The 127,119-nt window shown below is 49.2% G+C and overlaps 4 protein-coding genes and 2 long non-coding RNA genes across 24 annotated transcripts in view; 4 read left to right on the plus strand and 2 right to left on the minus strand.

Annotated features, from left to right (window-relative positions):
- Positions 1-7,429: 7,429 nt before the first annotated feature.
- On the plus strand, positions 7,430-57,237 carry WIPF2 (WAS/WASL interacting protein family member 2). Of its 11 annotated transcripts, XM_029929308.1 has the most exons (10): positions 7,430-7,617; positions 29,322-29,361; positions 33,089-33,139; positions 33,224-33,355; positions 40,529-40,661; positions 41,365-41,481; positions 41,815-42,471; positions 50,549-50,758; positions 52,092-52,193; positions 52,421-57,237. In XM_029929308.1, exons 4-10 carry the CDS (start codon positions 33,293-33,295, stop codon positions 52,459-52,461), a joined length of 1,323 nt encoding a protein of 440 aa, XP_029785168.1. In that variant the 5' UTR covers positions 7,430-7,617; positions 29,322-29,361; positions 33,089-33,139; positions 33,224-33,292; the 3' UTR covers positions 52,462-57,237. The 11 variants fall into 11 exon arrangements, with proteins under 11 accessions (XP_029785168.1, XP_029785169.1, XP_029785165.1 ...); XM_029929309.1 differs by lacking the exons at positions 29,322-29,361; positions 33,089-33,139 and adding an exon at positions 17,631-17,866; XM_029929305.1 differs by lacking the exon at positions 33,089-33,139.
- Positions 57,238-57,323: 86 nt separating this feature from the next.
- On the plus strand, positions 57,324-73,561 carry CDC6 (cell division cycle 6). Of its 2 annotated transcripts, XM_029929302.1 has the most exons (13): positions 57,324-57,702; positions 60,397-60,551; positions 61,284-61,471; positions 62,667-62,948; positions 63,073-63,272; positions 63,521-63,696; positions 64,564-64,670; positions 65,124-65,263; positions 65,933-66,033; positions 67,171-67,235; positions 69,573-69,775; positions 70,186-70,326; positions 71,106-73,561. In XM_029929302.1, exons 3-13 carry the CDS (start codon positions 61,297-61,299, stop codon positions 71,193-71,195), a joined length of 1,680 nt encoding a protein of 559 aa, XP_029785162.1. In that variant the 5' UTR covers positions 57,324-57,702; positions 60,397-60,551; positions 61,284-61,296; the 3' UTR covers positions 71,196-73,561. The 2 variants fall into 2 exon arrangements, with proteins under 2 accessions (XP_029785162.1, XP_029785163.1); XM_029929303.1 differs by lacking the exon at positions 57,324-57,702 and having other exon boundaries at positions 60,314-60,444.
- A 3,391-nt stretch (positions 73,562-76,952) lies between these two features.
- On the plus strand, positions 76,953-120,371 carry RARA (retinoic acid receptor alpha). Of its 8 annotated transcripts, none has more exons than XM_029928603.1 (10): positions 83,054-83,121; positions 97,475-97,572; positions 97,819-98,372; positions 111,897-112,045; positions 113,512-113,653; positions 115,639-115,799; positions 116,040-116,216; positions 117,581-117,785; positions 118,857-119,015; positions 119,613-120,371. In XM_029928603.1, exons 3-10 carry the CDS (start codon positions 98,195-98,197, stop codon positions 119,828-119,830), a joined length of 1,389 nt encoding a protein of 462 aa, XP_029784463.1. In that variant the 5' UTR covers positions 83,054-83,121; positions 97,475-97,572; positions 97,819-98,194; the 3' UTR covers positions 119,831-120,371. The 8 variants fall into 8 exon arrangements, with proteins under 8 accessions (XP_029784465.1, XP_029784466.1, XP_029784463.1 ...); XM_029928602.1 differs by lacking the exon at positions 83,054-83,121 and adding an exon at positions 85,942-86,145; XM_029928605.1 differs by lacking the exons at positions 83,054-83,121; positions 97,475-97,572 and adding an exon at positions 76,953-77,042.
- Positions 96,794-97,952, minus strand: LOC115282535. The gene is made up of 2 exons (XR_003904683.1): positions 97,798-97,952; positions 96,794-97,007 (listed from the first exon to the last, which is right to left on the minus strand). It is a non-coding gene; the product is annotated as an uncharacterized LOC115282535 (long non-coding RNA).
- Positions 98,382-104,369, plus strand: LOC115282534. The gene is made up of 2 exons (XR_003904682.1): positions 98,382-100,560; positions 104,272-104,369. It is a non-coding gene; the product is annotated as an uncharacterized LOC115282534 (long non-coding RNA).
- Positions 120,372-127,007: 6,636 nt separating the features above from the next.
- Positions 127,008-127,119, minus strand: part of GJD3 (gap junction protein delta 3) — a 581-nt gene continuing 469 nt past the window's right edge. The window contains exon 2 of the mRNA XM_029927027.1: positions 127,008-127,077. Coding sequence (XP_029782887.1) covers positions 127,008-127,077 — 70 coding nt within the window. The remainder of the gene's footprint in view (positions 127,078-127,119) is intronic.

Here is a 127,119-nt window from a genome sequence, read left to right on the forward strand (position 1 = left end):
CTTAAAAGTTTATTTATCTATTTCGGGGGTGTGGAGGAGCAGAGAAAGAGAGAGAATCCTAACAGACTCCACGCTCAGTATACAGAGCCTGACGCTCAATCCCACAAACCACGAGCTCATGACCTAAGCCGAGATCAAGACTTGGATGCTCAACCCACTGAGCCACCCAGATGTCCCTAGAAAAGAATACTTTATAAGTGATGCTCTTAATAGCATTAAACCAGGAGGCAAATAATGTCAGGTTGGCTCACATCAGTGATGGCTGAGTTTGTCAAGGAAGGATTGCCAGGTCTCTCTATGAAAAAGATGCGTATATTTTTTCTCTCTGTCATATGTGGTGATTTTTGCATCTTGAAAATACCCTGTTTATCCCAATCACTCTTTCCTGCTAAAAAGCTATTTTAGGGGCGCCTGGGTGGCTCAGTCGGTTAAGTGTCCGGCTTCGGCTCAGGTCATGATCTCACGTTGGTGGGTTCAAGCCCCACGTTGGGCTCTGTGCTGACAGCTCAGAGCCTGGAGCCTATTTCCCATTCTGTATCTCTCTCTCTCTGCCCCTGCCCGCTCATGCTCTCTCTCTGTCTCAAAAATAAATAAAAAGCATTAAAAAAAAATAAAAAGCTATTTTTAAATGTGTTGTGTAATTTTCCAATCACACAAAAAGTTTAAAGACTAATATAATGAACACCCATGTCTCCACCATCTAGCTTAGGAAATAAAAACCTTACCTTGCAGCTGAGGCCCTCGGTGCTGTCCCCAGCCATACCCCCTTCCCTTCTCCCCAGAGACAACCACTTCCCTGAGTGTGGTATCATTTCCATGAGTTTCCATAAATGTTTACTGGGTATGTATACATCTCAGAACGATAAAGGTTTTTGCATTCTGGGGAGTAACAATTTTATTGAGATATATTTTACATGTGCTATTTAAAGTGTACAGTTCAATGGCTTTTAGCACAACCATGGAGTTGTGTGACCATCGCCACAATTGACTTTAGAACATGGTCATCACCTCAAAAAGAAATCATACAAGAGTGTTCACAGCAGCATTATTTGTGATAGCCAAAAAGTAGAAAACAACTCAGTATCCACTAATTGATGAGTGGATAAACTAAAATGTGGTATATCCATAAAATGAAGTATTATTTAACCATAAAAAGAAATGAAGTACCGATACAGGCTACAATGCGGAGGCACCTTGAAAACATTATACTAAGTAGAAGAAGCCAGACACAAGAGGTCACATGTTGTATGAAATGTCCAGCAGAGGCAAATCCATAGACATAGAGCGTGGATTAGGGGTTGCCAGGAGACAGGAGGAAGGGAGAATTGGGAGAGGCTATTAATGGGTACAAGGTTTCCTTTTGGGGTGATGAAAAGGTGCTGGAATTAGTGGCGATGGTTGCACAATGCTGAGAATATATAAAACCTGTTCAACTGTACACTTTAAAGTGGTTAAAATGATTTCCTGTTGTAGGAACTTTGTGTGCTTGACTTGTAGACACACAGCTCCAATCTCTGCCTCTGCCTTCACCTGCAGTTCTCCCCTATGTGTGTCTAAGGCCTCTCCTACTTGTACGGACACCCATCACTGGATTTAGGGCCCACCCTAATCTACTTCACCTCATCTTGACCCACTTGACTTCAACTTAACTAATTTTATCTGGAAAGACCTTATTTCCAAATCAGGCCAAATTCTGAGGTTCCAGGTGAACGTGAATTTTGCGGGGGACATTGTTCAATCCATTCCAAGATCCTTTATCCATTGGTTAATTGAATTATTTTTCTTTTTATTATTGAATGTTGAGTTTTTTAATATTTGCATATCTTAAAATTTTATATAAATACTGTTCTCCTGGGTATAGTGTTCAGCAACTTTCCCTCCTCAAGGTTATGCTTGTGACATTCACCCAGGTCAATAGGTCTAACTCCAGAAACAAAAACAAAAACAAAAAAACCCAGGGCACGTGGGTGGCGCAGTCAGTGGAGCGCCCGACTTTGGATCAGATCATGATCTCACAGTTCGTGGGTTTGAGCCCTGAATCGGGCTCTGTGCTGACAGCTTGGAGCTTGGAGCCTGCTTCTGATTCTGTGTCTCCCTCTCTCTGCCCTTCCCATGCTCATGCCCTGTCTCTCTTTCTCTCTCAAAAATAAACAAACATTAAAAAAAACAAACCCCAAAACCATAACTCCAATATGATTTTGTTGCTTTTTCATTCTTCAACCCAGTGCATCTGGCGTCTGCCCTCAGTACTCACTGAAACTGTGCTTGTCAAAGTCACTGACTCCCGTGTTACCAAATCCAAGGGACATTTCTCTGTTCTTTCTCTGGTATTTGATATTTCTGACCACTCTTCCTTCCTGAGCACTTATTGCCACTTCCAGGACACCACACTCTCAAGATTTCCCTCTGTCCTGTTTATCTCAGTCTCCTTGTGAGCCTTCTCCCTCACTTTGGTCCTTGCACGTGGGGGGCCTTCGCTCTGTGTCCTAAGCCCTCTTACCTTCTCACTATACATCTGGCTTAGAGTTCATCAATGTCATTCTGGTTGGGGATATATTGCTGCATAACAAACTATTCTAAACTTAGTGGCTTAAAACAACAACCATTTTATAACTTCTCGTGATCCTCCCGGTTGATGGGAGCTCAGCTGCACAGCTCTGCTGTCTTACTTGGGGGTGTCTCTTGTGCTTGCAGTCGGAGGTAACTGGAGCTGGAATGTCCAAGATGGCTGGCTCACTTGTCTCCCACTCGGGGGCAACAGCCAGAATGCTGGGAATGGCTGGACCTCGCTTTCTCCACGTCCAAGATTCTCTCTCCAGATGATGTCCACAGCAGAGAGGCTGATTTCTCACATGAGAACTTAGGGGTCCCAAAAGCAAGAATGGAAGCTGCCAGGTTTTCTTTAAGCTTAGCAATGTGTAGCATGACTTCTGCTGCATTAAAGGTTGCCACAGGCTGGCCCAGATCCAATGGATACAAGGAGTCCTGGGTTGTTAGGGGCTGTCTTAGGAGAGTAGTTGCCACAGTTTAGGAGCCCCAAACTGCTAGGACTTCTCTTTTAAGTTCCAGACCCAGATACCTGAGCTCTCTTTGCTCTCTCACCAACCTCCTCAGGCTCCTTTATAGTCCTGGCCTGTCTCCCTCCTAGCCTCTCTCAGCTGAGTGTTAGCATCACGTGGGCACAGGAGGTTAGCCCGAAGCTTGAGGGTCATCTTTGGCTCCTCCCTGTCCTCAGTCCTCACATTCCACTTTTTCCATATCTCTCAAATTACTTCTCTCCATCTCTACTGCTCATACCTAGTAATGATCATGGCTAAGATTAGTGGGTACTTTTCAAGTGTGTATGCACTTTGGACACATTCCATTTAGTCTTATCTCCATTTTATAGATGAGAAGACTAAGGCTGGTAGAGGTTGAATAACTTGCCCGAAGTCTCACCCTATTCAGTAGTGGGGAGAACTGAAACTTGAGCCCTTTGGCTCTGCAGATAGGCAGCCCTGCCTCCGAAGCCTTTGTGTCTGGGTTGGTACCCAGCTGCCACTCGGTGCAGGCAATCATCATCTCTCACTTACATGTTCACGGCAGCCTCCCAACAGGTGTCTCTGCCTCCCATCTGGCCCCATCTCATCCAGCCTCCACCCTTCAGTCAGAGGGACTTTTCTAGAAGGCAAAAGGGGTCATGGCACTTCTCTGCTTAAGTCTTTTAATGGTTTCTCTCTCACCCTGAAGATAAAATCTAACTTTTCACGACAGATAATAAAGTCCTTCATAAATCGGCTCCCGTCAACTTGACAGTGTCCCGTGGGGCAGTGGTTTTCCATGGGGGCATTTTGGAAATTTGTGGAGGCTTTTTTTTTTGTTGATCACAATGATAAGGATGGGCTGTAGGCATTTGGTGTGCAGGGGGTAGGATGCTAGGTGGCTGCAATGCAAGGGACAGAACGACACAGCCAAGATTATCCTGGGATCCACATGGCTTTCAATGTCCTATTGGACATCCCATATGAAAAATCCATTAAAAAAAAAAACCTCAACAATCTGAGCCTATAATCTATCTCCGTTAACCCTATACCCAAGGGAGGAGGGGACAGACTTATTTCTGGTTCACCCTTACTGGAAATAAAGCCCTTTATTTCTTTGGGGGTCCCATCTTTACAAAGGAGGATGTTTTGTTAAACTCCCTTGTTGAGGAAGTTCTGAGGTGGTTCTTTTTTCCCATGAGACACGGACCAAAGCTCATATTCACCTAGTTAGGCAAATGTTCTTGGAGCAAAAGTCTGCCTCAGTGTTCTACTTCCCTCTCTACAAATCCTGCCTTCACTTACTTTGTTTTGCCCTGAAAATGTCTTACTTTTTCATCAAGGCATCGAAGATATTTTTCTTTTCTTTTTTTAAGTTTATTTATTTTTGAGAGAGAGCATGGGCAGGGGAAGGGCAGAGAGAGGGGGACAGAGGATCCAAAGCAGGATCTGTGCTGGCAGCAGCGAGCCTGATGTGGGTGGGGCTCAAGCTCATGAACCATGAGATCATGATCTGAGCTCAACTGAGCCAACCAGGTGCCCCAAGATATTTTTCTTTTTAATTTCTTTCCTTTTTTTTGAGAGAGAGAGAGAAAGAGAGCAAGTGTGAGTGGGGGAGGGGCAGAGAGAAAGAAAGAGAGACTCTTAAGAGAATCTTAAGCAGGCTCCACACCCAGTTGAGAGCCTAACACCTGTGAACCTAACACGCCACAACTGTGAGACCATGACCTGAGCTCAGATCAAGAGTCAGACGCTAAACCAACTGCGTCACCCAGGCTCCCCTGAGATGTTTTTCAATGTTTTTCAGTAGTTTTCTATCCAGGAGTTTTTGTTGTTTTTTGAGAGAAGGTCTTCAAGGTGCTTGGCCTATCATATTTATCAAAAAAGGAAATTATAAACACGAAATATTTTTTACACAAACTTAATATAACCTTTTTTTTTTAATGAATACATTTATTGTGTTGTTCAGAACTTTACCAAAAAGTCTTTCACCATTTTGGGAAATCACATCACAAATGGCAATGTAGGGGCACCTGGGTGGTTCAGTTGGTTAAGCCTCTTGATCTTGGCTCAGGTCATGATCTCACAGTTTGTGGGTTCAAGCCCCGTGTCGAGACCCAAGCTGGGAGCATGGAGCCTGCTTGGGATCCTCTCCCTCCTTTTCTCTCTCTGCCCTTTCCCTGTTCATGTGTGAGTGCTTTCTCTGTCTCTCAAAATAAATAAGCATTAAAAAAAAATGACAACGCAGGCTCACTTGTTATGGGCATTAATAGCATAAACTCTGGAGCTAGTTCTATTTTGTACATATGTGGCTTTGGGCAGGATGGTAACTCCTGCTGTGTCTCAGTTTCTTCATTTGTAAAACCTCAGAAAGTTATTGTTGAAGATCAAATAAGCTATGAAGTTACGCCAGTGTTACATGGTAACATGGTGTTAATAAATGCTAGATGTTACAATGACTTCCTCGACCTAATTTCTTGCCTTTTTCCAAGTTCTAACTCTCGCCACATCAAAGTGCTTTGAGCTTTTGGAATGTGGCCTGATTCTTCTTATTTTGCACATACTCTCCCTCTGCTCTGGAATGCTTTTCTCTCTCCTTTAGCCCTGCCCAGTTCTTATTTTCCCTTTAGGCCTTACTTGGATGTTACTTTCTTCATGAAGCCCACGCCTAGTACCCCAGGTGAGATGTCTCTGTACTCCACCCCAGTGGCTGCCCTCATCATAGAGTGATGTTATAGAGAATGGGCGTGAGGGCTACCATTAGCTACAGGGGACAAGGAATGCCTCTGAGGAGGGGACATTTGAACTAAGGCTTGTTCAATGTGGAAGGGGCAGAGTAGAGGCAGTGCAAAGGCCTGGGGGAGCTACTTGGGGCACTGTGGTGATAGAAAGCAGGTCCACACTGAACATGACGAGCAAGGAGGTGACAGAATGGACATGAAGTTGAAGAACTAGGAGTTTGGGTCTACCATCTTCCTGACCCAATCACCCCACCTTCAGACGTGCACGACTACATATCTGAAAATCTTCAGCTTTGCACCTATCTATCCCTATGCCTGGAATGTGTTCCCTGCCTTCTTTGACTAGTAATAAAATTCTACTCATCCTTCAAGGCTGAGTTAAAAACCATTTATAAAACTGTCTTCCATTCTGCAGCGGGACTTAATCACTCCCTGTCTGACCTCTCACAGAACATATGTCCCCATGTCACTAATCACATGCTGACTTGTATCTCAACTAGCTGTTTACATGCCCATCTGCCTACCACACAGTGAGTTTCCTGAGAACAGAGGCTCTTAGTCATGTCTGTAACCATCTCCTGGTGCCTAGCCCATAGCAGGTTCTCAATGAACGCTGTGACATTGACTAGTGGGTGCTGCCCAACATTACTCACACCAAACAGAGGGAACACAAAAATAATAACAATTTACCATTTATCACATGCTTTCCCATTCATGACTTGATTTGAGCCTTCCAACAACCCTAAGAAACAGTCGAGACAAGCACTATTGGTCCTATTTTACAGATAGGGCAGTTGAAGCCCAAGGGCACACAGCTAGTAAGTAGTGGGAACTAAGTCTCAATCCTATCCCCTTTCTTTGGACTCAACTCAAGGAAGGATGCCAGAGAGATGCAAAGAGCATTTTGAAGGATATAAGGCAATGGGATTAGCTACAATGGAAAAGAGTTTTTGTGAGTGGACTAGGGAGATATCCTTAACCCAGCTGGAAAGGAGTTAACAGCAGCTCCACCACGGAGGGCCAGGATTCCTCTTCCAGACCCAAGCAGCTGGAGGAGTCTGCAGCACCATCCCTCAGCCCTGGAAACTAGGGAACCCCCGGCCCGCGGAAGAGATTTGTGTTCACGGGTGTTCAGGTCAGGTGGCTAAGATGACATTGAGGATGACTTAGCAGGGGCTTGCCTCTCTGTTGCTATGACAACAGGAGCTAGACTACTGGGCCCCTGCAAGGTTGAATGAGGCGGTTCTTCATCGACTCGAATCGGAAAAGACATTGATGGGGTAGGGGTGTGGGGGTACGTGCGCGCGCGCGCGGTAAAATAAAAATGAAAAAGCTATTTTCAAGACTGTAGCTCAGTGGTTCTCTATCTCGGTAATATGTTAGATTCACCCGCGCAATTTAAAAGTCTCGAAGCCTAGGACATACCCCAGACCAATTAAATCAGAATTTCTGGGCTTCGCTTTCTGCTTAAGTCTTCGCAGATGATTCCAATTGTCAAAGTTGCAAACTCTGCTTTGAGGAGGTGGGCGGAATTCTCACGACCTTCCCAAGATGGCCGCTACCCTACCGCTTCCGCCTTTATGTGCACCGGCAAGGGGCGGGCTTTCCCACGGCGCGTGCGTGTAGTGGCTTTTCGCTCACCGTTTTCTCCTCCTCTTTCCCCCGCCTCCATTTTGTACGCGGACGCTGGGGACGGTGGGAGCACATCCATTTCCGGGTTGGCAAAAGGGGCGGCGGCGGCGAGAGAGGGAGCTTGCCGGGGAGCTAGCAGGACGGGACGAAGCCGGAGCGGAGGTGGCGGAGGATTTGCTCCCGGGGTAGCTGCGGCCGGGTCGGAAATAGGCCGAGGAGGCTGGGTACGTCGCTGAGATGACCTGCGGACCTGAGTGGGAGGGAGGGCCGGAGGAAGGGGGCATTGGGGCGGGGCTTGGAAAGGAGAGAGGGAGAGAGACGACATTGGGGGAGGGGCCTGAGGGAACGAAGGGGCCTGGGGGCGGGGTCTGTGGGGGTGAGTGGAACGGTGGGCTGGGTCTGAAGAGCCTGGAGCCGGGCGTGGGCAATCTAAATAGGGAGGAGTGGTCGGTCGGGAATTGGTGTGCAGCGAGCGCTGACTGAAAATGGGAAGGAAGGTTACTTAGTGACAGGAAATAAGGGATCCTGAAGGGTTGGGTAAGGTAAGTGAGACGGCAGCTGGGAGTGAGGAACTAGTAACCGTGCGCCAAAAGCGAGATGGGGAGGGAGGACCTGTTGTGAACAGGTAATTCACCGGATGCTCCGAATGAGGAGGCCACTGTCACATTTTAGGGATTGAGTTGAGTGAAAACCAAAGGCTCAGGATGATTCGGGAAACTGCTTACACTAGAGAGAATCTTGACAGCGTTGGTTGAGAAAGAATCAGAATTGTTAAAGGTTGTATTGACAAGTGCTTAGTTGCTCATGGGAGCAGCCTAGAGTTGAGGGTTCAGATTGGAGTGGCGTGAAGTGAGGGAAGATGGAAATCTTAAAGTGTTAGACGTGGGCACTGTGTGGTGGTGAGTTACTGATCAGGAAGGAAAATTATTAAAAGAGAACGCTCGGGTGAGGAGCTGGTACTGGAGTTTGTATTTTTAAAGGGATTTGAATAAACTGTTACTGCTTTGGGCTCCCCCACGATCCACCTCCTTTTTCATGGTGCTGTTTTTGCCTTATTGTTTCCGGAATGACTTAGAGAATGTTTGGTGACTTTTATCTCCTCTTATAAACCAAAAGAGAACAGGGAATAAGGACTGTTCTAGCATACTTATGGATTTATTAAGTAACTTTGAGGCAAATCATTAAACTGTCATTTTTTTTCCCCTTTGAAGGACAGATTTGGCTCCTCTCTGCCTTTGAGAGATTGTGTTAACTAAATGGGATCTTTTTATTTTTTAAGTTTATTTATTTTGAGGGGGAGGAGGGACAGAGAGAGGGAGAGAGAATCTCAAACAGGCCCCTCACTGTCAAGCGCAGAGTCCAATGCAGGGCTCGAACTCACAAACGGTGAGATCATGACCTGAGCTGAAAATAAGGGTCAGATGATTAACCCACTGAGCCACCCTGGTGCCCCTAAATGGGATCTTTAAAGTGGTTGCAAAGAAGTGATCTCTGAAAACAAGATTGAGCTCTTGGTATTTAGATGACCTGTTTTCTCCGTATCTTCTTCTCAGCTTTGCCGCGTTTGTTATGCCAGGGAATAGTTGATTTTTCCACGTATGTTGTGCCAGGGAATATAGTTGGTTTTGATTTGATACATGTTCAATTTTTTTAACGTTTTTCAAAGTCAACTTCTAGAAGACCCAAATTTCATATTACTGTGTTCCACTGTGTTAGCTACCATCAAGATGGAGATAGGGAAGTTCGAGCTTGGGTTGAAATGGAGGTTGGTTGATGAAGAATGTGAGGGAATGTGGTGCTTGATTTTACTCTTGACAAACAACTGACTTTCCTCATGAACTCTGAGAAATCGCTGAAAAATCGTTTTTTATTTAGTTGAGTCTTTTGCTTTGGTTCAGACAGTTTGGCCCCATTGTCGGTTGGTGGGGAGGAGTGTGCTTGTGGACAGCTTTAGTTTCTTTGTTGTTAATACTTTGAAATCTTGACTATTCCAACTTTTTCTTTGGGCATAATCTTCTAAACACTTTGCCCATAGGTGAGCGTATTTAATTTAGCTTAGAAGAAGTGTTCCTGAAAGTCTTGGCATTTCTGAGGTCTGACTTGGATTTGCTTAAGAAGGGGCAGTTTCCAAATCTACCTCATTTGTGATATCAGTAGTGTTTACTTTAGTTGGACCGATTAGTTATGTGATGTCAGCACAAAGGTGAAATGCAGGGCAAGGTGGACAGGGTGGAGAACAGTGGAGTTCTCAGGTTTTACTAATGGCTTTTAAGAAAGGAAGAGAGAAGTCCTGTTCCCGTTGAAGAGAAAATTGTTGGATGTTCTTTCTTGACCTCTTCGTAGATTGGGAGAGTAATCTAGTGTGCTTGTGTCTGTTTTTCTATTGCTCGGAAATGAATGTGAAAATCTTGGACTTCTTGTTCAGGCTGTTTTCAAGCAAACTATAGTTTTCTTACCCCACCAAGAGCAGGAAGATCTTCAGGCTATGGCATATACAGTATATACTTATTTGGGAGTAAAAACCTGCTTAATATTATGCTGTTATGTCACACAGGATGTCTCTTTGGTTTGTTTTTCAGAGGGTTTGGAAATAAGTTATGGGAGCTCAGAGCTCTGGGCAGGCTTTTGGTATAGCCTGCTCTTCAACATAATGCTTTTCCATTTTTCCTATCTTGTCACGTGTTTCCATTGCTCTCCTCTAGCCATTTCTAGGTGAAAAGTGGGAAATAACATCCCCCCCATCCTTTTTAGTCTCTGGTGGACATGTGTGTGTCACAGTTTGATACCTCGAAAATGAACAGATTCTTGACTGCTTTAAATGGGGAGGGTGACAGCAGCTGAGCTGGGTTTTCTGGGCCAGAGAATGGGCTCTGTCAGAGCAAAGAATAGTTGCAGGGACACAGACTGGGACCTTAAGCTGTGACTAACATTTTGGCAACATCCTTCCCTTTGCCAAATAACTTCTTTTCTTCTTGAGTGTGATTGTTGATCTCCTTCTCAAAGTAGGCCCTTGTTGCTCCTGTGCTCCACACAGTTCCCGGGCAGAAGTTGGCAGAGTTCCGCTTGACTGACTGTCTCTTGAGGGATATGCCCCGGATTAGAGGAGATGGGGTGTCCCTTGTCAAAATGAGGTTCATTGGCAGATCCTGAGAGCTGCTCTGCAGGGAAATGGAGGCAATACTCTTTACTGAATGTTCTTGCACTCCTTTATGCTTCTTCTAAATCCAAACCTGTTTCTTATTCATCTGCTGATTAAATGCAGAATCATTGCCTCTGCCTAGCTTACAAAGTCCAGAGCACTGAAGGGAGAGAATTTCCCACATTCCCTCCCCCACCCCCATTCTCCCTTTCAAGCCTTTTTAGCCCAGGGAACCACAGGCTAAATTCATGAGCACATCTTGGTATTATTATAGAGAGGTGTTAAAAAAACTTTTTTTTTTAATGTATGTTTATTTTTGAGAGAGAGAGAGCACAGGTAGGGGAGGGGCAGAGAGAAGGAGACACAATCTGAAGCAGGCTCCAGGCTGAGCTGTCAGCACAGAGGCTGACGTGGAGCTCGAACTCAAGAACGGCGACACCGTGACCTGAGCTGAAGTTGGACACTCAACTGACTGAGCCACTCACGTCCCCCCAAAACAATTTTTTTCATGTTTAATTTTTTTTTTTACTTTAAAGGCATACGTTTATTTCAAACATTCGTTTAATTTTTTTGAGAGAGAGAGAGAGAGAGAGAGAGAGAGAGAGAGAGACAGAGCATGAGTGGGGGAGGGGCAGAGAGTGAGGGAGACACAGAATCTGAAGCAGGCTCCAGGCTCTGAGCTGTCAGCACAGAGCCTGATGTGGGGCTCAGACTCAAAATCCGTGAGATCATGACTGGAGCCTAAGTCAGATAGTTAACCCACTGAGCCGCCCAGGTACCCTGTAGAGGGACATTTTAAAATGATGAATAGAACTTTATGGAGAAATACAATGCTGGTAGGGAAATCAGGTGATTCATTTGCTGGTGCCTATGTCAGTCTTAGATCTCAAGATTTGGACTTAACATGCAGAAAGAGCATTTGGAGACCAAGAAGTTAGCAAATGGGAGAGCCAGGAATTGGCTTCTTACTTGCAGTGTAACATGGCAAAGTTATAATAATTTAGAATGGCCGTACTGAGAACTTTGTTCTACTTAGTAAGTGCCCTTTCAGTGTGTTCTACTTAGTAAATACCATTGTTTTTCAGGGGATAATTAGTTGAAGATAACTGCGTCTCCAGTAGGTCTTGGGATGGATTATGAAGATCCATTTCTTGTAGTCTCTGGCAATGGCCCTTGTAACACTGGAGATAATCCCGAAAACAAATACTTTCTTTGGTTGCCCTGGATTCAAGCTCCTACTGCCATCGTTAGTCCAGAGTATTCTGTTCCTGATATGCAGGTTTGGGAAACTAACAGGTTCAGATCCAGAGGTTTTGACTCTGTTCCAGGGCTTTGTGTTAGCAAACAGGATTATTGGAGTTGTGTTTAATCTTGTCTCAGATATTTCTTTACTAAAGAATGTCTTAAAGTTTGGCACATCTATTTATCTAAAGAATGTGTATAGATTTCCACACCATTTTTAACCAGTTTTCAAAAAGTTTTTTAGTTTTTTGAACTTTGTGGATTCAGATTAAGCTCCACGTAGATTTCAAGACCCCTGGGTGAGAATACTTCGTCTTTAGTCAGTATTTATGATATTTCTACCATATAAATGCATTGACCTACTTTCTAAGCTTATAAAAATGCTGAATTCAATAATCCCTTTTTTCTCCCAATAATCCCTTCTGACTGTGAAAACATTCTCGATATGTGTGGGTTGGGACAATTAGTTGTAAAAAAAGATGGAGTTTTCTTCTAAAGTGGTACAGTCTAGGGGTGCCTGGGTGGCTCAGTTGGTTAGGCATCCAAGTTTGGCTCAAATCAGGATCTCAAGAGTTGTGCGTTCAAGCCCCACATTGGGCTCTGTGCTAACAGCTCAGAGCCTAGAGCTTGCTTCAGATTCTGTTTCTCCTTCTCTCTCTGCCCCTCCACTGCTCAAACTCAAACTGTCTCTCTCTCAAAAATAAATAAACATTAAAAAAAATAATAAAGTGGTACAATCTAGTATGGAGCAGGCTGTTGGAGATTAGTGGATAAGTGAGTTGTCTTTCTTTCACTTTCCCCCCTCGTAGTGCTTAGCTCGCAGGCAGAATATTTGTCATCAAGTCTTTTAAACTCCATCACTGTCTTAGAAATAAGGATAGGACTGTCTTTAGCAAATTTTATTTATTTATAAGTTTTTATTTTTATTTATTTATTTTTAAAGTAGGCTTCATGCCCAACATGGAGCCCAGTGCAGGCCTTGAACTCATGAGCCTGAGATTAAGACCTGAGGTGAGATCAAGAGTCGGACACTTAACCGACTGAGCCACCCAGGTGGCCCATTTTATTTTTTAGTAATCTCTGTACCCAAGGTGGGAGTTGAACTCACAGCCCTGAAATCAAGAGTTGCATGCTCCTCTGACTATTTATTTATTTTTATTTAAAAGTTTATTTATTTTGAGAGAAAGAGACAGCATGAGCAGGGGAGGGGCAGAGAGCAAGGGAGAGAGATCCTTGTGGAGTCTACTTGGAATTCTCTCTCTCCCTCGCTTTTGGCCCCTCCCCTGTGTGCACACGCACACGCTCCTTCTCTCTCTCAAAATGAACATTAAAAAAATAATACATTCACATTGTTCACAATTCAAAAGTTAAAAAATGTACATTGAATAGTCTATCTTTTATGCTTGTGTACTCATGAGTCCAATTTGTCTTCCCAGGGCAAACTGATGTTCTCAGTTTCTTAAGATCCTTTCCAGAGATAACATGTACATATAAAGTATGTATGTATATTTCTTGCCTTTTCTTTTAAACAAATGTAGCACACTGTTAGTACTGTCTGCATTTTTAAAAAACTTACTTTGGCAATCATTCCATAAGAGCAATAGCGATTTGGCATCTGCCATGTACTGGGAGACATTTTAAGTATTTCCAGTTTTATGCTATTACCAATTATGCTCTAGTGAGTAACCATATGCATTTGTCCCTTTGCATGTGTGACTATATCTTGAAGGGTAAATTATAAGTAGAATTGCCAAAGCTGATGTGTTTTTAGCACCGTTACTCATTTATTTGCCAAGAATTTTTGAGCTCCTACTGTGTGACAAGCTCTGTGCTTTGTCAGTGAATAAAACTGACTCAGCCCTTGCCCTCCTATAGTTACGGTCTGGTGGGGAAGACATCCATTAAACAATAATTAATTACTGTTTTGCTCTAAACACTGTGGAAACAGCTAATGGGAAGCCTACCCTAGGTTGATTGGGAAACATGGCAGTGAGGGAATGTCCCCAAGGAATTGACTTTTAAGGCTGACACCTAAGGGACCAGGGACAGACCAAAGACTGTACCAGGTGGAGGGAATGGCAGAGTTAAAGGTCCTGAGGTGGGAAAGAACGTGGCTGTTTTGAAGAATTGAAGGAAGTAAGTTCCAGTGTGTCTGGAGCTTAGAGAATGAGAAAGAGTGAGGTAGGCAAAGCTTCAGGGAGTGTGAAGTCTCCAAAAAAAACCAGATAAATAACAATGAATTTTGAGCCCAGTCTTCACAGGAGAGGTTTTTGGCAATCCTTTCCAAAGCTATTAATTTACTAGTGTTGATGCTGAAATCATCAGTATCTTAAGGAAATCAGTATCTTAGAGAAATCTGACCCTTGTACAATGGAACATGTATTCTATAAAAACTTTGCTGGATAAAGGCGATTTTTAGTCTTGATTTCTTTCAGGACTGGCAAATTAAACTTGCATGGCTGGATTAGGTCTTAAAATTTTAGCATCTTGGAAATTGGTTCGGAGGTTAGTAATTATTGGGGAACCATTCTGAGCTTATGGGGGATGATGAGTCTATGCCATACCACCCTGAACACACCCAGTGGTGTCAGGTTATGGGGATGATGAGATGGGTGGTTTGCCAGAGCTGCTGTTGAGGAACACAAACCCTATTTACTTCTAGAGACCATTGACGGTTTCGTGTGTGCCTCATCGGGCTAGAGAGTGGGCCCAGACGGTCTCATTATGAACTGGGGAATATAATACTCTGTCACACCCGTCCGTCATCTAGGCCGTAGGTCTTAATACAATGCATAACTCTTGTTGGACGTGCAAGTGAATCAGTAGCCCAAGGGCTATTGTAAACCTGAATATATGAAATCATTTTTATCTGCAAGTATATTGACTTTTGTTCAGAAATTACAATACTCTTGCTCAAAGCCCAGATGGTCCTATTTGATTTAGTGTCTTTCTTGTGTAATTGGATCAGCTTGCCCTGTTTTCGTGACTCAAAGTAGACTCTTGGTTTAGCAGCGCAACACTAGTGAGCAAGAAATGAAAATGTGCAAATTTTTCTAGCATTTCAGCACAAAGCGTCAGTATATCTGATGGCTTCGGGGCATTAGAGTGAGAGAAGAGACGCCTCAACAATGGAAGTCACAGCTTTGTTATTAGATTATCTGTGGTGAGTCGGGGCTTAATATATTATCTTTGAAATGAGGCATGACACTTCTCTCCGGGTGAAGTCTGGAGCATCTGTTTAAGTTTTCTTTCAGGGTTTTTCTAATGGAGACCGTCCTCATTGGATTCGCCTTACTTCTGACTGTTCCCTTCATAGGCTTTTCTACTTGTATCTGTGGGGTGTGTGGAGTGAAGGCTCCTGGGACATGGAAGCTAAGGCCTAGTAACATGAGACTCAGCTAGGCTACAGGGAGAAGAGCCTTTTTTTGTCATCAGTGACGAGGTTGCAATTTTAACCTAACCTGCGAATTAACAGTTTCTTAAAATATCTTTTTTTATGTTTATTTTTGAGAGAGAGAGAGAGAGAGAGAGAGAGAGAGCGCGCAAGCAAGTGGGGGAGGGGCAGAGAGAGAGAGACCCAGAATCTGAAACAGGCTCCGTCTGTGCTGACAGCTCAGAGCCTGACATGGGGCTCGAACTCACAAACCACAAGACCATAACCTGAGCTGAAGTCAGCCACTCAGCCAACTGAGCCACCCAGGCGCTCTTTAACAGTTTCTTAGAACTTGTAAAGATGTTTTGGCCACAGATGTTGGGTGTTATTTAAAAACAATTTTTTAATTAGTTGTGTTAAATTGAAAAGACCTAAAAAAGGAGCTAGGTAATTGATTTAATGTCTATCCCTTTGTTTTTGTGCTTACCTTTGCAATTACTTTTGGTCATGATGTCGTCTAGTGTCCTCGAATTTCCTCACATATTTGACCTGTGATAGAGTAAACTCTGGGGTGGTGAACATTGTTAGGTCACACCCAGGCTGTGGCGAGATTGAGGTCACATTAGGCAGCCTGCTTTCGTTAGAGTTGGAGCTGAGATACAGGTTCAAGAATTAAGCATATAATGGCCTCTTAATTATTTGGTTGGTTTGGGATTTTTTACTGTTTTTAATTACATTGGTAACAGATGCAGTTCGGACCTTTTGGTTTGAAATTTTGGTCAGTGGGAAGTTTGGTTTTGCTTATACAATGTTAGGATTTTTTGCCTTTTAGCATTAAATGTTTGGAATTTTAAATTGAAATAGTAAGAATACATGATTTAAATAGTCAAATAGTACTTCAAGACATAATTAAAAGAACAGCTGCTTCATTTCTCCTTATTTGTCCTCAGTCACTTTTAGTATTTTCAGTGTTTTTTTTCTGATGCATATTATTTTCATAGTTTTACATGGTATGCCTGTACTGTCATTTCTTTTTTCCAGTCTTAGATATTATCTATTGAATTTCTATGAAAGATGATTTTGTATTCTTTTTTAAAAGATTTTTTAATTTTAATTTTTATCATAATTAAAAAATTTTTAATGTTTATTTGAGAACAGGAGAGAGAGAGGTGGCAACAGGGATCCAAAGAGGGCTTTGTGCTGATAGCGGAGAACCCAATGTGGGCCTGACCCCATAAGTCGAGATCATGACCTGAGTAGAAGTTGGATGCCCATCTGACTGAGCCACCCAGGCACTCCTTTATATATTTTTTAAGTTTATTGAGAGTGAAAGAGAAAGAATGTACGAACAAGAGAGGGGCAGCATGAGAGGAAGAGAATTAAGCAGGCTCTGTGCTGTTAGCTCGGAGCCTGAGTGGGGCTCAACCTCATGAACCATGAGATCAAGAGTTGGATACTTAACTGACTGAGCCACCCAAGTACCCCAGGATTTTTTAACGTGTGTGTGTGTGTGTGTGTGTGTGTGTGTTTGTGTGTTTGTGTGTTTGTGAGAGAGAGCGTGCGTGAGCAAGTGCGTGCTTGTGAGAGAGAGCACATGCACAGGAGAGGGGCAGAGAGAGAGGGAGACGAAGGATCCAAACCAGGCTCTGTGATGTCAGTGCAGAGCCCAATGTGGGGCTTGAACTCACAAATTGGGAGATCATGACCTGAGCTGAAATTGGACACTTAACTCATTGAGCCACCCTGGTGCCCTAGGTTTTTTTTTTTTTTATTTTTAAGTAAACTCTGCCCCAACATGGGGCTCAAACTCCCAACCCTCAGATCAAGAGTTGCATGTTCACCAATTGAGCCAGCCAGGTGCCCCTGATTTTGCATTCTTATATTGCTATCTATTCTCAACTCTCTCTGCTACCTTCCTAATACAGTTTCATTACAGTTTTTTGTTAAACCAATATTTTATTATTACTTAAAAAATTTTTTTAATGCTTATTTTTGAGAGAGAGCAGACAAGGGGTAGAGAGAGGGAGACATAGAATCTGAAGTGGGCTCCAGGCTCCCAGCTGTCAGCACAGAGCCTGACACGGAGCTTGAACTCACGAACCACAGGATCATGACCTGAGCCGAAGTCAGATGCTTAACCAACTGAGCCACCCAGGTGCCCCTTAAACCAATATTTTATATGTTTTTATATTGTATATCAGGATTCAATCAGAAAAACAATCCATTCTTGATATTTCAAAGAGGATACTAGATGCTTACAAAACCATTGGAGGATCATGGGAACATAGGTCAGGGAAAGCCACCTTGCAAGAATTCCAAACTGCTACCATTAATAATCTTGGCTATCTTAAATACCAAAGCAGGCAATTTTTAGAATATTGGAAACCTGCAAAACCACATGTCTGTCATTCATTGGAGGCCACACACCTGCTCATTGCTACTAGAAGAGCAATAATGACATAGACCTTTGTTATATCTTCTAGGTCTTGAGTCAGTGACTCTGTACTGATGGAATTAATTTATTTATAACATGGAGCTCCAACTACCTACCCTGAGGTCAAGAGTTGCATGCTCCTCCAACTGAGCCATGGATCCAGTTACCCATATGTACTGATGGAATTTAAACCACAACCCTATTGACAGGGGATTCTGGGAAATGTAGTTCCCAGGTTTTCAGCCTCCCCTTTCCAGCTTCCACAAGCCCAGAAATAGAATACAGGTATATGTAACCTAAAGAAGAAAAATTAATATCCAAGATAATGACTGTGTACTATGCTTATATAGTATTTCCTTATATATTTTCCCTTTGAATATAATAATCATTCTTTTCTTTCCTTTTCTTTTTTCTCCTTCCACTTGATTTATTGAGTATCAATTGCTAATTCATTCCTAAACTCTGATGAAAGTATAAATCTCTTTTCAGTACAGATACATTAGGGGAGCCTCTTTGAGAGGCTTTATGAAAAAGGGTTCATTGGGGGTGGTGCATTTTTTTGGGGACTTGCATGTTTCTGCCTGCACATTGGTTGGAAGTTTGATCGGATGTAAAATATTATGTTAGAGTTGCTATTTCTTTGGAAATTTTAAGCCTTGTTTTGTGGTCATAGAACGTGGTAGAATGTGAAGTTTAATGCTATTCTGATTCTGGATTTTTTGTATGGGGTTTGTTTTTTCTCTGAAAGGTTATAGGATGTTGTCTTTATGCCAGGTATTCTGAAATACAGTGATACATGACTGTATACCTTGGTGTGACTATTAAAAATTTCTCATCCTTAGGGCACCTGGGTGGCTCAGTTGGCTAAGCCTCCGTCTTCTGCTCAGGTCATGATCTCATGTTCATGGGTTCAGGCCCTGCATCCGGCTCTGTGCTGACAGCTCAGAGCCTGGAGCCTGCTTCTGATTCTGTGTCTCCCTCTCTCTCGGCCTCTCCCCATCTCATGCTCTTTCTCTCTCTATATCAAAAATAAATAAAACATTTAAAAAAATAAATAAAAAATAAAAATTCATCATCCTTGGCATTTAGTGGGCCTTTTCAGTCTGAAGCTTATTTCCATCTATCCTGGGTAATTTTCTTTTTTTTTTTATTATTTTTTTAAAATTTTTAATACTTTTATTTATTCTTGAGAGAGAGAGAGAGAGACAGCATGAGCAGGGGAGGGTCAGAGAGAGAGGGAAACAGGATCTGAAGACAGGCTCCAGGCTCTGAGCTGTCAGCACAAAGCCCGATGCGGGGCTCGAACCCACGAACTGTGAGATCATGACCTGAGCCGAAGACGGACACTTAACCAACTGAGCCACCCAGGTGCCCCTATCCTGGGTAATTTTCTTATATTTTTGATAATGTATTCTTTGATAGTGATTTCTTTCCTTTCTCTTCCTGGGAACCCTTATTATCCAGATGGTGAAATTCCAACACTGATCCTCTTAATTTTATTTTCCTCATGTATTTGACCCCCCCATTCAGTTTTCAGATATTCTGAGATTTTTTTCCAACTCTTGTATTTTTAATATTTGCTATTGGCATTTTAAATTTCCAGGAGCTCTTTTTGTTACAGAACTTTATTATTATTGTCATTGTTATTTAATATTTGTTCATTTAAAAAAATTTTTTTAATGCTTTTTATTTATTTTTGAGAGACAGAGAGAGACAGCTGGAGCAGGGGAGGGTCAGAGAGAGAGGGAGATACAGAATCTGAAACAGGCTCCAGGCTCTGAGCTAGCTCTCAGCACAGAGCCCGACGCGGGGCTCGAACCCATGAACCGTGAGATCTGACCTGAGCCGAAGCCGGACGCTTAACCGACTGAGCAACCCAGGCGCCCCCATTTGTTCATTTTTTTTTTTAATGTTTTATTTATTTTTGATACAGAGAGACAGAGCATGAGGGGGGGCGAGCAGAGAGAGAAGGAGACACAGACACAGAACCGGAAGCAGGCTCCAGGCTCTGAGCTAGCTGTCAGCACAGAGCCTGACATGGGGCTCGAACCCACGAACGTGAGATCTGACCTGAGCCGAAGTCGGAGGCTTAACCTACTGAGCCACCCAGGTGCCCCCCCCCCATTTGTTCATTTTTGAGAGAGAGAGAGAGAGAGAGAGAGAGAGACAGAGTGCAAGCAGAGGAGGGGCAGAGAGAGAGGGCGACACAGAATCCGAGGCAGGGTACAAGCTCTGAGCTGTGAGCTCAGACGCAGGACTCAAACCCACAAACTGTGAGATCATGACCTGGGGCTAAGTCTGACGCTTAACTGACTGAGCCACCCAGGGACCACAGACCTATATATAAATATTTTCACACATTGTCAGGAATTCTGTTTTGTTTACTTTAATTCTTGTCTTTCCTGTCAGAGATTTTCTTCAAATGTCTGATAATTTTTGGCTGTTTATTTTTAAGAATGGGGCACTAAAAAGGTCTCCATGTGGAATCCTGGCTGATCAAGTAGTAGGCATCTCTGTATTGGCAGTTCGTCATTTTCCTGGAAGAGGACTGCTCCAGTCTCCTGCCTTGATAGGATAAGTCCCGCAGTAGGTGTTTTGGAGCCAAGTTGGGGAAGAGAGCTGAGGGTGGGCGGCGGTGGGAGTCTTATTGTTGAGAAGTTAGACTTTCACTTGATCTCCCAGTTTTCAGTGTGGAAATCCTGCCCGCTAAGCTATAACTCCTCCTTTGGTTCAGAGGTTTCTGCCTGGCAGCATGGGCAAGGAAAAAGGGAACCTCTTTTTTTTTTTTTTTTTTTTCCAAGAGAGAAGGTACAAATGAGCGAGGGGCAGAGAGAGAGAAGCAAGGGTCACCCAAAGCAGAGCTTCTGTTTTGCCCAAAGCAGGGTTCGAGCCCACCCCAAGTGGGGCTCAAGCTCACAAATTGTGAGATCACGACCTGAGCTGAAGTCAGATACTTGACTGACTGAACTACCCAGGTGCCCAGAGGGGATCTCTTTCTTATACAGACTTTTAATCAGTTCTCCTGTTTTAGGCCCTCCAAGGCCCCTCTGTCCAGAGGTACCAGGTGCCTTCAGTTTCTTTTCTGAGCTTTTTCTGAGATTCTGTGGTGGGAATCTACTTTCTGCTTCAAGTGTTTAACTTTTTCCTTTCTGTGAAATTATTTGTCCCCAGTGCCTGTGCTTTCCAGCTTCCAAAATTTTGTTGACATCTTTGTGCTGTTCCATCCTTCCCTTTTCTTCATTTTTATTTTTATTTTTAGGTTTCTGCCTTTAAAAAATCCCTTTCCTGTCATTTTAATGGTGTTTCATGAGGGAACACTGATAAATGCATGCAACACATTTATGTTGACCCAGCATATTCATCAGCTTGTCCTTGTTGCTTTCCATGCAGACATGGTAGTGTTCGTGGAGTTGATTATTAGATTATTAATACTCTTTCAAAAAAAAATACTCTTTCAGAACAATGGTTTTCAGACTTCCCTAATACCGAGGATGACTTAAGGTGTTTGTTAAGTATACAGGTCACCAGATCTCTGTAGGGTCCAGGAGAGAGAGAGAGTGAATGAGAGAGAGAGAGAGAGAGAGAGAGAGCGCGCGTGCGTGCTCACACGTGCATATGCTCACGCACAATCTGTTTTAAACAAATGCCCTAACAAGTGTCTTATCTTCATGAAGGTTTGGAAACTGTTTTAAAAGGGGAAAGATTTATGCAATCTGAAGAGAAACCAGAGTGTTGGAAACTGTTTTAGAAGAGCCTTTTAAGCCATTTATTGCTCCCAAGTCTCTGAGGCAAACTCCTCAGGCTCCACCTACTATTGCTTTTGTATTCAGACCATGTTTTAGTCTGTCTGGCTTTGGTCTGGATTTCTAAATTAGAATGTGTGTCCTTCATCTGATTAACTCCTCTCTTCTCTGGTTAAATGCTGGCTGAAGTTAATAACTTTGGCCTTGTGTGACTCCCAATTTTTTAGCCAGCACTTCTAGACCCATTGGTTCCTGGCCTGTGTGGGTGAGGAGGAAAATATTAGTTATGAACATTGGGCTACTCTCTGCATCATTTTGCTGTCCAAATCCATGAGTCTGTTCAATTTTTTTGGTGAAGTGGGAAATTGACATAAGGCTTTGAAAACAGATGTACTAATTACCTGCCTTGGACTAGTGCAGAATCACGTTTGGAGATGTTAAAGGATGTGATTTGAATTTGTCTGTAACTTTGATAATATGAAAGGGCACATTCTGGTCTCCTTTTTGTATTATGGATCCCTAAGGCCTAGAAAGGAAATATGGTTGTACTGCCAATCTGTAAGGCATCCGCAAATGTTTGCAGCTGCTCCTTGGTTGCTGTGAATTGCTTGGCAGTCAGAAACCAAATAGTAAACGTCTTATAATGCAGAGGCCTAGTGTAGGATCTTAGTTCTTAGTTCTTGGAAATCTGTGGCTGTTATTAGCTAAAATACAGCCTGAGAAAGTCATGTTGGCTCTGGCATAGAGCTGATGTACTTCCTAAGATGAACAGCTCCAGAGAAATGGCTCTAATATGTTTTGCAAGTTCTTCTGAAACAGTTTTGGTGAATGAAGCCACAAAAATGGTGCTAAATCTAAAGTGTTACTGTCTGCTAGATTATTGATCTCTGGCTGTGTTAAAAGCACTGCTTTGAACTATTACTGATTTATTGCAGTTGACTGTTTTCTGTGTATGTTCCCCCACCTTTCCAGTACTTCAGTGTTTTCAGGTTAACGGGATTTTTCTCTTTGTTTTGAGGGATGTTGTAGGTTCTGGTGAGGTTGTTCTCTAACCTCTGTTGAGGATAATTTTCAGACATTTAATTTACTCTTGATCTTGCATTAGTTAATCTCTAGCCATCTGTTTTATGAAGCCATTCTTTGCAGCTGTGGTTATTTAACTGAACACAAGACTAGACTTCTCATTGATTTGTCATCATTTTTAGATGAGAGGAGTTGGCTGCTGGGCCACCCTGTATCTGGGAATAACCCGTGGCTCCTAATACATATTACATTACGTAGTATGTGCATAAGTAGACTTCTGAGTTTATGTTTTTAGAGCTTTAAACAAATCTAGGAGAAGAGGAAAGAGTCATATTAGGGGAAAAGCTGCATCATGGGGTGTATAATTCCTTATGTTGCTAGAGAAATTATGTAGACAGGATTTCCTCACATAGTTACATATCTCTCTTCTGCCTCTTTTCTCTTTCAAAGTTGTGTACTACTTGTAACAATGGAAAGTCATTGATGTTGAGAATAAAAATCCAGCTTTAGTTGTAGAAGTTGTAGGATTTTTGTTTAAATACTCAGAGTGTGTATGTAATTTTTTATTACAGTTTCAGATCAGTCATATTTACTGCATAGTTGGATTTCCATGATGGAAAATGCCTGCAGTTGGAAAAACGATTTTTTTCCCCTTCATGGAGTAACCTTGGAGTTTTAATTTATTCCGTCTCTATGCATGATAGAACTCTGTTTCACCAGAGGTTTGAATGAATTGAATTTCAAGGGGAAGGCAGCACCTTTTCCATTGAGAGAAGAGAGCTGTGGATTATTTTTAAACTATATAAAGCCTTTTTTTCAGGTTGGTGGGAGGGTGGTAAAATATCTGTGACATGAAAGTTATTCTAGTCTGTTTCTTTGTATTTTAGAGAAACCAAAACGCTTTAGTGGAAACCCTCCACTGTATTCTATCCTAGAACACATGAAGGCGTGTTCATAATTCTGTGTTGACATCAGTTCCCACGTAATTATAGGGACCTGTTGTTCGGTTCATTAGTCTCCTGTAGTGCCATGTGAATACTCTTAGGTAGCTCCTGGCACTTCTCCCATGTTGGAGTTCTTTGGTTTGGGAACTGGATGCCCTTGTGTTTACTGTGGTAATGAGCTCCTACCTCGCGATACTGTCTGTATTGCTTTTCAGGAGCAAAACTGAAGGGCAGGTGGACAGGCAGATCGAGTACCTTCAGGTGATTTTTAACCCTGGAAAGCTTCCAGTTAGTATCTACGTCCCTAGCTGTGCTTAAGCTAAGAGATCAAGTACAGTCTGTGGGATTAATGAGATAACTGATTGCTTTGGGCATGAAACTATTGGTTGGTCTAAACTTCTTTGGTATAGGCATGTTGGATGGAGAAGGAGACTGCCTTTAAGGGATTTGGAGAATGGTCTGTAAGGCCCCGGATTTCATCTTCTAACACTCTTGTCTGTATTTTGTTCCAGCTACCCTGGCTTTCTTAGTAGTTCTGACACATGACAAGCTCATTCTCATCTCAGGAACTTTTTATTTGCCGTTTTCAAATTCTTTTTGGAATACTCTTCCCCCAGATGGTCTTAGGAGTTGCTGTGCCCATGGAGAAACTTTGTGGAGAGCTGGCCCCACTCCCTGCAACCCCATCTAAGAGAACACTCCATCATACTCCTAGTTTCAGCCTTTCTGATTTTTTTTCATTTTTTTTTATCAGTAACTGAAATATGAGATTATATTTGTTTCCTCGTTTATCTCTTCTAGAGTATAAGCCCCAAGACTGTAGAAACTTGTTCAGCCTCTAGAACTAGGTTTATCAACCTCAGCATTATTGACATTTTGGGCTAGATGATTCTTTTTTGTAGGGGGCTGTCCTGTGCATTATAGAATGTTTTCTATCCGCTAGACACCAGTAGCATCCCCCAACCCCCACCCCCAGTCATGACAGTCAAAAATGTCTGTAGACATTGCCAAGTGTCTTGTGGGGGACAAAATCATTCCAGCTTAGAATCATTGTTACAGAACAGTGCTTTGACACCTGGTGAAAGCTTAAGAAATATTTTCTGAGGGACGTCTGGGTGACTTAGTTGGTTAAGTGTCTGGCTGTTGATCTCAGCTCGGGTCATGATCTCACAGTTTGTGGGTTCAAGCCCTCCATCGGGCTCTGGGCTGACAAGTGCGGAGCCTGCTTGGGATTCATTCTCTCTCTTTCTCTCTCTCTCTCTCTCTCTCTCTCTCTCTCTCTCTCTCTGCATGTGTGCTCTCTCTTCTCGATCTCAAAATAAATAAACAAACTTAGAAAATATTTATTGAATGGATCAACTGATGGGTGCTTAATAAATATCACTGTGGTAGATGAATTCATGAATGATTGAATTTAGCAAGTTAGAAAAATTTCGAACACTGAACTACGCACAGTCTCATATTTCTTCCTTTCCGCTTTTTCATAGATATCCATTCTTTTTCTCTTTCTGGCACATTGTCCATCCTTTATGTCTTTTTTCCACTACTCAGACTTGTTTGCTCTTTCAGACAGTTGTACTCTTAAATTTATTTTCGTTCAGTTCAACACATTACTGCTGAATACTTTGTGCTGTAAACTACTTAAAAAAAACTATAGGAAAGATGCAATGCTGTCTGTGCTTAAGAGCTCATTGAGTTAGGGGTACGTGCAACTCTTTTATCAGGGTTGTGGATTTAAGCCCCACATTAGGTATGGAGATTACTTACAGACAAAACCTTTATTTAAAAAAAAAAGCTTATTGGGTTAAATGGACATAGATATATGAAATGTTCCTCTAAATTTAATTCTTAGTTCAGAGTAATGTCTACACTGGTACTGATGGGTCAACATGGGTTATTTGAGTCAGTAGTTAAGTGCTTATCAGAATGGGGTGAAATTGCTCATGAATTTGGAATCTAGTTTCAACAAAAATCTGTCCATTCACTTTTTACTTTTTGTTGTTGTTGTTGTTGAAGTAGGTTTCATGCCCAGTACGGAGCCCAGTATGGGGTTTGAACTCAAGACCTGAGCTGAGATCCAAGAGTCAGATGCTTAACCAACTGAGGCATCCAGGCACCCCTGCTTTTTACTTACTTTTATTTGTTGCAGTTACCCTTGGTTTCTTCCTATTCTGTTTTGTCTAAAACCTGGTTGGGAAATAATACAAAATGGAGTTGTTCATTTTGAACTTGTTTGATGTAAATGTTTCTAGGGTTTATTGTGTTGATTCATCACACAATATCTGTGCTTGGAAAGTCTTGCCACCTACTTACCTGGGTTATTGAACCACATTAGGCAAGGCTGTAGTTCCTTCTGGCTCAGATTATTATTATTATTATTATTATTATTTTTAAATGTTTTATTTACTTTTGATACATAGAGAGACAGAGCATGAGGGGGGGGGGCAGAGAGAGAAGGAGACACAGAACCGGAAGCAGGCTCCAGGCTCTGAGCTAGCCGTCAGCACAGAGCCCAACGCGGGGCTTGAACCCACGAAGGTGAGATCTGACCCGAGCCAAAGCCAGAGATTTAACCGACTGAGCCACCCAGGTGCCCCCTGGCTCAGATTAAAGTACACCAAACAAAAATTGCATTCTGTATTATGCTACTTTCTTTGTCTCACCACACCTGATTTTCTGTTTCTGCCAAACATTTATGTTCCTTCTCTGATACTGTTAGATTTATTTTGCTTTGAACTGTTGGATCAGAAGAATTCCTTTGAGGGGAATGTCTGGAACCTTTCCTCTTGAAGACACAGCTAGCTCTCTTTTCTTTAGATGATCTAGAGACAGAGTAGGCAGAGTTCTGGTCTTTTATTAAAAAAAAATTTTTTTCTTAACATTTATTTATTTTTAAGAGACAGATCATGAGCAGGGGAGGGGCGGAGAGGGAGGGACACACAGAATCCGAAGTAGGCTCCAGGCTCTGAGCTGTCAGCGCAGCCCAACGCAGGGCTTAAACCCACGAACTGTGAGATCATGACCTGAGCTGAAGGCAGACGCTCAACTGATTGAGCCACCCAGGTACCTCGAGTATTGGTCTTTTAGAGAGTATCTTGAAATGTCTCTTTCATCTGTCTCTCTGCTTCTTTATACTAGGGAGAGGTTTAATAGGATAGTAAAGAACATGTTTTTAAGAAAGAGAGAGGGTTCCCTGGCTGGCTCAGTTGATAGAGCACGTGACTCTTGATCTTGGGGTCGTGAGTTTGAGCTCCATGTTGGGCATAGAAAGTACTTAAAAAAAGAGAATTTTCTTATTGAGATTCCAAATTCATATTCATTTAACTGATTCTTGTAAGGCAGAAGGTAAGGCTCTTGAGACTTCACTGAGGGAGGCAGCCTACTTTTTAAGGTGAGTTTTTTCCTTCTTTTATGGGATTTTGTTGGGTACTTCAGTACAAAAACTGTAATTTACTAGGTAATCAAAGCTGAGATGAAAGGAGAGTGCTGTTACCTAAGGTCTCTCAGAATGAAAGTGTACGGCATTAAGATTTAGAATTAAAACATCATTTTTCTTTTAAAAATGACTTATAATTGAGACTTGAGGTTCTATTTTAATGTTTACTCATTTTTTTGAGAGAGAGAGTATGAGCAGGCGAGGGGCATAGATAGAGTGGGACAGAGGATCTGAAGCAGGCTCTGGGATGACAGCAGCAAGCCTGATGCTTGGCTTGAACTTAAAAACCGTGAGATCATGACCTGAGCCAGTCAGGTACTCAACTGACTGAGCCCCCCAGGTGCCCTGAAACTTGAGTTTTATAATGGCAGATGCCATTTCAACAAAGGCCCCAAATGGTATTAGTAACTAGAAGATCTCTGAGGTCATTTTAAATATATGAAAATAAGAACAACTATGTTAAATTCATTTATCAAATGTGAAAGGTTGATGTCTTTTTTTTCCTTTTTAGAGAGAGAATGCTTTGCAGAGGGGGGGAGAGAGAATCTTGAGCAGGCTTCACGTCCAATGCGGAGCTCAAGCTCAATGCAGGGCTCAAACCCATGACCCTGGGATCGTGACCTGAACTGAGATCAAGAGTTGGATGCTCAACTAACTGAGCCACCAAGCGACCCTAATTCTTTTTTTTTTTTTTTTAAAGTAGGCTCCACACTCAGCATGGAGTCCAATGTGGGGCTTGAACTCAACGACCCTGAGGTCAAGAACTACGCTGAGATTAAGAGTTGGACACTCAACTGACTGAACCATCCAGGTGCTCTAATAGCAACTCAGCATTTTTTTTTAAGATCTTATTTTTAAGTAATTATACCCAACATGGGGCTCGAACTTAGAACCTGGAGATCAAGCGTCCCTTACTCTACTGTTTGAGCCAGCCAGGAGCCCCTTCGATGTCTTTGTACTCAGGAAGTCTCCTGCTCTTAAAAATGTAAGAATACGTATTTGGAATGAAAATTAGGAAACTGAATAGAAAAATAGGTTTTGTCTTTTGAGGAACAGAAGAGAGTGCTTTTTTAAAGTGCATTGTTTGAATTTTATGAAGACTTATCTCTGAGTTCTGTGATAAATTTGACATCAGAAAGATTTGAAATAACTGCTTTCTGATCTTGATTTAAAAGAGACGGACCCCTGAGAATGTGAACGAAAGCTTATTCTATTATGCCTTTCAAGGCAGAAGGGCCTGAGAACTGGTTTGTTGAGGAACTGCAGGCCGCCTCACAATAATTCTGAAGATCAAGGACTCTGGAGAACACAGATGGGGAGGTTTTGTCGTTCTCATTTAAAAGATCAGAACGGAAAGGCTTAACATTGTGTAGAGAACCCTCTTTTTAGGTTTAGGTTTAATCTCAGGAATGTTAGTTTTTAAAAATTGCAATAGACAGTGCTTTCAGAAGGGCTGGAATTTGTCCTTTGATTAAAAGTAGCTGGTCACGGGGCACCTGGGTGGCTCAGTTGGTTGAGCATCTGACTCTTGATTTCAGCCCAGGTCGTGATCCCAGGGTCTTGGGATTGAGACCCAAGTGGAGCTTGTTTAAGATTCTCTCTCCCTCTGCCTCTCCCCTCTGCTTGCACATGCACACTCACACATGCTTTCTCTAAAAAAAAAAAAAAAAAAAAAAAAAAAAAAATTAAAAAAAATTAAAGTAAAAATAGTTGGTCACTAAAACTTGTTACTCTGTTATAAAACTTTATGTACTGTTTTTGGTTCCCTTGTTTTTAACTAAAAGCAGTTCTCAAAGTAGACCCTCTGCCTTGGATTAGTGATTGTTATCCAACTTAAACTAGTTTGACTAAAGCTTTTAGGAATTTTCAGGAGAAGGAATGTTGTATTAATGTAAATTTACTTAAGTTGGGCTGTTCTTGGGAAGCCTACAGAGAGCTGCTTGTGTTCTGTTAATAAAACAGAAATTTGGAGTGGGTTAAACTTTCATTTGGGGAAGACAGTAGAAAATTATTAAACCAAACCAATTTCCAGCGCAAATGTTTTCTGTCGTGATTAGTGAAATAGCAGATTGGAAGTGTTAGGTTTGATTCCTAATTCTGCAGTTTACTCCAGAATGATCTCGGGCAGTTGCCCTTAGATCAGTCTTTTTTTCTAATGTGCATCCATGTAATTGTGCCCGCTCCTGGAGCTTTAGTGTCCTCACCTCTGCCGTAGTGCCTCACTGTGTAAGTGTCAGTTACAGGAGCGTGTCGCACATGCCGGCTTTATGGAGGCAGAGAGGTTGAGAAGCACTGCTGGTTGTCGACACTAAAACCTGTTACTTAATGAAGGAGATGTTTTTTAATGGATCTGTTTTGCAATTGGAGTTTGAAGGTGTCTATAACTGTGTAATTGATATAAGTGGTCTTTTCCAGTGGATTGCTTTATAAAAAGATTTGCCTTGCTAGAAAATTACTGTTTTGCCTAGTAAATGATGCTCGCTCACTGTAAGGCTTAAGGTGTTCTTCTAGATCATTTGTTACCTTGTAGCATGTAGGTTGGATCACCTGTGGATATGAAAAGAATTAGAGATTTGTCTGAATCTCTTTTCCAGGTCATTCTAGGAGATCATTTCAGTCATGGCAATGGCAAAGGTAGGTAGAACTGGAAACTTGGAAAAGGCAGAAATTGAGGTGACTGGAATTAGTTGAAAATTTTTGTTTCTGAATAGATTATTTTTTCCTGTTATTTTCTGTTAGCTTCTAATTTTTTTAAACTTTATTTATTTTGAGAGAGGGCATGAAGGGGGAAGGGGAAAGAGAGAATCCTAAGCAGGCTCCACACAGAGTCCAGTGTGGGGCTCCATCTCACAAACTGTGAGATCATGACCTGAGCTGAATTCAGGAGTCAGACACTTAACCAACTGAGCCACCCAGGTGCCCCCTGCTAGTTTTTTCCAATAGAAATTTTTTTTCATCTCCATATCTTTCTTTTATTTTAAATTTGCATGCCCCCCCATTATAGGTAGATCATGAGGATCTACTATTTTGATCAATTTTTTTAATTAAAAATTTTTTTAAGTTTATTTATTTTGAGAGAGAGAGAGAGTGAGCAGGGGAGGGACAGAGAGGGAGACAAAGAATCCCAAGTAGTCTTCGCTCTGTCAGCACAGAGCTTAATGTGGGGCCTGAACCCACAAACTATGAGATCATGATTTGAGCTGAAACCAAGAGCCAGACACTTAACTGACTGAGCCACCCAGGTGACCCTATTTGATCCAAATTAAAAAAAATTTTTCATTTTTATTTTTTAGAGAGAGAGAGAGTGCAAGTGGGGGAGAGGGGCAGAGGGAGAGAGAGAGAACCTCAAGGAGGCTCCAGGCTCAGCACAGAGTGTGGCATAATGCTCTGTCCCATGGCCCTGGGATCATGACCCGAGCCAAGATCAAGAGTCAGGTGTTCAACTGACTAAGCCACCCAGGTGCCCCTATTTTGATCAGTTTTTAAAGCCTAGTATGTTTGATCTGTGGCAAAGAAAAACTAAACTTAGCTTTGGAACAAGAAATGAGAAGGTGTTTCCCTTGGAGAGCAGTCAACTGCTTGATTCTTGAACCGGGTTCAGACACCATTCCCCACGGGAACCATCTAGCCAGAGTACTGTCTAGTTCTTTGTGACTCGAGCAAAAAGCTCTTTGGGCATCCAGCCTACAGTGGCATTATTGGAAGGGTTGGGATTTTGAAGACCTTCTCAGTCATGTTACTGATCAAATTCTGCCCACCTCTAACGATTCTTGGTTTTTTAGAACCTTTGAAATAATTTGCTCTTTCTTTTCATCATTGAGGAAGTGTTTACGTGGTTTTGAGAGCACTGAGAGGAGTGTTCAGTGGGATCCTTTGTTCACAGGGAAATTTCGATCCCCTTGTGAAGAGTTCAGAGCCAGACTTCCTCAGGGGCTTGCCGTGCTGGTACACATGGTCTCCGGTCTGTGCTAGGGGCTACTTGTGAGATTTCTTGGGTCCTAATCGAATCACCTTGCTTTTCTGGAAGCGGTTTTTCCATGGATTACTTGGTGAAGTTGATTACCCTGTCTTGAACCTCTCTTGTCCTCTGTAAGTTGTGCTCTCAGTGCTAATATTATTTTGGCTTTTATTTGGGGGGAGAGAGAGGTCAAGAAATGGGATTCCCTTGGGACAGCTTTTTGGGGGAGTTTTGCTCTTGACTTTTGGTTTTATCTTTGCCCCCTACTTTAATGTCTTAGGGTAATCTTATTTGTAAAATGGGAATCACCTACAGACTGTTAATAATTGGGGGACAGCTGGGTAGTTTTTTTTGTGTGTGACCTGAGGAGCTAAATTCCCACATGGTGTTTATGCTCTGATCAGATTCCAAGGATGTGACTATACTAGGGGTCAGTAAACCAGCCCATGAGTCAGATCTGGTCTATGGTGTGTTTTTATATGGCCTATGAACTAAATGGTTTTTATGTTGCTAAAATATAAAAATATAGTTTTAAAATGTAAAAATCAAGAGTGAAAAGATAGGCCACAGACTGGGAGAAAAATATTTGCAAGAGACATATTTGATAAAGGACTGTTACCCAAAACAAAGAACTCTTAAAACTTGACAATAAGAAAACAACCTTATTAAAAGCTGTGCAAAAGGCCTGAACAGACACCTCACCAGAAAAGATATACAGATGGGAAATAAGCCTATGAAAAGGGGTTTAACTTCATACATTATCAGGGAATTGAAAATTAAAACACTGAGACAGTGCTGCTACACACCTGTCTAAAACACTGACAGCACCAAATGCTGGCAGGGATGTGGAGCAGCGGGAACTCCCATTCATTGCTCGTGGGAATGCGAAATGATACAGTCACTTGGAAGACATTTAGGCAGTTTGTTATCCAGTGTAGCTCTTAACATATGATGTGGCAGTCACACTCAGTGGTATTTACTCAAATGAGCAAAAAATTTATGTCTACACAAAACCTGCACAATAATATTTATTTATAGCAGCTTTATTCATAATCGTTAAAACTTGGAAGCAACCAAGGTGTCTTTCAATAGGTAAATGGATAAACAAGCTGTTGTGCATCGGGACAATGGAATATTATTCAGCATTAAGAAGAAAGGTGTCAAGCTATGAAAAGGCATGGAGGAAACTTAAATGCATATTACTAATGGAAGCCAATCTGAAAAAGGCTACATACTCTATGATTCCAACTATATGACATTTTGGAAAAGGCAAAACTATGGAGACGGTAAAAAAAAGACCAGCAGTTAGGGGGAAAGGAAGGATACTAGGCAGAGCACAGATTTTTAGGGCAGCGAACTATTCTGTATGATAGTACAGTGGTGTGTAGTTGTCATTATACATTTGTCCAAACACAGAAAATATACATCATTGGGCACCTGGGTGACTCAGTCAGTTAAGCTTCTGACTTTGGCTCAGGTCATGATCTCACAGTTGGTGAGTTTGAGCCTCACATTGGGCTCTGTGCTGACATTTCAGAGCCTAGAGCCTGCCTCCGATTCTGTCTCTCTCCCTCTCTGTCCCCCCCTTTCCTTCTCAAAAATGAATAAACATTAAAAAAAAGAAAGAAAGAAAATACACATTGACAAGAGTAAGCCCTAATGTAAACTATGGACTCTGGGTGGTCATGAGGTATCAGCTCTATCAGATGGTTCACCGCAGGATGTTGATGACAGAAGCTGTGTATGTGTGTTGGGCGGTGGGTAGGGGGGACAGGGACATATGGGTACTCTCTGTACTATCGGCTCAATTTAGCTGTGAGCCTAAAATTACTTTTTTTTTTTTTTATTGTTTATTTTTGAGAGAGACAGAGTGCAAGTGGGGCAGGGGCAGAGAGAGAGTGGAGACACAGAATTCAAAGCAGGCTCCAGGCTCCGAGCTGTCAGCACAGAGCCTGCCTCAGGGCTTGAACTCATGAGCCATGACATCATGACCTGAGCCAAAGTTGGATGCTTAATTGACTGAGCCACTCAGGTGCCCCTAAAACTACTCTTAAAAATAAAATGTATTAAAAATTTTTATTAAGGGGCGCCTGGGTGGCTCAGTCGGTTAAGCCTCCAACTTCGGCTCATGTCAGATGTCACATTTGTGGGTTTGAGCCCCACGTCAGGCTCTGTGCTGACAGCTAGCTCAGAGCCTGGAGCCTGCTTCTGGTTCTGTGTCTCCTTCTCTCTCTGCCCCTCCCCCTCTCATGCTCTGTCTCTCTCTGTATCAAAAATAAATGAAACATTAAAAAAAATTTTTTTAATTTTTATTAAAATAAAGTCAAAGAATAAAATGTGACAGAGACCATATATGGCCTATAAAACCTAAAATATTAACGTTTCTTACCTGACCTTTTACAGAAAAAAATTTATCAAGCCCTAGACTGTATCACAGAAGAACTAGGAGAAGAGGTGCTTAATTTCTCCCTAAGTCTCCTGAGTACTCAGTGTCTCTGATGGCAGGGTTGTTCTTAAGAATTTCCATTTCATTTGCAGGTATATGAGTGACCCAAAGCTGCAAATTAAAACGGAGAGAAAGCAGTGCCAACTGCAAGCAGGGCAAGGATGCCAATTCCTCCTCCCCCTCCACCGCCCCCTGGTCCTCCTCCACCTCCCACTTTGAATCAGGTACGTACTCTTTCCATCTGGCTATTCCAAAACCTTAAGGGATACTTGGGCCTCCTGATGTATGACATAGAATACTCAAAGACCAGGATGGAGACTGAGTGAGTAAAGTCTGTCCTCATTAACTGGCTCTGATTCCTGACTGGTCCTCTTAGAACCACAATGGCTTATCTTGTTTTCTTGTCTCGGTTCAGTATAAATGGAGATTTGAACAAGTCGCATCAGAATAGGAACTAGTCTTTTGCCCCAAAAGTATTTATTCTACAGAGGTCTCTAGCATTGTTGAGAAAAGGGATGACAACTCCTAGTGGTTGTTTTCTTGCTACTGTTTCATCTCCTTTTCTTCTGTTCAGACCAGTTTGTCCTAAGGCCAAGTCCATTCAGTCTACTACACCATCAAAAAAGAAAGGAATTTCTGGAAAATATTAGTAAGAAGACGTAAAGGTTTAATAACAGAAGAAAAAAAGCAGTGTGGCTTCTGAACTGAAGAGGCAACCACTTTTACTATATGTGGATTGTGGTATCTGTTGTTAAATGAGAAAGAAGAAACTTGGATGCCTTCTTTCTTTCCTTTCTTCTTTTTTTTTTTTTTTTTTTTGGTTTTTATGTAATTTTTATACCCAACGTAGAGCTAAACTCAAAGCTTCAAGATCAAGAGTTTCATGCTTTACCACCTGAGCCAGCCAGGCACCCTTGCTTTATCTCATTTTTGTAAAATTTCGAAGCAAAAGGAACTTGAAGGAATAAATATCTTGGGGAGGGGGGTGTATGTATGTGTGTAACAGATGAGAAATAGTGCCATAAAGTGTCGGTGTATGTGTGTTTTAGATATTTAACAGATGAGAGGTAGTGCCCTAAAGAGGAAAAGTGACTTGCCTAGCTAATTTATTTTAGAAGCAGAACTAGAGTTCAGGTCTGCCAACTTGTTTTTTTTCTGTAAGTTCTGGTTTTCAGACATTTTGTTTGAGGATATGTATGAACCCCCTTTCTGGATGAAATTTTATGTGGAAGCCCAGTAAGTGAAATGGATAAAAGCAGAGCAGAGCTGCTCTGGTCATAGTGGAATTCAAGGACGCGGGGTTACTGCCCTGCATCGTGCTGTCTTAGTCATTTACTCAGTAGCCTTTTGTTGGGGGGGCACTTGGCATACAACTTAGAAGATCCAGGTAATTTTACTCTAGACTTCTTCCTGTATTGCTTGACTCTTTCCCAATAAGATTTATTTATACATGTATATAAACATGTAAACATGCAGATAAGAAAAAAAAAAGCAAATAAAATAAAAGTAACCTGTAATACCATTGCTCAGAAAAGAGAATTTCTGTCTTCAAAGGCTCCCCGCACAATGAGTGAGACAGACAAGTCAGCAGGCAAATTCCATGCTTCGCAGCGATAAATGAAGCCATGAAGCAGCAGGCCTCGCCTACCAGCTCTGGAGGGAGTGGAGGCAGTCAGAGAAGGCTTCTAGCCAGGAGGTGAAACTTGAGCAGAGTCTTAACAGATGAGTAACATTCAGCCAAAAAGCGGAGAGTGAGGGCAGGCAGACACTTGGTGTTGAGGAAGTAGAACGGCAGGGCGCTGATGTGTGGGAGAGCACGCCCAGGACTGGGTCATTGCTGGAGGGGTGCGGTGGGGAGTGCAGCTGGGGGTGCTGGCTGAGGTTTTGGATTTTTCACCAGGCAGTGATAGGGCGGTAGTGTTTTTTCAGCGGCAGGAATCACCTGACTGGGTGTGTGTTAGGAAAGTGTGGACAGTAGGTTGGGGTGGAGACTGGAGGCAGAAGCCTGTTATAGTTGAAAATCGAGACTTTGCACTAAAGCAGTGAGGATGGAAGAGATGAAGATGAGAGACAGTAAACTTTTTTTTTTCCAGTTTATAGTGAGAGAGCGCGCATGTGCACACATGCGTTCACGGGAGGGGCAGAGAGAGAAGGAGAGAGAGAATCTCAAGTAGGCTTTTGCATTGCTTGAACTCACTGTGAGATCATGACCTGAGTTGAAACTAAGTTGGATGCTTAACCAGCTGAACCAGCCAGGCGCCCCTAGAAAGTAAAATCTTTTAAAAAAAATTTTTTTTAAATGTTTTATTTATTTTTGAGAGAGAGAGAGAGACAGTGTGAGCAGGGGAGGGTCAGAGAGAGACGGAGACACAGAATCTAAAGCAGGCTCCAGGCTCTGAGCTGTCAGCAAAGAGCCCGACGCGGGGCTCAAACCCATGAATCGTGAAATCATGACCTGATCTGAAGCCAGACACACTCAGGTGCCCTGGGAAAGTAAAATCTTAAAGAGTTTGTGACAGATGTAAAATTGAGGAAGAGAAAGGAAGTTGGAACGACTAGTTTAGGGGCCTGAACGATGGTGGTGTTTACAAAGAGGAATAGGTTTGTGGAGGAGGATGTGAACTCAATTTTGGGTATGTTTAGTAATGTTTTAATAATTTTCTCTTTACAAAAGTAATGAGTCAAGAAATTTATGAACTATGACTGGGATGCCTGGTTGGCTCACTCAGTAGAGCATGGGACTCTTGATCTTGGGGTTGTGAGTTTGAGCCCCACAGTGGGCATAGGAAAAAGAAAGAAATTGCGGCCCCTGGGGTGGCTCAGTTGGTTGAGCATCTGACTCCTGATTGCAGCTCAGGTCATGATCCTCGGGTCAGGGGATTAAGTCCGCACTGGGCTCTGGGCAGACAGCGTGGAGTGTGCTTGTGAATCTTTTTCTCCCCTTCTTTCTGGCCCTTCCCTCCTCTCTTTCTCTATCTTAAAATAAATAAACATTTAAAAAGGAAAGACATTAGGGTGGGGGAAAGGGGAAAATGGGTGATGGGCATGGAGGAGGGTACTTGTTGAGATGAACACTGGGTGTGTTTTTTTTTTAATTAAAAAAAAATTTTTTTAAATTTATTTTTGAGAGACGAGAGAGACAGCACGAGCAGGGGAGCGTCAGAGAGAGAAGGAGATACAGAATCTGAAGCAGGCTCCAGGCTCTGAGCTAGCTGTCAGCACAGAGCTTGATGCAGGACTCGAACCCATGAACTGTGAGATCGTGACCTGAGCCGAGGCCAGACGCTTAACTGACTGAGTCACCCAGTGTTATATGGAAACCAACTTGACAATAAACTATAGAAAAATAAAAAAAATAAGAAAGACATTTATTAACTATGGGTAAATATAAAGTATAAGTATAAAGGATTATGTTTAATCCAATGATTCATAATAGTTTTGTGTATATCCCTCCCCTACCTCCCTCCCTTTTATCATCTACTTTTTTAAAAAGGAGGCTGTGCTATATATACATACTGATTTGTTTTGTTTTCTTTTCCCCTCCCCCACGCTGCTATGCGTGCTGAGTTCTAATCTGCTCTTACTCATTAATACTTCGTGAATGGCTTCTCACATCATTAAATGGTTAGTGATATCATTAAAAAAAACTTTTTACAGTACTAAAAATGTGGAAATAATTCGAGAATGCCAATAAAAATGGAAAATATTAAACTGTTAGTAATTAACCTTTGTGAGTATTTTATGTTTTATATATTTATGATAGGAAAACTAGAAAATTCAAGTAAATATAGAGAAGTATTACCCCAAATTAACTTTTATTAGTATCCTTCTATATCCTTCTGCAAATGTTCTATATATATGTACCTTGAAATTTAGCTACTGCTTTTATTGAGGTCTTTATACACCAGGCACTGTGCAGAGCTCTTGAAAAATATTACTTCTTTTTTAAATTTTGTAACTTTTTTTTTGAGGGGTAGGGAGGGAAGTGGGAGAGGGGCAGAGAGAGAGGGAAACACAGAATCCGAAGCAGGGTGTGGGCTCCCAGCTGTCAGCACAGAGCCCAACGTGAGGCTCGAACCTAAGAACAGCGAGATATGACCTGAGCCGAAGTTGGGTGCTTCACCGACTGAGGCACCCAGGTGCTCCGAAAAGTGTTATTCATTTAATTCTCAAAACTACCCTATGAGACAGGTTCTACTATTATTCCTGTTCTGTAGAAGAGAAAATGAATTTGAATCCTCTTAAGTGTATGGTTTTATAATGTTTTTTACTTGCCTGTATCACACACATTTGTTGCTGTGTATAGATATTTACTGCCACATCTTTAAGAACTTAACCAGCATTCCCTTCTGTGCGTATGCCATAAGCGTTCCTTTATTGTACATTTAGATTATTTTTAGTTTTATGCTATTATAAACCTTTTTGCTATTATTAACATATTTGTTTACTTCTCTAGTTTTAAAAAAAAATTTTTTTTTTTTACATTTATTTATTTTTGAAAGACAGAGACAGAGCACAGTGGGGGAGAGACATAGAGAGAAGGAGACACAGAATCTGAAGCAGGCTCCAAGCTGTCAGCACAGAGCCCAAAACAGGGCTTGAACTCACAAACTGTGAGATCATGACCTGAGCCGAAGTTGGACGCTTAACCGACTGAGCCACCCAGGGGCCCGAGATGGTTTCTTTTTTTTTTTTAAGTTTTCATTTACTTTGAGAGAGAGACAGCACAAGTGGGGGAGGGACAGAGAGAGGGACAGAAGAGAGAGAACCTCAAGTAAGTTTCATGCTGCCAGCACAGAGCCCAACATGGGGCTTGCACCCATGAAGCTGTGAGATCATGACTGGAGCCAAAATTAAGAGTTGGACCCTTACCCAACTGAGCCACCCAGGTGCCCCTCTACTTGTTTTATATTAAATTTAATTCCTGGAGGTAGAATTCTTGTGGTAGACTTTTTAAAGATTTTTGATACATAAACTACTTTCTAGAAAGATCATACTAATCCGTCTTACTCCAGGTGTGACAAGAGAGTACCTGTTTCCCTGAACCGGTACGACCACCATAAGACAGTGACTCACTCTTCACATTTCTGTGAGCTTCCCCAGTGTGTCGGGCACTGTATGGATGACAGTGACCGGTGGACCCCGCCTTCCTGCAGCTAGCAGTCTCCTGTTAGAATTTTAACTTTTACCAGTTTCATTGGTAAATGATGATACTATGTTTTGGCCTAAAAATTTTTTTTGTAGTTGAATTTTTTTTTTTCATATTTGCTGGTTCTTCTTCATATTTACACAGTTCATATCCTTTGCTTATTATCCTGTTGATTTATAAGTCCTCTTTATGTTAATGCTCTATAGATTTAGGATATTACCTTTATGTATTACAGATGACTTTTCCTTCTAGCATATAATCTGTTATGTTATATTTCTGTGCAGTCTATTATATTCCTGTGTAAATAAAAGTCTTTCAGTCTTTCCCTGTATTTTAGTTGTCATATCCTTCCCCTTGTGTATTATTCCATATAGTACTTCTATGATTTCTTTTTACATTTACATTAATTTTTTTTAATCTTTAATTTTGAGAGAGAGAGAGAGACAGAGTACAAGTGGGGGAGGGGCAGAGAGAAGAGGGAGACACAGAATCAGAAGCAGGCTCCAGGCTCTGAGCTGTCGGCACGGAGCCCGACATGGGGCTTGAACTCAAACTGTGGGATCATGACCCAAGCCAAAGTTGGACACTTAACCGACTGAGCCACCCAGGCACCCCTATGTTACATTTTATAACTCAGCTAGAATTTGTTTGAGAAGAAGCTGTGATGTAGGGGTTTAACTTTTTTCCCCCTCAAATTAACCAGCTATTATCAGTAGCTTATATTTAATAATCTGTGTTTTCTGCACTGCTAAAATACACTTTTATTATTTCTTACATTGACCTAGGTTTGTTTATGGACTTTGTGTTTTGTTCCATTTATCTAGCTGTCTGTCCCTGTGCTCCTGCTGTAGTCGGTCCTAGCTTTTGGTGGCACACGTCCCATTTTCTTAGTTTTTTTCCTATGCTTAATCTTCCAGATGGATTTTAGAATTCGTTTTTTAATGGTTTCCAAAAAATTCCGTTGTGTGGTTAATTTTAAAAGCTGTACATTTAAAAATTGTGTAAGGAACATGGTATGATGTGTTGCATTTTAGGTATGTGTGGGATATTCATTTGGAGATGTTCTGTAGACTTTGGCACACATGGATACGAAGCGCAGGGCCAGGGGTGGCCACGAGATAGAAAGATAGGAGGTACTTGGGCTTGTCGGTGGTATTCATCCATGGGACTGGATGAGCTTGTTTGGGGAGGTTTAGATGGAGGCTGAGGATAAGGCTCTGAAATGGCATTTAAGAGGTAGGTGGAAGGTGAAGAACTCATAAAGAAATATATAGGGGACGCCTGGGTGGCTCACTTGGTTAAGCGGCCAACTTTGGCTCAGGTCATGATCTCACGGTTCATGGGTTCGAGCCTCATGTCGGGCTCTGTGCTGACAGCTGGGAGCCTGGAGCTTGCTTTGGATTCTGTGTCTCCCTTGCTGTCTGCCCCTCACCACCCCCCACACATTCTGTTTCTCTCTCAAACATAAATAAACATTAAAAAAAATTTTTTTTTTAATGAAAGGAATATGTTGTTGGAAGAGACAATAGGGAAAGCGGGAAAGACATGGGCTTTACACAATCAGACCAGGTCTGCAGTTACTAACCATGTAACAGTACCTTTTCTAAACCTTCACTTCCTCAATTTTAGAATAGGAATAATATGGTCTATTTTATAACATTGTTTAGAAGATAAAGTAATAGAAAAAAAGAAGATAAAGTCATAGGGAAGCAATAAGGTCTGTTAGTTGAAATAAGATAGGCATTTTAGAGTCACTGTCTGGGTTTGGATCCTTGCTTTACTATGTGCTGGGTACATGGCCTCAGGGAACTATTCAAATATTCACACTTTCCAAATGGGTAGTGATAAAAATACCTACTTCATAAAAATATTTCAAGATTTAAATGAGATAACAGAAGTAACATGCTTAACTTGAGGCATAGTAGGGACTCAGTCAGCGTTTGCCTTGGTACATGTAAAGTGTCTGACCCACAAGCCCAGCACACAGGTACTCAGTCAGTATTAGTGTAGGCCTCCTTCCTGAAGCTTCTGAATAGGATGGAGATCACACCCTTCTTCACAGAAGGCACAACAGGAAAAGGACTAAGAAGAATGAGAACGTACTTTGGTACTGATACTTCGCGCAGGGTCTGATTAGGTTAGAGGGGCATTAATGAAATCCATTTTGGCTTACGGTATTTATTTGTCCTAACCTGTAGTGAAGGGAACTATTTAGAATGAATAGTTCTATTTCCCCCTCTTCCTCCAGGCAAACACAGAGCCGCCCAAGCTGAGTAGAGATGAGCAGCGGGGTCGAGGTGCCCTCCTACAGGATATCTGCAAAGGGACCAAGCTGAAGAAGGTGACCAACATTAACGATCGGAGTGCTCCCATCCTTGAGAGTGAGTCTAAGCTTCATTTCCTAGTGAGCCAGGAGGGTCCCGGGATCAACTTGGAGACTTGGCCGACCTGTCATTTTTCTTGTTGGGTCTTGAGTGGGAAAGTTTTGTCCTTTGAGTTTTCTTTGAATGTTCTTTGGCCGGCTTTACATCTGGTCATTTGAATACCTTAGAATTTCTTTTTTTGACCTTTGGGAAGCGTTCTCTGGGGTAAAATTCTCTTCTTCTACTGTAACTAGTGCTTGGCTCTTCTCTGAGGAGACCATCGTATTACTAAAAACCACTAAGCTGAAGCCAGCTATAATTCTGTAATTGTCACAGGTGTCCATTCAGATAGGCTCTGGAGAGTTGTTCACACCTGGGTCCCTGAGTCATTGGCCCCCTTACCATCTGGGACTTGGAAGGATACTCGGCTGAGCCTATCTTTATCCTGATTTTCCCTCTGCCTTTCCTAAATAAGGGAAGTTTGGCTCCTTTTTCCTTTTGTTCTTTATCTTTCATCACAGTGAAGAGTTTTATCTCCATATGAAGCTGTGGATCTGAGCGGCCTAGGTTTTTTTTTTCTTTTTTTTTTTAATGCAAAGGCAAAAGCAAGATTGGTTTATTTGCAAATTAAAGCCCAAATAGAGGAGGGTTTCTCCTCAGGATTGACTCAGTCACCAGCTTGGAGCATGTGAAGTGAGAACTCTAACGGTGTGCTTTCCAGAACCCAAAGGAAGCAGTGGTGGTTATGGCTCTGGAGCAGGTGCCCTGCAGCCCAAGGGAGGTCTCTTCCAAGGGGGAGTGCCGAAGCTCCGACCTGTGGGAGCCAAGGATGGTTCAGGTATCTGACCAGTGCTTTCTTAGGAGATTTCCCAAGTGCAGTAATTCTAACTGGTCCCAAGTGGGTCATCTGCAGTTAAGGCGTGTGGGGCGTGTGGTAGAGGTGGGAGGAAGGAGAAGTGGGAGCAGGGGAGGGGTTACAGAGTAGAATACAGCCAAAGCGGAGGGATTAAATGTGTTCAGTTTGTATCAGCAGTATTTGTTTGGGCCCTGAGCCTGAAGCCAGATTAAAACCCAAAACTATATGGGCATTTACCCTGCTGCCATGCAAGTTACACTGAGGAGGCTGGGTAAAGGATATACTGACCGATACGTATGTGTGTTGTATTTGTAGAGAACCTAGCTGGTAAGCCAGCCCTACAAGTCCCCAGTTCTCGAGCTGCTGCCCCCAGGCCACCGGTGTCTACAGTCAGCGGGCGCCCTCAAGACGATACAGACAGCAGCCGAGCCTCGCTCCCAGAACTGCCCCGGATGCAGAGACCTTCGTTACCGGACCTCTCTCGGCCTAATACCACCAGCAGTACAGGCATGAAGCACAGCAGCTCAGCCCCTCCTCCGCCACCCCCAGGGCGGCGTGCCAACGCTCCCCCCACACCTCTGCCTATGCACAGCAACAAAGCCCCAGCCTACAACAGAGAGAAACCCTTGCCGCCCACACCTGGACAGAGGCTGCACCCTGGTCGAGAGGGACCTCCTGCTCCGCCCTCAGTCAAACCACCTCCTTCCCCTGTGAATATCAGAACGGGACCAAGTGGCCAGTCTCTGGCTCCTCCTCCTCCGCCTTACCGCCAGCCTCCTGGGGTCCCCAATGGACCCTCCAGTCCCACTAATGAGTCAGCCCCTGAGCTGCCACAGAGACACAATTCTTTGCATAGGAAGACACCGGGGCCTGTCAGAGGCCTAGCGCCGCCTCCACCCACCTCAGCTTCTCCCTCACTACAGAGCAATAGGCCACCTCCTCCAGCCCGGGACCCTCCCAGTCGGGGAGCAGGTAAGTGCCTGGAAGCACCTTTTTTTTCCTATCAGATGGAGAATTGAATGTATCTTCTCACCCTTTTCTCCAAAGTTCTCCTTCAGCAATTGAAGAAAAAAAGAATTTACTTACTCATTCAACACATTTACTGAGTGCCTTTTTATGTGTCAGACTCTGTTGTTACGGAAACAGCAATCAGTAGAAAAGACAGAAGATTCCTGTTCTCTGGACAGTCAAGCAAATAAATTAGTAAAAAAAAAAAAAAATTAGGGAAGTACAAAGCAGAGAAGGAGGGGAATAGAATCTACTGGTGATATTTTTATTGCAGGGGTGGGGCGCGAGTATGAAGTGACAGTCTGGCAAAGATCTGAAGAGAGTAAGCTAAGGAGTTATCTGGGAGAGTTAACTCTTAGAAGCATTGGGAACAGCAAATGCAAAGGACCTGAGACTGGGGACAGCAGGGAGGCCACTGTGGCAGGACTGGAATGAGTGAGGGGAAGTGCGCGCCACAGGACATGGAGATCAGGAAGCTCGATTTCCTCAAGAACACTGTAGGGCTTTGTCACGACTGCAGAGCCACTGGAGCCACTGGAACAAAGGAGAAGCATTGCTTCAGCTTCTAATCATTTTTTATTAACATTTTTTAAAAGCTTGTTTTTTTTCTTTTTGTTGTTGTTTTTTGAGAAAGACGGAGAGAAAGTGAGGGGGAGTGGCAGAGAGGAGACAGAATCCCAAGTAGGCTTTGCACTGTCAGCACAGAGCCTGATGTGGGGCTCAAACCACAAACTGTGAAGTCATGACCTGAGCTAAAGTCAAGAGTCAGTATGCTTAACCCTCTGAGCTACCAAAGCACCCTGTTGCTTTAGCTTTAGTGTTGAAAACGGACTGCAGGAGGACAAAGGTGGCAAAGGAGACCTCTTAGGAGGCTGTGGCAATAGACTGGGCAGATAGGATCACCGTAGGTTTGGGGGAAGAAGACAGGTGTTAGCTTTTGGACAAGTCAAGTTTGAGATGTCTGTTAGCCAAACACCAATTCATTATTCTCTCTTGGATGTCCGTCAGAGTTTGAAGTTGAGGGGAAGGATCTGGGCTAGAGAAATTTGAATGATGTTGTAAACCACATGTTGGGTGAATTCACGAGGGGAGCCAGTCTAGATAGAGAAGAGGTTGAGGCTTGAGGCCTGGGGCCCTCCTATATTACAGGTCACAGCGATGTATAGTAGCAAGCAGAGGAGCTGAGAAAGAGCCTCTAGTGAGGAAAACAGAAAACCAAGAGAATGCTGCAAGGATGCCAGGATGGGGTGATCCGCTGTGTCTGGGGCTGAAAACAGAATGACATTGGTGTTAGCAACATGCAGCCATCGGAGGGACCCACAAACGACACGATCCCCTTTGGTGCAGTTTCGGTGGAACAGTGGAGGCTGAGGGTGAAAGTCTAACTGGAATGTGTTTGGGAACTCAGGAATAGGAGGGGAGGAGTTGGAGACAGCAATGTAGACCTCTCCGTTTGCTTACAGGGGGAGTGGGGGTGGAGATAAATGGTTGCAGGAGGAGGACGTGAGAGTGAAGGTTCAGACCCTTCCTCCCCATTATGCAGTAGGAAGGGGGGAAGTTGCTTCAGTAATGTCCTGGAGAAGGCTGCAAGGAGTGGCTCTGATCCATAGGTAAGGGATTGGCCTTAGATAAGAACACTGTTCTTCTGTGGTCACTGGAAGGAAGGCAGAATGCATAGGCGTAGAAACAAGTGGGTAGGTGGGTGTAGTGATAGGAGCATGTGTAGTTTCTTCTGGTTTCTTGTTGGTGAAATGGAAAGCAAGGACATCTGCTGTGAATGAGGGGAGGGAAAGAGAGAAAGGGCCTGAGTGGTTGTCTAGGAGTGTGGGGCAGTGAAGTGTGCTGGGATAACCAGCAGCATGAAAGGCCCGCTCAAGATTAGGAGCCGTACACCCAAAGTGAGATTAGCACAACGTGTGTTCACCTGTGCACTGGCAGGTGCTGAGTGGAGCAGCATGGCATTTCATCGGGGTTGGCTTTTTTAGGCATGTGTGACACCAGGGGAGAGAGTGGGGCGAGGAAGCTAAGGGATTAGGTCAGGGACCAATTGTAACAGTGGACCATGGGCCTAAACTGGGTGAGCAGGAGATTAAGGAGTTCTAGAAACGGTAGAAGAGGTTGTGTAATCTTTTTACAAAATAGCATGACTGAAAGTAGAGTGAGGGAGATCATGAAGCTCTCTGGGGCCTTTCTAGACCCAGGAATTTTGGTTCCCGTATCCTCTTGTATCATTGGACTTTGAGCCACACCCTCCACAAACGGCTTTTGAGCTTTTATTTTATTTTATTTTTTTTAGAGAGAGCACATGCCCATAAGCCAGGGAGAGGGCAGGGGAGAAAGAGAATCTTAAGAAGACTCCACTTCATCATAGAGCCCAACTTGGGGCTCGATCTCACCACCCTGGTATGACCTGAGCCGAAATCAAAAGTTGGACACTCAACTGACTGAGCCACCCAGGTGCCCTGGCTTTTGAGCTTTTAAACAGTTAGTCCTAGGAGCACCTGGGTGGCTCAGTTGGTTGAGCGTCCAACTTTGGCTCTGGTCATGAGCTCGCAGTTCATGGGTTCGAGCCCCGCGTCAGACTCTGTGCTGACAGCTCAGAGTCTGGAGCCTGCTTTGGATTCGGTGTTTCCTTCTTTCTCTGTCCCTCCCCTGCTCACTCTCGCACATTCTCTCCTCTCTCAAAAATAAATATTAAAAAAAAAACTTTTATATAAAAATAAACAGGGGTGCCTGGGTGGCTCAGTTGGCTCAGGTCATCATCTCATGGTTTATAAGTTTGAGCCCTGCTCTGAGTGAGCTTGAGCCCCACTTGAGGTGAGCCCTACTTCTCTCCCTCTACCCTTCTCTCTCTCCCCCTCGTGGGATCCTCTCCCTTTCTCTCTGCCCTTTCTCTCTGCCCCTTGGTCACTTTTGACCCCCTCAATACATAAATTAAATAAATTCAGGTTAGTTAATAGGTAGTATAATGTTGGTTTCAGGAGTAGAATTTAGTGGTTAGTCACTTACATATAACATCTCATTTTGTGTCTCATTTTGTGGGTTTGAGCCCTGTATTGGGCTCTGTGCAGACAGTCAGAGCCTGGAGCCCAATTCAGATTATGTGTCTCCTTCTTTTTTTGTCCTCCCCAGCTCATGCTCTTTCTCTGTCTCAAAAATAAATAAACATCTAAAAATTTCTTTAAATAAAAAAAATAAAAAGCCTCTTATGGTTTGCTTCCCTCATATGTTCATCTGTGTTGTTTCCTAAATTCCACACGTGAGTGAAATCATATGGTATTTTGTCTTTCTCTGAATGACTTAATTTGATTTAACATAATACACACTAGCTCCATCCATGTTGTTGCAAATGTCAAGATTTCGTTCCTTTTGATGGCTGAGTAATATTCCTGTGTGTGTGTGTGTGTGTGTGTGTGTGTGTGTGTGTGTGTGTGTGTCTACACTTCATCTCTATCCATCCGCTGATGGACACTTGGGCTGCTTCCATATCTTGGCTGTTGTAAATAATACTGCTGTAAATTCCTCTTTGAATTTGTATTTTTTGGGTAAATACCCAGTATTGTGATTATTAGATCAAAGGGTAGTTCAATTTTTAACTTTTTGAGGAACCTCCACACTGTTTTTCAGAGTGGCTGCACCAATTTCCATTGCCACCAATAGTGTAAGAGGGTTTCCCTTTCTCTGCATCCGTGCCAACAATCTGTTGTTTCCTGTGGTGTTAATTTTGGCCATTCTGACAGGTGTGAGATGGTATCATTGTGTTTTTGATTTGTATTTCCCTGATGATGAGTGATGTTGACTGTCTTTTCATGTGTCTGTCAGCCATCTGGATGTCTTTGGAAAAATGTCTATTCATGTCTTCTGCCTGTATCTTAACTGGATTGTTTTTTGGGTGTTGAGTTTGTTAAGTTCATTATAGATTTTGGATACTAACCCCGATCAGATATGCCATTTGTAAATATCTTCTCTCATTCCATAGGCTGCCTGTTAGTTTTGTTGATTGTTTCCTTCTCTGTGCAGAAGCTTTTTATCTTGATGAGGTCCCAGTAGTTCATTTTTGCTTCTTGTTTACCTTGTCTCCGACAACTTGTCTAGGAAAAAGTTGCTCTGGCCAAGGTCAAAGAGGTTGCTGCCTGTATTCTCTTCTAGGATTTTGATGGTTTCCTGTCTCACATTTAGGCCTTTCATCCATTTTGAATTTATTTTTGTGTGTGGTATAAGAAGGCGGTCCAGTTTCATTCTTCTGCATGTCAGTAACCAGAGTAGCAGTTCTTAGAGTGATAACACTGCGAAAAAATTGAGATATCTTAATCAGAGATCATGTCAGTATTGGCTCTCTTTGTTGTGTGACATTGGGCAGATTGCTCTGATGCTCTGGGTTTGTTTCCTCTTGTGTTCACAGTACCTTCAGAGGTAGTTGTAAATAAAAGTATGTATGAAAGTGCTTTGTAAACAGCAGTATGCTGATGACTGTAAGTGGTTTTCTGCAAGGATTTCCGGGTAGTTCGTGGATTTATCCCTGTTAATCATGTTATGACAGTATTACATGATAATGTCGTTTCTTTTCTATATGAATTATTTACATTTGAAGAAGCATAGAGTCTTTTGTCTTCCCAGGTTGTTCAGAAAACAAAAATTCCCACATTTTGGTCCATAGAGTTTCTGATTTTTTTCTTTGCAGAGTAAAACACTACTTTTAAGGGATTTTTTTCTTTTAAGAATCAATCCTCTCATGCTTTGCTCAAAATTAGATTTATCTTGGTCTACAAAAGGTGACCTCCCACCCCAGTGTTTCTTTTACAAACTACTTCTTCCTTAGGGGTCTCAGCTCTGTCACTTGAAATGGTCTTAAACTGGATGTGACAAAGAGCCCAAAAACTGATTGGAGATGGCAGAACCTGGGATACAGAAGTGCTGATGCATAGGAGCACATATACCCCAATGTGCATAGCGGCACTTTCTTTCTACAAGAGCCAAATCATGGAAAGAGCCTAAATGTCCATCAGCTGATGAATGGATCAAGAAGATGTGGTATATATACACAATGGAGTACTACATGGCAATGAGAAAGAATGAAATATGGCCATGTGTAGCAAAGTGGATAGACCTAGAGGGAGTCATGCTAAGCGAAATAAATCAGGCAGAGAAGGACAGAAACCCTATGTTTTCACTCCTAGGTCTAAGAGGAGAAACCTAACATAGGACCATAGTGAAGGGAAGGGGGAAAGAGAGTTGGGGAGAGAGAGGGACGCAAATCATAAGAGACTCTTGAATCCTGAAAACTAACCAAGGGCTGAAGGGGGAGGGGAAGGAGGGAGGGGAGGTGATGGTCATGGAGGAGGGCACTTGTGGGGAAGAGCACTGGGTGTTTTATGGAAACCAATTTGACTATAAACTATAAAAAAAAAAAAAAGGAGATGGCAGAGCCTGGTTGGGATGACTGTCCCTGAGGGAGGGTGCTGAAGGAGCAAGCAGGCTGCTCTTGGTCCTGCTCTGTTTGGCCAGTCTGGTGTGGCCGTAATCACTGCCACCTGCCCCGTGTCTAGCTGGAGTCCTTTTGCACCTGGCTGATGCTGCCTGTCTTCTACTCGCTGGTACTGCCCTAGAGTACATACAGACTCTTAGGGCCCTGAGAAATCTGGGTTTTAGAGAAATATTTTGAGTGTGGCCTGCAAGAGGTTTGGTTTGGGCAGATTTGGAATGCAAATAAGGTGCCAAGATGTGCTAGGTGGTGTTAAGGAGATTTCTCTTTAATTATTGCCTCTAATAGCTCCTGTCAATACTTAAACCCTAAAAACAGTGAGGGAGACATTCAGAGTGTATATTACTTAGGGGGAGTGAAAACCAGCGTTTACTGGCCCTACAGTGCCGGACCCTTTGTTTGCATACATCATCCTGTTACTGGTTTATGCTTAACTGTGGTCATTCTACGGAAATTCTGTAATTCAGGAGGATTAAGAAGATAAAACACTCTTGGGGCACTTGGCTGGCTCACGACTCTCGATCTAAGGGTCATTTGAAGCCCCACACTGGGCGTAGAGTTTACTTAAGAAAAGGGGTGGGGGAAGAAGATACGCTTTTTTTCACTAAACCAGTGTTGTCTGTTAAGTCATGTATTTAGGTAACAGCTATTTTATTGGATGTGGCATTGGTGCCAGAAGACATGCTTCTATCTCAGTGGGTTACAAATTTCAGGGGAAGATAAACTGTATAGTACTTGGTGGTAGTTATGAAAAGCAGGGTGGGCGCAGGGGGAAGAGCAGATGTGTGCTAAGTCTGATAGATCTATGGCCTCAGACCAATAACCTGAGTCCCAGTTTCCTCGTCTGTGAAATGGGGATAATACCACATAATTTGCAGGAGTGACTGAAGAGTTTTTAAAGATTTAAAATATATATAAAGTGCTCAGAACAGTGCCTGGAATATAACAGAAACCAAAAAAGTACTAGCTGCTATTTTTGTTAGTTAATGCAGAGTAGAATAATATAACATAAACACCTTAGAACCTATTCCAGTGATGTTGCCATGTCTTCAGCCGTGTTTTTTATGTTCTACTTAGTGGCACATTTTTGTCTTTTAAGAGTGAATTTGAATTTTGGAAAGACGTAGGTATGAATATTTTTGTCGGTGGTGGTACAATTTCAGAAGTGAGATTTTTACATCATATAATAATTATGGATCTGTCTGATTAGAAACTGGGTTTGGAGGCAATTCCCAAAGAGATGTTCCCAATTTTTTGAGCAACGAGACTATCATAGGAGATATATAACTTCTGTAGATGAACCTACTAAACATATTTTGAGAATCACTGATTTTAGTCTGTACTACTAAGTGCTACAAAAAGAGCCTCTATGTGCCGTGGGAGAACAAAGAAGGAGGGGATGAGAGGGGCGCCTGGGTGGCTCAGTTGGTTGAGCATCCGGCTTCGGCTCAGGTCACGATCTCATGGCTTGTGGGTTTGAGCCTCGTGTCGGGCTATGTGCTGACAGCTCGCTCAGAGCCTGGAGCCTGTCTTCAGATTCTGTGTCTCCCTCTCTCTCTCTGACCCTCCCCTGCTCAAGCTGTCTGTCTCTCTCTCAAAAATAAATAATACATTAAAAATTTTTTTAAAGATTAGAATAGAGTGCATTGCTTTGGGAAAGCCTGTAGAAGAATAGGGCTTGAGTTGAACCTTAAAGAAGAGTTAGGGTTTGGTTGTAAGGGGAGAGGGATGGCATTTATGAGTGCTTTGGGCCAGTCACAAGAGCAGAGTGTATGTGGTTTGGTTTAGTCAGCAAATGTTGATTGCCCACTTACCTGTGTGCTGTACATTTGGCTGAGCTTGGGAACTCAGATGAATTGACACTGCTCTGACTTAGTGCCCTGTGGAAGAGGCACGTAAAGTGAACAACTAGAATACAATATAGTAGTGTAATAGAGAGGTAGAGGCAACAGTGTGAGTGTGGAAGACGGGTACCCATCCCAGCCGTAGGAATCAAGCAAGGAGGAGGAGATGGTGAGATCAGGCTGCCTGCCGTGGTAAGTTACTGTGTAAGAAAGGAAGATAATGGGATGCGGCCCAGCTGGGGTTGAAGCTAAGGATTTGAAACATGATGATGTAGGAAACGCAAAGCCCTTGGAAAAACTTGAGCAAGTATTTGGGGAGATTAATGAGTTGGTGTGCAGAATGGATTGGCATGATAAGAGACGAGAAGCAAGGAGGACATTTGGGAAACTTTGCAGTAGAACAGGCTAAATATGAGAAAGCCTTGAATTAGAATTGTGGAGGAAGGCATGGAAAGGCAGGGAAAAGAACAGGAATAGGCAGAGTTCTTGGCTGACCCGTTGCAGGAAATGAAAAAGGTCACACATTCATTCTGAACTTTGGGATCTGATAGAATGTTGCTGCTTTTAAATTGGGGCAAGAGGAGGGTGAGTATGGTACGGAGCCTGGCCCTTTAGGCAGGCACCAAGGCACTTGGCATGTGTCTGTTAAACCTCCCCCTCACCCGCCTCATGCATCTCTGCATCGCAGCCTAACTGCTTTGGATTTTCATTGCAGCTCCTCCACCCCCGCCACCCATGATCCGAAATGGTGCCAGGGATGCTCCCCCTCCCCCACCACCATACCGAATGCATGGGTCAGAACCCCTGAGCCGAGGAAAGCCCCCACCTCCTCCCTCAAGGACGCCAGCTGGGCCACCCCCTCCTCCTCCACCACCCCTGAGGAACGGCCACAGAGATTCTATTACCACTGTCAGATCTTTCTTGGGTGAGTAGCGAGCTGTTTTAGTCTCAACAGTTCCTGTGGTGATTTCACTAATTCCAGTGACCACTCTAGAATGGGAATTGTTGGTCACTGGGTACCCTTTTTTCACATCAGTTCTTCTCCTAACTTCCCCTCAGACTTTGGGGCCCCTCCATTGACATGCCTTTCCTTTTGCAAATTCTAGGCTTGATTGCTTTGGAAGAGATTGAAGTAAAATCAGTGGGTGTTGTATTAATGACTTCAAAGCCACTCTCTTACTTCCCAAGAATCATTTGTGATTACCTTTTAGGTCAAAGACTTTACCCTCTTCAGGATTATTCAGACAGGAATTCTGTATCTTCCTAGGAAGACGAGGGCCTTTCTAGTCCTTTAGAAAACAAACAAAACACATCACTGTACACAACATTAATCTAATACTACAAAGCCACTACCTAGCTGTGTTACTCTGAGGAAGTCACTTCATTTCTCTGGGCCCCACTTCCCTCCTCTGTGAAAAGAGGAGGTTGAGATCAGGAGTGTATGATATTTAAGTTTTGCAAGGTTATAAATGAGTCTTAGGCCCCACCTAGGAGAGTCTAATTCATTAGGTTTAGAATGGAGTCCCGGGCAAAGGTTTTCTAGAGGGTTTCATCAGACTGTCTGTTGAGGAGCCCAGGGAAGATCTGTACAGTCCTTTTCAACCTGAACACTCTATTGTTTCATGGTTGACTCTTCTCCATCCTGCTCTAGTCTGTTCCATAGTAGGTGGACCAGAGTTTTTAGACTGTGACTGAGTCACGCCCATAGACCCTTCTGAGAGAGGGGCCGTGGAAGGTGGGAGTGGGGGCCGTGAGAGGGCTCTCCCAGCTGTGTTGTAGAGCTTAAATGAGGGTAATTTGGGCCAGAGGGGAATTTTCTTGTCCGATCTCTCACTGGCTGGTGACAGAAATTCCCATTTTAGGTTAATGTCTCCCAATCTGTGGGTTCATTTCACTTGGTTTCCCATGGTGACAGTCTCTAAGATGACTGTGTTACTGAAACAGAACTGTATTTCTTTCTCTTCCCATGCAAACAGCTGGGCTCCTTTCATAAGTGGTTTTTGGTGGAAAGATTTGAAGAACCAATTCAAAGATTTATTTCTTAATGAAAAGAACCTTTAAGCATAGCCTCTATGCATACAAGATGCCTAGAAAGATGCTCTTGCTGGCCTCCGGAACCTTGGTTTAGTGGGCCAGGCAGGCCCCTCATGGTCCATCAGAATGCACGGGAAATTAGTAAGGGGAGGGTCAGAAGTGGTACAGAGTCTGTGGGAGCACCAGGAAGGGTAATAGGAATTAATTTTCTGTTCTTTTCCCAGATGATTTTGAGTCAAAGTATTCTTTCCATCCAGTAGAAGACTTTCCTGCTCCCGAAGAATATAAACACTTTCAGAGAATATATCCCAGCAAAACAAACCGAGGTGAGAACAGCGGCCAGGAAAGTTTTCCATAATTCCATAGAATGTAGAGTTGGTGTGTTTTTCTTAGGTTAAAATTTGCTTCTCCTCATTAGCATTTTCTTAAGAAAACAAAGAGGCAACAAAACCAGTCCTTAAATTGTAAAGGTCAGCTTAAACAGGAATGTTTGGGTTATTCAGAGTCTAGTGATTGACCTTCTATATATGGTTTTCACTTTTATGTTTTTCAGCTGCCCGTGGAGCCCCACCTCTGCCACCCATTCTCAGGTGAAGCGTGGCTTGGTCCTGTTCCTCAGGAAAAGGATGGACCCTCTCCTCTGCTCAGATGGTCCCTTCCGTCCCCCTGAAACCTGCATGAGAGCTCCTGACGTGTTTCTCCAGTGCAACCCACCTCTAGACACCAAGCGTCCTCCCCACTCACCTCCATCTATGCATCTCGTCTCTAGACTTGGTGATTGGACTCTTTACACTGACAGTAGGGTCTCAATCCCTGCCTGCACCCTCCTCTTGCAAGCCCTGCGAGCCAGATGAGGAAGAAGCTCCCATGTCTCCTGCTTTCCTCTCGGGGAAAGGTGCCTTGTTGTGATGAATGAACTCATTGTTGGGGCAGGGTGGAGAACGGTACTCCTACCTTCTACCCACTGTGGGGGAAGCTTGGCGAGTATATTCTACTTCATCATTTAGGAGGCCGGCGTGGCCAGGACTTCTGGGGGGGGGTGGGCATTTTTAGTGAAACAGGAAAGGAATTTGCAGAGAAGTGATCTGTTTTAAAGGTCATGTTTGAAGAAGGGGCAAAGAAACGGTTCTGCTTTTTAAGGGTATTTTGATTTTGCTTTCACCCCACCCCATGCCACCACCCCAGGGAGGAGTTGGATATTATTACAAATACTAAATACTAATCAGTTGAACTAAACATTTAATAAAAAGAGAGGGTGAAATAAACTGGGGGTCCTTTTAGAGCTAGTCAGTTTCTGTGCAGTGAAGGGACCAGGCACCATTTGCGTCCTCTGGGACCCCCTGCCCATTTCCTCCGGTGCTGAGGCTGAGGGATGTTTTTCCTCTCTGCACCGCCCACTCCCTCAAGAGAAAAGTCACATTATTTCATTCAGTACAGACTCACAAACTCCAAAAACCTGCAGTAAGAGATGGAAAGGTACAGGCCGTGGCCTTGATACCACTTCAGTCCTTTCTGACTGGCCCTTTCAGTGCTGCTCAGAAACTTCAGCCCCTGATGGGTGCTCCAGGATGACAAGGGAAGGGTGAAACACCTCATGGAAGGGATCAGCTCTGTGGGCTTCAAAGGACTTTCAGGCCTACTTATTCCAACATTCACAGCCCATCTGGCTGAGCGGGTTCTTTCTGTTCCCTTTCTCCACCACCCTGGCCTTCCCAAGACTGCAGGGGTTCTCCAACCAAATAGAGAAGGGCGAGGAAGTTTATGGGGATGGACAAAGATTCCTCTGTGCCGAGAAGCACGAAGACTTTGGTGAGGTGTGCTTCGGTCCAGTTGCTCTTCCTTGGCAGCCAGCAATATGTTTCTTTGTCTTCCAGGTCCTGGTTAAAGGGCACAGAGGAAACGGGTCCCAATCTGGGTAGGGGCTGAACTTGGGTGGTGCGACAGGGGCGTCACCATCCTCCAACAGCAGGATGGGGCTTCTGGGTTCCACGTGTGGGATGGTTTGGTTTGCCACAGCTCTTGCCAAAGGGCAGAGACGGCTCAAAGCTTGGAGTGAGAGCAGGGCAACCAGGGCTGCTCCTTGAAATGGATGGGGAGAGCCGATTAAAAATTCTCACCAGATACTTCAACAGGCTTAAACTGCCTTAGGGACCTCTCCAATCTGTTGGATCACAGGCTAAGGATCTGTGCATGGTGCCCAGTGAAACCCAAGTCTGCCCAGTGCTCTCAGCTCGGGTTATTTGTATGGGGTCTGCTGTACTTTGCCATCCGCTGGGCTACATTGGCTCTTGGGACACACCATGGTTAGATCGGTCATCAAACCTTTTCTAATCATTCTCTTTATCATTTTTATTTTTCAAATCTGTTAGCAGTTATCTCCCAGCAGTATCCTCCCCACCCTGAAACCAGGAGAGCTGAGATGAGGCAATAGTGGAGGGAAAAAGAGAGAGTTACAAGAGTTAGTCCTACAGCAGAGTTCCAGGGAGATGCTGACCAGTTACTGGACTGTGAAGTCTTCCCATTTGTTTTTGAAATGGGAGTTGATGCCTTTTGTACAATGTTATCAAAGTGTATCTTTTTTTCCCCCTCCTTTACTCAAACATAGAGCATCAAAATAAGTATCTCAAGTGAAAGCCAAACCCCAGCTTTTCATTGGGGCTGATAATCTTCCTCTGTGACCTGCTGCCCCTCATATTCCCCAGCATTTGGGCTGTGTCACATGGGTGTTGATTGTATTCTTATTTTCTTGGCCTCACGAAAAAGGGCCTGGGCCTAGATCTAATCAGAGGGATTTTCTTGAGAGCATGTTGATGGCACAGTACCTATTTAAATGTCTTTGCCTTATACGTTATTTGGTCCTTCTGCTAATTACAGATTTATTGTCATGTATATTTACTATTGAAGAATGGGAATGGGATCCTCATAGTTATTGATCTATTTTGTATGTTGTAAAAAGCTTGTAATATAGATTTAAGGTGGGCTGGCTGCAAGAGCACTTAAACTTCTCACCTTTTAAACTGCTCTTTTTATCTGCTTGTGGCAATGTTGTCTCTTTAGTGGAAGATTGGGTGGTCTCATGTTGAGACTGCTGCCCAGTCCCATTAACCCCCTTTTTCCCTCCCAGAAGGAAGAGACATTGCCCAACTAAGCATCAGGAAGCTGTGTTAAAAGCCCTTGTGCGGGTTTGAGTTTATGGTGTTTTTCTCTAGTGGAAAAACTTAATTGTTTCTTTCCACCCTTTCTGGCAAGCAGCACAGTGGCTTCCCGATTTTTAAATGATCTAGATGCCCCTCTTCCCTCTTCTTTGGTCACCAAACCTGGATTGAATTACTTTGATTTCCAGGTGTGGTTTTTTTTCTGTTGTGGGGATTTCCTCCAGCTGCAGAGCCCCATCATCCTCACTGCCTGGGCTCCCACATTAAGGGCCCTCAGGGCCACCCCACCCGATGGATGTGAGGCTGCTGTCTCCAGAAATGCATCCCGGCACTCCTGACTGGCAAACGCAAGGAGACTAGCCACTGGCTATTGCACTGGGGCATCCCTTCCCCCCACAGCTTCCCAACTTGAACCCCAGATTTACCTCCAGGGAGAGGTGAGAAAAAATTGTAAATAGATTTGCTACAGAGCAACTCAGGGTTGGGGTGTGTTTTAATTCTCCTGATCACTTGAAATAATCTGTAGGCTGAGTGCTTATGCGAGTGGGGGAGAAATGTGACTCCAGGGTCCTTCCCTTCTACAAAGCTCTGGGGGTGGAGTACAGGGCATCTGAGGCCCTTTGATGGCACTACACTGAGCTGTCTGTCCTTCTGGAAACCAAACCTACAGTCAAACTGCAAATCCAATTCTTCACATTCCAGTTGTAGCCTTTCTTTCCCTACTGAATCTCAGTCCGTGGCCATGTGTCAAGGTGGCTTTCTGTAAGCCACCCTGATTTAGGGAATGGAAGGCGTTACAAGTCTGCCTTCAAGACTCATCTCTTAAAAGCAAAATGCAACAAAACTACAGCCACCTTCAAAACACATACAAAAAGAAGGATAACTGTTTAACTGAAGGAAGGATCTGGTTCCATTCAACTCCACAGTCATTGTGCCTTTACTTGTGTTAGATTTCTCTGCTTTCTTCCTCTCTCTCTTTGAAGCAATTAAAATCTTCCTTGATAACTGCTGTTTCCTTCTTTCTACTCTTATTTCTAACAGCTTAGTGGGTTTCCTCTCTAATTGTCTTAAATCTCATGCCACTGGTGGCAGAGGGGCAAAGCCTTCTTTTCTCATGTCTAACCTTTGTCCTTTCCCACGGTGACCAGCGTGAAAGTCATAACCAACACTGAATTAAAAGACACGTGTGTGTGTGTGTGTCCATCTTTGTGTGTGGATGTTTATTTTCTTTTTTAAAAATAATTTATTGTATGATTTATTTTGGAGTTCTATTCCAATTACAGTGCTCCCTCGTCCAGTTAGCAGTGACACTCTCCCCCCTCCAATGTCTAATCTGGTCTCAGGTTGGATTCTTTGCTACCTTCCTTTCTTCTGGATGCCGTGCAGTTTAATTAAACCTTGGTTCAGAACAAAAACAGAAACCTGAAAACTGTGTACTCTTGTCTGGAACACCACCTCAAGTGGTGGCATAGAGAGGGGAGAAAATCTGTTGCCTCTGGTGAGCGTAGTGGTTTCACTAGGACCTCTGAGAAGGTATATGGCACTGACTTGCGTGGAAGCATCTGGTAGCTTCCCAGGGGTTTTTCCCTCCTCCCTGCCTGCTGTGTTTTGAATACTATGGTTCGTTAGCCATGCTCACCTGGGTGACTCTGATAGAGTTGGTCATCTATGTTTGCCCCTACCTGATTTCAGGGGACCCAGGAGATGCTCTGGCCTTGTCCTCTCCTTCCATCTCTTAGGATTCTTTCTACCTGTGTTGCATGGCACTCTCACACTGAGGAATGGAAGAAAAGGTGGGGGCAGAGCAGACAGACTGTGTGTGTCTATTTTTATTTGCTTTTTTCCCCCCTCTTCCCCGCTTTTTACGTTGAAATCTTAGCTGGCTTTCTTGAACTTTGACTTGGGGTGTAAGAACAGAACCAGACATTCTCTGCTTACTATGGTCAACTGATGTAATCACCACCAAGAATTAATGAGCTTACCTTGCACTTTTCTTCACTAGCTAGGAAAGGTCTTGAAATTATTTCCCATACTGATTCATAATGGGTGTGTGTATGAATCACTTTCACATAATTTAGATATAAAAACCTATGAGAGGGAGGGGGGAAGGCCTCCTTTCATTTTCATCCATACTTAACAGATTGGCTGAATCCCTGAGTATTTGACCCATCGTTGTTATTAATATGATTAATAAACTACCTATTTATTGATTTAATTGTTCCTCCTGTGACTTTAAATAGCCCTCAAATGGAGCTTGTGTGAATGACCCTCAACTTCACGTCCTAACCCTGTAAGGTTTTCTCTGTCTATTGGGTTGGTATTGCTAGTCTGTGTGTGTGTGCGCGTGAACACACACAAGGGTGTTGGATGGGTCCTTCCAGTGTGATTTGATTCCTTCCCTCATGCTCTGGTGTTATCAGTTAAGCAGGTGATAAGGACTCTAGTGTATCAACTCTCATGATTACTGAGACACAACTGCTTACTGTGAATGTGCCTGCTTAAGCATTTCCGGGCCCCACCCAGCCACAGATGCAAGGATGCTGCCTGGCCCTGCAGACCGAGGCAAGAGAAGGAAAACGTCAACCTCAGGATCCTAACCACCCCAGAGGAGAACTGCAGGGACATGCTTCACGTCTGACATCATGACATCACTGGAGCCCAGTCTGGATCGTTTTTACACGTAATTAGATTTTCCACTCCTGGGTTATGGGGTGTGAAAGCTAAAGGACTGTATGCTATCCAGCCACAAAAAAATGTTCGTGAAAAAGGTGGCTCTCCATTTGGCAGGAATGTCCTGTCCGTTCTTGCAGCAAGCATGTATTGGCATACTTTGTTCTGTGCCAGGCACCTACAATATGAAGATGAATAGGACACAGTCTTTGCCTCCAAGGAGCTCAGAGTCTACTAGAACACTTCAGGACAGGTGCCAGGAGAAAAGGCTTTATGGCAGTTAGCCAGGGAAGGAGGATGGTGTGTGGCATTCCAGACAGAGGAAACAGCAAGGACAGAGGCACAGAAGCGAGAACCGGTCTGGCGGCATGTGCAGTGTAGCATGTTCCTGTAGTATCGGAAAGGGAGAGCTTCATGTAGGTAGCCTTTTAGAGACCTTTCAGTCTGGACATTCTTTGATTCTCTGCCTGCTTCCACAGTGGTCATTTAGTCTTGTAGGCTTATCTTGGACCATTGTTTTTCTTCCTGGTGAGTGTTTTCATAGGCTCCAGGATGTATATACTAGGGACTCATTGCTTCCTGGGCTCCCTCAAGTCCACTGTTCACTGAGGGAGGTTGTTTGCCACTACTCCTTAAAGCTGGCTAGACACACGTTACCATTTCAGGTTGTTAAGGACAGTTTTTAGGTGCCCAGGTTATCAAACTATATAAATAGTAAAGGTTGCTTCCTGAGTTCTATCACTCTATTAAGAGATCAGAAATATACCATCAGATGGAAAAGCCTCCATTCTATGGTAACTTTTTCCATTCACGGCAGCTAGTCTCTTCACTTAGAGTTTTCAGCTTCTAGAGAGCCTTTCCAAGATGTGCTCCTTCACCATCTATTTACTTATAAAGTTTTATTTAAGTGATCTCTACACCCCATGTGGAGCTTGAACTCATGGGCTGGATATCAATCAATAGTTGTATGTTCTTCCAACTGAGCCAACTAGGCACCCCATCCCTTCCTATTCAGAAGTACACAGGCTTCTTACTTAGGACTAGCATCTGTCTAATATCTCCCCCTGTGTTTAAGTGGTCAAGAGTTTGATCTCCTGTCAGACTTTCTGAGTTCAAATGCCAGTTCTTCCACATTACTGGTTGTGTGACCTTGGGCAAATTTACTCAACCCCTCTATTTCAGTTTCTTCTTTTGAAAAATGAAAATAACACCAATTTACGGGCGCCTGGGTGGCTCAGTCGGTTGAGTGTCCGACTTCAGCTCAGGTCATGATCTCACAGTGTGTAGTTTCGAGCCCCATGTCGGGCTCTGTGCTGACAGCTCAAAAGCCTGGGACCTACGGTGGATTCTGTGTTTCTCTCTTTCTCTGACCTTCCGCCTCTCAGGCTCTGTGTCTCTCTCAAAAATAAATAAATGTTAAAAAAAAAAAAAAAGAAAACACCAATTTAATGCGGTGCTAGGGAGAATAAGGTGATAATGGGTAAAATATTTGAGCTCAGTGCCTGGTGTACACTTAAACACTCAGTATTTGCACTTATCTCCTGTATGAACTAATTACAATTAACTGACGATTGTAATAGCATTGTTTTCCTATTTCTCAGTGTCATGGATTGCTCTATTTCATTTGAAACTGAAGAATGAAAGATAAATGTTTGCCATCACCTAGAATTGGGTTTTGGCTTTCAGGGGAACCTGAGCTAGGTTATTAGCTTTAAAAGCTGGCCTGTAAATTACTCCTCTAATTTATATTTTTCATTAAAAGCTCAGCTTGCCTCTTCTTCTATAGCGGTCTTCTCTGGCCCTGAGACCCCAGTGTTTAGCCATAAAGCAAGGTTTTAAAATTAAGAGTCCATAATTCTCTCAGCTCCCCACAAGGTGTGGATTAAGGGAATTAATGATAAGAAGGTGAACATGATATTTTTAACAAAACAAAGGTGCCCTATTTCTTCTTTGAAACACAAATCAGGGAGATACTGCGATTGAAGTGTAGTGTATATACTTACGTATGTGTAGAGCTTTACAAAAAAAAACCTCGGTTTGAGTGTCAGGAAGTCTGGGCCCTAGTCTCTTCACTGACACCAAGATGCTATGACCTCTGACCCTTTGCACATTCACTTTGTGCCTTGCAGGGTTGAACATTAGTTAAGTAAAGCGCCTAGTATCATGCCTGGCATCCAGAACCAACCCCCCCCTCCCCCATGATGGGTATTATGTAGTAGCTCTCTGAAAATGCATACCATTAGGATAATGAAAATGGGTTCGTGCGCCAGGGAGAAGGGGCAACCACATCTCTAGACCTCCCACAGAAAAGAAGAGCCTGGAAGCCGAGTCGCGTTGCAGCTAAGACTACACTTCCCGCAGTCCTTTGCGGCCGGCTCGGTTTGCCTTACCCAGAATCGCTCTCTCCGCAACCTTGCGTCTTTCCGCCGGAGGCCCCGGATGTAGAATCCCTCGGGGCTCGGTGGGCGTGACCTCACAGTGGCTTTGAGACCTGAGGCTCTCTTATTGGTTGTGGTCCTTCCGACTGGATTGGAAGGGATGAAGGAGGCGTGGGCCAGGGCGCGCGGCGCTCTAGCGCCAGCCAATCAGAAGCCTGGTCGGACTTTGGCGGGAGGCGGGAAAGCTGCGGCTTTGCAGATTTGGCGCGAGCGCGACTGGGCTTTACTGCAGCTGGTGTGTAGTTTATTCGGAACTTGTCTTGAAGGATTCCAGAAGCCGTGTGCGAGAGACGTGAGAAAGAGCCGGCACTGAGGTACTCAGCCTTGTGAGGTGGAGTGGAGAGGCTTGCCTAGGGTCTGCGAGCCAGCGGAGTTGGGAGAGCGTCTACGGCGAGGGCCGCTGCTTCCCAAGAGGCTCGAGGTGAAATGAGGGGAGAAGAGCTCGGATCGCCGGAGGTCTGGGGTTGGGATCAGGGAAGGGAGTAGCCTGGCAGTCTTGCGTGGAATAAAGGGGCTGAATGTCGAAGGAGGGAGATGTTTCCGAATGGAACTGAGAGGGTGTGGCGTAGGGGCTGAGTGCAGGGCGGAGGGAAGCCTGTAAATGTGGCAGGGTGCTGGGCTAAGCTGGTGATAAAGACACACCCCGTACCCGGAGTGAGGGAATTAGAAGTCCTGTAGAAGTCAGTTAAGATAAATTTTTTACTGCATCACTCAAGTGGTTAAGAATTTGGGCTCTGGAGCCAGAATGCCTGACTTGCTGGGCCTCTGAGTGTTCTCCTCTGTAAATTGAGAGTAAGAATGCCGACCTCTAGGGTGTAAAACTTAAATGAGTCAGTGCCTAAGGGCCCCGGGGTTGGCTTTGTCGGAAGAGCATGCGACTTGTGATCTCGGAGGTCGTGAGTCAGGGCCCCACGCTGGGTGTAGAAATTCCTTAAAGTAAAATGCTTAGAATAGCGTTTTAGCATAGTAAGTAGACAGCAAGTGTTTGTTATTATTGCTCCTATTTGGACTTGAAGTAGAACTGAATGCTAAAGTATTGTTGCAATTTACTTATGAAATGTTGATCATCGTTTGGTTACGCAAATGCCATGTTAGCTATTTTCCCTTCATTTTTACATATTGACAGACTGCCCTGTTCTTGTTTTGTACCCAGCCGAGTTGCCATCATGCCTCAAACTCGATCCCAGTCACAGGCTACAATCAGTTTTCCAAAAAAGAAGCCATCTCGGACATTGGACAAAGCTAAAACTTCTGGTTACACCAAACTAGAACTGACCAATGTCCAGGCCTCAGGCCGTTCTTGTGTAAAAATTCTGCCTCTCAGCCCCAGAAAACGTCTTGGTAAGCTAATAAAAGTACAACTTATTGCTTGGTAGCTCTTTTTTTGTTTAATTTGAGAGAGAGAACATGTGTGAGTGGGGGAGGGGACAGAGAGAGAGAGAAAATCTTAAGCAGGCTCCATGCTCAGCATGGAACCCCACTCGGGGCTCAGTCCCACCACCCCGGGATCATGACCTGAGCCCAAATCAAGGGTCAGATGTTCAACTGATGGAGCCACCCAGGTGCCCTGTGACTGGTAGCTCTTGACCTCTTTTCCCTCAACAATAAGATGCCTAGTCCTTTGAAGCTGCTGCTTAAGTTCAGTTAAGACCCCTGTGTTCTTAAACTATTAAAAAAAAAAAAAGACCACTCTGTTCACTTTGGTTCTTTTCAAAATAGTTGCTAAATTCATTTACTGAACTTCAGAGTTAAGCCCCTTGTTGAGATCACTTTCTGAACAGTTCTGGTCTTCAATTCCCTAATTTTGAACTTAGTTGTCATTGTTTTATTTATTTAATTTTTTAAATAAAAAATTATTATTATTAATTTTATTTATTTTTTGAGAGACAGAGAGAGAAGGAGGTACAGAATCTGAAGCAGGCTTCAGGCTCTGAGCTAGTTGTCAGCACAGAGCCCGACATGGGGCTCGAACCCATGAACGAGTTGCGGTTACCTATAGTAACTTGTATAGTATTTTGAAGCTTTCACCTCATTGCTGGTGAAATTAATAGAAGCAGGTGATATTCTTGTTTTAGAACAGGAGTTGGTAATCCTTTCTTGTTTTATATATGTATATATATTTTTAAATGAAGGGTGATGTGGCAGTATCTGAAGACATTTTTGGTTGTCACAACTAAGGGAGTGCTACTGGCATAGTGGATAAAGGCCAGGGATGCTGCTGAACATTCTACAATGCACAGGAAAGCTCGCCACATGGATTATTTGGTCCAAGATTTCAATGGTGCCAAGATTGAGATACCCTTGTTTTAGAAGAATCTTAGAATTTTCATCCCACTAAACCCGTTTGCTTTCTGCCAAATAGTAGTAAGATTCAGTGGTGCCATCTGGTGGCCAATAATTGCTTCTAGCTGAGAGGCATTTTATTTTGGTGGTTTTGACTGGAAATTTGACTCTTGCTGGGAAAAGCAGAGATCTTCTGGGTCCTTTTACTATTCAGTACTATGAACAACCATGTTTTGATTTTAATCTATTTCAGGTGATGATAATCTGTGCAACACTCCTCATTTACCACCCTGTTCTCCACCAAAGCAAGGCAAGAAAGAGAACGGCCCCCCTCGCTCACACACACATAAGGGGCGCAGGTTGGTGTTTGACAGTCAGCTGACAATCAAGTCTCCTAGCAAAAGAGAACAAGCCAGAGTTCACCAAAACAAAGTACATTCCCCAGTTCGAAAAAGTCAAGAGATTACAACAAATTCTGAGCAGAGATGTCCACTGGAGAAAGAATCTGCGTGTATGAGACTGTTCAAGCAAGAAGGTTCGTTCTTACGAGGCAGCTGTTAGTACCGCCTCGTAAACAAGGCTGGTGACTCCAGATGAAACTCAGTGGATCTTCTGAGTCACCTCTGTTGTATCTAATTGTCCTTTCACGTCTGACACAGGTACTTGCTACCAGCAAGCAAAGCTGGTCCTGAATACGGCTGTCCCAGATCGGCTGCCTGCCAGGGAAAAGGAGATGAATGTCATCAGGAATTTCCTGAGGGAGCACATCTGTGGGAAAAAAGCTGGAAGTCTTTATCTTTCTGGTCCTCCAGGAACTGGAAAAACTGCGTGCTTAAGCCGTATTCTGCAAGACCTCAAGGTACACGGAGAATCTGAAATATGAAGCTCTTGCTAAAATGACACTTGGTTATTAAGGGTTAAGAAAGAGTAGGCTTGCTTAGGAGATTGAAGTCTCCCCTCAAATAAGATGTTTTTAGTTTCATTGTCTAAATCTTTCTAAGTAAAAGTAGAGCTTACTCTCTTACATACAGTTAACTCAGAGACACTTTAAGTCCCGTCAAACCTTTATCTGAGGGCAAAATATCTCTCATGTTTGCATTTTTCTAGAAGGAACTGAAAGGCTTTAAAACGATCGTGCTGAATTGCATGTCCTTGAGGAGTGCCCAGGCTGTATTCCCAGCTATTGCTCAGGAGATTTGTCAGGAAGAAGTATCCAGGCCAGCTGGGAAGGACATGATGAAGAAACTGGAAAACCGGATGACTGCAGAGAAGGGCCCCATGATGTACGTATGACTGCGGCATGTTGGCTCTGTAAAAATCTGCAAGGTCTGTGGCCCACAAACCCATAGTCTGGTCTCTTAAATTTATCAGTTTTGTACAAAAAAAGAACATTTCCTATATTTGCTGTCCAAGAGGTAGTTACATATGCTCAAAGGGAAAGAGGAGAGGAAAAAATACACCTTCTAACTGTAAATTGGAAAAAAGGTATTTTTTGTTTTTAATTTTTTAACATTTATTTATTTTTGAGAGACAGAGAGAGACACTGTGATCAGGGGAGGGGCAGAGAGAGAGAAAGAGAGAGAGAGAGAGAGAGAGACACAGAATCTGAAGACAGGCACCAGGCTCTGAGCTAGCTGTCAGCACAGAGCCCGATGCGGGGCTCGAACCCACGAACCCTGAGATCATGACCTGAGCCGAAGTTGGACGCTCAACTGACTGAGCCATAATTGCTGGAAAAACCTGTATGTTAACATTTGTGTGATGGTGGGGGTATCATTGTAACAGTGACTGGAGAGAGGACAGCTTGTGACCTTCAAGCTGGTGTCAGCTGTATGAATGTGACTCGGAGTCAGCCCAGATCTCACAGATTGGAGAGTTAAGAAGGTGAACATGGGGGGCGCCTGGGTGGCTCAGTTGGTTAAACCTCCGAGTTCAGCTCAGGTCAGATCTCATGTTCGTGGGTTCGAGCCCCGCATCAGGCTCTGTGCTGACAGCTAGCTCAGAGCCTGGAGCCTGCTTCCGGTTCTGCGTCTCCTTCTCTCTCTGCCCTTCCCCCTCTCATGCTCTGTCTCTCTGTATCAAAAATAAATAAAACATTAAAAAAAAAAAGAGGGTGAACATGGATACTAATTGCTTCTCTTTCTGTGTAGTGTGTTGGTGCTGGATGAAGTGGATCAGCTGGACAGCAAAGGGCAGGATGTGCTGTACACGCTGTTCGAATGGCCGTGGCTAAGCAATTCTCGGCTGGTGCTGATTGGTTAGTGCTCAGTTTTACAGTTCAGTTCAGTGTTATAGGATGGTTCTAAAGAATTCTTTTTTAATCTCTTCATCTTATCTATCACCTATTTCATGTTAAGCCAGCTTTCTACTTTCTTATCAAAATTAGTTACTATAAAATAATAGTAGTTTTAACCTAAAATCAGTTTTGTTAAGTCTGAATAGAAATGCCATAATACTTCATTTCAGAGACAGTTGATTTTCGGACTATCTGATCCTATTTATCAGTGAACAATTCTAAACCTGCCTTGAACAGAGCATTCTAAGAGCACTGTGTACATCTTACCTAGTAATTATGGGGTGGGGGGTGGCAAGAGAGAAGCAACAGTTAGAATTCTGGATTAACCGGAAATCTTGTTGAGCTTTCTAAGGGTTTAGTTTCCCTTTTGGGTGATTTGGCCGTGATGATTGGTAGTATTTATCTCCTCCTCAGGTATTGCTAATACCCTGGATCTCACAGACAGAATTCTGCCAAGGCTTCAAGCTAGAGAAAAATGTAAGCCACGGCTGTTGAACTTTCCACCTTATACCAAAAATCAGATAGCCGCTATCTTACAGGATCGGCTTGATCTGGTAAGTGCCACCTACTGTACTACATTCTGTATCCCTTGGATCACCTCTGGTGGGGAAGCCTAACAGTCATTCTAAAATATTTTTGCTTAGATTGCTTTCCTGAGCAGGGAGTTCCAGTGGGCCATAGTGAGAACATTCTTATAAGACTTTCCACCCAAGCCTCCATTTATTGGATGCCTCAGTGTTGGAATAAAAATAAGAGAAGAATCACTCAATACTGGGTTTTTTTCCTCTTTTTTTTTCAAGTTTATTTAATTTTAGTAATCTCTACACCCAATGGGGAGCTCAGACTCATGACCCCAAGATCAAGAGTCGCATGCTGTTCTGACTGGGCCAGCCAAGTGCCCCTCAATCCTTTTTAAATGGCCTTTAAAAAATATGGGCTATGAAGAAACTTTTTCTCTTGAAAATGACCAAGTAGATTTTAGTTTAGTTTTGCTTAATTTCTGATTGCCTTTTTTCTTATTCATGAGCCTCAACCACATGCTTACAGAACGCTTAAATGTGTGAAATTTCTATTTACTTATGAGCAAAAAAGGCATCTCTTAAAGCCTAAAGGGTGGCCAATCAAGTTTAGACTTAAGATGAAAATATTTATGTCATGGACCTAAATTACACAGAGGGGGAATCTTATACTTCATTTTGTCGTTCCCTGTGTCTTGTTCAAAGGTATCTAGAGATCAGGTTCTGGACAATGCTGCCATTCAGTTCTGTGCCCGAAAAGTCTCTGCTGTTTCAGGAGATGTTCGAAAAGCACTAGATGTTTGCAGGTGAGTTATGGCACTGTCGGCTGCTTTTATTAAAAAAAAGAAATGCTGTTAATTGTCTCATGTAACTCAAGTGAATGTGGCTTAAGAGGCTGCATTCTGCCACTTTTTACACTCAGAAAGGAGGACTTGTTTCTCAGTGGGGAGCTCTGCATTTCCACCGTGTTAATGTCTGAAACATTATCAGTCCATTACCTACAGAGGGAGAAACAAATGAGATGTTGCTGGCACTCCCTGTGGTGATTATAGATTGGTTAATTACATTTGTATTAAAAAAGACTCCAGTTTACTTTTCCATTAGCTGGTCTCAAGCAGGTTTATTTATGGACCTGAACCATCTTTGCCTTTAGACTTTTTTTTCCTTCCTTTGCTTTTGTGAGCACCCCTTCTTCCTGTTGGTGGTCCCCCACAGTTGCACTCCAGACCTCTCTCTCCCTTCCCATCCTCTGCCCCTCCTGCTGGGGAAAGCCTCTGTGCTGACTGATGAAATTTCTTCCTTCCCAGTAGGGACACTGGGTCCATTAAAATGATACTTGCTGTGCTGGCCCGCTGGTCCAACCTCCCCCTACTGCCATGCAAAAGATCCAGGTCTGGCTTATGACTTCCTGTGGGCAAAGTGCTTTGGAGACAGCAGTGGGAGAGTAAGCTCTGCCTATTGCTAAACGGCATGATCCTGGATTTGAAAGTTTCCCCTAGTCAGCAAACTACTTGGGTAAAGACTACAGCTATGAACAATTGTCATGGAGGGTGGTGTGGTTTAGCCTACACATGTCATAGTATATGTAGCCGAGGACTCCCCTTTCAGGTCCGTGTGTTTGGGTGGTCCTGGCTCTCTGTAGTCAGTCCCCCACCCACATCTCCTCTCTCCTATTCATGACATTTTTCCTGGTTCAAAATGTTACTGGCCTCCTGTATGATGACCTACTTGGCATCCAGAAGAGGAAACCATATAGTGTTGAAGTTTCTCAAATTCCCTGGTCCATGAATTATTTCAAGGCGATTAAGTCCCCTTTAGCTGACACATAACCCAGTTTTGTTTGGGGGCTTTGATATTATAAAACATGTGTCTGTTTTTGAACTTGGTGGTTTGGTGTGGTGTTTGGCCCAGCCTAAATTAATTTTTGAAAATTTTTTTTATAGGAGAGCTATTGAAATTGTAGAGTCAGATGTCAAAAGCCAGACTATCCTCAAACCACTGTCTGAATGTAAGTAGTTTATCTCCTTCCCGTCTTCCTTTATAATTGGAAGCTTAACTTTTCTGAGGAAAGGGATAGAAAGATGAAATGAACATAGTTAAATCCACACTTATCCTGTTCTGTAGTCTCTGTTTTTGGTCAGTTTCATCTGAGTCTGGCCTGTCAGTACTAGAGTCCAGGCATTGCTGGAAACAAGCTCCCCGGGGTGTTACATCAATGCTGGGTCACAGTAAGTTTTCTCTCTAAGCTCTAGAAATGAAAATTGTGGACACTAAGGTTAATCAGCTTCTCTCTGGGTTCTTGTGTTGCGTGAACTTTAGGTCTTGATGTGGGTGAAAAGAAAGCCCAGTAAATAAGAGTCAGACAGGGAGAGGATCTTAGTTCAACTCGGGATATCTCAAGCCTGTAGACAAGTGTAGGAGGGAGAAGATAGAAGCGTGATATTGCTACAGTGGGCTGTCTGAAAAATGACAAAGTTAATTTTCCTTTCCGTTAGCCTTGTTCTCTTAGTCATGGCGGATGTAAAATGGCCCTGAACTACGTATCTTGTCTGTATTTAATATCCAGTGTTAATCTTTAGAAACGGGACAGTCTGATCTGATTGTTTCCTCTTCCTGCACTGGTTGAGAGTTATCAAAATTGTTTCTAGCACTATAGTTCCACAGAAAACTTTCTTTTCTTTTCTTTTTTTCTTTTCTTTCTCTCTCTTTCTTTCTTCCTTTCTCTTCCTTTTCTTTTTTCTTTTCTCTTTTTTCTTTTTTTCCCCTCTCCTCTTTTCTCCCTTCCTCCCTTTTCATCAATTTGTTGAAAGAAAATCAATAGAAGTATTTCAGAAGTAGCCAAACTCAGAGCATAGGTTAATGGTAGGCAATATATACACAAATGCATAGATTAGGTTATTGGTTTCTTTTTAACTTTCAGATCATTCCGTTTTTTCCCCAACTAATAACATTTTGGTTTATCAGTGCCCCTGTGAGCACCACTGGCACACACATAGCTAAAGGAGGTTGTAAGCTTCTGGCTTAAATTATTAGACTAACCTCATTCCTGTCTTTTGACCCCTGGTATGTGTGATTAGCTTATAATGGCTCCAGAAAGCTAGACGAGGCTGACTTCAACTAAATAGAAGAAGGCACTTTCTAATAAATAGCACTAACTGGGCTTCTTTGACACATATGTGGGTTCCCTAGCTTTAAAGATATTCAAACAAAAGCTGGATAGATGGTCACTGGTTGGGATTGTTTGGGGTAGGAAGCAAGAGGAGACTTCTCAATTCCTTTCAACTTCGAGATTCTGCTACTTGATCCAGTTTCTCCACTACTGCTAGTTCTCAGCAGCATCCCATTTGTGATAACAAAATAGAAGCAAATTGCTTCAGGGCGACTGCACATGGTCCGAGGAAGTAACTTAGGCAAAGGTTGTTACAGAGCAAATCCCTCCTCTGTCTTGCAATTCATGTGACTCCAAACAATGAGGCCATAGTCCTAGGCATCTTGTTGGCAGTTCCCCAACCTCCCGCCTCCGAGATGGTGCTATCTGCTAAGCTATCCAATGACATTTTCTCAAGTGTTGCTCTATTGTAGATCAGCTTAGTCAAGTGAACCAAACCTCAAAGGTCATTTGGGGAGGCTATCTAGAAGACTTATGTAGGAATCTCTTTAGTGTCCACATTTAGCCACCCATTTGATTCAAGGTATTAGGTAATTCTTAAGATTTTTTTTCCTTTCTTAATTACCAGGCACAATCATCCTTGCTTCAAGGTCCTGTTTGTTTTTTTTTTTTAATCTTCAAGCTACTAAGAACTTCCAAGGCAGAATACAGTAGTTCTCTGTCTAGTCCTTCTTTCCTGAGGTGGATTTTGTCCCCCTGACATTAAATTGCATTCCACAGGACAGAATAGCTTATGGTTCTGCCCAGAAAAAAGAAAACCCAATTTTCCAAGTCATTGTCTTTTTTTTTTAATTTTTTATGTTTATTTGTTATTGAGACCGAGAGAAACAGAGCATGAGTGGGGAAGGGGCATAGAGAGAGGGAGACACAGAATCCGAAGCTGTCTCCAGGCTCTGAGCTGTCAGCACAGAGCCCGATGTGGGGCTCGAACCCACGAACCGTGACCTGAGCCGAAGTCGGATGCTCAACCGACTGAGCCACCCAGGCGCCCCTAAGTCATCTTTCTGAGGATAACATTGTCTCTCATCCTTTGGCTTCTAGTTTACAGAGTTGGAACCTCCACTTTGGCCACCACGTAACTGCACTTGAATTTTCTTCAACTAAAACTTAATATCATCTGTCTCAATGCACATGATATTTTAAATTTTAGTTAAGCTTGATTTACTTACTTTTTAGGTAAATCACCCTCTGAGTCACTGGTTCCCAAGCGGGTTGGTCTTATTCACATATCCCAAGTCATCTCAGAAGTTGATGGTAACAGAATGACTTTGAGCCAGGAAGGGGCACAAGATTCCTTCCCTCTTCAGCAGAAGATCTTGGTCTGCTCTTTGCTGCTCTTGACCAGGCAGCTGAAAATCAAAGAGGTCACTCTGGGGAAGGTGAGTTGAGAATCTGCTTTACAGAGCAGACATCATCCAAAAGGCCTATTATGCCCCAGCTGATACAAATTAGAAATGGATTTTTAACAGTAAGAATAAATATTGGTACCATATAAAAGGTAACTGGCTTTATTTCCCTTGGGTTGTGGTTGAGAATTTCCCATTAATCTCCTCCTCTTCACTTCTTCCTCTCCCTAAGAAATATACAGAGCTCCTCTCCTCCGTCACAGGATCGGTTTTGGCAATGTCTGCAGTATGGCTGTTCAAGGATTTTATTGAAAAGAGGGAAAATTAGGGATTGGGGTATTCAGATAACTTCTCCAATTGTGAACTCACCTTTTTTTTTAAGTTTGTAAAGTTACAAAAGATCGAACTTTTAAACAACTTTTGTTCTTTCTTGTTCCCCCCAGTTATATGAGGCTTATAGTAACGTCTGTCGCAAACAGCAGGTGGCAGCTGTGGACCAGTCAGAGTGTTTGTCACTTACAGGGCTCTTGGAGGCCAGGGGCATTTTAGGATTAAAGAAAAACAAGGAAACCCGCCTCACTAAGGTACAACTAACTGCTTCTTGGTAATGATGCTTTTAATTGCCCTGTTTTGGAGAGCTTATCTTTTGCTAAAGATTTAAATATGTGCACAGTTAGGTAAACAATTTGATTTTTGTTTAGTAGAGTTTATGATCTTTGAGGATGGGGGGCACATGACTTCGGCTCAGGTCATGATCTCAGCTCAGGTCATGATCTATGTCTGTGGTCTATGAGTTCTAACCCTGTATCTGAGCTATACTGACAGCTCAGAGCCTGGAGACTGCTTTGGATTCTGTCACTCCCTCTCTGCCCCTCTCCTGCTTGCACTGTTTCTCTCTCAAAAATAAGCGCTAAAAAAAAAAAAATCTGTGAGGATGGGACAGGTGGCATGAATGAGGTATTTTCTGCAGGCCATTGAAAAAGCAGTGTTTGGGGCGCCTGGGTGGCTCAGTCGGTTAAGTGTCCGGCTTCGGCCCAGGTCATGATCTCACAGTTTGTGGGTTCGAGCCCCGCGTCGGGCTCTATGCTGTCAGCTAGCTCAGAGCCTGGAGCCTGCTTCGGAATCTGTATCTCCCTCTGTCGCTGGCCCTCCCCTGCTCATGCTCTGTCTCTCTCTCTCTCTCAAAAATAAATAAAAAACATAAAAAAAATTTTTTTTAGAAAGCTTGTTTAAAAAAAAGAAAAAGCAGTGATTAAGTTACTTGCCTCTTGTGACAAAAGTTCAACATGGAGAAAATGTATGTGATAAAAACTTGGCTTTTGTGAGTTCTCCACCCTGAAAAATCCTTTTCTCTTCTTTCCAGGTGGCTTTGAAGATTGAAGAGAAGGAAGTAGAGTATGCTCTAAAAGACAAAGCTTTAATTGGAAATATCTTAGCTACTGGATTGCCTTAAGTTCTTTTCTTTTATGCTAATAATGCTACCTAGCTGAAAGTATCCAGCTGGCGTTTAGAGAGCTATGGAGTCTTCATTTTAGGGCTTTATCCATTCAGGTCTGAAAACAATATGACCTTTTTTTTTAACGTGAAACTGATATATTTTAATCTCTGGATTCATGAATATTAGCGCAGAATAATAATTTGGGGTCTTATTTTATGCATTAAAAATAACCAAATAGACCCTTTTAAATTATATTCACTACCTCCACCCCTTGAGTGTCTCTAACCAGCGGGCTTGTATTGCAGTACACAAGATTTATGTTGTGGGATGTGCCTGTGTATGTATCTCGTAGTTTCTTCAGACATTGGCGTATTTTAAAGAACTTTGGGGCTAGAGTAAGAAGAGAGAAACAGGATGTTGCAGGAAAATAAGCAAGTCCACGTGGAGATCTAGAGGACACTTTGATCAAAGAATTTCTTTCTTTTTGGAGGATACCGTGTTCACGTTGCAAGTGCTTTCCACACTGTGACATTTTAAAGACTCACTGAGCTTCGTGGGCACTCCCAAGGTTGTGGGGGTGCTAATGGGACAGTAACTGTACGGATTGTGAATATATTTATTTTCAAGCTGCATCCTTTGTCTTTTTAAGCATTCACATTTCAAGAGAGCTCAGACTTTCAGAAGACCATGTGAAAATTTCACCCCAAACTGTCCCACAGTCTTCGCAGCCCTCAGATGAAGCCACTTGTTTCCAGATGCTTTCGTTTGGGGTTGGATTTTCATCTGAACCTCATTTTTCCAGCCTTATTAGATAAATTAATCCATATGGCCACGCAAGTCTCCCCTTTGCTGCATTTGGTTTCCCATGGCCTTCAATGGTAATTTGTGACAGGGACACCAGAGGGCACCAGTATAACACTGACTGCCTTAAAACTGCAGGCTTGGGGCCGGGGTAGTTTTGAGGGAAGGGGGAGAAAACTTCAGTTTGATCCCTTTGGGAGATCGCTATACTTTTATAACCCGCGCAGATGCCTGGAATGCGAGTGAATGGTCTGCGAGCCAGTGACCAAGCCTGTGCTTCTCCCTGAGCTCGTTTGCCTCTCGGACGGTACTTGAGTTTGGGAACTTGATATTGTACAAATAATCTGATGGCCACTGTTTCATTCATGCTGCCCACTGTATCCTTGCAATGTGATCTGGGCCACAGCAGATGGTATGGGATAGAAGGACACGCAGAGAGAGAGCCCTCTGAAATGAGCACTACCCACCGGTGGGTGTGGCAGAGCGTAGTCTGTACAGGAGAGTCTGAATGTCGATCTCGCCTTCTCACCTTCACCAGGCCACTCCCTCCCTCTGAGGGTCATCGGTGAGTGGAAAACACAGTTCGGTACCTAGAAGCCCGAGAGCGTCTGGGTCTACAAGGGTTAACAAGCATAATTGCGAAGATTGTCCGAAGGCTGATGGAAAGCAGAGACTGAATGGGATTGAGAACAGATGCGAGGCTTGATTTAAATTACATTTTATTGGATGCTGCAGCCTTAAGAGACGTGACTGCTTTACAGTTTGTTTCCACACTGTGGGCAGCTGCTGTCTGTTCTGTGTCCACAGTAGGATCCTGCCCAAAAAGGAGCGGCCTCCCCACCTCGTTGTGTTTGAGGCTTGGCGCCTTTCTCTTAACTGTAGGGCTTGAGTCAGGAACATGGCTTGACTCGCAGTGGGGCTGCTACGTATCCTCCGTGGCTCTGAGCCAGGGTCGCATCTGCAGATTCTAAAGGGCCAAATTTCTTTCCCCTCTACCTCTTTTCTCTCCCTTTCCCCTGGTATTTGGAAACAGAGTTTTCTGTGTACTGGTTTGTTAGTTTCCTTTCCTTCAGTTCTCCCCCCACTGTCAATTTCTAGGTCATTGCTTGCTCTTAAGACTTCAGCAATTGGAACAGGGTTGGTTCTGTCAGTGATGCGTGAAGCAGACTTAGAGTCCCTGCTCGGCTTCCACTGCCCTTGTGGGAGCAAAAGCTGATGTATGTTTGTCAGTGAAGTCTTAAGTGTAATTCAGACAGCCAGGGAGCAGACTGAGAGGAGGAAGAAAGTCCTTTTCTTTGCTGGCGTTTCTCACTGAAGCTGAGAGCTATGGGAAGGTAGTGGGATTTTTAGAGGGAGGGGCCGGACTTGTGGTTACTAGTTTTTGCCAGGATCATAGCCTGTTTCACATAGAGTAGTGGCAAAGATGCTGACCTACATTCTTCCTCTTGAAGGTGGTGGGGTGTGTGTCTATATCCTGATTTATTTTTCTGCACAGAAGCAGATTAAGCTTCCATAGAGTGTTGATGGGTATTGCCATGGAAAGAACATAGACACAATAAAATTGGTGTGTTTCAACCCCAGAGCTGCTGCTGACATTTCTGGCTCAGTGAAGACTTGCCTGTGGCTAGATAACTAACTGGCAGGAGTGTGTGAGGTCCAAGCTACCCAGAGATCAAAAATATTGGCAGAGCTCTATATGCTACCCACCCCCCATCCACTGTTCCCTGCCTTTATTTATTTATTTTTTAATGTTTTATTTATTTTGAGAGAGAGAGAGGGAGGGAGACCACAGAATCTGAAGCAGGCCCCAGGCTCTGAGCTGTCAGCACAGAGCCTGACAAGGAGCTTGAACTCAGGAGCCGTGAGATCATGACCTGAACTGAAGTTGGACGCCAACTGACTGAGCCACTCAGGTGCCTCTGCTCCCTGCCTTTATTAAGTGCCCTTTTAGGATTGAGATACTTTGTGAGGATCTTCAAAAAAATATCTATTGAGAGGTGTTGCCTTGACTAATGAGGGAGCCAAGTTTGAGATGTTACTTGCATTTGTCTGTCCCCAGCACCTAGTACAGTGTCCGTACCAGGTAGGTATGTAGTAAACGATGGTTGAATGGACAGATAAATGAACCAAGGAAGACGCTGCCTTTCCCTCCATGTGGAGGCCAGTTATCAAGAGGTAAACATTGCTGGTGTTTCTGCACGGAGGTGGAGCAGGCCCCTGTAAAAGATGTGTCTTGACACATTGTGGAGCGTTTATTGGTCTCACAGATGCGTACCAATCGCTCCTCTGATGTAGTGGCATTTTGCTTGAGGCAACTTCCACGCTGCTCCCAGGAAGCCTCGGGCTTGGGGGGAGAGAGTCCTACTTACAGGCACCCGTCTGGATGTTAGCGCGAGTCCTTAGGGATTGGCCGGAAGCTGTGCCTCTATTTGGTGAGGGATCAGGGAGGAACACACCTTTGGTGTCTCACTTTTTAACTTTTGAGGAAAGTGGTGATCTCAGGTTCCTCCTGAAAATGTGAGGTGTCCTCTGGGACATCTTTTTCAAGCTGCAGACAGCACTGGTCTCCTCTTCTCAGAAGTGCGATTTGTAGGGGGAGAAGGTGTGCCCTCTGGCCTCCCTAGCTTTTCAACCCCAGCCCCAAGGCACTGGCAGTAGAAGCTAATTGGGTGCAAGAGGCCTGGGTAGAGGTTGTCTGAAGACTAGGGAAAGGAGAGAGCCAGCTCCTTTTTAAAAAAGCTCTAATTGAGTTCTGAATCAGCCTCCCTGTCTTTGATCCCTCCTCTGTTTCCCACACTGCCTGAAAGAGCTAGATCAGCACTTTATAACAAGGGTGCGCCTGCTCCCCACACCGCCCCCCTCTCCGACGCGCTCTCCGCTGCCGCCATCCACCGCTTGTCTCCTTCAGTTAAGATAATGAAGATGCTGAGAGATAAAATGTGTATTTAATAAGGGTGGGGGTAGGGAGGCGGAAAGGGGCAGCCAGGGCCTTCCCTAGTTTGGGGCCTAGCCAAGACTCAAGCTGAAAGCAGAGCTGGAGTAAGACTTGGCCCCAGGGTGTGGGGGTTTCTGGGCCTCAATCCAGCTGACTTCACTGCCTGCTGTTTGCCCTAAATTCCCCCACCTCCACCCTCTCACCCCCACACTCCTTTCTTTCCTCTCTCCTTGCTCCCCATGGGGAAAGGGAATCTTGCTTCAACTTTATTTGCAGCCGGTAACTTGGCCTTTGGTGCGCTGCCCCCAGCCTCAGAGTCAGCTGCAAGGTCGGGCTAGGGCAGCCCCCTCTAGCTCAGGCCAGTAGAAGCCTTGGGTTCGCGGTGGGGGGTGAAAAAAAGCTGGAGTTAATGAAGACCAGCTGCTAGTCTGGGTTCTGCCTGCAGTTAGCTGGAGGCCAGCCTTTGGTGGTGGTGGTTGGAGGTCCTGGGGTGCATGACCTCCGTCCCTGGGCCCAAGGATATCCTGTGGCAGCTGAGGCTTGTGCTCCTCTCTGAGCTCGGTTTTATCCTTAGTTTGTAAGAGAGGAGTCTGTTTCCCTGTTGCCCTACTCCTCCCCTCTCCAAATAACACTCGCCCTTATTGGGCTTTATAACTGTAGTGGCGGCCCAGCTGAGATCTGAGGATCTCCAAGTTCTTTTGTAAACACTCATTAACTGCCTGGGAAGAACCAAAAGCCCTGGTTAACAGCTGGGAGGGAACTGAGGCACGTTAGGGAGAAAGGCTTGACCTGAGCTCACCCCATGGACTCCACCCTGGGGCCTCCATCCTTCCTGTCTAGCTCCTTTCCTCAGTCTTCCCTATAAGAGGGGAAAGAGGTAGATGCAACGCTGCTGCCCTCTCCCCTTCTAGGAAGAGGCCGCGCTTTCTCCCTGCCCTCCGATCTGCCCCTGACGACACTACCTCCCGTCCTGCTGTGGCCCTTCACCCCATGACACTTTCCCTGCTCTGCTGCTGTTGCCGGAGATACATGCAAGTGGCCTTGCAAAATATTCTCACAACAGCCCTCCCCAGCCCTCCCATCCTCCTTTTCCCGGTCCACCAAACCCAAACCCAAGCGCCTCCTTTTGAGCTACTCGGGAAGATCACCTATCCTAAACTGGGTCTGTAACCTTGAAGCTGATCTAATTGTGCTGAGAGGCAGCACTGCTGCTATTTATCCCAAATGGTAGCTGGGAAAATACTCTTCTTTACTGTATTCATTCTGGTTAAGTTTCACGATCTATTAAGGGCTGGATAGCGGCGCTGGTTTGACCCCTGAGTTCTGCATCTCATCTTGTCCTTCCACTGACAATCGTCATTTCTGGTGAAGGATGTAATCCAAAGCCCCCTCAGCTCCACCCGTTCACGCTCTCACCTGTATGTGCATGTCTGCCCACTTCAGCATACTCCCAGGTACACACACCCCAGCCAGGATATGAAACTCTACCAGTTTCTCATTGTCCTTTTATTTGTGGGGAAAACGCCCCCTGCCCTAGGTGGCCTCCTAGGTACTTAGGAATAGTGAGGAGGGATGGGGAGATTGTGCTATGTCTGAGAGGCGGGATAGGAGGGAACACCTGCCCAAATGAATGACTCCATCCCCAAATTTTCAATAGCTAAGTGGCTTAATGGGAATGGTAAGGAAGGAAATCTTAACCTCCATCTTCAGCACCAAAGCCCAAATCATCTGCCAGGGGCAGGCAAGAGGAAACGTCCTTTTCCTCTTGTCAAATATTATCCTATGTTCAGCTAAAGTCATCCATGTGCTGTGTATTTGAGTCTGAGGACTGTTCCGGTCCCCAGCTCATGACTGAGACACCCTGCTTTCTCACGGTGAGTTCCTTCCGCCCCCCGCCCCCCGCCCCCCGCATCAGTCAGCTCTGCACCCGCTGACCTAGTCTGGGCTGGTGGAAGAGGGCGGGGAGAGCCTACTGTTTGGTGAGTGGCCTTTAGGACCCAACGGAAACCCGTGCTTCTTGCAGCAGCCTAACCCAGAAGCAGGGGGGAATCCTGAATCGAGCTGAGAGGGCTTCCCCGGTTCTCCTGGGAACCCCATCGCCCCCCTGCCAGCACACACCTGAGCAGGTAGGACCGCGCACACCCCTTCCCAATTCCCCCTCGGCCGCCTTCCGCCAAGCTTCTCCGCTGCTGATCTGGTCGATTTCCTCTTGCCCGTTCAGGCTTTCCCCATCCCTCCTCCCCCACTGATCGCTGTGGTCCTGGGAGGTGGGAGCCTGGGAACAGTGGGGTGTCTGAGAGCTTGGAGCCCCCGCAGCCTGCAGCGTCCTTCCCGCACTCTCTCCCAGGCATTCCCCGATCTCACGCTAAGAATGGAAAGTGGGGGGGAGAGGGAGGAAGGTCTGCCGAGGCCCCACGCCCTTGCACCCTCCTTTGCAGTATTGCCTAGTGCCCCTTCCCCCACCTCACCTCGACAGGAGAATTTGCAGTGCTGGGATGATAGTGGAGGCAGCAGGAGAGGGACCTGAGCCTCCCCCGGGGATTTGTCTCTCTTCCTCCTGGCCTCCCCGCCCCAAGAGCTTGGGACTTCGGTTTGCCCCCCAACTCCCTGCTCTCCTTGTAGGGGAACTGATGCCCCTTTCCAGGCGCATCTCACACTTGGGCGGCTAAGGCTTTGCTGGAGGGTAGTGGAGGTTGTGAGCAGTTTTCGGTGACCTGTTCCTCTAGGGAAAGTTCTTTCAGCTTAGAGCCCCCGTCCCTGCCAATACCTCAGCACCTATTGCAAAGAACACCCCCACCCCGCCGTGTGTGTGTGTGTGTGTGTGTGTGTGTGTGTGTGTGTAGACCATGTGATTTTAAGATCTACAAGCTTTGGATAAAGGTGGCTGCGTGCATCGAAGGGGAGAGATCCCAGAATGTGGCCCAGGCCAGAACAGGCTCAGCCCAGATGGCTGGGGAAGGGGGTGTGGACCAGATCTGGGAGGCCACCCAGCCATGCCAGCTCCCTGGGCTCCTTGGCTTTCAGAGCCTCAGGCTCCCGGTGTTACCCCGAAGCTTCTGCTCTCCTGCAGGCTCTCTGGGAAAGGGCTGAATGGCACCTACTGTTTACAGTGGCTTATTTTCCCCTCCAGTTGGGGGCTGACAAAGCCTGCTCTCTGAAGATCTAGGGCATTTCATTCTGGCTTAGTGAGTTTGCAGGAGGGGTGTATGACTTGTTGGAGTAACTGTGTGAATGTGTGTATATTGCCTCTGAGCATAGCAGACTGGGGAGGAGAGTGGTAGGAAGGACTGGTCACACCTTGGGGGAACCCCTCTAGCTCTCTGTGGTGGACTGGGCAGCATGTCCCCATCTGTGAACTCTATCTAGGTGTGGGGTGTGCTTTGCATGTCTCTGTGACTCCCTGGATCCCCTAAGGGTTGGTTTTGTAGGAAAGGGGGGATAATGGAGTGACTTCAAACTTAGTTCTGCTCTTGACCCAGGAAGTGAAGTAGAGATTCTGAGTGTGAGTAGCTGTGTGCATTTATACTGAAGCCTCAGTTTCTTTTTTTTCTTTTTTTTTTTTCGGTGAGACAAAAAAAGGAATTTATTTCAGTGAGGCCAATACCAGGAAGACAGCAGACTAATGTCTCAGACTATCTCCCTCAGTTTCTTCATTTGTAAAAATGGCTATTGGTAGCGAGCCCCACTTGCCTGATGGGGACACTTTCGTAAAGACCCCGTAAGACAGTGTATCATCAAATGCGGTGCAAATGGTAGTGTCCGCTGGGGTGGAAGTGGGGGTTCTAAGATGGGATTCTTTTCCTAAATCTAGGTCAGTCTCTCTGCTTTGGCTTTCCTTCTCCCCATCCTTGCCCATCTGTGGGATGGCAGAATCCATCGAGCAGGCTATTGCCCCAGGGGCTGCAGAATTACCCTAATGCAGGTAGTGGCTGTTGCCAGAGAGCCTGTGGTCAGAGAGCACAGATCTCTCTACCAGGCTTTTCTTCCTCTGGGGCTCCACACCTCGCCTGAGCCCTGTCTCCACCTTCCTTCTGCCATTCCTGCTCAGCGTCCTTGTCCCTGTCTCTCCCCTGCCCAGTGGCCTCCTTGTCCGGCTCACTGGACAGGGGCCCTAATCGGATTGGACAGCTGAGATATGTGTGGCGGCTGAGAGCAGGCGGGAGGGAAGCCAGTGGGAGGATGGTATGAGGGCTGCCCCTGGCACTGTCCAGGCCTCCCAGGCCCCACCTTGGGCCTACGGACGCCCCTGCTTGGCTTTGCCCCAGGGAAGGGGTAACAGAGGAGGCTAGGAATGAAGATTAGGGGAAGGGGAAATCCACCCAGGACCCCAGGACCTCTTTGATCTTTGCTGGCCTTAATAACACTATCTCTGACCGTGACCTGGAAGAGAGGACAGCAGGTGAGAGCCAGGCTGGCCCTGCCCCCTCCCCCATTCCCACAGCCCTATTTTCTTCTCCTCTTGTTCAGAAATTTGTTCACTTTCCCCATCCAGCCCCTTTGGCCCGTTCCCCCTTATGGGTCACATCTGGGAGCTACTGGGGGCACCATGTGTCTGCCTCACTCTGGGCTGTTTTCTCCCCTCCAAGGTATTTCTCTCATTCACTCTCTGGGTTGGGCGCCAGGACTCCTGGGTTTCCCGCCTGCAGCAGGCCTCCAGAGAGTCGCTAAGCTGGTTTCCTTCCTCCTGTGTGGGGAGGGCCCTCTCCCTGAGCTGGGAGGTGTCAAGAATCCCAGGTGGGATAGGGGTGGGGGCACCACAGCCCCTGGCACCGTGTACCCCAACACCTCCCTCCTAGCCTCTGACTCAGCTTGGGGGCAGCCCATGCCCCGCCTGGCGGGTATGGCCTGGTTCTCGTCTCCGGGCTTCCACCCTTACATGTGGGCAGCCAAGATCTTCTGCTACTCTCTTAAGCTTTTTTTCCCCATGGTATCTGGGGGTGGCCATCAAAACCCCTATATCTGTACCCACACATTTTGGGGAACAGAGGATTAGCATAATTGAGACTGGGGCACTATTTTGTCTGTTCTCCAGCTGGGCCAGGATGAAGGAAACCAGCACAAACTTCCCCTTGCCAATTCCCTCTGCCCTCAAAAGACCAGTCAGTGGAGCCAGGCCCTGCCCTCTCAGTGCCCACAATGTGGTTGGCACTGATTTGTCAGAAATTGGGAAGGTTTCCCTCTAGACTGCTTGCCTCCGCTCCCCTCGTCTCGGAGGGCAGGGACCTCTCTAGGATGGCAGGCACTTATGGGCAGGCCTCCCCCTAGGGAAGGGGTGTGGGATGCCCCTGAGATGGCCAGGTTGGCACTCGCCCCAGGCTGGAGTCCTGGACTTGGTTTGGAGCTGGGAGTCTGTGGGGGAGAGCAAGACACGGGCCTCCCTGCCCCCCTCATTTCCTGCTCTTTGGGCAGCTGTGGGCGAGAAAGGCTGCAGGGACTATTTTTAGTTGGTCTGTCCCCTGGCAGGAGGGACGTGCAGAAAAGCACGGGGCAGCAGAGGGGCTGGCCAAGGTGAGGGTGAGCAGGCAGGCGGAGGGGTGAGGAAGAGCCAGAGGGGCAGAAGACAGGGCAGAGAGGCACGTGTTGAGCTGGGGCAGGGCCTGGCAGAGAGGGTCCTGACCCAGGTAGATGGGCTGGGCTGGGTGGAGGAATCCTGGGGACCCCTCAGTGGGTTCTCTGTCCTGCTAGACTCAGAACTGGAAAGGGCTTTAAAGACCACCTAGACAATCCCTCCCCCTTACAGAGGAGCAAACAGGCCTGACTGGGGGCGGGGGGATGTTCCTTGGACTAGGACATTCAAGCAGTTATCAGGCTGCTTTGGGGCCCCAACCTGGACCCCTGGCACCGATTTTCTCTCTTCAGGGTCCCTTACCACACCTGGTTGTGTCTCCCTCCCCTACCGCAGCAAGGAGGACCTGGTTGTTTCCTTCTCTGCTTGTTTATGCAGCGTCTCCCGTAAACCCCAGCTTGGTTTGTTTATAAGTCTCCACTATGTGGAGAGAGCCCTGTGTCCAGGCTGGAAGGAGGTCAGGGTTGGGGTTTGTTTAGGTGGCCTGTGGCCACTGGTGTGAATCGAGGCGCTGGGCAGCTGCCAGCAGGCTCACAGGCTGGCGAGCCTGGGCTTAGAGACACCTCAGGGAAGGGGCCTCCTGTCTCACTCAGCTTAGAGACCCAGAGAGGGCCCGGATTTGCCCAGAGTCCTGAGATGAGTTAAGGACAGACCAAGGATTAGGATGCAGTTCTGCAGGCTCTCCAGAGCCCCCATCTGGCTCCATGGAGGTCATTCTGGTTGTTTGCCAGTGCCTCCAAGAAAGGAGGGGAGCAGGCAGAAGCGGGGGTAGATTACCAGAGGCTTCCAGTCACGAGTCAGGGGCAAGCCCTCCTCTAAGGGCTGGGGGCAGAGCGGCTGGTTGAGCTTCCAGAGGGGAAAGTTCAGGGGAGAGTTACGGTCCCTCGGAATTTAGTCTCCTGCCTCAGTCTCATCCCCAGGGCCACCACGCTGCACATAGACTGAGAATGGTGCCCCCTGGAGTTGTTCAGGGCCCTGCCTAGGGAGTCCAACGTGGTGCTTCCGTCCCCCACCTTCTTTCCTTCAATCAGCTTCAGATCCAGCTGGAAGGAGGTGTTCTGGGTGGGCTTGAATCCAACATTTCCTCCCCCACTCTGCCTCCTGCCACTCTGTCTCCTATTCCTCTGTTGCCTACTCCCTCCCCTCCAAGCCTGGCACATTGGGCCACAAATTGTGGTGCAGGAGCCCCTCCCCCCTCTCCATTCAGTCTCTATGTCTCTGGGGGACTGATTTATCCTGTCCCTGCCATCAGGCCTGCTGCACTGTGTGAGAAATCAGTAGTGCAAATGGATTGAGGTTGCTCAGCTAGTCCATTCCCCTTGCCGCCCCCCCCCCCAATTCTCCTGGGACTTAGAGAGTTACTCAGTCCCCTTCCGGCTCCACATACAGTGATATACACACCTAGTGGCTGTAGCTAGAGCGCTGAGCTCAGGAATAACTCTTTCTGTCCATCGCTGCCTCTGTCCCTCTCATTTCTCTCTCTTTCTCTCATATACTGGGCTGGCCTTAGCATGACAAATACCCTTGACCATTTATTTTCTAGCTTGGGTGGAGTGGGGGTGGAGGGGCTTAGAGAGCAGTAGGCTGCCAGACAGAGGTAGGGGGAAGCAGGTGGGTAAGGGAGGCTGTGCCCAGGGAGAACTAGCTGGGGAGGGATTGGGTGACAGCCCACCCCACCAGTCTCTGGTAACCCAATCCCTGCACCCCACCCTCCCAGTTCCCCTCCTGTTCAACAGCTTCAGCAGCTGCTGGCAGGAGCAGGGCTGGCAGAAGTGTGTGTGAGTGCATGCGTGTGTGTTGGGGGTGGAGAGGGGCTGTGGGGGCAGGAGGTGCTGCCAGGACATGTTAAAGGAGCCGCACAGCCTGGGTACGACTTGGGTGGCAGGAGGAGGTGGGGCTGGTGGGAGAGTGGGTGGTGAATGATGGCAGGGGGCAGGCTGCAGGGGGGCAGGGCAGCCTAGGGGTCTCACAGAACTTGTCTGCACTAGAACAGGGCCTGGCAAGCTGAGGGTGGGCAGTGATGAGGGGACAGGGACGAGTACAGCTGTGGCTTGCCCTAGGATGCCCGTTCTTCACCAGGGGGCGCATGTAACCATGGAGGACACAGCCTGCCCCTGTCCCCAATCCCTGGGCTGTGCCTGCTGGGCATCACAGTCTTGGTGACTAAGTCACTTCTGTCCTGGGGCTGGCAAGGTGCCAGGCTCAGCTCTTCTCGGTAGGTGAGTCACTGCCCTGGCATCTCCCCCGGATGCAGCTGAGTCACCGGGCTGTGCCTGCTGGGCAGGTGGGCACCATGCTTGGGGTGGGGTTGGAGGCCATGTGTGTAGCTCCCCCCTCCCCCTGTCTTCTCTGATCTCTCTCTGGCATGTCCTGGCCCCACCCACAACCCTGCAGCTCTGGGCAAGGGTGGTGTTTGTCCCATGTGCTCTGTTGAGGGGGAGAAGAAGGAAGCAGCGTGGTACTGAGTGCAAATGTTTGATTCGAGTGAAGGGGGGGCGGTTGAGGATGGGCCTCTGGGTCAGAATCTGCATGACCTTGGGCAAGGCAAGTTCCTTTTTGTACCTCAGTCTCCTCATCTGCACAATGGAAACAGGAGCGGTGCCCCAGATTACCCTTCAGTGTGATTCGGATGGAGTTGGGTGAGAGCGTGCTTGTGGGAGGAGCTCCCCTGGGGATCAAGGGGGTGGAGGGCAGCCAGGGAGGGGAAGAGGAGTCAGGGGCTGGGCCAGTTCCAGTCTGCATGCAGGTAGTCTCTTCTCACTGCCAGTGATGCTGTTCTCTACTAGGAGCTCCCAGCTGGCCATGAGAGGGAGGCCTTGTTTTGCTGGGATTGTGGGCCCTCCTTGGCGGGGGAGCATCTCTCAGGGTTATTTTGTATCTCCTTTGAGTGCTGGGGGGCTCTCTAGGTTTCCCTTTGCAGAGGGATCCCTGTCTTGGGAAAACAGTGGCTCAGACTCCTTTCCTCAGCCCATTGCTTTCTGTGTCCCAGAGGGGAAGGGCAGGCCCCAAAAAGGAGTATCCTTCCTAAAGAGTGAGGAGCCCGCCTGCACCCCCCACGCCTCCCCCTTCCTCCCCACCTGTGGCTTTTCTCAGTCACTGGTCTCCTGCTGTCTCCTTCACTTTTCTTCCCTCCTGTTTGAGGGTCCATGCAGAGTGGGGGTGGGGACCCTGCTGGGGGTCCAGCACAGCTGGAGTTCAGCTGCTGCAGCTTGAAGACTCTTGGCCGCCCACCTGGGGACCTCTCCTCTTTCCTGGAGTCAAGCCTTGGTAGGGCTAGACCCTGGACAGGCAGTGCTGGGTACCGTGGGCAGGGGGAAAGTGCCCCTAAAGCCTGTGGGCTGTGTGCTTGTATATCTGGGGCCAGTCTTCTGTGCGTGAGTGTCTGACCCCCTGTGGGGGAGCGGGGGTGTGGGTGCATGATTTTCTTCCTCCATCTGCACCCGGGCTACTGTTATGTGTGTTCAGGAGCGTGCCCCACACCTCCTCATGACCTTGTGCGTGCACAAATGCCTGTCTTCTATGTACATGTTCTGTTTGACTCGAGGATGTGGCTACATGCGTGCTCTGAATATGCACGCGGGTGTGCATATACGGGGGTCCTGCGTGTGCGTTTACACATCTGAATCTTAGTGTGCACGAATGTACATGACCCCATGTGCTGGCGCACGTATATGTTCAGGCCGCTCTTTGTGGGAGGCAGTGTTTATGCACACGTGCGTTTTTGTGTCCGTAGCCTTAGCTGGAAGGGATACTGGTAAAATCTAGCGCAAGAAAAGCCTGTGTGGGTCAGGGGTGGCTGGCGCGGAGCCCCCTCCCAAGCTGGTCTCACCTAGGTGACGCCCCCTGCAGCTGGTTAGGCTCCGGCTGGAAGGCCTTGGTGGGGAGGCGGGGCTGGGGGGGAAGGGGTTAAGCGTCGGCGTCCACATCTGGGAGCCATTGGCGCATTCCTGCCCGCTGAGCGCATGTTTGCGGATGGATCTGGACGGGACAGGACGGGAGGGGCTGAGCGGGAGGTTCGCACCGGTGGACGGAAATCCAGACGAGAGCGCTAGCGAGAGACAGCCGGGCCTGGAGGGCGGGAAAGGGCCTGGGGAAGCGCTGCCCCAGCCTTTACCCTGTGCCGGACCCAGAGCCGAGCATCCCACCAACCAGGCTTGTCCTACTTTACCAAGGCTGGGGGGCTAAAGCTGGAGGGAGACAATCAGATACCTCAGTTCTCCACCCAGCTGTGCAGCCGTTGTGATGGTGGACAGAACCCTGTGTCCGCTCCCGACCTCCTGTTCCTCATCTGTAAAGCGGGGGCCGTTGGGCCGGTGGCTTTGCGAGCTTTGCCAGCCGGGTCAGGCTGAGAGTCTCCTCACTGGGGTGGAGGCCTGGGAGTGTGACACTTCCTCTTCCAGTGGGAAGTCCTGTGGGGGCACTTGTGGCCACTTCTCTGACCGGGGAGGAGGGGTGTTGTTCCTTAATGATTCTGCTTCCCCCTAGTAGGCTGCTAGAGGTGGGGACCTGGTCCTTCCAAAGGGAGCAGCAGGCTGGGAGGGCCGTTTTCTGTGCTGGGGACTGGGGTCTCTGTAGACGGAGAGTGATTCAGATCCTGCTTCGCTAGAGCAAGAAGGAGAGTTTTTCTGGCTCCTCCAGACTGCGCCAGGAGAGAAAAGGTGGAGTCTGAGAGTCTTCTAGCACTGAGGGGTGCTCCTGGGCGCCCCCTGGTCAGCTCTTGGAAGACCCATAGGCCACTGCCCTTCTGGGAGAAGGGTACTTGGCATCTAGATGCTGAGGGGTTGGGTTGGGCTGGAGTTCCTCCATCCCGCTCGAAATGGAGAGGTGTTTGGGCGGAGAGGAGAGGAGTCCTTACTCGAGGGGAGGTATACCTACTCTTGCACTTCCTTTTTTTTTTTTTTTGTAGATGAGAAAATTAAGATTCGAAGAAAGGAAGCGACTTATTCAAGGTCGCACAGCTCTGAGTTCCAGTTGATCCCTGGAGAAGGATTATAACCATAGGAGTTAGGAGCTTGATATCTAGGGCCAGAGTCACTATATTCACTTGTATATTATGCTTTCTTCCCCGGTTTAGGTATAGGGCGTGTGTGTGATTTGTGCCCCTGCGAATGTGGGTATGTGTAGTAGGGGGCAAGGGAGTGTGATACCACACACTGCTGTCTTTTCTTTACAGAGCCCTCTCTCTATTCTTTCCGCAGAACTTCTCCTGCCCTCTCAGAATCTCTCCTTTTGGGGCAGAGGGAGGTAATTCTCCCAGATTCCCACGGTCCAGCCTTCAGCTAGGCGCGTCTCCTTTAAGACTCGCCCTTCCCCGGGTCTGTTAAGGAGGGGCGGAGGGGCGTGATCCCGCAGGCCCGCCCCTGGCTGGTGATAGGTCAGTGGGCGGGTGGAGGCGGGCCTGGGTGGGGAAGAGGGCCGCCCCTCCAGCTCCGTACCCTCCGCCCCCCCCCCCCCCCAAGTCTGGGGCTTCGGGTAAAGTTTCAGCCTCCGCACGTGACTCGCCATGGCTGCTGCCTTCGCCCCGCGCCCCTGATCCGCGGCCCCCCAGACTGCTCCTCTCCCGGGATCCCATACCCCTGACGCTTAGCAGCACCGAGGCGCAGGGTCAGGGCAGACGCCGAGCCCGCGGGCACTCTGGACGGATTGCTTCCTCCCGCTGCGAGGTAACCTCTGCCCCGGGGATTTTGGAGAGCCCCCAGCTCCCGCGGGCACCGGGGCCCCTTGGCCTGCCCCTGATAGCTGCAGGCGGGGACCTGGTGCCGGGCGGGTTCGGACGGGAACCCGGGGTTTCCTGGGCTTCCTACCCCGCCGCCGCCGTGCCTAGGGTGGGGGAACCCAGTCTGTGCGTCTGTCTGCGCCCGAGTGTTCGCGCGCAGCCGGGAGGCATCTGGGGCCGTCTGCCGCGCGTGTCCCCGGCGCCCGAGCTGTGGCAGAACCGCCGCTGGGAACTCCTACTCCCTCTCGCTTTTCATTTCAAAAACAAACAAAACAAAAAGACTTTCAAACCTGTTTGGGGAGAGATCGGATGCCCAACGGACTAGCCCCCTCCTTTCCCTCCTGTTATCTGAGCTGCCCTGTGGTTTGGGGAGAATCAGCCCGGCGGAGGCCCACCCCCACAGGAGCAGCCGGCTGGGGGGCGGGGCCCGCTCAGCTGGTGTCCCCCATGGAGTGAGGGGAGCCGACCGAATTGGGTGAGGGCGTAAGTGCAGTCCCAGGAGGGAGGTCTCTGCGTCTAGTGCTACCATGGGGTTGTGGAAGCTTTTTGGGGTGCGGGGAGGAAGGAATGGACTGGTTGTCTTTGCTCTGCAGAGGGTGTCTGGGACCTGGTGCCACCCACGAGGAGGAGAAGCTGCTAGCCAGATGTGGATATGGAAGGGGGGGTGCCGGAAAATCAGCTTGGCTATGCCCCCTTCTCTTCTCTGGGCACTGCCCTGTTGTCAAGTTGCTCAGTGGGAAGGGGGCAGGCCACCAGTGTGCTAGGCTGGGGATGGGGGCCAACTCCTTTGAAATCAGATAAGAAAAGCCCCATAGCCTTGAAGATATTTCTCTGCCTCTGTCCATCCTGTCTTGGATAGGATGCCCATGTGCTGGCATGGTTGAGATACCCTCGGTACTCAGCTGGTGCCAGCTCCTTCTTCTTCTACCAGATTGCTCTCTGCCTGTGGGCTGTGTGCACATGTGTGTATGTGTATGTTCTTAGAGGGCCTTGTTCCTGAGAACACTCCCCCACCCCCTACCGCTCACTCTCCCTCACTTTTGCTCCTGATCACCATGCCTCCTCCAGTTTCCTGGGTGGGAGATTCAGGGATGTTGCTTGTCCCTTTCCCTGGCTGCAGTGGTCACAGGGCAGGGTGGTTCTAGGGAAGTGGTTCAGTAAGGGCACCCGGTCTTGTGACAAAGTGGGCTTGAGCCCCAAGCTCTCCTTCAGGGTCTTGTGCTTGATGGGGAGGCTAGGTCGGGGAAGCCCCAGATTGGAGCGGAGGTGGCTTGGCACCTTGGGGCTTCCCCCCATGGGGGGTGGAGATGAATCTGGGGGAAGAACAAGAGAGAGAGAGTATTTGAGCTTGAGGAAAGGTGGAGGGGGAGGTCAGGGAGCTTGTGACTATGAAGGATATTAATGCACGGGAAAGGGCTGGGACATCAGTTCTGTCTGGGAGCCTGGGCCACGTTGGTCCTGAGACAGAGCAGTCACTAGAGTCAGACTGGAGGAGGCCATTGGGAGCTGAGGATCTTAGTTTTGGACTTTGAGGGTGTGAATGAATGTGTATGAAATGGTCCCCACAGGAGTTTCCCCACCAAATTGGTGAGGGCAGTGGAGATGAAATAGCAGTTCTGAAAAGACGCTGGGCTTGGAATGGCTTAATCCTGGCCACCTCCTCCTATCACCCCTCAATTTCCATCCTTAGTGTGACCCCAAATGCCCCTGCTACCATTCTGGGACACTCTCTGGTCCACCTCCTACTGCCAACCATGTGGCAGCCTGGCAGGAAGCTAGCTGTGGGCAGCCCCATCCTGATCACCCCTGTGCTTCCCCTGCTGGGCACAGTCACCCACATGTGCCATGACGTGGTTCCTGCCACTCGTCTAGTGTGGGGTAGAGGACATTGAGTGGCATTTCAAGTCTGTTTTGGGGACATTGACCCATACGCCAGTTAATTAGCTCCCCTTCCCTAAATCCTTTGGTCTCAGAAGCTGCCTCTGCCCTCTACGACCTTTCCCCCCAACCCACTTCTTGCTCAGACTTCTAGGTTCTTTAGTGGGGTAGTCCTCAGAACTGTGTGACTGTGACGTGAGGGTGCTGCCTGCTCCAAAATAGAAACCTCAGTGCCCGGTTCCCTGTGCTTTGGGCAGCATGGGCTGGGCAGGGCAGGGCCCAACCTGGGCTGGGCTGAGGGGTGGATATGTTTGCGCCTTTCTGGAGGTCTCTTTAGGAGTAGCGTCTGGGATCTAGGGTGATGGGCATCTGGGGAAGGTAATCCTATCCCTGTGACAAATGAACGTGGTAATCTCTTGCCCAGTGCCCCACGTCCCTTTCTGGTGGCAGTGGTTTTGGGGAGTGTGGGAAGCTGGCAAGGTCCCTGGCAAGATGACCAGGGTTGTCTTGACTTTCTGGGTTTTGGGAACGGCGTGTGGCAACTGATACCCCAGCTTCCAGGGCTTTGGCTGTACATCCTCTCTGATGCCTGCTGTCTTTCTTCCCTCCGTTCCCCTCTCCACCCTCTGGCTGCTGTCTAGAGCCCACACGGTTTGTAGGGGGATGGAGGGTGGGGGCGAGGGCCCGGATCTCCGTGTGTGTCCAGGGAGTGTTCTGGGGATTGGCAGGGTTGGCTGAGAGTGTCTGGGTGTCCCTGCAGGGTGGGTGGTGTGCAGGGACCAGGCCCAGAGTGTGAGAATGTGTCAGCGTCGGTGTGTCTGTCCCCCGTCTGGCTTGGGTGTGGGTGTCTCTTGCTTGTCTGGATCTTGCCTCCCGATCCAGTCCCCGCCTCTACCCCCGCCCCGCCTGCTTGCTCTCCCTCTCTCCGCAACTGGAGCCTCCCTTGCCTGTTCCTGGAATTTGGAGAGGAGGAGGAGGAGGAAGAGGCAGGCAGACAGACCTCCCACACTCTAGCCCGCCCGCCTGGCATCATGGGGAAATGAAATAGGTGCTATGGAACTAAGGTTTCCCTGCCTTCTAGACCCTCCAACACACATCACAGAGTCCAGGGAGCCACCTTTTACAGAAGGGCTTTGGGCTGCCCCCTACCTGCCTGGTGGTGATGCCTCCTTCTACCCAGCATCCTGCCTGCCTGGCCCCTGCGGGGACCTCCAGGCACCACTGTCAGCCCTGAGAGCGGGTGGGGGATTAGACTGCTGCCAGCCTGGCCAGCACCTGTTGCCAACCCCCAACCCTGTAACTGGAGCCGGTCATGGAGGGGGCTACAACATGACAGGTGGAATTTCTGCAACCAGGCCCCCCCCCTCCAATAGATATGCCTTTCCCTTCCGGCCGGAACAAGGAAAGCCCGCCCCCCCCCCCCCCCCCCGCAAGTGTCAACCTGATCTCATGGATGAGGTCCCAATCCTGCCTGTGGGGGCAGGGCCTGGGAGATGGGCAAAGGAATGAGTTTATTGCTGTTTGCCCGGTAATCCCCGATCCCCTTCACCAGCTGCAGAGCTCGCCTGCCCTTGTTTAAGTTAACTGAGCTCTGCTGCTCAGGGAGGGCTGGGGGGCATGGGGGTTGTGGATGGGGGTGGTTCTCTGTTAATGTTTTAATTGCATAAAAACTGGGAGCTCAGCTCCCGACCAGTGGGGAGTCTGGGTCTGGCTGGCCGCCCGGTTTGGGCTAAATATAGTCTGGGACATCTGCAGAGAAGGGGAGGGGGGTGGAGGGAGGTTCCATTCCCCCCACCTTCCACCAAGGTGCCCTCGTCTGGGCGGGCACCTTGGAGCAGGGAGGGGGATTCCTGAGCACAAAAGGCAGGGGAGAGGCGGCGGGGGCTGGGTACAGTTGGGATCTCGCCTGTCTGGCGGCCAGTAGCTGCCTGAGATGAACCCAGAGGCTCAGGACAGGGCTGGCGTGGGGTGTGAGCTGGATCCAGCGGCTCTGCTCCCCTCCCCCCAGAGCTGCCTGAGGTCAGGCAGTCTCCGTGTGTCACTGCGCCCCGCCGCCCGCTGCTGCCTTGTGTCACCATGACCCACTCTCTGTGTGCCAGTGTGTACACACCTACCTAGGAGTGGCTCCCTCCCGGTCCCTCCCCCGGAGCCTCTGTCCCCTGGGTCCTACGGCAGATCCCCAGCCCTCCTTCCTTCTGTCCCTCGGCCCACGGTGAAACCTCCAGCCCAGGAATCGAGACTTGAGAAGGGGAAGCTGCGGTGGGGAGTTCTCTGATCTCTAGTCACGGCAGGAAGTGGAGGGGAGGGGGAGCAAGGGGGAGTACCGTGAGTGGCAGCCCGGGAGGGAGGGGCCATCAGCCCTGCGACCAACCTCGCACACTAAGCTAGGGGGTGGCCACCCTCCCAGCTGGCCCCCTTCCCTCCAGCTCCAAGTGGGGGAAACTTAGGGGACAGCTGATTCTCTAGCTAACAATCTTTATCACCCCCCCAGCAGTGAAAAAAAAGTCTTCCTGTCACGTGGTTGTCACTTCCTGTCCCACTGTGGTTCCAGGGATGTTTGTTGTTGGTTGCCATGGAGATAGCCGCCGTGGGCACTACCCTGGTTCTTGTGGGGAGGGAGCTGCCCCTCCCCCAGGGCCACAGTTGGGGAGGGGCTTGGGGGGCCTGCCTTGGGGGCTATTTCAGGCTGAGTGTGTGTGGTCTCTGATGCCCCAGATCCTCCAGCCCCCACCCCCCCCAGACTTCTGTCTGTGGGAAGGAGTCAGCCACCTACTCAGACCCCGTGTTGGGGAGACTGTGACTGTGTCTGGCTGTGCTTGACTGTGGCTGACTGTGTGAGTCTGACCGACTATGTAGTCCTGTCCCCTCAAGCCTGGGTCGCGCTGCCTCAAAGGTGCGTCACAGAGGTTCCCGGAGCCTCTGCTCTCTATCTCCTTTTACCTTTGGAACCTTCTCCCATCTTGGAGAAGGGAGAAGTAATTTCTCATGGAAATTACTTTCCCCGGGGAGCTTCTGTGATTTCTTGGGGTACAGGCTGGAGTGGGAGGAGGCTCTGGGGAGGTTGTGTGCCTGTTTCGGGGTGGAGGGTAGGGATCTGCCTCCCACCCCTTGCTTCCCGCCTGTACCAGCTTCTCTCTGAACCTGAAGGCCCTGTGCTGTAAGGGGCAGTCCATAAGACTTTATGACTCGTTTCTTCCCACCCCCTGTGGGCTTCCCTCTTCAGCCAGGGAAGGAGAAGAGAAGAGATTCCCTCTAGTTCTAAACCCCAACTGGCAGGCGGGTGCAGAGTAGGAAGTTCCTGGGGGGTCAATGGATGGAGGGGTATGGGGCTGGGTACAGTCTGACTCAGGCCTGGTCTGGGGTCAGAGCCAAGAGGATATCCTGAGGCAGGAGAGGGGGGCGTTCCTGGCTTCCCTGCAGTTGAGGTCCCCAGGGAGGGGTGCTGGGAGGGGATTGGTAGGACCATGTCCTGCTGACTCTGCCCTAGGATTCAGAATCTGGCGGTCTCAGGTTTAGGGCAAAGCGGAGGGGATGGTGGAGGGCAGGGATTGTTGTAGCTTTACACACACACACACACACACACACACACACACACACGCAGACACACGCATGCACACACGCTCGCACACACGCACACCCTTGCTGTGTGCTCCCATTGTGAGAGAGCAGTGTTTCCTGCACGGTATAGCAGGGAGCCAAGTGGTGAGGGGGCAGCTGCCAAGGTGAAGGTGGGGAAAGCCCCGTGCCAGGCTGGGTATAAAGACGGTGGTTTCCAAGCTGGGGGGGGGTCCCCTTTGTCTGTGCCCCCTTGGTCCCCCGCCCGGACAGAGGGGCCTTTGTTTGGTCCATACACTCCTGTGGTCTGGCTGTGGCTTCGGCAGGCTCATCTCTTCCTCTTCCTGTTTTCTTCCTTCCCCCTAGATTGCTCCCTCTCCTGGAGGCCTGGGCTGCCCCCTGCCCTTTCACCTACTCTCTGCTTTGAAAGAAGACCCAGTGGGTTCCTGGGGGCCCCTCAGCTACCTTGAGCTTTGGAGGTCCTGAGCATGTCTCTCAGGGGGCTCTGGGGTGCAGTCTTTGGGGATGCAGGAGTTGGAGGTGCTGTTGTGCCCACAGAGACCACCATTTCCTCCTCCCAGAGCCTGGGCTGCCTAGGTTTGGGGTTACCCAGTTGCCCTTTCTGCTAGTCATCAGTCACTGCTGAGATTGTGGCATGTGGAGGTCAGGTGGCCCTGCGTAGCTGGGACAGAACCTTGGGCCAGGTGGGGCACAGGTTGAGGGGACATCAGACCCGCTCTTTTGGGACCGAGGGCTGCATCATGAGGCACTCAGGCAGTGGCAGCATCCAGGGAAAGATGTGGGACTTCATCCCTCCCCTAACCCCCTCTGAGGAGGTGCTAGGGCCTGCTCATGTTTTGGGGGCAGGTTTTCAAACAAGTCGGAGCTTCAGTGAGGCAGGCCTGGGGTTGCAAGGGTCTGGCAGAGAAGATGTGCCCCGTGTACCTGTCCCGGCATAGTCCAGGCCCTCCTGGGGTGGTGATCTCTTTCAAAGTGGGGCTGGCCTAGCTGGCTCCCTGCAGCCGGGACTCTGGTGAGCAAAACGTAGACAGAGGACCAGAGTGGGCAGATTGTGGGCTTGTAGGGGAGGAGAGGGGTGAAAGCCTTGGTCAGAGGAGCCTTTGGAAAAGGGAAAGAGGGGATAGTGATCATCATTGCTCCCAAAACCCTGCCTGAAGATCTGAAGAGTTTGGAGGAGGGGAGAAGTTGTGGCTTTGTGTGTGTGTGTGTGTGTGTGTGTGTGTGTTCCTGGAAAGTTTATAAATAGTTCACCACACAGTTTTGGTTTGAAATCTGCCCTGTCCCGCCCTGCCATGCCCTGCCCGCTCCTGGTCTGATAGGGGGTCCAGGTCTTTGTTTCTACCAGGGTTCATGTACTGTGTGTCCCCCCTGGGTGCTCCTTAAAATTAGTTGAGCTTTGTGTGTCATTTGCCTATGATTCATTGACTGTCTAGAATGCTTAGGAAAGCCCCCATCTCCCCTTCTTTTAAGCTGCTCAGTCCCGGTCCCTGGCTCTCCGCCTTTCGGGGACTGCCTGCCTTCTGTCCCTCGGGAACCATTGTTTCAGAGGAGCCTGGGAGCTTCGAGGACGGAGTCAATGAAGACGGGAGGCTGGGCCTGCTGGGTTTGGGGGGGCCTCTTTCCACTCTTCTCTGGGGATAGAAAGGAAATAGAACTATTTCTCTTCTCTTCCTCCCCTCCCCACATCCAAAAGGTTTCCCTTTTTTGGTTTCTGAAATGAAAGAAGGGAATTTGGGAAAGTGCTGTGGTTGGGCCTCCACCCACACCTGAATATCCCTCACCCACATCCCTCTTCTCAGTCTGGGGGGAAGCAGACCCTGGAAAATGGGTAATTCTCTCTCCGGGGCCTATCCACAGACACTAGCCCTGGTTGGGAAGAGGGAAGGGAGAGCAGACACATGGCCCAGGGAGGCAGCGGGTATGGTGAGAGGTGTGGGCAAAGAGGCCCAGTGCCGGGCTAGGTGCTTTCCAGACTCATATGCCCCAGTTGTTGAGAGGGGCAGCTCACAAGTGAGTAAACAGATGTTTAGATAGGTTAAGTGACTTGCCTAAGGTCACCCAGAGTGGCAGAGCTGAGATTTGACCCGTCAAACCTCTGGTTCTTTCTGCCATCTTCGTGGCTTCACCAGCTCTTGCCTTTTTCTCCAGGTGTGTGAGTCTGGGGGTGTAAGTGCTGAGCAGCTGGGGATGCCTGCCAGTGGGGGAGGGATCCTGGTACTTTTTGGGAGTGAGGGAGGCCCCAGTGGGCTGGTGCATTCCTGGTGCCTGCACTCCAACCCCCACCCCCTCCTACTGTGCCCAGGCGAGGCTCAGCATATCAGAGGGATGGGCCTGTGGTTTTTCCTGCCTTGAGGGAGGGAGGGTGCCCATGGGCATGAGCTGGTGGGCATAGGGCGGAGGCTGGAGGTAGATAGTTTGTTTTCCCTTTCTTTGGTGGTTTCAGTTCTCTGCCTGTGTCTTTTCTACCCCTAGGTGTAGGTAGCTTGGGCCCAGGTGTCTCCCCAAGGGTCAAGGCTCCAGAGGGAGCCTCTGAGGCAGGGCCTGTGCTCTTTGGCCCAGCCCCCATCATCCCTGCCCTCACCCATCCCTGTTCCCTGGCCAGCCTGGCCCTTGGCCCATTTCTGTGACCTTTATCCCCTCCCATGGCTGAAGGCCCTCCCTGGGGAGGTGAGTAACTCTGCACCAGAGTCTGCAGGCTGAGCTGGGTTAGGGATAGTGAGGCACTGATGGGGTTGGGGAGGCCTTCCAGTCTTTCACTGGGGTGTGGCTTTGAGGGCAGGGGGTTTTGAAGTTTGGTCCCCTAACTCCTCATAGGCAGAGTTGAAGCATTAAGGTGGGTATAGTCCTCTCTCCTCTGAGGGCAGGGGTGGGATTCAGGAGGTCCAGACTGGACTGACTGAATCCACTCCTGACTCCCCAGAAGCTGAGTCAGGATGCCTGGGGTCTAGAGTGAATGGATTTCTGGGCCTCACCTGAGGGAGGCAGGCCCCTCTGTGGATGTACACCCACCTGCCTATTTGTCAGAGGGTGCCCCTCACTGTGTGTGTTGGGCGCTGGGCCCCCAGGGAGGCAGGTACAAAGGCCAGCGTGGCTGTGTGAGGGTCAGGGAATGTGCTGTGGGGCTGTGGTTGTGTGTCTGCGGGGAGCTGTGTCCCGGGGCCGTGCACACAAGCCCTGAACCATGTTCATTGTGTGGTGAAGCCCAGGTGTGGGGAGATGGTATCTCCAGGTTCCCTCTCCTCACGTGCGTGCCTGCACACACACAGGCTGGGCGTGCAAGCATGCTCTTGCCCACCCAGATGCTTTCCATAGACCTGAATTCGTGTTTCTGAGAGAGAGAGAGAGAGAGAGAGAGAGAGAATGTGTGTGTGTGACTGTCAGTGCTGATGAGGCTCAGCCAAACCCTCCTTCCCTTGCCTACCTCCCTCAGCTCAAGAGTTCCCGTTGTGTGGGGCCCCACAGGGGCGTGGGGGGGCTGGGGTGGCAGCTGGCCCAATGGGTGGGGCCCCTGTTCTTCTGACATCAGCCAGCCTGGGAGGGAATCAACAGGGGCCTGAGGAGGGAAGGGGGTACCTCATTCAGGCATAAGGAAGAGAGGTCTTATGGTTGTCATAATTAGCACCAGTAAAAACCGTGGGCATTACCAATGTCCAAATTTCACTCCTGGGGGAGCTGCCGTCCCCTCCCCAGCAAGTACCTGTCTGCCCCTCCGCCTCCCTCAGCCTGGCCTAGTTGGACCCCAGAAGTCCTGGCCTTGTCCACAGTGGCCTTGGCAGGAACTCCTCCATCCCAGGCACTGTCCTCTGCCAAACTCTGGGCATGTGCATGTCCCCTGGGCTCCAGGTCCGAACCTGGAGCCTGGAGCTTAGAACCTGGAATGGCCTAGGCTTGGTGGAGGAGGGAGGGAAGGAACCGGGGTTGGAAATGGAGGCAGTCCTTAGTTTGGGTCTTTGTGGCCTGGTTTCTTTCCTTTTTCCTTTCTTCTCTTTTCTTTTCTTGTCCTTTCTTCTTTAATAACTTGTTTTTTTATCTTTAATTAAACTCCACCCCCAATGTGGGGCTCAAACTCATGACCCCGACATCAAGAGTCACATGCTCTACCGACTGAGCCAGTCAGGGGCCCCTCCATTCTTCTGTTTTAACAGCTTTATTGAGCTGTAATTCATATGCTGTAAAATTTACCCATTCAGGTGTACACCACCGTGGTGCGGATGTCCCCACCATCAATTTTAGAAAGTTTTCATCACTCTGAATAGACCCCTGTTAACTATCAGCAGTCACCTCCCATTTCCTTCAAATCCACCCCCTAACCCCTGGTGACTGCAGTCTACTTTCTGTCTTTATAGATTTGCCTATTCTGGGCGTTTCATATTAAGTGGAATCATCAGTACATAGCCTTTGAGAACTAGCACAACTGTTTCCATGTTGTAGTGGCGTGTATCAGGACTTCGTTCTTTTATCTGGCAGCGGAAGTTTGCATGCTGATAGGCATTTGGGTCGGTTCTACTTTTAGGCCATTATGAGGAATACTGGTATGAACATCTGAGAACCAGTTTTTGGGTGAACTTTACGTTTTCATATCTTTTGGGTAGATACCTAGGAATGGAACTGCTGGATCATACGGTAACTCTGTTTAACTTTTTGAGGAACTGCCACATTGTTTTCCAAAGTGGTTGTACTATTTTACGTTCCCTCCGGCAGTGTGTGAGGGTTCCAGTTTCTTTTTGATTAGTCTTTTTGATTATAGTCATCTTGGTGGATCTGAGATCTGAGGTGGTATCTCATTGTGGTTTTACTTTTATTTAATTAATTAATTTATGTTTATTTATTTTGTGTGAAAGAGAGACACAGCATGAACAGGGAGAGGCAGAGAGAGAGGGAGACACAGAATCTGAAGCAGGCTCCAGGCTCTGAGCTGACACCACAGAGCCTGATGCAGAACTCGAACTCATGAACCGCGAGATCTTGACCTGAGCGCCAGTCGGATGCCTAACCGACTGAGCCACCCAGGTGCCCCTCATTGTGGTTTTAACTGGCTGTTTCTTTTTGTCTTTTTTTTTTTTGTCTTTGCATATATATAATGCCTTACATATGTCACATGTATGTGTATATGTAGTTGTATATAAATAAATATGTCCATGTCCTTGTATTTATATATTTCCTATACCCCAGGTGGATCTGATTGGAAGCATCCTCTGGTGGATGCTTCTCTTGGCCCCCTTTCTCTCTGCCCTTGCTGCTGCCTTTCTGTCTCTCTGTGCCATGGAATCGCTGGGTTCATCTCTGTCTCTTTCTGCCCCATGGTGTCATCTGTGCATATCCTTCTGATCCCAGCTGTTCAAACAGGGTCTGGATCTGTATACAAACATGGTGGGGGGCCATCGGTTCCTTCACCTTGTGCCCACCTCCCTCCCCATCCAGGCATGTTGCTTTTGCAGTCGACCAAGTATGTGGGTGAACTTTGAGTTCATCAATCTCCCTTACCCTTTCATTGCCTGGAGGTAGGGACTCCCCTGGGCAGTCGCTGCCCTTCTTCCACACTGGCCACCCCTGGCCCATCATGCTGGTAAGCCTTGGAGGTGATACCCCGGAGTCCTTGGTTCCCATTTCCCTATTTGTGTGTATGTCAACAGGCCTCCTCCCTAAGCCTGTGGGACAAACCCATCTGGGGTGCTGGGGCCTGAAATTTGGGGGGAAGTGGTATAAGAGGGCCCCCCTGGACTAGGAGTCATTTTTCTGAGAAGTGCCAATGCTTTAGGGAAGCAGCTTTTCCTCCCCCACCCCCACCCCTCACCACACGGTTCTTTGTATCTTGACCTCAGGTAACCCCCATTGAGAGGAGGAGGAGGGCCAGCTGCTGGCCTCTGCCACAAGGATCCTCTGGGGTGGCAGACCCTGACCTTTCCCCTCGGGACTGTGGGTGAGAGGCCCTTTGTGGTTCTGGGCTCTGTCCTCGTCTCCCCGGCCTGGCTGTGCTTTCCTGCCACCCCCAGCGGTGTCTGGGCCCTGCTCCCAGGCTGTCTCTGCCAGCCAGGCATGGTGCCAGCTGTCTGCGCAGCTGGGTGCCACGGGAGAATCTCCGGCCGCCCAGGTTGGGGAGCTCCATGGGGAATGCCCGTGTACCCGCTCCTCAGTGCCCACTCACCTGTCTCTCCTTTTTCTACAGTGCCACAGAACATGGTCCCCCCAGCCGCCTAGCCCATCCGGGAGAGGCATCCTCTTCGGTGTCCTGAAGGCCAGCTCCGGACCTTCCCAGAAAAGTGCCAGCTCACAGAACTGCTTGACCAAAGGACCAGCTCTTGGGACCTCCCCCAACTCACACCCCCCCATTCTAGTGGGGGTGGGGTGGGGTGGGGATCCAGGAGGCTGAGATTAGCCTGCTGGCCTTGGACAGAAGCTCGAGGACAGAAGTGGGGTGGGGTGGGCCGACCACCCAGACCCCCGCTGGGCCCAGGCCCCATGCCCCGAGAAGGGGCAGCCTGAAGCCCGTCAGAGCCTCCTGCCAGACTGTCTGCCTGCCCTTCTGACTGTGGCTGCTTGGCATGGCCAGCAACAGCAGCTCCTGCCCAACACCTGGGGGAGGGCACCTCAATGGGTACCCGGTGCCCCCCTACGCCTTCTTCTTCCCGCCAATGCTGGGTGGACTTTCACCGCCAGGCGCCCTGACCACTCTCCAGCACCAGCTTCCAGTCAGCGGCTACAGCACACCATCCCCAGCCAGTAAGTGGGGTGGCCGGAGGCTTGGTGGGAGGGGGCTGTGCAGGGCTTGGCCTCGAGGCACATCTGTTCTGCACATCTTCTCTAGATGAGGGGGACCCTCGTTGTGGGGGCGGCTCAAGGACCAAAGACTCGCTGGCAGGCCGATAACAGTGGTTGTGTCTGATGTTGGGGGTGGCTGAGGGAGGGATGCAACAGTGCCGTTCCTCGGGGCTCCTGGCGCCCTCTCCTGTGCTGTGCTGTTGAGGGCCTTATAAATAGCTCTGAGGACTGGACACAGAGGCGGAGGCGGGTAAACAAACCTCTCGACATTTGGTGGAAATGGCAAGTCTCCTGAGAGCGGCACCCCACCTCTGTCCCACCCCTCTGAGGGAAAGAGCTTGAGGGCCGCAGACTGCCCGAGAGGCTAAGGGATCCCCCCCCACATCCCCCCCCCACTGCTAGCTCCGCCCACATTTGTCTGGTGGCCAGGGCCAGTGTCCCAGGAGGGGGCGCCTGGCCTGGACTCTGGCTGTGCACGCTTGCATGCTCTTGGCAGGGCCTGTGTTTTCTCTGTGACTCCACCCTCTGCCACGGGGGTCGCCTGTTGGCTGGACAGGGGGTCTCGGTGGTACCCCTCCCCGGCTGGCTGAGCCAGGTAGTGGGAGGTGGCAGCAGCTATGGCCAGCTGGCGGAGTCCAGGCCTTGGGCCTGCCAGGCCGCTTACAGTAACTCTGGCCCCCAGGGCCCAGCTGGGCACCAGGCCAGGGCTCAGGGGGAGGAGGGAGGGAGCAGGGGCCTGGCCTGGGGCAGGAGGGGCTGGAAGCAGCCATGGACGGCTGGCTGGTCAGTCAGCTGCTGACTGCTGACCTGGGAAACGTGTCCCACCTCTCCTGGTGGGTGGGGACTGAACACCCTGCCCCGGGCACCCAATGCCCCTCCCACAGCCCCTGGCAGTCTGCCTGGCACCACTGCCCTGTGCGGCCAGCTAGGCTGGGTCAGTGCCCCCTTCTCAGTGTGGGGGCAGCACGCTCTCGCCGGAGCCAGGGAGTCTCTTTGTCCCTGGGGCAGGCCCTGGCTGGGCGCCTCACTGCCCGCACTGGCCGTCTGCCCACCGCCACCACTGCTTCCTGGACCTCCTCCTCTGGCTCCGCCACGGCCCCTCCCTCCTGGGCCCCACTGGCTGCTGGAGCTGCTGGAGCAGGGGCTCCATGTCTGTGTCTGCTCCTACATGCTCCCCCTCTTTCTGGCGTGGGACCAGAGGGCAGGCAGATACTCCCTCAGTTTCCACTGCAATGCCATTCATACTCCACCTTCTGTTTCCTCCCTCTCTTCTGTCCTCATATGGCAGTGGCGGGTGGCACAGTGACCTGGAGTTGGGGGACTCCAGTTTTGGCCTAGTCTTCCAGTCCATGCTAGGTGGCCAGGGAGGCCAGTCTCTGGGTTCAGGGCTGCTGGGGAATGGAATTGGGGTTGTGGGCATGTCTGTGGTTCCTTTTGTCTACAGACACTGGAATTCGTATTCTTGGCGGGAGTAACTGCAGTGTCTCCTTCCTGCCAGGGTGGGATTTTTAGGGAGGGACAAGGGGGGCGCTTGCAGCCTGGTGCCTGTGGGTAACTCGTCCTTCCCCAGGTGTTGGGAACAGAGCCCCAGACACTGCTCAGAGTTGGAGGTGGCCTGGGTTCGTGCCCATCCTGTATCAGACAAGCAAAGAGCAAATGCTGTGTCCTCCTCCGAATGTTGCAAGCTTCTTCCTCTTTCTTAGAGGTGGGTGGGGAGGGCTTCCGGGTCCCCCACTTCCCACCCTGGTAACCTTCTCCCCCCTGGGTGGGGTCCCCACATTTTGGGCAAGTAGAGCCTTCTCTGGCTTTCTCCACCCAGGTTAGGCAATGCTCCTTTCCTGCCCCCTCCCTCTGTGAGCCTGTGGTTTTCCCTGCCCCTCCCCTCTTCCTAGTAAACAACTTCTCTTCCTACCTAGACCCCCAGCTTTGAGCTTCCTCCTGACCTTCTCCTTCTCTGGGACCAGCGGTGTCGCCATGGGCTTCTCCCTTCTTGTGCAGGACTGGCCGGCCTGGTGACCCAAGCTCCTCAGCGCTGGGTAGTGAAGCATGACAGATCAAAATTCATATGTGTTGGAGATGGAGGCAGCCTCATTTCTCTGCTCTCCCTGCCTTGGGGCTGGTGCCAGGCGTCAGGCAGTTCCTAAGAGAGGTAGACATTGGTGGCCCCCATTCCTGCAAACAGCAGTGGTCACCCTTTTTGTAGGAAACCTCAAATGAGAGGTTCTTTCCTTCCATTTCCCCACCAACAAAGGTGTTTGCATAGTCCCCCCTCCCTTTCCCATCCCTCTTCCCATGTGACGTGGAGGCTGGACCTTGGGTGTCTTGGATGTACCCTTCAGAGACCCAGGGGCCTGTGGAACGACAGGTCTGGGTCACTGTTGGGGAAGGGGTTTTTCTCTTACTCCAGTCAGGGAGTCAGAGTGGGAGGCCCCAGAGATGGGACAGGATTCCCTCCCCACCTCCCCAGAGCGGCTGGTATTTACTATGGAGGGTTAGGATTCTGTGTGCATTGTGGGGAGGGTCAGGGTTGTGTGTGTTTTAGGGGTGGAGGGGATCAAGGCTGAGTGTGTTAGGAAGGGGGTTAATGGCTAGTGTGTATGGGGTGAGAAGGTCAGAGTTGAGTGTGTCTTGGGAGAATCAAATCCAGAGCTGGGGTGGGGTGTCAGTCTGTGTGTTAGAGGGGGCGGTGACTTAGGGCATAGAGTGTTTAAAGGGGAGAGGTCTGTGGATTGTGCTGTGTGTTTGGGGAGGTCAGGGTCTCTTCTTATCGCCAGTCTAGGCTGCGGGGAGGGCAGCAGGGAACCAGCCTGCCCTTTTTGTTGCTCACGGTGGAATTCCTGCCGGGGCTGCGTAGTAGGTAGTGGAGCTTGAGTTCTGGCTTTGCTGGCTTGCTGCATGTGATGACCTCTCTGAGCACGTTTCCTGGTCTGTAAAACAGGGATATTACCAGAACCTCCCTCAAAGGCTGAGATTAGGCAAGATCACCGACGTAATGTTCTCAGCTCTGCGTCTGCTTGTGGCATCCTGTCGTCTGCAGTCTGTTGCGTCCTGTCGTCTGCATCCTTGCTGTCTCCTGTGTGGTACCGTTTACCACAGTGAAAAGGAGACCCAGGCCCCTTCTAGGCGGAGGAGTTGGAGAGAATTGGATGCTAACATCTCTGGAGCACCTACTATGTGCCCCAGACTATGTGATGCTGGGAGAGGGTCATTATCCCCGTTTGCATTTGAGGAACCTTGTGGGTGGAGATTAAGTGATTGGGTTAAGTGAGCTGTAAAGCTGACCTGTTTTCTACCATCCATGTAGGCAGCTGCTGCAGGCGGGTATCGTGGTGGGCACTGGTGGGCACTCCTGAGTCGGGAGAGCCTTGGGTGGGGAAGGGCGGGGGAGAGTCTGTCAGTGTCAATGTTGAAACCCCTTCTCCAAAGGTTAAGTCCCACTTCTGCCCGGGGACCTCCTGCTTCTCCCCCATAGGGGGCGTTGGGAAGGCAGCCAAGCCACACCCCCTTGTCTATGTTTTGGATCCTGAAGGCTGGAGAGAAAGAGCCCTAAGACGCCTGGGCCAGATCTCCATCCTGGAAACTGGATACTGTGGATACAATCTGTTCACACCCATCCCCACCCCCCCCAATCTGCCTGCTGCAGCCCACGGGAGTTTGCAGAGCTCAAAAGGCAATCCTCCCGCCCCCCCTCCCTCACTCCAGACAGACACTGTAGGAACAGAGTGTAAAAGGCAACAGTTCTTATTCTTAGTTTGTTTCAACTTGTGGGGTGGGGGCAGGGAAGTTGGAAGCAATCAGTAGAGGAGCTAGAGATGGGAACCCCAAAAGACTGGCTCAGGACTTTTCCTTTCTGTCCACATATTCATAGTGTGTGTGCCTGGACACTGGGGAGACTGAGGAGGGGTGAACCCCTTTCCTCTCCTCTGCCACTCCCTTCCCTTAGTCTCTTCCTCCTACCCTCCCTTCCGTCCACTCTTTCCCTGGACAATAAGAGAGACAGCCCAGGGAGAGAGGGTGTTGCTAGCAGTGCCTTTCCAGGGGCCTAAAATGCAGAGTCAGCCAAAAGATTGTTGGATGGGATTTTGAATGAAAAGGAGGCCCCTCATCTTTTATCTGGGAATAGTGATAATGCACGGGCCCCCTCAGGCAGGACTCAGGGATGTGCCAGTGCAGGGGTAGCATCTGTAGAAAGAGGAAGTGTTAACCTTCTCCAGATCACTTTGGGGCAGTGCCCACACAGCCTCCGCCCTCCTCCTCCTCCACGGAGTCGGGCACAGCCAGTGGAGCTGGGTCTCCCAAAGTAGACAGGCTAGATCAGCCCTGGCTAGATCAGAGACAGAGGCTCTCCCCTCCCCGTTTTGACTTCTGGGTTGCTGAGAACCTCAACCAGCCCACAGACCAAGGCACCATGGGCAGAAATCTTAAAAAAGACAGTTCTTTCTGTGCGGCCTTGGGCAGGTCACCCATCCTCTCTGAGTCCGTATCCTCCATGATGATAAGGTGGGTGGAGTGGGGCCATGGTCTTTGGGGCTGGCCACCCTGTTCTGGGACCCCATGTCTGGCTCCAGGCCTCATGATTTTCTGTTATCCCCTCTAGATGGGGTTGGGGACAGGAGGGGGCCTGGAACAAGTGGGGACCAGTTCAGTTCAGCCCACACCTGCTGAAGGCCTGCTAAACACACAGTCCTGGAGGAGCTGTGGGGAATGTCACAGAGGGGCAGCAGAGGAGGCCTCTAGATAGCTGTGGCCGGAGCCCTCCCTCGGCCGCCAGAACCTTCCTTTCCCCCTCTTCTCCCCGTGCCTCAGGACGCTGTGTGCTTCTCTGACATGCTTCATGATCTTGTGGTTGCCCAGAACAGGTAGCTCACCTGGACTTCTTCAGCCCCAGAAATCCATCCATCCTTTAAGGAACATCGTAAATGCTGACTCTTCCCAGAAACCTTCACAGATGTCCCCCATGCCACGCTACACTTTCCCACCTTTGAATACCCTGTGCATCCTTATTTTTCTTCTTAGAACACTCATCTCTCTACCACAAAGTGACTTCTTCCTGCCCAGTTCCTGCCATGAGCTATAATCGTTTGGGAGATCTTTTCCCAGTTACTAGGTCTTTGATGGCAGGGACGATCTCAGATCCCTTAGTAGCTCACAGCAGTGAACACAGAGCCCAGCACATAACTGGTGCCCGGGAGCTATGTCGTTTGGGAGGAAAGATACCAAGGGCTTTGGAAGCAGTCTGCCCTCTTCCCCAGCACTCAACAGTGCCAAGGCTTGCATATGTGCCCCGGACCCCAGCATTCCACCTCCAGTCCAGACTTCACTTAGGTGGGGCCTCACTTTGGAGCCGCCTGTCCACCAGACCAGTAGATGTATGTACTTCACAGTCTTGGGGACTTTGCTGTTGCAAAGCCACACACCAGAGTGCTCTTTGCTCCCTCCCCCTGCCCTTTTATGCTTCCTGGACTATGTAGCAGCTACTAACTGGTCTCTCTTGCCCTCCTACAATCCATTCTTCACAGAGCTGCTAGAAAGATCTTACAACACTGTAAATCAGATCTTGCTTTTCCTCTGTTTGGAAGCTTTCTGTGGCTTCTCCTTGCGTTTAAGATAAAATCCAAAAGTCATACTGAGGCCAGTAAGCCCACCTGGTCTGGCCTCAGCCCACCTCTCCAGTCTGGTCTTGTGTCTGTTTTCCTCTTGAATTTTATGCTGCCTCTACCCTAGTCCTCTGTCAGTACGTTGAATGAACTCACCAACATCTCTAACCCCAGGACCTTTGCACAGGCTCCTCCTTTTACTGGGAGCACATTCTTTCCTACTCTTCGCCTGACTACCTTATAAACTTTTTCTCTTTCTTTAGGTCTCTGCCTTGAGGTCCTTCCTGACCCTTCAAGCTAAATTAGGTACCTACAGTATTAATTCTCCATCAAAGCATATTACAGCTGTTTCAGAACACCAGTTATCTGTGTGCAATTATATATATATATAAAACATGTATATGATATATGATACACACACACACACATAATGATTTGCTTAATGGCTGTTGCTGCTTACGGTCTGCTACAGACTCACCCGAGTATCCATATAGGAGGTGCTCAGAAAATATCTTTTCTTGAATCAGCCTGGCATGATGGGAATATGGGCTTCTGCAGCAGAAAGTTCAAATACTCTAGCTTTAGTAGCAGTGTGAACTTGAACAACCCACCTAGCTTTGCTGAGACCTGTTTATATGTAAAATAAGAATAATGCCCGCTTATCTCTGGGAGTTGCTGTGAGGATTTAATGACCAGATTAAGAACCTGGTTTCTAGAAGAATATCCTTGGGAAGCCTGTCAGTTCCTATCCCTTTTTAGAACGAGGGAGCTCTGCTTCAGGGTCAGTGGGAGTAACAGGATACCTTCTCCTCTAGGGGGATCCCCCTCCTTCACACCTACCTACCTAACCTAGACCTTTTTTCGACTGAAACTGGCATCCCAAGGGCTTCTGGGAGGAAGTGGTCAGCTGGAAGGCACCAGCCCCTCTTATCTCTCCAGGGCTGGACTGCGCGGTGGGGGGCCAATCCTGGTTCCGCGGCTGGGAGACACCTTGGGCGGGGCTTTGCTCGCCGGAAGCACGCAGAGCGCGGGGAGGAGAGCCCCTTCTGCAAGCGTTTGTGCCAAAGCAGACGCGCTGCCGCGTCGGGTTCCGGCGGGCGGGCGGCGGCCGGAATCACACATGATGTCACAGACAATGACACAAGCCGGGTGTCTCATCCCGACACTACGCCTGGGCTGCACAATGTCACACCCGGGACACCCGGCGCACGCTGCACACCGCCTTCGTGGCGCTAACACTTGGCCACGCGCGCCCTGGCCCTTCGCCTCCTGCGGCCACTCTCCGCGGCTCCAGGGACGCTGGCCTGGCCCGAGCGGGCCGGGGGCCGGCGGGCGAGCCCCGCTGGCGGGCTGGCAAGCGGGTGATGTCACGGGCAGCGGTGGGTGGGTCACCCGGAGGTGAGGCGCCGCCAGGCGAGTTCAGCGAGAGTTCAGCCGCATTGCATTAGGCAAATGAGGCCGGGCTAGGTGGGGGGTGTGTTAGGGGGAGGACACCGGGACCACCCCCTCCTCCCCGCCCCGTCACCTCTCCCCCACCAGCGCCTAGCCGGGGACTGACCGAAACACGGGAGTGGGGGTGGGGGGCTGCTGGGAGCCGGAACTGGGATGGGGTAGACTCCCGCCCCTCTTCCGTTCCTGCCTCAGCGCGCAGCCCCCACCTCTCCGCGTACCCTGCCTTCGTCCATCCTCCGCGTACTCCTCCTCTGTAGCCTTTCCCCAGTCCGTCCCCCATTCTCTCCTCCCCCTTCCCAGGCTCCCCCCACTCGCCCGCAGCAGCCCGCCTCCCCGTCAGTTCCCTGCGCTTCGTTCGTCGGACCCGCCCGGCAAGGGTTAAGTCAGGGGCGGTGCCTGGACGGGACGGGGCGGAGGAAAGGGGGTGGGACCGCCAGGGAGGGGGCGCGCAGGCTCTGGGCTGGGGGCCGCGGCGAGCATCTCGGAGACCCAGCGTCGGCCGGCGGCCCCGGGCCTGGCGGAGGCGGAGCCGCACGGGGTCCCCACCCCCACCCGGAATCCTCGCCCCGGAGAAGCCCCGGGAGCCCCAGTGGGGAAGAGGAAGTGCCCGGCGTTTCCCTCCCGTCCTTTCCCCCCCCTCCCGTCCGTGCCCCGCGCCAATCCCGCCCCCGGCCGGCGCACTTGGGGAGCCACGGTACTCTGCCTAGGACAGCATGCGACTCGAGACGGGAGCCCCCTCGAGGTGGAGCCGCTGAGTTCCCGGGCCTCCGCCGGGCGTTCCCGGGGAGAGCCGAGGCACAACCTCCCTCCCCCCGTCCCCCGGGCCCCGCACACAACTTCCCCTCTGTTCACCTGGGACTGGCAGAGCGACCAGAAGACTTACACGCAGGACTTCGGGCGACGGGCGGCCCGCGGCCCGGGTCGCCAGTCGGGGCGAGGGGGACGTGCCCCTCGCCCCCAGCTGCTCTCCAAGGATGGCGCCACCGGCTGAGTGAGGGAGGCAGCGCGCAGGACTTCCCCGCCCGGACCTCTTGTCTTTGCGGGGAAGATGTACGAGAGTGTGGAAGTGGGGGGACTCACCCCCACCCCCAATCCCCTCCTGGTGGTGGATTTTTATAACCAGAACCGGGCCTGTTTGCTCCCGGAGAAAGGGCTCCCCGCCCCTGGTCCTTACTCCACCCAGCTCCGGACTCCGCTTTGGAATGGCTCAAACCACTGTAGGTACCGGCCTCCCCTCTCCCTTTGTGGGAGCTGGGGCTCGGGGTGGGTGGTGGAGCCTCCACTCCCACCGGGGATGCGGGCCTGGGGCGCGGTGGGGGTCTTGTCTCTATTCTTCACTTTCCCCGTCTCTATTGCTGAAACTCCTGTGCCCTTGCTAGACAATTGAACCCTCCCGAGTAACCCCTGGGTGCTATTTCTGTTACATTAGGGCTGAGGAACTTTAGAGGTTCCTTCCTTCAGGAAACATTTGTTCATCTGTTCTGCTACTTCTTGCAGGGGAAGTGAAGCCTTTTGCCTCCACTTTATATTTCTTCTTGCTAGGAATCCAGTAGCTTCCCGGCAGAGTGGCCCTTTCTCCCACCTGGAGGGTGGGGTAAAGGACCTATCTGTGGGCTTATCTGCTCCAGGAGGTGGGGCCTCCTTCCCAGATCCCACCCGTCAACGCCTAAGGGAGAGCCCCCTCCCGTGCAACAGCTGCTGCCCTCAGCCCTTGCCCTTGTGTCATTAGAGCCCCTGTTGGGGAAGCACTATGTGTCTTTGGTGTTGGCAGTGGGGTGTGGCAAGAAGGGGCAACTTCTCACAGCCGTCTGCCGTCCTAACCAACCCTTACGTTGGGGACAGCACCTGTCCATATGAGGGTTGCCCTGGGCCGGGACACTTGGCTGACATCTTTGAGGTTTCTGTCCCAGGAATGGAAGGGAGAGGCTGCTCTGGTGGAAAGAAGCCCTCCCTCCTAATCCTAAACTGGTTTGTTCTCTGGGAATGAGTTTGTTTTTTGTGGGTCTGGGGCTGCTCTGGAAATGAGGGATGTGTTCCCTGCCAACCCAGCTGTGTCCTTTTGTTACTCTTTTCACTTAGGGATAGGGGCAGGCACTGGGCTGACCCTAAGAGAAGCGCTGAGCCCTGGAGCCCTGGCAGCCCACTCACCTTCCTGCTGTCCTCCGTCTGGGTTTGGGGCTCCTCTTGAAGGGAGGGGCTCTGTGCACCCTCGGGAGCTGTGAGCGCCTGGGGTGCACACCTGGACGTGTTCATACCCAGCTGTGAGGTAGTGTACCTGGGCGGGAGGGGGCCGGTGCTAGAGAGCTATTGTTACCTGGCTCGGGTTTCTTCCCTTTCCCAGCTCAGGGTTCATCTCTTTGCCTGGGAGGAGGGGTGGAGACGGTCTCTGGGGGCCCAGCAGATTGGAGGAGGTTGAAGGGCAGCCCCCAGCCCCTCCGCTCTAGGAAGAGAGACCCGAAATGGAGAGACACCCCACCTGGGTCCCTCCCAGAGCCACCTCTGGGAGCTTTTTCTATTGTCCTGCCCCCTGACTTTTGCCTCTGGGGCCCAAGTGGCTGGGAGGCTGCTGGCTATGGATGGTGGGAGGGGGTGTGTGTGTGAGTGAGTGGTGTGTCGGTTGACTGTGGCCCAAGGGGAGACATAAGAGGTGTGACACCAGTACCCTTTTTCCCCCACTCTCCACAGCTAGAGCAAGGTGTTCCTCCCCAGTGGGATAATAGGGGCACGGCTGTCGCGGTCACCCCCTCCACCACCTTGGCTGCCTGTGCCAGAAGACTAGGGGGAAGCTGGGATCAGAGACCTTGGGTTCTACCCTCATCTCTTCCTTCACCCCATGGGGGCAGCTCAGCTCTCCTTTGACCCCAGATTGGTTGGGGAGGAGGAGCATGTCGTCCCTGCAGGCCTTGGGTTTGGTGAGGCTGGGGATGGAGAAGTGGAGAAGTGGAGGCTGGGGTTAGGTAGAGCTAGAGGTCTGGACCCCCCTGTTCCCATGGTCCATTTGTAGGTGTGTGCATGTGTCATCGGTGGGGGTGCCAGTGGGTTCAGCCCCAAAGCTGTAGTCTGGGAGTTGTTCTAAGGCACAGGTAAGACCTGGAGGCTTCTGGTGGTGACTTGACCCTGTTGTACACGGTGTCACACCACTGTCTTGGGGAGGAACCCCTTGGTGTGTGTGGAGGTCCGGTGGTGAAGGGCCCTCCAGCCAGCTCACCCAAATTCTCCACTGCTTCCTGCCACCTGCAACCCACCATGGGAGGAGAGTGCATGCTGGCTGTGGAAGCAGACCCTTGCAATTTTGCTGGGCCCTGGGGACCTCGCTTCCCTCCCCAGAGACCCTACTTGGGGGGGGGATACTGGAGAATAAGGGGTACTCAGGATGCGGCTCCCCATCTGTCCCCCACCAATCTCACCGCTCACGCCTCCGCCCGCTCCCAGACGTCCAAGAATGTGAAGCACGTGGATGCCCCTGGTGGGGGGAGGGGGAGAGATGCTTATCGGGGCGCAGGGCTAGGGGCCTCCTTCCGCCAGTGCTAAACCCAGAGCCACCCCACCCTCCCCCGAGGGGAGGGAGGGGGTGTTACAGGGGAGGGTCCTGTGCCCCCTCCCCAACTCTCCCCAGGGGCTGCGAGGGGAGCTGCGGTGCAGCGGGCGCCAGCTGGATTGGGAGGGGAACCGCTGGCCGGGGGCCCGGCTGATTTCCTGCTGATCTCCTCCAGGAAACCGGCCCCTTGTGCGAGCCTGCGAACGGCTCTGGGGCGTGGGGAATCCGGAGCGCTGTGCCTCCTGCCTCCCGGCCCCTGCCCGCCCAGGACGGGGGAGGGGCACCTGGCGGTGCTGGCGGGAGGGGAGCCTGGCTTCCTGGGCCGGTGCCAGCTCTCCGAGGGGCCCTAGGACTTGGAGCCGAGAAGGTGTGGTGCTCGTGCAGCCTTCTCCTGCAGGAAGAGGAGAGATTTGTGGGCTGGGGCCTCTTGGGAGGGGGAGGGGCCAGGCCCTGGCAGTGCTTTCCCCAGAGGTCCGGTGTGCAGACGTCAGGCTTGAGTCCTAACTCCTGCCAAGGCCAGGAGGGTCCCAGAGTACACCCCCACCCCCCACCCCCAGCTTCCCTAGGTTGCTGGTCAGAGACTGGGGAGGTGGAGACTGAGCCAGGGCTCTGGGTTCAAAGGGCACAGTGCAAAACCTCTAAGCTGTTACCTGGGTACAGGTGGGGATGTGCTGGGTGTGGGGGTGCAGAGCATGCTAGAGCTGCAGAGGCAGCCAGCGGCAGTGGGGTGGGCTGCAGGGAGGGCTCTACAGACCTCACCCAGCCCAGACTGTAGCTCCCCTCTCGGCTCATCCTCCCCATCCTGCCAAAAAAAGGATTTTAAAAAGCACATGCTTTTAAGTTCTGTAAACACTCTCTGGACTTTGCCTTAGCTCCAAATTTCTTTGGGCCTTTGCCCCTTTGGTCAGCCTTAGAGCTGTCTGTCCCTCATCATGGTATCCTGTGTGTCTCCGTATGCCCTCCCTCTGCCCCACTCTGTACCCCAAAGCTGCATCTGTCTTTTTTACTCTCCTGTCTGGTCCATTTTAGAGGTGGGACCTTGGAGAGGTGGGCCCAGGGCAAAGAGTGGATGCGGAGGGCCGGGGAGGGGAGAGTGGTGCCCTCATCCTCTGCTTATTGGAAAGCAGGCTGGTCCCCCCATGCCCTCTTGTCCTTGACATCCCCCCACCACCAGTCTGGATTGTCTATTGTTACTTCTTTTACGTCTTGGAAAAAGTTAGCACAACAAAGAGCTCCTTTGTCGCTCACCCCTCTGCCTCCTGGCCTCACCCAGGCCCCCCAACTCCGCCCCCCCCAGCAGCTGTTCTCAGGCCTCTCGCCTGTCTGATTTGCTTGTCTGGTCTCTGGGAGGGTGAGGTGGGGCGGGGGGGAAACCAGGCCAGGGCAGTTCAGTGTTGGGGTGAGAAGCAGAGGGCCAGGGGAGGTCAGTGAAGAGGCTGTGGACTGGTGGCGGTATGGGCACCCACTATTCCTTTACTACAGCCTGGTCTCTGGGCACAGACAGGGGCATGGGACCACAGCAGTGCTGGTCAGCCAGGCTGACCAGGGAAGTGGTGGCCAGGCCCTGCAAAGAGCCAGGAAAGCCCTGCCAAGGTTGTTGGCCTGGTTCCCTGTCATCAGCCGCCTGGCAGCCCCTGGTGTGTCTGCAGGTCAAGGAGGAGGGGGTCATATGCAGCCAGCCCCCAGTGTCCAGCTGCTGCTTTCCTCTGTGCCTGGACTTTGGGGCCTTGTGATTCATGACTGTAAGGTGCTTGGACCAGGAGCTACTCTGAGCTCCTTTGAATTCCAGAACCTTGTGTGCTAGAGTTTGGGATGAGACTAGGTAGGATTCTGGGGTGTGGGAGGAGGCCGGGATCCACCTACTCAGGGAGGCATCCTTGCCCCTCCTTGGCGGACAAGTAGACCCTGCAAAGGCCTCTGGGGGTTGCGGGGTGGCACCTTGGGAATCTGGGATTGCCTTGGGTCACAGCTCTCATCCAGCATAATACACCCCAGCTGCCTGGGCTTTGGTCAAAGACAGCCCCCACCCAGCCCAGCTCTGTTCTGCCTGGGGGCCAGGCACTGGGGAGGATTTGGCTAGTGGGGGCTGCCCCTGTTGGCTTGGGTCCCCCCCACCTCTTGGAGCTGAATAACCAGAAGGAAGGAGGGTAGTAACCCAGACATGGTATTGAGGGCAGACAGACGCAGCATTGATAAGAACAGATGCCCTTTTGTCATGCTGCTTCCCCCCTCGACAGGGGTCACCTAGAGCAGTGGGCTTCCGGCGCCAGAGGGACTCTTCTCCCTGCCTCCAGGGGTCTCCCTGCTTATCTCGGGGGAATCCCCACCTGCTCTGCTCCAACACTGATGACTCCTCTTTGCACACCCTGCTTTGGGTCCCTGGCCAGGGGATTGTTTAGGTGGAGGAGGGGCCGTGGCTGCTGGCTGAGGGGCGGAGGGGGGGGGGAACGGAAGCAGAGGGGGTGGGGGAGTGGCCGCTTTGAATATCCTGTTGACCCCAGTTTCCTCTGCCCCTAGCTTGTGTCCTCTTCCTTCCCTCCTCATCAGGCCTTAACTCCTTCCTAACTTGGGGGTGATGGGGTCAGGGCTTGAAAGCCAGGCTGACTCTGACCCCCAAGTGTAGCCATGTCTGCATACAAATCTGATGGCTTATCCCCTGATCTTTCTGGTTTTGATGGTGGGGTGCTGGGGGAGTAGGCAGGAGTGATGGGGTGCTGGAAGCTTCATTGGCAGCCTCATTCTCCAAGTTTGGCTGAGAAGTCCCAGCTTTCCTGAGATTGTCCCTGCCCCAGAGTGAGAGCCCAGGGGCAGTGGTGAGGGCTGGGAGAGGCAGGGTGGGTACGGTATTAGGGATGGTGACCTGGGTCTCTAACTGCCCCTCCCCTCTTCTCTCTCTAGCCATTGAGACCCAGAGCAGCAGTTCCGAAGAGATAGTGCCCAGTCCTCCCTCGCCGCCCCCCCTCCCCCGTATCTACAAGCCTTGCTTTGTCTGTCAAGACAAATCCTCAGGCTACCACTATGGGGTCAGCGCCTGTGAGGGCTGCAAGGTGAGTTGCGGGGGTCTCTGGGAAGGACAGTCCTGATCAGATAAATGGGCTATCCCCACTGCCTCGTCCTGGAGTATGCTGCATGGTGGGGTGAGGGGGGATGTCTCTGAAACTGCTGCCCTTGGGGCGGCCTGGGTGGCTCAGTTGATTAAGTCTCTGACTTCAGCTCAGGTCATGATCTCACGTTCATGGGTTCGAGCCCCGTGTCCGGCTCTGTGCTGACAGCTCAGAGCCTGGAGCCTGGTTCGGATTCTGTGTCTCTCTCACATCTCTGATCCTCCCCTGATCGTGCCTTCTCTGTCTCTCAAAAATAAATAAAAAAAAAGAAAAAGAAAAAAAAATTATGAGACTGCTGCCCTTGCTTCCTTCTGGGTAGAAGGTGGCAGTCCTGGAGGAGAGGAAGACTGCATTAGAACCTTCCCACAGATGCTCAGGAACCCCCCCCAACCAGAGGTCCCCCCTTTGCCTGAGCCCCTCTCCCTGTCTCCATCCTCTAGCTGGCAGGGCATATGCTCCCTCTGCTGCCACCCAGGTTGCCATAGTGAGCTGGCTGCCAACTGGGTCTTGGCAAGGGATCCAGGAGGCCTGCCCCCAGTGGCCCTGCCTGAACCTCACCATGGCAGCCTGGCATGTTCGGAGCAGGCGCCCTGCCTTGGCCTCCCCTTTACGTGCCCACGCTGTGGGCTCCCAGGGGTCTGACTGGATTTCCCTTTGCCTACGTAGGCCCCAGAGTGCAGGGGTGGCTGCCACCTTCCTGGTGGCCTTGGGCCTGGCTTCTTCCCCTCTCCCTAGTGCCTGAGCCTCTGTATTGGCTCCTTCTCCAGAGATCAGGGCTCAGAAGCTGCACAGCTTTGAAGCTTGAGGCACTGGGCTGCCCCCTCAGCGTAGAGTGTGGGGCAGAGAAGGGCAAAAAGCACAAGGCTTTGGATGTGTGTGTCCGCCTGTCCTGTCTGGTTGTTCCCAGTTTGTCCCTGGTTGCTTGTCTCTGGTCAGCCTGTGTGTAGCCCCTGACCAGCCCAGGTCTGCCTGTGATCACGGACATCTGCCTGGTCGGTGACCATGTGTCTTGCTACCTTACTCCTGATCACATGTGCATCCCACCTCTCCGGCTGGCCTGCGTATGTCCTTGATGGCCTCTTTCCCCTGTGCTCTGAGCCTGAGGCTGTGGGTTCCAGAGCCCTGCCTCCTTCCATCTAGTCCCCCTGCCCCTTTTCCTGACGCCCGAGCAGCCCTGAGGTTCTTCTCGGGAGGGAGGAAGCCAGGTGTGTGGGGGCCACTGCCCACCTGCAGTGTTGAGGCAGGTGCTAGGATTCTTCTGGGGGTGTCCTTTTTGGACTGTTTTCTTCACTTTGTCGGGTGTGCCCCCAAAGGCTTGGGGCAGCAGCTGGCATGGCCCTCAGCCCCACAGGCCTGCACCGCTCCCACCGAGGGTTTGGCTGACCTGACTCCTTTTCCTCCATACCCAGGGCTTCTTCCGGCGCAGCATCCAGAAGAACATGGTGTACACGTGTCACCGGGACAAGAACTGCATCATCAACAAGGTGACCCGGAACCGCTGCCAGTACTGCCGGCTGCAGAAGTGCTTTGAAGTGGGCATGTCCAAGGAGTGTGAGTGCCCGGGTGCCAGGAGCTGGCGCCGCATTAGGCAGGGGCTGACGTGCTCCTGAGAGGCCATGGGACTAGGGACGGGTGGATTGTGTGTGTGGACGGGAGCGCGCATGCCCATGGTGGGATGTGTGGGCTCGTGCTTGAAGACGGTTTGTGTACAGCTGCAGGGACCTGTCTATCTAGCCACCTTGTGTCTGAGTGTGCGCAGCCATTCCCTCTTGCATGTGGGTGGCCGTGTGTGCTCCCACACGCGTGCACTCGTGTGTGCTTCCAGTCCGTGCTTAGCTTTGGGGCGGGGCTCAGGCATACCCAGGGAACTCTGGATCATGCACCTTAGGGGAGGGCTTGCACTGAGGGGTGCTGGCTGGTATTTGTGTGTTGGGGGTGGGGAGGTGCGTGGCTGGCACAGGGAGCCATTGTCTGGTGAAGCCTGGGACCTAGAGTTGGAAAAGAGCACTGGGACTTCTCAGGTCCCGGAGGAATGGGGGTTTCCAGTTTGGGCTCAGCTGAGGCGCAGTGGAGGGAGGGAGGGAGGGCTGGACAGGGAGACCCTCTTGTGTTGAATCATGGGTGTTGCCGTGGTGACTGGTGATTGATGATGTCAGAGATAAATGACGCTGACAGACGCCTCCTTGTCTGCGTGGTCGTTGCCATGGAGCCCGAGCCTTGGGGGATGGGGTGGGGGAGGGGGCTGCGGACCCCCGAGCCCTTTGTGGGGAGGGCAGTGGAAGAGGGAAGTGGGGAGGGCATGTGGGGGGGGGCACAAGGAGCCCCAGATAGGAGCAGAGGGGCCCTGCCAGCAGCCTGTCACCTCCTGCCATGGGAGACGGAGGACGTGTGGTCTGGCACCTAGGAAGTGGCAGCTCTACACTGTGGAGTGGGTGACAGCCTGGGACCCTTCCCTTCAGGGCCCGACACCACCACCTCCCACTGCTTCTGCCACCTTCCACTCCCAGAGCTTTTCAGCGCAGAAGGCCCAGGGTGGGGACCCCCTCTCCCTCCCATCATCAGCTCCCCCTTTCCCTCCCTCCTCCTCCTCTCCGGCTGCTCTGTGCCCCGGAGCTGAGCAGCTGCCATTTCAATAGAATTAAAGCTTCCGAATGATAAACGTCTTGTCACAGCTGCAATTTTCTCTTCCCAAATTATCCCCCCCCACTCTCCCTCTCCCTCTCCCTCCTCTTCCTTGCACTTTATTGAATTTGCAGAATCGACATGAGTGATCTCCAAATTATGCCAGCTCCCCCCACCCCCACCCGCTGCCCCCTCCCCGGGCCCCCCACCCCCACCCTCTCTTCCTCCAGCGTCAGCAGCCGCCACCACTGGCCCTGTGAGTGATTGTGTGTCTGGGATAATCGGCTGGTAACGACCCCATTGCTTCTTTAAAGCCGAGTGGTGTGTGCGGCTCAGCGCCCCTGGTGATTTGTCAGCTCCCCCAGCTAATGGGCCGAGAGATTCTCTCGCCCGGCCCCCACTTTCAGGCTGGGGAGCTGCTCAGAGCCAGCCCCAAGGACCCCTAGGGAGACTGCTGCCAGGGGGGCTGGGGGCCAGCAGAGGCAGGAACCTGTCCTTCCTGGAAGCAGAGGGAGTCGGGGGGCCGGGGAGGCAGAACACAGAGCTGGGAGCATCCGCACACTTGCTTTCAGCCCTGGACACTCACACACCTGGAGTGTGGGCTGGTGTGGCTGTGTGGGAGTACAGGGGACACCGGTTGGGCAGGGGTGTGTGTGCTGTAGTCACGTGCTGGGGCAAGACTTGGTGTGTGGGTGGTGGGCGTGGAGGGGTGGGCCGGGTGCTGACACCTTACCTGCCTGTGCACTCGTATGTGCATGGTCACACGTGCACGCCCGTGTGTGTGCGCTCCCGTGTGCGTGCGCCGGGCCTGCCTGGGTAACTTCCATGGCAGCCAGCAGCTCTGGTGGGAGGAGCTGGGGCAGGGACAGGCTGCCGCCCGCCCCTGCTGTAACCCCAGCCTCTGCCCTCCACAGCTGTGAGGAACGACAGGAACAAGAAGAAGAAGGAGGCGCCCAAGCCCGAGTGCTCCGAGAGCTACACGCTGACACCCGAGGTGGGGGAGCTCATCGAGAAGGTGCGCAAAGCGCACCAGGAAACCTTCCCTGCCCTCTGCCAGCTGGGCAAATACACTACGGTATGGTTTCCCCCGGCCTGGCAGGGTGGGGCACTCCCGGTGCCGCGGGGCCCATGTCACCCCTCCTCACCTGGGCCTGCGCCCCCATGTCCTCCCTTCCCCACTTCTTCCTCCTGCTGCCTCCTGATCCAGGGGCTCTCAGGAAGGGAAGTGGGTGGAGGGTAGGCCTGTGGGGGCAGCGGAGCCAGGCTGAGAAGGGCTACTTGAGGAGAAGGCCCTCACTGTCCCCATCCCTCCCAGAACAACAGCTCAGAGCAACGTGTCTCTCTGGACATTGACCTCTGGGACAAGTTCAGTGAACTCTCCACCAAGTGCATCATTAAGACTGTGGAGTTCGCCAAGCAGCTGCCCGGCTTTACCACCCTCACCATTGCCGACCAGATCACCCTCCTCAAGGCTGCCTGCCTGGACATCCTGGTGAGGGCCTGCCCCCTGCCCACTTGGGCACTGCCCCCAAGTCCTTGGAGAAGGTCCTGTCACTCAAAATAACCGCCCCCAAACACACATCTGGAATCCATCTATCCAAATGCCCACCACCTAGTGTCCACCTTCCATCCCCCCAGTACGTCCAGCTGTCCCCGTAGCCGCTCGGCACCTGGATGTGCCATGCTTCACCGAACCACCTATACATGCATCCATCCACGCCCGCCCCATCTTTCCACTAAACCTTTCACCCCACCAGCCATCTGCCCACGTCTTCAGTCTAATAAAGATTCAGGACCCTGTGTGGCCAGGCCTTGAGCTGGGTGTCAGCATCAGAGATGAACAAAACACCAGCCCCCGTCTTGGGAACCTTCTGTGGGTGGAGGCAGCAGATAGGTAAACAGAGGTTATAACACCGTGCTGAGTGCTGGCTGGAGATGGGGGAGGGCTGTCCCTTCCCTTTTGGGAGTGAGTCAGGGCTGCTGGGCCTCAGGGAAGGTGTCCCGGAGGAGGGGCATCTCGGGTTGTGTCAAAGGGCTCTAACTTGTTGGAGGGCTCTAACTTAGGAACAGGGTATGGAAGGCCCAGGGGGATGTGAGACCAGCTGGGTTTAGGAGACTACAGGGCATTTGGTGGGGCAGAGGGTGGCTGCGCTGAAGGCAGGATGTGTGTGATGGGGACTGTCACAGCAATGGCTGGAAGGACTCTCTTCCTTGTCATCCCTGTTGGGCTCAGCTCACCTGTCCCCTCTTGGCCACTTCCAGGGTAGGGGAACCTGGGAGGTGACAAGGCTTGCAGCTTCCTGGTAGGGGTGGGGTAGGAGGAGCAGAGTGTGGCATCTCTGGGTAGTCTCCTGTCCCCGTGCCCCAGATGCAGGAGTTTCAAACCTGGATCAGCGTTTGAAATGGTTGAAGCTGATACACATTTATGGAATTCTGTTGGGAACCGAGTCCTGGGAATTGTAGACATGAACCTGCTATGGTCCTTGCCTCCTGAAAATTCTAGTTTCCCTCTAAATTCTCTTCATGAATGAAGACCAGGTGATCTAGATCTGCACTGTTTGATACAGTAGCTGCTTGCTGTGTGTGGCTCTTTAAATTTAATTAAGATTAAACTTAGTTCAGTTCCTCAGTGGCACTCACCACATTTCAAGTGCCCAATGGTTACATTGTGGCTGGTGGCTACTGCTTGCACAGTACAGACCTAGGATGTTTCGGTCACTGCAGAAGGTTCTAGAAGGTTGTGTCCGACAGCACTGGTTTGGCCACCTGCCAGATGATCCTGTGGGGGATGCTGGTACTGGAAGTGCTGGAGGGATGGGGGTCAAGTCCCTGAACCCGTGCATCCTCTGCACCCAGATCCTGCGGATCTGCACGCGGTACACACCCGAGCAGGACACAATGACCTTCTCAGATGGGCTGACCCTGAACCGGACCCAGATGCACAATGCCGGCTTCGGCCCACTCACGGACCTGGTTTTCGCCTTCGCCAACCAGCTGCTGCCCCTGGAGATGGATGATGCGGAGACTGGTCTTCTCAGTGCCATCTGTCTCATCTGTGGAGGTGGGCAGGGGGCAGGCCCAGGGTGGTGGGGCAGCCCCCAGAGTCTCTTCCAGGGAGAAGCCCAAGGTCAGATCAGAAAGGGACCTTGGCGGGGCACCTGGGTGGCTCAGTCGGTTAAGCGTCCTGCTTCGGATCAGGTTATGATCTCACCGTTGTGGGTTCGAGCCCCACATCAGGCTCTGTGCTGACAGCTAGCTCAGAGCCTGGAGCCTGCTTCAGCTTCTGTATCTCCCTCTCTCTCTCTGACCCGCCCCTGCTCACACTGTCTCTCTCTGTCTCTCAAAAATAAAAATTAAAAACATTAAAAAATATTAAAAAAAAAAAAAAAGAGAAAGAAAGGGACCTTGGCCTCTGTCAGGCCCCTCTCAGAGAGGCAGACTGAGAACCCAGAGGGGCAGGACTTGGTCGCGGCCATGCAGCAAGGGAGTGGTGGTGGAGACCTGAACTCTGGTTCCCTGGTTGTGGGCGGTGCTCCTTCTGGGGGGCTTAAGAGCGAAGACTCGAAGGTCATACCACTCAGGTTCAAATCCTGGACAGCTTGTGACCTGGAGCAGTTGTTGAACTTCACTGAGCCCCTGTTTCTTTAAAATGGGGCAATAATGGTCTCCACCTCATAAAGTTGATGGGGGGGATTAAGAGGGTAATGAATAAGCACAGTGTGCCTACAGTAAGGCCCAGTAAATGTTGGCTGCTGTTACTATTTTATTGTTAGGAGTTTCGACATACTGTGCTGGTGCCCATAATGATGGGTGGGAGTGAGACCTGGGCATCCTCCCTCTGCCTGAGGAGGCACTGCCCGTGTTCAGGGGGCCCATCCTTATAAATTGGGCTGTCAAGAGAGGGCCCTGGACCAGCCCCACCTCAGTTCTTCTCTGCTCACATTTAAGAGCCTCTTGGGGCTTTTCTCCCAGCACAACGGCCCCATCCCCTGCCCTGTAGGGAGAGGTCCCAGGAGCAGAGATACTTAGCCTGTGGCCTGGGCAAGCGCGCCCTCCCGTGGCCAAGGCTGGGAGCGCGGCTGTGCTCCTTGCTTCTCGGGGCAGCTGCTCAGTGGGGCATCTGCTTCCTCAGACCGGCAGGACCTGGAGCAGCCAGACAGGGTGGACATGCTTCAGGAGCCGCTGCTGGAGGCGCTGAAGGTCTATGTGCGGAAAAGGAGGCCCAGCCGCCCCCACATGTTCCCCAAGATGCTGATGAAGATCACAGACCTGCGAAGCATCAGTGCTAAGGGTGAGGCTCCTGCAGCTGGAAGGATGCCCTGTGTGTCTGCCAGGGCTGGACCCCGACACCTGGCCTGGGACCCACTGTCCGTGCTGAGTCCGGCCCCCCACTTATGAGCCAACACGCCATGTCTTTGGGCCCAGGACGATGCCCCCACTCACTTGGACTTCACCGTGCCCAGGTGACCTGCCTGTGAGCTCTAAGATGGCAGTGTCACCTCTGCGTGGCGGTTGAGGGCATACAGACCATGTGGATGTGTGTCCTTGAACAGGTCGCTTAACAGCTCTGAGCCTCTTTCCCTCAGGATAAGTAATGGTGTTTACAGAATTGTTTTGAGGTGTCAGTAGGCAAATGCATAACACTCAGCCCCTAAGAAAGGGCCCAGCATCAACCCCAGGCAGTCTGACCCCAGAGTCTGAGTTTGGAAACACCGCTGCCCCTAGACCTGGGGGCCTAGGAGAGCTGGCTTATATCAAAGAGCTGAGCCCCGAGCTCAGTCCACAGTGGATGCTGATACTGGTAGTACCGGTCCGCCCACCCCTGCGCCCTCCCTCCCAGAGCTTTGGGGGGCGGGGGGGGCTGACCTCTGCTCCTCCTCTCCCACAGGGGCTGAGCGGGTGATCACGCTGAAGATGGAGATCCCAGGCTCCATGCCACCTCTCATCCAGGAAATGCTGGAGAACTCCGAGGGCCTGGACACTCTGAGTGGACAGCCGGGGGGCGGGGGGCGCGACGGGGGCGGCCTGGCCCCCGCCCCCGGCAGCTGTAGCCCCAGCCTCAGCCCCAGCTCCAACAGAAGCAGCCCGGCCGCCCACTCCCCGTGACCGCCCGTGCCCCATGGACACAGCCCTCACCCCATGCCCTGGCTTTTCTCTGCCTTTCTACCAACCATGCGACCCCCACCAGCCTTGCCCCGCCCCCAGCTGTCCTCCCTTTCCTGGGGGACAGGAGGGAGGAGGCGGCGACTCTTCAGATGGAGGCCCGGGTGCAGATGGACTGGCTGCTCCTGGGCTGATGTCAGGGGCAAGGTCGCGAACTGAGTGAGGACCCCTGGGCCTGGGCCTCAGGACGGAGCCTGGGGGCCTGGTGTTCATCAAGACAGCCCTCTGCCCCCCATGCCACATCTTCATCACCAGCAAATGCCAGGACCTCTCCCATACTCAGAACCCGCAAGCCATTGCCCCCCCGGTTGGGAAACCCCCCCCTGCCTCGGTTGGTGACAGAGGGGGTGGGTCAGGGGTGGGGGGTTCCCCCTGTACATACCCTACCATACCAACCCCCAGGTATTAATTCTCGCTGGTTTTGTTTTTATTTTAATTTTTTTTGTTTTGATTTTTTTAAATAAGAATTTTCATTTTAAGCACATTTATACTGAAGGAATCTGTGCTGTGTATTGGGGGGAGCTGGATCCGGAGCTGGAGGAGGGTGGGTCCTGGGAGAGGGGAGTGGCTCAGAAGGGGCTCTCACTCGCTCTCCATGTCCCTGCACCCTGTAGCCCTCCTCCCCAGCCTTTTCCTCCTCAGTTTTCTCTTTAAAACTGTGAAGTACTAACTTTCCACGGTCTGCCTCCCCTTCTCCCTCTGCCTAACCACTGGGCGTGGACGGTTTCCGGGAGCCCTTAGAAGGAGGGGGCTCCCCAGGAGAGACAAGGCAGGGGCAAAGCAAGGCGGGGGGGTCCTCAGAACATCCCTGTGTGTGTGTCTCAGACCCGTGGCCTTGGCAGAGCTGCCTCCCCCTCAGGGCTCATGTCATCAAAGCCCTCCAGCCCCCCACTGTGAAGGGGCTGGCCAAGGGGTTCAAGCCGCCCCTGTTCCCCAGCCTCACAGCCACCAGCACTGCCCCCAGGGCCCCCAGGCGCACACATGCACACACACACACACACACACACACACACACACACACACACACAGCCAACGAATGGGCGGACACACACTTGGCCTGAGTTCCTCTGTTTCCCTGGCCTGCCCCACCCCCACCCCATACCCACGCCCCCTCCTTGCCCCGCAGGACGGGCCTACAGGGGGTCCCCTCCCCTCACCCCCTGCACCCCCAGGCTGAGGGAGCTGGTTCTGCCCTGCCCTCCTTGCCCCGGGGTTGGGGTCTCATCCCCCCCAGAGCCCGCTGGTGCACCTGTTACTGTTGGACTTTCCACTGAGATCTACTGGATAAAGAATAAAGTTATATTTATTCTACACATGCCTCAGAGTCTCACTGCCTCGCTCTTGGTGTGTGGGCAGGGGCTGGGGGCCAAGCTGCCTTCGGAGCCTGCCTTGCTGTGCTGGGGTCTTTGGTGGAACAAGAAGGCCCTGCCCTTGGGAAGCCCTCTGTCTAGGCGTCTACACAGCACTTGTCAGGATGCTCCAGGATGAAGGTGGGGAGGGCAGAGGAGATGCTGTTTGAGGGGAGAAGCCAGCTCCAGCTCTCTGGGAATCTCAGTCTGAAGGAGAAAGCCAGCTCCTGCCTACAGAGAGTCCTGAACCCTTGGAAGCCAGAGGTTGGGTCTGATGGTCCCCAAGTGGCAGAGGAGCTCTAATTTGCACTTGACCTTCAGAGGTAGCAGTTGACAGGGTCACTTGGGTCAGGAGCTCCTGGAAACCTGATAAGAACACTTAGAAAACCAGTCCATCCATCCCTGTACCTCCAAGAGGTACTGTCCTGCCCTCCCCTGCCTACCCCTAAAGCCTGTAGGTAGGAGGCACAGAGGACCTGAATGCTCCTGGTTGAGAGGACCAAGTGTGGCAGGCCTGTAGGGTCATCGGAGACCGATTTTGTCCACCTTTCACGCTCTACATATCAAAGTCCAGAGAGAGCAGTGCCCTTGCCCAGGATCATAGCGAATTCATGGCAGATGGGGGACCAGTACTCAAGGCTCCCACCTCTCAGCTAGAGGTCTTTCCTGGAATCTTGCCCCCAAAGAAGCTTCGAGCACTGAGGTCTGAGGGTTCCAGGGAGGTGGCCGTGGAGGCTTTGTCTGGGTTGGGTTAGCAGGGCGCCTGGGCAGGAGTTCCTTCCATGGGGGTCTGCCTGCCATTTCCACTTCAGCCACTAGGTGGCAGCAGCTCCTCACTTATCTGGCCATCTGGGCGGTTTGTGCACAGGGAGTCAAGGGTGCTCTTCCTCCAGCAGCTGTTTTCCAACATTTCAGTATGTTGATGCTTGTACATAATTGCATGGCAGATAGGACATTGTCCTATGGTTGCTTGTACTTTTTTCTTCTATAACATTTATTTTTATTTACTTTGAGACAGAAATAGAGAGCAAGCAGGAGAAGGACAGAGGGCGCAGGAGACAGAATCCCAAGCAGGATCCTTGGTCGCTGGGCAGAGCCAGAAGCAGGGCTTGAACTCACTAAGCATGAGATCATGACCTGAGAACGGTTTGACGCTTAACTGAACCACCCAGGTGCCCCTCATTGCTTCTGCTTTTAATTAATAATTGGGATTTTAAAAAATAATAATAATTGGGATTTAAAAGAAGTCAGATGGTTGGAAGCTATTCTGTAGAAGAAGCCTGGTAAACTTTTTTTTTTTAGAGAGAGAGAGGGTGGGCATGAGCGAGGGGCAGAGAAAGATGGGGAGGGGGAGAGAGGGAGAGAGAGAGGATCCCACGCAAGGTCTACACAGTCAACGAGGAGCCTGTGGCAGCTTGAGCTCACCTGATGGAAGGTTGGAGCTCACAAATCGTGAGATCATGACCTGAGTCAAAGTCAGATGCCTATCTGACTGAGCCATCCAGGCACCCCAAGAAGCCCAGGAAACTTAAGGAGTATGAGTGAATGTTGAAATGAAAGCTGCCAATGTATAATAAAACCATGCAAAAAAAAAAAATCCCCAACCACAACCCTAATGTTTTACTTGTGAAACAGAATCAGGTTTTGGGCTCAGGTAGTTATGTAGAGGCTTTTCACAATGTGACCATCCAGTGGGACATTCTAAAGTCATGTGTGCAATTTCTTTTTTCTCTCTCTCTCTCTCTCTTTTTTTAATGTTTTTATTTATTTTTGAGAGAGAGAGAGAGAGAGAGAGAGAGAGAGAGAGAGAGAGAGAGAGAGAGAGACAGCGTGAGCAGGGGAGGGTCAGAGAGAAGGAGTCACAGGATTCGAAGACAGGCTCCAGGCTCTGAGCCAGCAGTCAGCACAGAACCTGACGTGGGGCTTGAACCCACGAACCGTGAGATCATGACCTGAGCCGAAGTCGGATGCTCAACCGACTGAGCCACCCAGGCGCCCCATCCCTCTCTCTCTTAAGTAATCTCTACATTCAACTTGGGACTCCAAGTCACAACCTCAAAGCCACAACCTTGAAGTCAGGGGCACCTGGGTGGCTCGGTTGAGCGTTCAACCTTGGCTCAGGTCATGATCTCAAGGTTCATGAGTTCAAACCCTGCCTTAGGTTCTCTGCTGTCACTGCAGATCTTTCTGCACCTCCACCGCTCTCTCTGTCTCTCCGCTTCCGGCACTTGCACGTGTGTGCAAGCTCTCTCTCGTTCTTTCAAAAATAAATGAACATAAAAATAAATAAATGAACATTAAAAAACAAACCCAAAATCAAGAGTCTCCTGCCCTACTTGAGGCAGCCAGGCGCCCCCACATGTGTTGCAGGAGGGCATCTTGGCACCTCGAGCCCTGCCTACCAAATGCCAACAGATTGCCTTCATCTTGACAACTATAGCAGTGGTCCCACATTCACAAAATGCCCCCTTGGAGTTGTGCCTTTGACACTGTGGCTTGAGGTTGCCCTCAGTGGCTCACAGTTCAACCATGGCACCAGTGACATTTTGGGCCCAGGGATTCTTTGTTGTGAGGGTCTGTCCTGTCCTTATATGTCTGCAGACATTGCCTAATGTCCCCTTGGGGGAAAACTGCTCCCAGTTGAGATCCCTTGCTGTGGGGTCTGATCGGCGCTGACATGTGCTTTGTACTGTCAGGAGAGACTGACCGAAGGTTGGTGATTGGGGTACAAGCTAAGAAAGGCGGTGACTAAGTCTTGGGCCCAGGGAGCACAGGGCATTTAACCAGGCTTGGGGCAAACTTCAGAAGGCTTCCTGGAAGAGGTGTCCCTTCCCAGCTAAAGGGGAAGGGGAAGAGTTAGCCAGCTGGGACACAGAGGTGATAGATAGTTTCATGTGATCAGAAACTGTCACCAACTCTGTGCTTTAACCATTTTGGTTGGAATGCTGGAAGAAGTGAATTGGAGAGGCTGGGATGGGCTCAGGCTAGGGCTGGTTCAGGAGCTGGACTTGCCTGTGAGGGTGATGGGAATGAAGGACTTCAAGCCAGCCAGTGGGCTGTTCGGACTGAATTGCAGGGAGCGGAGCAGAAGCTGTGGGAGGGATTCCAGCCTCTGGTGACAGGGCTGACCCTGGGCAGCCCCTGAAGGGATGAGAGTGGATAAAGGGAGGAAATGCTTTGGCAGTAAAATGGGCGGGACCAGGTGATTGACAGGAAGTGGGGGGTGCTGTAGTAGTGGGTGGAGGTGGCCTGGGTGGATGGAGATACCAGCACTGAGAGGGAAACTAAGGCAGTTCGATTGCATTTGAGGTGCTGGTGACCCCAACTCCCATCCCTCACTCTGCTCCAGCCACGGTTGCCTCCTTGCTGGCCTTAAAAACCCCAGCACTTTCCTGCCTCAGGACCTTTGCACTTTCCAGCCCCTCCACCAGGAAAGCACTTCCCAGAGCCAGCTTCATAGCTTGCTCTTTGCTACATTCTGTTCCGGTGTCACTCCTCAGGGACAGTCACTGTCTGCCCTTACTCTGAGCAAATCCCGGCGGTATATACTACATTCATTATCTACTTTGTAAGACTCTGGAGGGCAGGTTTTGTTCACCAGTGGAGCCCAACATCTGGATCTGCTCTGTTCAATACAGCAGTCACGAGCCATATGTGGTGACTGAGTCTAGAAATGTGGCTGGTCCAAACTGAGATGTGCTCCAAGCATAAAATATCCACCAGATTTCAAAGACTTTGTTAAAAAAAAGAATATAAAATATCTCCTTAATACTTTTTTATACCGATGATGTGTTAAAATAATATTTTGGATATCCTGGGTTAAAGAAAATGTTAAAATTAATTTCATGTGTTTCTTTTTACTTTTTAATGTGGCTAATGGTATATCTGAAATCACACACGTGGCTCACATCGTATTTCTATTGCACGGTGCTGATCTCGGACATTGTCTGGCCTATAGTATGTGCCCAACAAACATGTCTTGAGTGAATACATCTGGAGAACAGCTGCATATCCACATTTGACTTTGTTGGAGATCCAGGCTTTGCACCCCTAACTGATCAACATCAGAGATACGACTGCACACCGTGAACCAGGATAAGTGCTTGGGCCTCTGGGACACCTTTGGTTCCTTAGCAACACACATTTTACTAAGCACCTCCTATGGGGCCATCGTGGAAGAGCGAGTAATGCCATCCAGCAGAAGTGCTCTGCCTGGGAAGTATGGGTGCCTTGGGTCATCTAGCTCTGACTTGGGGGTGGGGGCTGTTAGGGAAAACATCTGTTTATTTCCAAATGAGACCAAAAGGCAGGTAGGTATTAGCTAGGGTGGGGAGGGGGCGCTGCAGAGAGGCTGCTCCAGGCAAAGAAACAGCGTGTTCAAACTGGTCACCGTGTTTGGTAGGAAGAGAACACTCGGTATGATTAGGAAGCCCGTGCAGCCAGGCTGAAGCAGGGCTGGATGGGGCAAGACTTCAGAAGCCTCACGCAGGTGCTGGACTTACCCTGATGACGGGGACCACCCGGGCGGGGGGGGGGGAGACTGAGTAGGAGGACTATTTAGAAAGACCCCTCCAGCGCCTGTGTGCAGTGCAGGCAGGGGAGTCCAGGAAGAGGAGCGCAAGGAAAGGAGGACAAGGAGGGCAGGGCCAGGGACGCAGGAGAAAATCCGGCCGAGCGGGTGGAGGCAGCCTGCTCAGGAGGGTTGGACAAAGCCCAGGGTACAGTCAGATGGTGGCCCCTGGATGTCACTTAGGGTCCGAGGGATCTTAGGCGAGGGAGGAAGACAGATGGGAGCAGAGAAGAGATGGAGGGGGACAAGAGGTGGCCGTGTAGGTGGCTCTTTATGTTCTCCGAGGAGGGAGGAGGGTGGTGGCTACAGTGAAATGCAGGGCCAGCGGCGTGTTTCAGCGTGGCTTTCTTTTGAGGACTGAAGGGACTTAGCCATGTTTAAGGACTGGGGGGAACAGCGGCAGGGTGAAGGGGTGAATCTAGAAGAGTCCTGCCTCTGACCCTACGGCTCACCCCTACTCTACCTCCATCAAAGGGAGGGCTTGGCCACCTGCACAGGCCACAAGTGCAGTGTGGATGGTGTCCACAAGCCCTACCACAGGGGGAGCTGCCCAGTGTGAACGGGCACCTGCTTCCTTCCTCTGTGGGCTCCATCAAGAGGGGAGACCACCTGCAAAGCCCCTGCAGGTAGGGAGGGAGCCACTGTTGCTGCTGCTGGCATTGGGTCCTGACCACCCTCGTGGTACATATCAGATATCTCGCTCCATCTCACACACACCTATGCGGGGCTCACCCAGGGCATACAGATGCCTGCAAACACAAACCCACGAATACACAGAGCTCCCATAGGATGTACACACGGCTCACACATACGCAGGCACACACACAGAGCTCACACAGGGTTTACATGTGCATGTGCACACACAGCTCGTGCCACACCTATATGTACGTATGTGCCCACACACAGGGAGCATACAGAGTCCACGCCTCATTCTGAAGAAGGAGAGGCCCTCGGGATGCTGGTATCACAGTATTTTTTCTGGGCACCACCTGAACCTCCCCTTCCGGCTCTGCTGTGCCTTCCTCTCCTGCACGTTCTTTCAGCCCCAGGTCTCCTTCCCTGCCACCTGGATCAGGGCAGCAAGGACCTGCGGCAGTTCAATCTATGCGCCCCCCTCCACCCAGAGCACCCAGGAAGTGCTGGGGACACTGCAGGGCAGGGTCCCGGGGACAGTTCTCGGGGAAGCACCTGCTGGTCGCCTCTAGATGGCCAGGTCCTGGCGGACCGTGGCGAGGGACTCCTTGCTGCGGCCGCTGCCGCCCTCGCTGTCGCTGGCCGTCGTTGGGTGCGGGTAGGCGGGGGGGCCGCAGGGG

The sequence above is a fragment of the Suricata suricatta genome, chromosome 17 (genome assembly GCF_006229205.1).
Source record: "Suricata suricatta isolate VVHF042 chromosome 17, meerkat_22Aug2017_6uvM2_HiC, whole genome shotgun sequence".
In the NCBI taxonomy this organism is placed as follows: Eukaryota; Metazoa; Chordata; class Mammalia; order Carnivora; family Herpestidae; genus Suricata; species Suricata suricatta.

Bases quoted from the DNA above. Each gene is read 5' to 3' on its own strand.
- WIPF2 (XM_029929309.1), top strand. From the start codon at position 33,293: ATGCCAATTCCTCCTCCCCCTCCACCGCCCCCTGGTCCTCCTCCACCT. The intron at 50,759-52,091 runs GTGAGTAGCGAG...TTCTTTTCCCAG, and splicing joins CACTGTCAGATCTTTCTTGG to ATGATTTTGAGTCAAAGTAT. The intron at 52,194-52,420 runs GTGAGAACAGCG...TATGTTTTTCAG, and splicing joins TCCCAGCAAAACAAACCGAG to CTGCCCGTGGAGCCCCACCT.
- CDC6 (XM_029929302.1), top strand. From the start codon at position 61,297: ATGCCTCAAACTCGATCCCAGTCACAGGCTACAATCAGTTTTCCAAAA. The intron at 63,273-63,520 runs GTACACGGAGAA...GCATTTTTCTAG, and splicing joins GTATTCTGCAAGACCTCAAG to AAGGAACTGAAAGGCTTTAA. The intron at 63,697-64,563 runs GTACGTATGACT...CTTTCTGTGTAG, and splicing joins GCAGAGAAGGGCCCCATGAT to TGTGTTGGTGCTGGATGAAG.
- RARA (XM_029928605.1), top strand. From the start codon at position 98,195: ATGGCCAGCAACAGCAGCTCCTGCCCAACACCTGGGGGAGGGCACCTC. The intron at 98,373-111,896 runs GTAAGTGGGGTG...TTCTCTCTCTAG, and splicing joins CAGCACACCATCCCCAGCCA to CCATTGAGACCCAGAGCAGC. The intron at 117,786-118,856 runs GTGGGCAGGGGG...CTGCTTCCTCAG, and splicing joins CATCTGTCTCATCTGTGGAG to ACCGGCAGGACCTGGAGCAG.